This window comes from Solea senegalensis, linkage group LG2, assembly GCF_019176455.1.
Source record: "Solea senegalensis isolate Sse05_10M linkage group LG2, IFAPA_SoseM_1, whole genome shotgun sequence".
Classification (NCBI taxonomy): domain Eukaryota; kingdom Metazoa; phylum Chordata; class Actinopteri; order Pleuronectiformes; family Soleidae; genus Solea; species Solea senegalensis.
Window position 1 is genome coordinate 14146049 of NC_058022.1, and position 121569 is coordinate 14267617.

The window sequence follows — 121569 nt, forward strand, 5'->3', positions numbered from 1 at the left end:
TTATTATTAGTATTATTATAACATTATTATTCCCTGGTTCCTTTCTTGGATGATTATTGCACTCAAGGACACATTGAACCCAATTCGCCAACAATAGACTACAACAGGATTCATCTGGTTATTGAAACGTGTGAATACTTCCCTCAGCGGAAGCTCATTATGCTCCGAGAGATGGCGCTGCTGGCTTATATCACACCTCTATATATATATATACACAGTATATAGCAGGCCTATACAGAGCTTTGAGTCTTCCACTTTGTAAAGCTGAGTGTTTTTGCTCAAAGGCTGCAGCAGCCTGGTGATGGATTAAGGGCTGTGCAGATGATCTCATGTGGGACACGTGTTGGAAAATGTCCCGTGCAACACTCTTCATTATATTCTCAGATCAAGTATATCTTATTTTTTCGCATTCCTCTTTTTTTTATTTTGGTTTGCCATTCAGGGGGATGTTGTCTCATCTCATTTTTCTAGTTTAAACGCGTTGTGTTTAACCTTCAAACGTGATTTGAATACAGTTACTATTATTATTATTGTATTATTAGTTGGGCTAAAGTGAAATAAGGGAACCTACGTCATATTATTATGGCACAAATTAATAATAATACACTGCCACCTCTTGTGCTCACACATTCAATAACCATATACTTGTGCAGATGTTTAATATGTATAATCATAGTTGTATTATGCCTACACACAAATTAAACACTTTGAATTAACACTTTATGCTGTGGGCCACATCAATAAATCGAATATGAATTAGATAAAAAAAAAAAAAACGTTTTGTTTTCTTCCAAAGGGGCAGGTGCTTGAACACAAGCTGCTGCCTCTCTGTGCACACTAATGTCATGAATGAACAAACACAGCTGAGTTACGATCATACAAGAGCAGCTCTTTATTGTCTCAGGTGGTTGAGTCTGACTGGGAGCTCTCCGAGGTCCTGAACTAACACCGGGATGACAGGCAGCAGAACAAAAGGCTCACAAAAGGCCAGTTTCTCCTCTTCCTCACCATTACTCTCCACGTAATTATATCTCTGTTGCATAATCTAGCATGAGAGCGAGCTGAGGGAGAAATCCTGCTGGCATGTGACAAGAAAAATGGTTTAGTGTTGTTGGGTTTTACCAGAGATTAGAGTGATTAGCGATTTCTCACACTGAGACTCAGGAAATATCAAATAAGAGTGTTTAAGTGTCACCTGTTTATTACAAGTCTTCTCAATTTCAATAGATCCTGATTACACTGTGTAGCCAGTTTTTTGGTGTGTTTTTTTTTTTGTAAATTACAAAAAAAACAAATCCTCCACTTGCTCACTGCATCTCCCTCCTCACTTTCCCCTTCGCCTCCTCATCCTTCTCCCCTCTCGCCCCCTTTCTCTCCTCTTTTCATCCTCCAGTTTCTTTATCCGCGACAATAACAACATTTGGCCACGAGTCACCAAGCCCATTCGTTCCCGTGTAATCACATGGACAGTTCCGATCTCCACACTTCCCCCCTCCCGTGCTGCGGGAATGGTTTAACCCATTCAGTGAGGGGAGACACAAAGGAAGCGCGTTCACTGCTCTCTGAACGGAGGGGGATACAATTGGGTGCATGGTGTAAACATGGAATAAAAAACAAAAACCCCACAAGGCTGCATTTCCATTTTGCGTCGCGCTGTGTCCATTATCGGCCGTTAATATTACATGAGGTGCTGACTAACAACAGCGCGTCTGTCTGGACGACAAAGGGGCGAGAGGCATAAAGTGTGGAATTGAAGCCAAGAGCGGAGGAGGAGAGGAGAAGAGAGGAAAGGAGGAGAGGAGTTGAGCATTGTTTCATCCTCGCTTCAAAGGTTTCTGGAGTTGTTCTCTGATTTCGGACCGAATCCGCTTCATCCAGACGCGATGTTGGGTTCTTCAAGCTGACCAACAACGACTGATTGGGGATTTTCCTGTGTTCATTTCATCTGGGTTTTTTTTTGTTTGTTTGTTTTCTTTGATTCTGTATGTGGACTCGAGTATGAAGAAGGAACAACACGCTAATATGTTGCATCTCTGAGGTGAGTGAGTTTTCTTTTGTTCAGCACCGTGGGTTTTGTATGTGATCATACCCCCCACCCCCCAATAAAGACTAACATTTGCATCCTGTACAGTGTCCATCCAGAAGAGCAGTTTAAATGTCCTCATGTTAAAATGGTTCCTAAAAGCCAATGATGCTGCCCCACAGCCTTATGCTCACCACCACTCTGTGAATGATTGTCTCAGGACATCAGGCACATGGAGGACAGTGCCTCGGCATCCTCTGCTATTGTTTTCCCCTCTTTTGTTTTCAACGGAACATTTGGTGCTTAAAGAAAACAACAACAAACACAAAAGAGCGCTTGGAGACATTTGAGCGGCAGCAGCAGATCAGTGACAGTCAGTGGAATCCTTCATGATGTGTGGCAATTAATAATTTAAGGGACTAAACTGTGAATTTGATACTCGTGTACACGACTGATTTGGACAGCGTGTAAACACTGGGAGTGAAATTGATTTGCACTTGCACAGCGTCACGTGCTATCTATCTATCTATCTATCTAAAATATCAGCAGTTTGTTAATAAGTCAGTGAAGAAATAAATAAATAAGAGAAAGAAAGAATTTCTCACATACAGTATTTTCTCTCTCTCCCTCTCTCTTCCTCTATAGATTGTACAGTAATGGCACATGAAACATCTTCATAATTAGTAGTTTGCCAGAGCCAGGAGGAAGTAATTATAGACAGCAAGTCTGCTGAGCTGTAGTGTGCAGGCATTTCTTCTTTTATGTCCTTTGTTCCACATGCAAATGTTGGTCTTGCTACCACATACCCTTCCGGTTCTTAACTAGAAAATGGCAACTTGTAAGTGTGTGTGTGACCTCTTTTCCACTTCTGCAGTTTGAGATAAAAAAAAAAAAAGATTCATAAAATTGAAGAAAACAAAGACCGTCAACAAGAAAAACGTGGTTATTGGTTTGTTTTGTACTAACACTCGTGTGCACGCGTGTTTGTGCACACTGTCTATGCAATGAGGAAGTCTCTTGAAAGAAAACACTGGCAGACATTTACATACCATGCAAGTGTTCTGCTGCAGAGAAGATAAAGCAATATAAAACCTGTAATACACTGGGAGAGGCAAGACACGCAACATGCACAGTGTTTATCTGGCTGTTGCGAACTCTGCAATCTTCTCTAGAACAGCAGATCAGCCTCCTCTAAGCATGAAAATCACCACATGCATAAAATGTCTAATTAGATACATGACCTGCAGAACCCCTGAGATATAATAATAGGTTTGAGGGGATGCAGAGGAAAAAAGATGCCATGAGTGGATGATGGAATGATGTAAAAGCACTGCTCTGATGAATTTGAGAGTGTTTTGGTGTCAATCCACAAGCCTTCCCGAGTCACTTAACAAGACTCACCTTGTGGCTAATCATGCATGTTGTTGTTGTTCAGGAGCATCTCTTTGTTTTACACTTTGCAGTGTTTACAGTCAAGTGAAGCTCAGCGTGCACCAAGCAATTCTACGGCTGCCAACTGTGATGCTTCCACGCAAACATAAAACATAAGTTGCAAAACATAAGTTGAACATTTACTTTCATTCCCAGTGTTGTTCAATAGGGTATGGAGACGATGAAGTGACGGGAAGAGAGAAATGTGTCACAAAAGTCTGCCCCAAATTTGAATTAGACCCCATGTGCTGCTTTTCTTGGCTTTGCCTTTGTCTGGCCAGACGTCAAAGAATCCTGTCTCCTTTTTTTTGTAGCCAACAGATGTAAGAAAGACCTGATAAAGATTGTGTCGTCTATAGATTTGTCCAGCCAAGAGCAATAATATTATTGTGAGACTAAGCCTCTTCAAACAATACTATTCATACTGCCTAAAAAACAACACCTTCATCCTCATGAGTTTGTTTTTTTGGTACAGAGAAAGTTTGCACTGTTGACCTCATCCTGCAGGTTTTTGGTGAAAATGTAGCACCAGAGAGACAATCGTTCAGGCGGTGCAGTTCATGGAGTATCTGTGTTGCAATGCTCTCACTGTGCAGTGCTTTGACGACGGGTTATGTAAGTGCAGTGAACATAAGCCAAAAAGACTCAGACTCCACACAAAGCACAAAACATCTACAAGGGCTTCTTTGTCTGATGGAACTCGTCTGCAGCAGGCCTCGGTGCTTCTGTTATGTATTTAAGAGAAAGACGGACGACGCCAGACGAGGGAAGACTGCAAGTTTTACGAGAGGAATAAACAGAAAGAGTGAAATGAAGCGTAAAAAGGGAATACAAAGGGAGACTGCGATGAACACAGCAAAAATACAAATAAACAACAACATGAAATTAGGGGGATGGACTGTAAGATATAGAGAATAAGCAAGGTGAACACAAAGGTAGGAGAGTTAGAAAAAGGGTTAACTGTGGGGTGGGGTGTAAGAGAAGAGGGGAGAGAAAGGGTAAAGTCGATTCTAATCCCATTAATATACACCCGTGTTGTCCTTCCCACTGGCTTTTTTCTCATGCACACACACACAAGCATTTCAAAGTAGTGTTCAACTACAGTGCTGTTTGTTATTCCATTCAGCTCACTGATATATATTCTGTCTGGATGCCTCCTTTAATGATGTGGGTGACTCTATACACTAAATGCATATTAGTCCGTGCGCCACCAGGGTGATGAGAACAGTGTCGGGTTGAGAGCCACGAGATTCACCTCCATCTGACTCGCAGCATGTGTGTGTGTGTGTGTGTGTGTGTGTGTGCTTGGCTGTCATTGTGGGTTCGTATCTGAAAGAGTCTCTCCATATACTGTGGCACATCTGCTGCGTGTGTGTGTGTGTGTGTATATGTATAGTGTGCACTGTGCATGTGCGTCGTGTGTAGACTAGCATGAATGTATGCTTTTTTTTTTACGTGCTTTCCCAAGAATTTCGGCCGATGTCTAACGTAAATCTGATCAGGGTTGTCTGTGGGGTCATATTTGCGTTCTCATGCATAATGCATAGTAATACTGTTTGTATGCGGATGTGTGCTAACAGGGTAAATACAAACAAATGGCGAAGGGGATGAGGAGAGCAAGTGGAGAACAGAGCTACAATTGAATTCAGCAATTCAGGACGGGTCTACAGAGACAGAGCTGTGTGCAGCGTGGCTAATGGAAAGAAAGCGTGAGAAGACAGAAGGCGAAGCTTTACACTGAGCAAATCTGTGTGTGTGTGTGTGTGTGTGTGTTGCAGTATTTACCACAGTCTCAAGTTGTATGCTCACACCATCACATCTGTGTGTTTTCCCCTGTGGAAATGAAACAAATTCATCTGCGCCCAATTTCTAGAGACAAGTGCATTTTGCAGGTACCTGAATGTCATTACTTCATCAATTCACAGCTTTAGTTATTGCCCTACTCGTTACTTTGTATATTGTGACATTAAAACCCATGTAGGAGCATATTTAGTATAAGGAACTTGTTATTTAGAGTTAGCTCCATCACTACCAAATGGAATATCATTCAATAATAATGTGTAATTCTAATTTTTATAATACTTTTACACCTATTTGGGACAAATATTTAGACATTACATATATTAATTAGTGATATAAGGCACTTAGAACCTGAATTATTATTAGTTTATAATTATATTGCCAAATAGATTGTAAACATATGATTCATTTGGATTGGTGCATAAACTATGTAACAAGAACATAAGACTTACCAGGATTAATAAGATTATAAACCAGTCATGAAATCTAATGAACAATTTCTTTTTCATTTCACTGCTTGCTGGAAGTGACAAAATTAACCAAATGAGCAAAAGAGTAATTACAGGAAATTGAAGCTTAATGGCTTTTTAAACAAAGTCTTATCTCTCAGAAACAACAGATGGAAGCAACAGTTATCCGAAGTAGTGGAAGAGAAAAGAACATACGGCCGTGTCTATGAAAAGACACCGCACTGAAAGATTTTTTAATTTCATGCATTCTGAATGTTCACTTGGACGTGCAGTCATGCAACTCTGAACAGCCTTTCTCGGCTCATAGGGGGCATTTGAAAAGGGAAGTGGCGCCACGGGGGGATTGGAGATAAACTTTTACACTGTGGCTCGACGGCGGCCAAGTGTTCAGCAGCAGAGGAAGAGTGGGGAAGAGCGAGGTGTTTGAAAGCAGCAGTGAGATAAATGATGCTGGAAGAGAAAGACGGTGAAAGACCGAGAATGAGCTGTAATCTGATGAAAGCCTCTTTGCGGTTACCTCACCTTCAGGCCACAAGCAATGACCCAGGCTTAGAGGTGGATCAATGCTGAGGTGGCCAACATTAGCACACACAGGCTCACACACACAAACACACACACATATACATTACACACTCTTGAGATCACTGTTCAGTGTGCTTTGGCTGCCTGTAGAACACATGCAACACCTGAAGGTACAATGGAGATCACTACATGAGGCAAAGCAGTGTTTTCTTCATTTATATTTGTATTTCCATTGCGGTAAAGTAAGGAAAAATTATGGATTAGAAGAGTAGAAATAGCTAGCTATCAGAATGTTGTGTGTGTGTGTGTGTGTGTGTCCCAGATTGTACTCATGTTTTGGGGACCTAAATGTGTTTACAGTCACATTATGGGGACTTGTTTTCCTCATGGGGCAAATAAGCAAGTCCTCATAATGTAAATGATTACATTTGAAGGTGAAGACATGTCGTAGGATTAGGTCATGGTGCAGGTTATGCTGGTGATAGTTATGGTTAAGGGTAGAGTAAGTATCCAGGAAATGATTGTTAGTCAATCAAATGTTCTGTGTCATGGAAACTAGACTCTGTGTATGTGTGTGTGTGTGTGCATGTCTTTAGTCTGCTGTCAAGACCAGTTGTCTAGCAAATCTTTGTGAGGACATTTTGGCTGGTCCACACAACTTTAACAGGCTTTTTTGAGAATTAAGACCTGGTTTTAGGGTGAGGGTTAGGCCAGGGGTGTCAAGCCCATTTTAGTTCAGGAGTCACAACGCAATTAGAACTCAAGTGGGCCGGACGAGTAAACTAATAGCATAACAACCCATGAACTGTAAGATCTCCAAACATTTCCATTTCCATTTGATGAAGTATCTTTTTACAAAACCTATTATGAATAACCTGAAATTTATAGAGAAAAATAAGTGCAATTTCAACAATATTATGCAAAAGTTTACCTTTCACACATGTGCATTACAACTTACACATCACAGTGGAGGCATCTGAAACTAACAAATATAGTTTTATTTCAATTACGAGCAGACTTAAATCATATTGTGAAATGTTTTACAAATTCATCCTGAAGGCCCAGATTGGACCCTTGGGTGGGCTGGTTCTGGCCCGCGGGCCGTATGTTCGACACCCCTGGGTTAGGCATTAAGTTGTGATGGTTAAGGTTAGGATAGGGGCTCAGGAATGCATTAAGTCTACAAGTGTCCACACAAAGGATGCAGAACCACTGTGTGTGTGTGTGTGTGTGGGTCACTCTGACATCTCAATAGAAATGTAGCTCAATGGAGAAGAGAGTGAGAGTTAGAGTGAGAGTGAGGAGAAAGTTCTTCAGCTCCCATACAAATCACCCTCCTCCTGTTTCTAAACTCAGTGCCCCAGACAACCAAGTGACCCGACCAGACTGTTTTATTGTGTGTGTCCTCTAGTGGGGTTTTATTTATTAGCTATAAAGTAATGCATGTATGCATGATGGAGGGTGTTGTGCTTGTCCAAGCGCAGATAAGGACATGACGAATAGTGAAAGCAATTGTAGTGTTTGTGTCAAAGGCTTCCTTTTCTAACTTTAAAACACAGATTGAGCAGTGTTGGTCTTAAGACTTATTGATGCCAAATATGAATTGTGTTATTTCGACAAGGCACTGTAACACAGATTTAAGGAATGTAAATATTGCTGTCTTATCTGATTCATATTGCTTATGAAATAACTAGGTTAGGGTTTGTGCGCCACAAATGACACGATTTAAATGTTATAAGGACACGTACATGAAGCAAATAAGCAAACAAGACTTGAGACTTGTGGCTGTGTTGTGGTGTAAAGGCAGATTTAATATAGTTGGCACAGTCAAATCACTTCCAATTAATTGAAGATTATTGGAGGCGTTTCCAATAAAACAGGACTTATCTGTACTTTTCCAGTTACTGTGTGACCAGGAAGCTAGTTCAGTGTTTAACCGTAAATGCAATTAAATGCAAATGTGCCTGCACACTGTCAACAGGTTTGTCATTAGTCAGATGATTTAATCAGAAAATAGTGTTTCATCACAAGCCCTTGCCGCTGAAATTGCTTTCTGTGTGGCGAAACAATCCAAAAGTACAAATACAGTACATTCACGTAAGAAATACCTTTTTATTTCTTGAGCGATTATCTTCACATTTGTTTCTTGTTGTGTATTGTTGGACATAGTGGTACAATGCACAAATGACTAATTTCATATTTCACATTAAGGAGCTCTCTCCTGTGTGTAACAAAGGCAACTCAGCCGGAGCTGCTCCTCATGAAGCGCTGCACTTTCTGTAGGATTTAGTGGTTGATTTCGTGAGGTTGCCGACTGCAACAACAGAACAACCATTCCCCTTGACCCTCTCTTTTCAAGAAGGTGGGAGAACCCGTAATGGACTTCAGGCAAAGTAAGAACGGTGCACTCGAGTGCCAGCCTTTTGTTTGTCCCCTTTAGACTGGAGAAATGTGTCGGCGTAAGACAGAAGTGGACCCAAGCCCGACAGTAATTCCAAGTCATAAAATACAGTTTCTTAGTTTCATGTGATTACTCTATACACTATTATATACCATTTGTGCCAATAGATCCCCATTAAATATTCACACAGGTCCATAAAACCTCAGTCACAGTGCCACTGGAACTCAAGAATATTAATCAGCGGGATTCTTTAAGATCAATCACATTAGAGCAGCCACACTGCCAGCATGACACAGGGGATCATTCACAGCTAAATACACGGTATTTATGATCTCATTTAGTGTGACATACTTTATTTGCAGGACCAGTGGATACATGGCTTCATACAGAAGAGTCCTGGCATGAAGTTGAGCACATAGTATAGTAAGAATACATTTAAAATTTTAAAATCTCCAGGGCTTCAACAATGAATTGATATCCAATTGATTACTAAATTAATCGTCAACTGAATTTAGTATGCTTTTTTATATAACAAGGAAATAATTCTAATTGAATAACTTTGGTTTGTGTACAATACAAGACATTTGAGAACGTCATTATTTTAAGGTCTGGGAAACACAGATCAACATTTATGGACCAAACCAGTGATCAGTTAATCGAGGACAGATTAATCAATTATGAAAACGATTGTTATTTGCAGCCACTCACACATCCAACGTGGCCCTGGCCTTACCTTGTATTGCCCCTCCCCCCCAGCACACACACACACACGCACACACAGTAGTAGGCTCCCCAGCGACAGATGGGCTCAATGGAAACACAGTCATCTTGTTAGTAACCATGACATCAGCAACCCTGATACTCAATGTCACATGCACATAAATGCTCTACTTTTGTGGAAAGAGAAGAGAACAAAAGGTGCTGACAGATTGTAACCATGACACGGCCGGCACACTGTCTCTGTTTGGAATCAAGATCCTAAATCTTACAGGGGATATGAGTCTGGCGTTGAGGTGGGAGCCAACAAATGATCCGACAGAAATACAAAAAGAAAAAGAAAAAAACAGACTGGAAGAAAGGAAGTCTGATATGCATCTGTACCTGTAAACAAATGCCAAGCAGAACAATACAATGGCGGTCACGTGGAAAAGTCAGGTTGCAGTTCACACATGAGCCAACCACCACTTCTCTGTATCGTTTGTAATATTCTTGTTCGTGCACAGTGAACCTCATTAGCTCAGTGAGCAGTGACTAAAAAAGTAGTTGGACGTTCCTGTTGCATGTGGAGGTTGGTGAGTGGCTATTTCAGGGTTTGCCCTTAACGCTGACAGCCCAGTGTTCACCAAGGCTGTTGTTTCATAATCATATAATCCTGGAGATGCATTCAATATATCTCTCCAAAAATCAGCCACCAGCGATACCAGCTGCTCTGTCGCCATATACAGCATTCAGGCTCAGCATTTTGAGGGAAATGCTAGTGTCACGCAATATTTAGTTACCACAGAGTATCTCTGAGGATTATTTTGGTCTTCAGTTTCTTGTCATTTAAAGAAATACTTCACCAGTGACACTTGGTCCAAGGCTTGAAACTGTAAAGCTAATGCCGCACTTTTTAGACCCACTTGTAGGGGGACGGGACCTCATTCCCACAATGTAAACAGTGTCCGCCATCTTTGCTAACAGTTATGCTAACAGGACCAAGTGTCACTGGTGGGCACGTAACAAAGAAAAGAATGAAGATATTTCTCAACTCAGGGGAAACTGAGGTTGGTAAGCACAATCTTTCAAAAACACTACACCTATTCTAGTAATACAAAGCTAAATGCAAATCAGCGACGTATTCCTTTAACATCTGACATAGCCTATAGCGATACCAGTATATCTGTCGTGAGCTAATATTAGCTGATATATGGGTTTGTCAGGCTCAATTCTCACTGCTGCCTCGTAACCCTCTCTGTTGTATCTTGTTAACCTCACCAGGGGAACAAGCTTGATTCACTATAGTGGCATTAACAAGGTTTACCTCTAAATCATTTCAGCACAGACCAAATCTTCATCCTTTTTTTAGCCGACCAAACTGTGAGTCCGTTACGTGTGTTGTGTTGTATCATCGCACAGAATCTACTCCGATAGAAAAAGCACTGACATTAATTAAAGCTTTAATTTAATAGCCTGTCTAATCTAATGACCCAAGTAAGCCCAGGTACATTTAGAAATCAATACCACCACTCCATCAGATATACATCCAGATCTAATGTTTATGTAGTCGCCGACATTTGCACCACATACCACAGATGTATGTGTTCAAGATTTCTCTTGGCACACTGATGCAGTAAGAAGTATTGTCTCTCTTCAGGAGCAATCATTTCCCATTACGTTGGACAAGCCACAGAATACACTGTCCACTGAGTATCTCTTGAGCTCCAAGTGTCTCGACACGGTTCACAGCGAGATCTGTTTATGATCAAACCCAATTTTACAGCCTTTGCTTTGGGGCTGAAATCACAGAGACAAATATCTCAGGCTCTGGGTAATGATACAAAACCATGTAGACAAGTAAACCACCAGAACGTACATACATATATATATATATATATATATACATATATATATGAAAAAAAATGTTGCCACATTACTTTAAGTGCACCAGTTTAAACGAAGGATGATATTGTTCATTGAATTCTAAAAACAAAACAGGAGGGGAGAGCTGAAGTAACTAGGAAGAAAACACCAGCGGTTGTTTAGAAAAAGTTTCTCATATTTTTTTCCTAAAAAATTAATTATGAGCAAATCTTTTAGGCGTCCTTAGGTTTATTTTAACCATAAAAAGGACCCGAACATGTCTTGCGAGTAAGTGCTTTTGCCCCTTTTTCTAGAATAACTTTGAATACCTGGCAGTTATTTATAATTTACTGCATGTTAAAATTGTGTTTTAACAATTTAAATGAAGAAAAACACTGCGGTTGTACGCGATCAACAGTTTTTGCATGTTCAATTTCAATTTTGAACAGTATAAAACATTAAATATAACAATTGGAGTCTTTGGCTCAATATACAAAAACAATCTTTTTTTTTTAACTCTCTCCACTCTGGCAACAAAGACACTGATCCTCCGGCTTCCTGAAACACACGTGCAACTTCTTAGCTTTCAGACACCGCTCAGAATTTTTCAGATAGCACAAACCGTCGCGTAATTGCGGTAATGCATATTGCACTTATGCAAACATGTCGTTGGCGATACGCTCCGTGTTAAAGGTTAACACATTTCTCTCTCACTTCCTCACTTTTCTAAAATGCTTTTCTGTCCTTCTGACTCCCTGTCTCTTTGTGTCCAAAAGCTCAAAATCCCCTTACTGAAGAGTAGGATGTCCTTGTTGGGCTGATGCTCTGTTGCCTCCACTCGGTGAGGGGCCTCTGAAATATTCATGCAGAGATGCACACATATACACACACACACACACACACACACACCCCAAAAAAACAAAACACTTTCACTCTCTTCATCTTTTTCTCCCTGTCACTTTGCACTTTTGCCCATATCAAGAGAAGATTAGAAAATGTAATTTTTCTTGCTGCAGATTTTTGGGAGAAAAGCCGCACTGGGCATCACCATAAATAACATTATAGACTTTGCTTCACAATATAGTTTGATAAATACCTGTATTCTTTTATTGTTTGTATTCCAAATGATGTTAGCACACTCATAGGAGGTGAAGGAGAAATCACACCGCACTTTAAATGATAAATACACTTTCTAGGGCAGAGACACAAGCTGGCAATACAGCGGAACAAATCACAAAAACCTTATTACAGTGCCAGCAGTGTTCCCATTTGATCTGTGACCTCAGACTCTCTGCACTTTTGGTGGAGAGGGGAACAACTGCAGCGACACTCCAACAGAGAGCACACCAACACGCGTAATTGTTATTACACTGCCGGCAGTGTGGATATGTAACTGAACACTGTTGGAGACATGCAAACAATGATATCATCGTGTGATCCATGTCAGAGGGTAGCGCTGTGGGATTCGGTGCGCCCGCATTTGTCAACAAGGAGGAAAAACGAGCCCCCGTTTACTGTAGATGCGAGTTTCACTGCAGAGTTTCCACATTCATTGCTCAAGTGGAGCTGATTGACAATTAAATCTCTCAGTCCAGGGGGAACGACGAGTATTTTGGATGTTCCTGCATTATGGAACCGAATCTTTGACAAGGAAATTGAAGACACAGATGTGTCGTACAGTATGTCTGTCATAAGTGCAAGTACTGTGTTTCTATAATAAATAGATCTACTGCTCAGTTTCTATGGTAACATTGTGCCACAGTGAAGCAAACAATGAACAGTGACCTTTAGGTGCATTGCTGTAAAATAGAGAAAATAACCATTTTATAGCACTGTTTATCTGCATAAATGTTCAAGATTTCTTAATTTCTTTGCTCCATTTAACAAAAACATCAATAAAAGTGAATCATTTGGTTTGTGTACAAAACAAGACAACATTTTTTTAAACGTTTTCTGACATTTTATGGACCAAACGATTACTCGATGAATCGTAGAAATAATCGACAGATTAATCGATTATGAAAATAACCTTGAGTTGCAGCTCTAGTTTTGACTACTTTGAAACCAGACTTTTATTATTATTATGGTTATTTTATTTCCAGACTGCTTGTTACATCACACCACTGATCATATAAAGACAACAGTCTGCAGCAGCACCAGCATTTGTTCCTCACAGGGTTAAATGGCCAACATGACATAGTTTTATTAGCGAGTATTATTAATGTATTGCATATATAAGTACTGGACAAATTAATTTGATTGATGGTAGTTGGAGCTTTGTTGGAGTTTTTTTTTTCTTGTCTGTAGAAAGCTACAAAGTCTAATCCAGTCAATATGTAAATGTAGAGGAATTCAGCTTGAACCAAAGTCCTGAACAGTCATTGGCAGTCATACCACTGTCAGGGCTGAGCATTTCCAAGGATGGGACCGTTCACTGCCTTGATATACTGCTTGTTTAAGCTCTAACATTTGGTTTAGTGAATACCCCCAATATGTTGGTGAATAATAAAGAGGCACCAACTGAATAGGGTCAAAGGTTAGGACCGTCTGTTGCCAGAAGCCTCAAAGAAACTAACATGGATTGCTCTTATTATGCACATTCCCGTGGAGACGAGCCCCCCCTCGTCCAATTTGCAGGGTCCTTGTGCTGCTGTTGGTTGTTATAGAAACACTCCTGTCACTTGTTTTGACCTTGTGGGCTGTTTTCCAATCATGTCATCTCTCTGTGGTCGTAGTTGCAGTGATCTCATCAGGACAGGATACAGCATGAATTGTGAGAATTGCGGCAAAGTAAAAATTAATTAGCCTTTACATTGAAATCAACATTTAGCCTGAGGTCAATCACATTAGATTTAATTTAGATTTTTAGAATAAGCAGTGTAATTTATATTTAATCTGATCTTATGTGTCAACTAGTAACTCTTTTTTCCTTTGATTTGTACGTTAAAGATCATCCAACTTTGGAATATTTAATAGCGAATCTTTGTTTTTTAAACTCTAAGAATAAAATAGTGAAGAGTGTTTTTTGTTTTATATTCTTTTGACTTGACAAGAAAAAATATCCAAGATGAAGTTGTAAACATTTCATCTTGTTCCGTCCCCGTAATCTTTGTCAAAACCATATGTATGTATATATACGTATGTGTACATATACACACACATATATTTACACATATATATACACATATACATACACACACACATATATATATATATATATACATATATACACATATACATATATTTATATACATTTATACATATATGTGTATATGTGTAAATATATGTGTGTGTATATGTACACATACGTATACATACATATGTATATATATATACATGTACATATATACACACATATACATATATACATATACATACATATATATACATACATATGTATATATATACATGTACATATATATATATATATACACATATACATATATACATATATATACATAGACATACATATACACATACACATACATATATATATATATATATATATGAAAAAAAAATGTTGCCACATTACTTTAAGTGCACCAGTTTAAACGAAAATCATTTGAGTTCCAAGTGTGCAGCAGAGTGAGATGGTGAGGTGTGTAGTGGGATCACTCAGTGAACCAGACAGCTGAGACTCTCCTGTCAATAAATATCGTGTCAAGTGAAGTTTTGTGTTCCAGGAGTGATGCTCTGTGCCACACTCTGAGGATTTAACTCCACAAATCAATGAAGAATTTCAGTATGTTCTGTCCTGCATAGCACAGGTTATATTTGCTACTATTAAGTACGCACTGCTGTATTTGAATGCTGTGTGAATGTTAATCAGCTTCCATTAGCTGTGAGTCATGTACCCCTGCCTTTCTCACATGAACATTTACTCTGTCATTAAAATGTTTAATGCACGCTTCTATCTTAATCTATGGTAATGCTTATAATGGCGGTTGGCTGTTGCTGATACAGGAACCTATCTGATAGACGGCGCTGTAACCAGTTTTGTAATGTAACCAAGTACAAATACTATGTTACCGTACTTAAGTACAAAATTCACACATCTGTAATCTTTTACTCCACTACATTTCCTCTGTTACTCGTTACTACCAAATAAAACCAGAAGAACAAGAGTTGGTAATGGTCTGTATTTATGTAGCGTATTTATATTGCTCAAGGACACAAAGACAAGCAGAGCCAGGGATTGAACCCGCAACCTTAGCCTACCACTGAGCTACCATGACTGAATCCTAACTCCTCACTTTTACTTCTAAAACTTAATTACATTTTATATGAGAAAAATTACTTTTGATACTCAAGTACAGTAAATGTCATATACTTAAAGATTTTCACTTAAGTACTGTAATGTTATAAAAAATGAGTTCATCTTCAACTAAAGCCATTTTCTGGTAAGATGCTTGTACTTTTACTCAAGAATCCCTTTACAAGACTGGGTGCAACTAGAGTGGATTCTTGAAAACGACAGCTGACATTCAGGTGTTTAAATATTTGCCGCCCACATAGCAACTGCTCCAAGCATCACCCTCAAGAATGTGAGAGCATGGATGTATTATAAGATAAGATACATGTATAAGTTCTTATAATACATCTATGGTTCAGAGGCATCACCTGTTGGCCAAGACCAGCTGTCAATCACATGGATGTCCACTCATGTTTTCTACTTCCTGATGTTTCCTCCTCTAAACGGGAACATAATTTCAGGAAAATGTTTACTGGCATTATAAATCAAGAGTTGATTTTCCCACAGACTAACAATCAAATATTTTATTTTTGCAACCAGCAGAGTCACCCCCTGGTGGCCATTCAGCATATTGGTACTTCCTGATTGACTTCACTGAAGAAACATTTTTTTTAATCAATGTCTCAGACACTGGACAGTTACATACTTGCTTACCCCATGTAATACCATTTACACTGACATTCAATTGTTTTTTTTTACATGAACATTATTACTTTTACAGGTATCACCATTTTCCTACTTCACTATTTGACATTCTAAAGCTCACACTACTCATCTGTCCTCTCCATCGCTCCCCTCTTATTTCTTTCAATTGCAAGTGCTGGCTCATTGTGCGAATTGTAAGACGTCTCAACATTTGAAGGTATTGAACTTAAAGTGCCTTAACGTGACCTAGGGTGTGATTTGGTGCCACACAAAGAAAACGGAGTCGAGTTCAATTTCACTAAAGACGGTTTAATATCAGTGGACTCATCCCACTCCACACCTCCATTGTGGCTATACTATTATTTATTGCAAAAAGAGTGTGTCTCGTTTGCCTGTAACCAGGCAAATGTGCTGTACAGTGATACCGTTTCAATCTCCAATATCAATACTTTGAATTTAGAGATGCAGCAGTGGAGCGGTTATAGAGCTAGTGTTGCATCTCTTTTTGTCTGAAGTTAAATTAAATGTTTGGATCACTCTGGAATGTGGAGCTTTATGAAAAATGACTGTAAATAAATAACAAGTTTTTATCTTTCTTTTAGAGTGTGTGTGTGTGTATATATATACACATATATACATATATACACACACACACACACATATACATGTATACACATATACACACATACATATACATACATACATATATATACATATATACATACATATATATGTATGTATATATGTATATATGCTGTTTTCCAAAATGTAATTTCTTGTGTAACCTTGTGTTTAAATGACAATTAGGGAAAGAGGTGAAAATAACTTAAACACCTGAATTGCAATAAGATATTTTCTCCAAATTGTTCAGCCCAACTGAAAAGATTAGTGTTGGGTTTGGCAGTCGTCAGATTCTATATGCATTAATGAAAATGCCTTTGTGTGAAATGATAGCGACAGAACAAATCTGAAGACAACATGAAATATGTAACGGAGCGTTTGTTGCATAAAATAATAATGTGCAGTAAAATACTGACATCTGTGCTTCCATTTATATTCATCATCAAGTCAAGCTTCTCTGTTAAACTGCTGGGACTTGGTGTCTGAATGAATCTAGTGCCGAGTGTGGGTAGCAGCACAAATTCTTACCAAAGAATGCAAAGAGACAAGAGTTATGCACTGGGCTCGGGTTCATTATGTAATGGTAAAACTCAAGTTGTTTTTCTGTTAAATTAAAACACTTCAGTCCAAATAATCTGCAGAGAGGATGTTGTTTTCCTGAAAACCTTCAGCTATTTATCTCTGTCAAGTGCTGCTCCATTCTGCTGACAGCCATGAGCTGGAGGAATTATGTTTTCAGGTTATAGATTTGATCCATTTTCTCCTGAACCCGCTATCTTAGAGACACCTTCAAAAGAATGTCTTTAAATTTGGCATTTATTTCAACTCAGGAATGACTGCATTACATTAAAAGTGAAAGTCACCTTGAACCCAAACAACACTTTTGGCCATACCCCAAGTGTCACACTATGACAACAATTTCCAATTAGGATAAAATTATAAAGTGATGGCATTTTGTGTCCAAAAGGTTAACGTTACTGCGACATTGTTATGTTCTGCCATAAAACAACACTTAATGTTGTAAGTCAGGAGCAGAGGGAAAGATTATGGTCATATTTCATGCTACATGTTTAGTTTGCAGAGGCAGACAAGTGTGAGGTAGTGATTCTACATGTTCCTGATTTCTGTTTTTACTACAAGCCAAACTAAACTGTCCATTGTGTGTACTTTTACTTTGTTTTTCAGTGCATGTTTCAATAATATCTATTTTAATTTTATTTGATAAACTCAAATAAAAAAATAAACTTTTTTTACTGAGCTAAACTGATTTTTGCATGAGCAAAGAACATTCCTTATTACACTCTATATTTCTCATCCTCGTGATAATGAGCTCATTCATGCCATTTTCAGACAGTAGTGAAAGGTATAAACTGTAGTGTACAGCAGTAAAGTGTATATACATGTAAAAGTATAGTAGTCCTTCAGCTTGACTGATGGGTTACTTTCCTGTTATCAGGATTAAGTAGAGATGCAGATGTGACTTTAAGGATTTAAAGAGCGACTTCTATAAGCCTTGATTTTGGCTCAAGGCTCATAAAACAGTCTACGGCACACAGTCATGCAAATGCATTGTGAATGTGTGTGCTGCAGATCTTATGCTGCTAACTCTTTAGCGTATGCCCATGTGAATATTGACAGAACTGCAATTTTTCTATAATGCAGTATTTTCCTCTGCTGTGGTTGTGAGTCGTGAGAGTGCCTGTGCTCTGCTCTGCTGAGTTGTTTCTTTCCATTTACTTTTTTTCAAAATTATAGAGCGGACTTGTAGTGCGCTGTCAGCGATCACTGTTGACTACATAAAATGAGCAATCAATAATCGCTCTCTCCTCTTTCTTTTGTCTGTCTCGCACTCCCCCCTCTCTCTCTCTCTCTCTATCGCTTTCTTCCCATGCTTCCTGTTTGCAGGTAAACAAGTCCCAATGGGGGAGGCCTGCTGAACCACACATCCCCACACTCCCTTCCTTTGATCCCTCACCCCACACTGCCTCGAACACCTTATCTTGAGCCACCATGACTTCCACCAGCCAAATGTTTGGTTTGGCGGAGCTGGGGCTGAGGTGTGACCAGGAGATTGAGAGGAAATATGAGATCGTGCCATCGGTGGTCTGCTCCATGTGCTGCCTCTTTGGAATCATCTACTGCTTCTTTGGTAAGTGAGGATGTGGTCAGACCTGTGCTTGTAGGATCTGAGCGGGTACGAATACGTATCTACTAGTGATGGTGAGATGAAGCCTCATGAGGCATTGAACCACTTGAGCCAATTGGTTCGAGAAAGGGTTCAATTCTCGAAGCTTCATGTGCACACGAAACCACCTACTGGCCAAGTGTATAATCACAGGCAGCTGTAATGTGAAATGACTATGAATTACAAAAAAAAATGTATGACCAAATAACCTCTGTACATATGTGTTTAATACATTTTTTGAATGTATTCTGTGTGTGTAAAGCTTCCCAAAATGGTCATATCATAATATGGCAGGTTGTGCAATGTTTTTCTGGAAATGGCATGGGCGTAATCAGGCAGAGGACAGTGAAAGTGCTTGTGGAACTAGGAAAAAGGCACAGATTATGCTTGTGTAACTTGGACAATGATGAGCCTCGCTGGCTCCATCCTATATCACCTGTCCTACTCTCCTCACTCTCCTAAATCCCCCTCTCTCCCTAAACTCTCCAAACTATATAAACGCTATTCAAACTCTCAACTGACCACAACTCTCGTTCAAAAACCCACATGGAGCCTGAGGGGTCTATATAGCTGTAAAACCTCGCTGCAAAATCTGAACCACTTCACAAAGCAATCACGTGGTACAGCCGGGCAGCGAGGCTTCGGACGTCATCATTTTTGGCTCCTCCCCTAAATGAAGCAAGCCTCGATACGCGCATCGCGGAAACGCCCCCTCCCCTGCTCGGCACACGCTTCGAAGCCTCGATACGGAACGTCACATCACTAGTATCTACCAAATCTCATGCGTTACATGTCTGCATTGTGTGTTTCCAAAAAGACAACAGCACTGTTGGCTGCATTTTTGAAATCGAGCTGTTTTTTTAAAGGTTCAAATCATCACCCATGACCCGTGCTGTAGAGCTGCCATGCATGTAGTGGGGCACACGACGGGGGGTTAGTGGTTCGTGCTGTTGCCTTGCAGCAAAAACACACCCGTGTGTAAACCCAAATGCAGAAACAAAGACATCTTTAGTTTCAAAAAGCGAATTGAAGGAGTCAGTCCACAAACAACAAAACAAACAATAGCAAGGCTGGACAAGCAACAACATCAAAGGAGGGATCAAAATAAAAAAAATAAGTTACCTGGGCTGGGATCGAAAGCTGAGCAGGCAAGCATGTAGTCTGATGAGTGTTACCGACACTGTTAAGACAAAACAGTCTGGCAAATACTGGCAAGCTGAAGTGAGTGGTAGCAATCAGAGTAATCTGCAGCAGGTGGTTTGGAGGCAAACCAGGTAAAGGGGGTTTCTCAGGCCAGACTGCAGGGAGAAAGACAAGTAGACACACCCACAAAACACACCCACTCATGCAGACAGGGGAAAACAGACAGACAGAAGAAGAGGAAACAGAAGGAGAGACATCTTGTGCAGATTGGAACAATCATGCCTTTCTGCATGGAGTTTGCATATTCTCCCTGTGTGTGTGTGTGTGGGTTTCCTGCAGGTACTCTGGTTTTCCTCCCACAGTCCAAAAACAAACCATCCATCCATCTACTACCACTTTATCCTCCACATGAGTGTCGCAGCGTGTACAATCTGGCAAATACTGACATAGGGCGAAAGACGGGGTACACCCTGGACATGTCGCCGGTCCATCAGTCCAAAAACATGCAGAGGTTAATTGAACACTCATTGAATTTGAGAGTGAATGGTCTCTGTGTGTTGACCTGTCCAGGGTGCACCCTGCCTATCAACCTGTGTCTGTTGAGATTGGCTCCAGTGACCCGCGGCCCTCATGTGGAGAATACTAAGTCATTTGAATGATGCACCAGTTTAGATTACCGATTTCAGCATTTCAGGAAATCAGTACCTTCAGATTCAGAGTCAGTATAGTGATACCTAGTCCTAAATTAGAGGATCACAGGCGTTTGCGTGTGTCTGTTTTTTTTATCATAACATTTTACACTCGTTCGACAGAAAGATATTATTTATTTTCACTAAATGACGCTTAATGTGTTTTTGCAAAAACATGAACACCTCCTCTCCGTAAACGGGAAAACTGGTGATCCTTGGCATTAACAACAAATACGCGGGACTCACAGTGTAGCGTGACACTTTGTCGGGATTTATCTTTTAATACGAGCAAGTGCCGTGAATTTATTGGAAAATTGATCAACACAGAGCCCGAGACCCACAAACTCCGGGCCGTTGATCGTGTTTCTGTCATGAGCAGTGGCACGGAGTGCTTCTCATGTTACTGGGCGTGTGAATCGATATACTGCTCTGCGGTGTTACTACAAGATACAGAACCCCTCATTGAGCTAGCTGGACTAAACTATGGTTTTAGAATCGTATGATCGGCCAAAAGCCTGAATCTTTATTCAGTGAATTGCTGTTATTATAGAAAAAAAGACCCTGTCGTCTTCTAAAGAAAATATGTAATGCTTTGCTGCTGGTTTCATTTTTGTCTTTCCACACATTTTTACTGAAAGAGGACGACCTAATACCTTTTGGCCCTTCAACTCATGAACTCCTGCTCCACACACACACACACACACACACACACATGTAGTTTGACTGCATCATAAGCATCAAACATTCATCCTATCGAGTTTCAATGTAATGCCATTACAGCAAAAAACAATCAATAAGTAATTATGAAGAGAAGTGCTTTAAGTGTAACAGGCTGTCTAAATTAGGCTTGTTTTGCGTGTTGCTGACAAAAGGTTGAAAATTGCACGTCCCTGTGAATAGTGAGCAGTAAAAGTGCATGCAAGCCCTCAAATGATGACATTGCTCTGTGAATGTCTTTTGCATTCTAAAAGTACAGGTTATGTCTGCGTGTTGCCTTGGATCGGCTTATTCACAAGTTATTTATTTGTTAAAGTAGCAGAGGCGGTGGTTTTCAATGCCGCTGTCTTTGTGAGAATTATTGAAGGTTTAGTCAGTACCTGTCAGGATGCAGACACACAAGATTAGATGGATGCTAATTTCATTTATATCATATTCTTTTGCTTGTGCCACACAGACAGTATAGAAACACTAATAGCTCTTTGAGTGTCACAGTAACATGATGCCATTAGCAACTTGTATATGTGTGTATGTATAATTCTAGAGAGGCAGGAAGAAAGGAAAGCATCTGATTATGGACATGATTCATTGTGATGTGTATTAAGTATTATATAACACAAAACATCCTTTGGTTCTTTACAACTTTATCTTAATTTTTTTTGTCAGTAACAACCAAAACCCGCCATAGTACGAACCTCAGAGGTCAATTTAATTTAAAAAACTGTCACTTTATAGATTTTTGTTTTTTAATGTAGATATTCTGAGAAAACATAATCTTTTTGGGAAACTGCAACAGGCATGCTGTTTTTTTTGGGATGAATATTGATGTGTGTTGACTCTGTGAGTAAGCTTGATGCATACAAATAGGCAGAGAGGGATTCAATGAAGCGTGTAGACAGCATTAACATTGACTGTATATGTCTGAGTAAAGCACTGATGTCACTGCCTGCACTGCAGTTGCCTCACAAGACTGACGTTGTGCTGGGCACAGTATTACAATATCGTAATATAACTTTCTTCAATCGTAATTTTAACCCTTTGACACCGAGCGCATCGAAGACGACGGGTTTGCGCAAGCGCACTTTGTGGTTATTGCGGTAATTTCACTCACGCCGTTGCAGGAAGCCTGCGAATCAGCGTCTTTGTCACCAGAGAGTTGTAAAAACGCCTGTACACATTGGACATTGAGACTCAAACAAATGTTATTTTGTGTTATACTGGTCAAATTTGAAATGTGACCAGTTGACCCAAGACGTTGAGATTTCCCTGTGTTTTACAGGAGGTGTCAGTCCATACAAAAAGTAAACTAAAACCACATTTTACTGCAAAAGTAGGTCTTGAATCATCTGACATTTTTCATAATATTTATCAATATCACCTGATTTGAAAATGTGTATCGTGATAACCTTTTGTCAGTATTGTCCAGCCCTACAGTACACTGCCAACAGGCAGCGAGACTGTGTGCGCTTGTGGCTTCAAAATAAAAAGGACAAAGAACAATCCTTAGCGCTGGTATGGTAAATATCAAGTGTCTGACAGATGGTTACAGATTTCTGACAGAAGAGAAATGAACAGGTACAGTTCACTGCACCTTTCCTAACGAAATGCAGGAAACACACACACAATTGAGAAGAAGAGAAAAGATGGAAGTGCATCAAATGAATGAGGTGGTCTGGCAGAAAAAGGCATGTACAGTGGGTCAGAGCAGAGGAGGAGTATTGTTTCGGCTTCACTGTGCAATGCTTGATTACACAGAAATAACAATCTGATGTCGGTTTCCCCCTGAGACAAGGTTCAGTCAGAGAAAAGATGCAGACAATGAGAAACACAGACATACTCTAAGGACCAATGAGATTTTAACTTAATGATAATTCAAGATTGAATGGCTGAAGTGTAATTTCTCAGTGCAATAAAGCAAATTAAGATGGTTGAGTGAGTTAAAGAGTGAGACGACAATGTAGGACAACAGCTTGGGATCGCACGATGAATGGGGTGTGAAGGAACACAGCTGTTCTTTTAAGTAGAGCTGTTGACTAATGAATGTCAATGACCTTTTGTAATAGGGAGATAATCCTTTTTAAAGCAAATTTCATCAGGAATCATCCTCACAAAAATGATTCTAATGTGTTCACAAACTGCTCCATTACCTTGTTATTATTGCACTTGCATTTTGAATGGAATTTGAACTTTTACAGCCTTTTGCAACACAAACAAGTGTAATGGTTGAGCCAAAATAGGACCCAGATGCAGGTCTGCAGTTCTTTTAAACAAGAAGAGTGTTTAATGAAACAAATCAAGGCGGGAGGAGAGGGAACTGAGTTAAAAAAAAAACTAAAAAAAACTACAGAAAACTACTGTAGGAGCACTAGGAGCAGAAACACCAAGAGACAGGGGAAGCAGAGTCACTAAATAGGAGGAAACTGTTGTCATAAGCGGTGTTAAAAAAAACATGCAATGAATTTCCTACTTTGTGAGACTCTATACTCTCTTACACGAAAAAAATAAAAATTGATAAATGAAAGGAAACACAAGCCAAGTGGAACACAAACCCTAAAATCCACCCAGACACACACACACACACACACACGTTTGTGTACTTGCCTGTGATCGTATCACAGTGGTCTGTTTCCCGTCTCTCCCTCAGGCTACAGATGCTTCAAGGCCGTGTTGTTCCTCACAGGCCTAATGTTTGGCTCTGTGGTCATCTTCATGCTGTGCTACAAGGAGAGGGTGATGGACACTCAGCTGAGCGTGGAGGCCTCAGTCGGGATCGGCCTGGGGATCGGGACCCTGTGTGGCCTGGTGACCATGCTGGTACGCAGCGTGGGACTGTTCATGGTGGGCCTCCTGCTCGGCCTGCTGGTCGGCGTGGCTTCGCTGGTGGTGAGAGACGCATGTTTATTGTGTTAGATTGATAGTCATTTGCATACAATGTGCTCATTAAGTTGCATGATAAATAAACTCATGTGATTTACACTGCCAGGCCCAAAAAAGTCACATTCACTTATATTTTATTTAGTACCTACACACATAAGCCAGATGATCTGGGATTGCTTCTGACATTCAGGTCTAGGTTCAGCAACATTAATGTCAGCTGACTACCTGAATATAATGAATGACTAGGTTTTTTCCAGGCATATTCCAAGACGACAATGTCAGGACCGATCAGGCTCAAATTGTGATAGAGCAGCTCAGGGAACGTGAGACGTAATTTTCACACATGGATTGGCCAACACAGAGTCCACACCTTAATGCTGGAGAAGACTTAACACGACTGTCAAACTCCATCATAAATACAAGGTCCTGGCAGACAATTAATCAGCTGTAGACTGGATTAAATTCACATTTGCTTATTGCAGCAAAAATCTAAGCTAAAGGCAGTCGTGTGGTTGTGATTTAGTCTGGATTGAAACAAGCCGCCATTTCTGCCCACGAGCCTCACCAACCTCCTGTCTCCCTCTCTCAGGTCATGGAGGAGTTCTACCACCCCAAAACCGTATGGGTCCCCCTGGGCATCCTCCTCGGCTGCGGGACATTATTTGCAGTCCTCACTCTTCAGTGGCAGTGCTTCTTCGTCACCTTCTCCACCGCCACGTTTGGCTCGGCCATCATCACTGTCACCGTGGATTACTTCATAGAGCTGTTTGCCTTGGTGCACTATGTCTACGAGAGACTCCGGGTATGCTCGCGCGTCTGTTGAGCGCCGTTGACAGTAATGCGGTTCATATATCTGAGGTCATGTTAATGAGACTCATGTGTGTGTGTGTGTGTGTGTGTGTGAGGACAGTGTGTGTGTGTATTTCAATCAGGAATGACAAGTGAATTATCAAAAGTGATTTATTACAAACTGAGCAAACGTACGCGCTGATGGAACAGAATTATGTGTGACCAGTCTTCAATGAGTATTTGGTGCGATATCAAGGCTGAGGGCATCTGCTTCTGAGCAGAAACACTGGTGGTGACCCGATGAGACCGATGTAGGAGGAAGAATGATGAATCCTATGAGACTGTGAAGACATGGCGGGGATGCGGAGGTGGAGGGTGCGCATGACAGCCGAGCACGAAGAGAGCGAAGGCAGAAAGGGACACCACTAAAAGACAGCAGCGAGGAGACTGGCTAATGATTTAGGTGCGATGACACTATTGGGGCAGATGAGTGATGCCAAGGGTAATAACAGCAAGGAAGTGACATTGCACATGCTTGAAAGCAGAGGAGAACTGAGCATGAGATTATGAATGGAGGTTGGAACAGTTTCGGAAACTTAGTGGAGCGCTTCATATCAAACCTAATTTCTGTATCCCTGTTTTTTTGTTGAACGGTTGCTCTGGTTCTGGCTGCTCTGCTTTCTTGCTCTGCAGACAGGCTGTCAGAGAAGCTGACGGGTGAACTGGCCTGATATTGATCACTGAATAGAAAAGTCAACACACTTCACCGTGATGCACTTGATGCACTTGAAATCGGTGCCAGGAGCTTGTTGTGTGAATAGTTTATTTGAGAACGGGGAGCTCTCTGCTTTTGAATTATGAGTGGATTCAGGAAAGACGGGCTGCATTGATGGTTCAGGTTGTCATAGCGATAGTTGAACACAGTCAGTTTTTCTCCCTTGTCTGTGCTGCAATCAAACGTCTATCAAATTGTCAACACACATTACAGATTAGACAAGTTTTATTTGCCTACTGGAGGAGAGATGACGAGTCCACACACTGCTGGAGATACTTGGTGTGACAGAGCATTGGTACACATATCCAACAGCACATTGAGTATGATTTACATTAGAGATGAAACAGATTATCACTTGTCAAAGTGGAACAAACAATGCTACAGGAAGTGTGTTTCTGTAAAATCTTTACCAAATAACTAATAATTCAACTGCATTTGTTTGTAGGTGGCACCAAAGAAGCCAGTCTGCTGGTTTACCTGGGTCATCATGGGAGTGTGGCCTGTCCTGGCGGTCCTCGGAGTGCTGATCCAGTGGAAAGTCACTGCAGAGGGATTTTCTCACACAGAGGGTAAGTGATGCTGCTGCTGTTCACACACAACCAAACTCATTTATTAGTTTCAAATCTAATCAAAGCTAATCTAGGAAAGAACTATTGTTTGAGCACAATACTGAGCATAAGTTTGTAATCCGTATCAGCAGCATTTGTTCAGCGACACCATGATAATTAAATGATGTCAGTCTTTTTGATAGAAAAGATGTGTGAAGAACCAGAAAAGGCTTTAGCTTCCCTTGCAGAACACTGCACAATAAAACAGCAGTAATACCTATTATCTACAAACATCTTGATGTCACGGTTCATGTACTGGCAAAAAAAAAAAAAGGCTGAGGGCTCAAATCAAAACACTTGCAGGAGCAGCAGGCTTTACTAGAATTACTTGTCAAAAACAACAGGCTTGTTCAGCAGTTTGAAGTCAGTCCCAACAGGCAAACACCAATCTAACAGGGTGCAAACGCTGCAGATCACAGGCAGATTTACAGGAACGGCAGGTGAATTCAGATCCATGTAGACGCGCAGACGGGATGGGTTGGAAAGTACTTGCATATAACAACGGTGACTGTCTGGGGATAACTGCTCTTCATGAGGGAACAAGAGAAGCAGGTGTGCAAATGGGTGTGGAGGTCATGTGAAGTGAAAAGACGGGAAACACATGGAGGACAATTGCTGGACAACGGAAGGGGTATGAAATACACATCATTAGATCTATTAGACGTTAGAACACAGAGCTTTTTGGTTGCTTTTTTCTATTACTATGTTTACACATACAGTATATACTGTACATATGGCACAAGCATGTGCAATATAGAGTGTCTTATATCCTTTAGTTTAGCACAAAGTAGGCAATCTGAGGAAAAAATGTCTTTCATTTTCATCAACTATATAAACACACCTGAGCAAAAAGTACTCACAATGTTTAAAGTCGGGTTGAATTTGTGAAATCTGGAAATATGTCACAGTTCAAAGTTCACTTGGCTCATTTTTATGAACAAAAATAAAAGAAATATATTTTGTGACTTCTGCACAATTATCGACTACTTTATATCACTACTAAAAATGTGATATAAAATGAATCATCACTTTGACTCAGCAACACATAAGAAGAACCCCAGGAAGTCCATATAAGGAGTATTATTCCCACGGCAAATTACTATGGGTGTACCTGCGGCATAGATCTGTGCCGCATGAGCACTAAGGGTTAAGTGGTATTGTTAAATTAAGGCCAGGTCTGAGGCCAAAGGAAGGAACATTACATGTCATTTAGCAGATGCTTTTATCCAAAGCGACTTACAAAAGTGAAAAAAGGAACAGAGGAACAGACATATCAGGACATCAGCCAAGACCTAGGTGGGTTATTTTAATAAAAAAACATCATTGAAGTGAAATTAATTCATGAAAATGTGCAGGTACATATCCTATGAATAAAGGCAGACGCCATTTCACTGAGTGTAAATTTACAGTTATGACACAAGCTCTTCACCACTCTGGATATTGTTAATCCGTTAATGATATGCACAGACAAGGTTAACTCAAGGAAAGTGGGCCTTTTCTCTCTCTTGCTTTACAGTAAGGTCGCACTCTATGTTCACGACATTAGGAACACTGCTCCATATCTATTGACATTTGAGCATAATGTCTACAAGGTCTCAAGATTAAGTTAACCTCTGCATGTGTTTGTAAATGCAGCTTTAAATTTATGTTGCAGTATTTACCACCAATAAGGACAGTGACATCCATGCAGTAGAAAGTATACGTATGTGTGATGCTGATATATGTGCATGGGAGGGTTAATAAAGGATTCATCCCATTCAGTGTCATGTTATTTTGTATTTCCTGTAAGCCACAAAAACAAAAAATAAAAAATAGAGCGATTTAATTCAATGAAATAACTTTTTATCGCTTTAGAGATTATTACCAATATGAGGGCAGCGAACAGTTTAACTGTAAGTGTGAGAGAAGAGACTATGTTGTTCTGCATTCAGCCATAACACAGATGGCAGGGCTGCACACGCACACAACACAGGCCGAGACACTCATTACTACAGGGGAACTTAAACTCGCTCAACACATTTATTTGTACACACACCATTTCTAGATTTGGTGTTTGCTGGCACATGATGTGCAAATTAACTCGGCATACATGGCCTCAGATAATAGGTCTGAACAGGAGGTTGACGGGATTTATAGTCAGAGAGAGCGCGTGGGCAAAGATATAGAGGGGAAAAAAAGACACATGGAAGAAGCGTGGGAATAATAAAGAAAAAACTGCCCACAAAAAAGGGAACAATTCACTCAAATTCAAGGCACACGGTGCAGCCACACTCACCCTCCAGCCCTCTAAACTTCTATTACAGTCTCCCTGATTATTCCTCTTACCTCATGAGGAATAAACGCCATATTAAAAACATATTGCATTGACAATGTTTTTAGCGATGTTACAGCTAAAGAGACCCGTGAGAGCTGAATACATTAAACAGTGCTTTTGCCGTAAAAGAGCAAAAGCTTAAAAATAATGGTGACAAAACCAAATGTGTTTGCACTATGTACATGTGTGTGTGCATGGGATACTTGTTGCTATAAGCATTGTGTACCTTGTGATTAGGAAGTGGATGGATTAATGCAAGAAAGCTTAAAGGAAGATTCACTGATTTGCATTTAGTGTTGTATTACTAGAATAGGGTTTGTATTTTTGAAAAATTGTGCTTTCCAACCTCAGTTTCCCCTGAGTCGAGAAATATCTTCATTCTTTTTCTTGTTACGTGCCCACCAGTGACACTTATTATCGTCATTATTTGAATTGCTGACAAGTTAGCGTTGCCGTTTGTTTGCAGCCTTTTCATTGATGACAGTCAGTGTAAGTGGTGACAAACACTGTGTTGTCTAATAAAAGAGGACGGCTAATGATGTGGAGCTGTTAAGATGGAGCAGGTGTACTGGGGGAAGGGGCAGGGTGAGGGTGATAACCTGGGGGCATCATGGTGAAGCAGAGCAAGAAGACCAGTGAGGAAAAATGATGTCAGCTGATTGAACAGCATGCAGAACAGGTAGTATAGGGATTAACTTGTCTTTCTGTTTTTTTATCCTGCATGTCTGTTTTACATACATATGTACTTTTATACTTGTAAGGACCTCAGTGACATTATGTATTCCTTAGGCTCAAACCCTAATCCCAGCTCTGACCACCCCATCCCTTGAATTTAAACTAGCAGACATCATTTTGCCTCACTCCCGAGGCCTGTAACACACACAGTCATGTCTCCATAACTTCAGAAAACACTATATTCATTACCTTGAGACTTAACCATAACTACCTTTCCCAACTCTTACTGCAACCAAAATCTAGACCTAACCTTTATTTCAACTAAAGCTCCAAAAACACACACACTGTGGCCAGAGGGGCCTGATGTGGGGTGAGCTAAAAAAAAAAAAAGAATAGAAGAGGGGGTATCATTAAGTAGTTTCTCAGGCAGATGGTGCCTCATTAGCTGTCCGCCTGCGCAGGGAAACAACAATAGATTTCATAATACCCCCCTAACACACACACACACACTGGTTTCCATGACATCAGAGGACACTGCATTGACTTACATTAATTTGCTGGAGACTTATTATCTTAACCATAATTACTACAGGCCTAATCCTAACCTCAGCCTAACTTTAAAACATGACTTCACATTAAAATGTACTCATTTACGTGAAGGGGACTTGATCCCATAATGTGATTTTGGAAACAGATTTAGGTCACCACAATGTAAGGAATAACAGTCACACACACGCACACACACGCAGCATTTTGACCTCACACAGCGGAACAGGAAACACTACGCGATTGCACCACATTAAACCAAGGAATCAAAATGCCTCCAAACCCGTGGACCCAAAAATAATCATGTGCGTAATCAATGGGCAGCAAGACAGATAGGATGTTGGCCATGCTTTGCAGGGAAGAGTGTGGAAATAACATGAACACGCTCACCCACTCACAATATGCCAGGACACTGCACAGCTCACTACACAAAGGGAGACAATTTATTTCATCAGCAAACTGACTGAATGAAGGAAATGAGGAGATGGACATGTGTTTATTTTCTTTTGGAGACTTCTCTTCGACAAATGGACATAGAGCTTGTTCACCACGAGTAGAACAAAAGCTGATTAAAATATTCCATTTAACTGAATAATAATTATTTCTTGTTAAATAAAACATTTGCTCTGTCATGCTCTCATTGTGATGATCAGTTATTCTCCTTCTCTCCTCCGGTCTACATACTAAAACAGTCTGCAGTGGTTTTGAGCCGCCAGCAAAGGAGGATCCAGCTCATGCGCATCCGACAGCGTGAAGAGAAACTAAAGAAGGAGAGGGAGAACAAGAAGAAGAAAAAGCGACCGAGCCAAAAGACCAACCTAAAGCAGAAGGGCCACATCACCCATCACCACCACCACCAGCAATATCACCATCCAGCAGTGTCCCACGTGCATCATCAAACCCAGAGCTCTCAGCCTCCTAAACTCCCTCCTCCTCAGACTGAACCCGGCTACCAGCGCAAGGTCAACCCTAAAAGACGCTTCGATGGAGATGTGCTGTCGCCGGTAGGAAGCAGTAGTCTCCCTATTCTTGAGAATGTTGTTATATTTCTCAAATTCTAATTAGGGCTTTTAGTAGAACAAAAACCATTTCAAGTAATTGCATCTTTTCATTTTAATAACGAATCTTGTAAAATTGGTCTGTGCGGCGGCGCATGGTTTGGTGGCATCTTATTCTTCTGAAACAGGCTCATTAGATAATAATATTAGCGTTGCTTTTGTTGGTTTTCCTTCCTAATGTATGGCAGACATTTTGAAAGGTCACAGCAGGTAAATGTCAGGTGTAGTTCCATGTCGCTTATTCAGTGTCAGGGTACATGCTGGATAACTGTCTCGCTGTCATGCTTTAAATCAGGGGTGTCAAACATACGGCCCGGGGGCCAGAACCGGCCCGCCAGAGGGTCCAATCGGCCCACAGGATGAATTTGTTAAAATTTCACACTGATCCAAACGTAATGTCAAATGCTCCAGATACCCGTGACTAAATGTTTGTGCCTTTATAGATCCAGTGTGCTGTGTAAATAGTAAATTTAGGCATGATATTGTTGAAATTGCACTTCAAGTTCATGTTTTGTAAAATTATCCTTCAGTAAATATAAAACAAAGGAGAAAAAACAATGGGGTTCTTGTTGTTCATAGGTTATTATGCTATTATTTTACTATTTTTACTGGTCCGGCCCCCTTGAAATCAAATTGTGCTGTATGTGGCCCCTGCTTTAAATGAACTGAACACAGCCATTATTAATGTCATTAGTAACACCTGCTTTTTCAGCTTGACACGTTCCGTTTAAAGTGGAACTAACGCTGCCCAGTGCCGGATTTTGAAAAATGCAAAAGAAGAGGGCTGAGTGAGGGAGGCCGGGGGGGGGGGACGGAGAGTGCACAGCAGTGAGGGAGCATGGTCTGGTAGTGAAACCTAACATTTAGTTGCAGCTGTCTGACAAGGTGCTGCTCACACTGTCACATGGTGGCGTGAGAAAGGTGACACCTGGCCGCGTTTAAAACCAGTGCTGAAAGCCAGCAAGGTTTAAGGACGTATCACACACTCATGCGCCAAAGTTCAGAAGCTTTCTAAGTAAATGTTATGAACCTATGCGCTGGTCTCTGATCCGTTTATGAAGTGCACAGCACAACACGTGGTGTCAGAAGTGTCAAGTCTCTAATGTGAATGCCGCTGACAGAAGCAAGTAAACAGAGTCCTGGAGCTAGCTGAGACACAGCGGAGCCAACGTTAACAACTGTATTTCGTGTGTTAGTATACTGATGCTCACTAAAGGTATTTTGTGTCTGTTTACAGAGCTACATCAGGAGTTTCAGGGACAGGCAGACTGACAGGCGGGCGTACTCCCACAGTCGAATGATGAGCCGATCCCGGATGGCCGAACTTGACTATGACTGTGGCTCTCAGGTGCCCCTCACGGCCCCTAATGGACCCCCAGTTCGCATATGATGCAGCAAATGAGGCTCATTTCCGTGCACACGACTGCAGAATCTGCTCGAAAAACGAAATGTTGTCACAGTTAGAATATCGAACTTTACTGTGCCGACCTAAGCGACTGCCTATCCCAAAAGTGGGAAGGCTGAGTCTCACATTGGTTTCCTCCTCTCAGATAAGAGTTTGCTTATTTATAAGGACAGCTCGGTCCCATTTTGTGTTTTTTTAAATATCAAGAAATAAGGAACAACAACTGACTACTGTTGAAGCAATGTGAGTCTTCTGGTACTGGACCTATTGAGAGGACACTGGAAAAATAACTGGACCTGTCTTGTGGGGAACAGACTGAACTGTTTGTGTCGATCATTTGATTTAAGGAGATTTCCAATCAAATTATAGAGAGAATTAAAGTGTAAAACACCAATTTCTCCCTAAGTGGTTAGGCCATGCAAGATATAACTGTATAACTATGGTATTCAAGGAGTCAATGTAAAAATATATATTGGCTTTAAGAAAGAACATTTAAAAAAAACACACTGGAACAGAGAGGCAGCTCTTCATTATGTTATTCTTTGAAAAGTTACTGAATGAAATCCAGACTTGGGGGCACACGTGTTGTTTTGGCTCTGAGTGCATTGCATTAAGCATTTCCCATTAAAGACAGGTTTTTTTTTAATGTACTTCAACTCACGAGCACTCAGTGTGTCATCGACTATGTTGCTGCCATTTTCCAAGGAGAAAAATGCCCCCCCCCCAATCGCCAACTGGACCAGAGCAGGAGACGCATCCGTACCTCCCTCCCTGTGTCCTCTTTCCACTGACTTTAAAGCGACTGTATGTAAATCTGATTCTTAGTCATGGCTCGAAGTGCTCTCACATTCCCTGTCCACCACTCGTCCCAATCTATCTGGTTCAGAAATGCTGTTAGAACATAATCAAGACGTGTCTGATACTGGTGGTGGTCCATGTATTTGACTGTTGACTTGAAATGCATTACAGAGACAATGTCAATAAAGTGTTTTGTGTGTGTGAGCAAATGAGCCCAGTGACAAATGATGGCTCATACCAAATAGAGAGAGTGGGGGGGATCACTGATAATGTATGTAGTCATGTTATGTTCACTCTTTTCACTCAATATCCTCATGAGTCAAATGTGAATCTCGTCATTCTGACACGTGAACTGATGCTAAAAAGGAGGTGAAGGTGGAAAAAATGAAATCTCCCTACAAACAGCGCCCTCTAATGTTTACTACTGGACCTTAACTGTTTGTGTGTGAATATGTTTGTATTGTGTGATTTCATTTTTTTAAAATGAAATCCCACAGACACGCCGTTGTTGTGCTGAGCGTCCGGGGAAGTGAGGACTTTTGTAAAGGAAGTGTTTTCAGTGCAGTTTCAGTTCCATCTGGAATTGAATGTTTCTGTAAACATGAAATCAAATCTAATATTGCAAAACACAAACGTGCATTCCACAGCATCGGAAACAAACTATTTGAGTTTTGTATGGTTCGTTTTATACCTTATTTTCTAAGAGTTAAAATAGATTCAAGAGACAAGACTTTGCTTAACGACGAAAGCACTGTACGTCTTCATGCTGAGGTGGTTCTGGGCTTCAGCGGGCTGGGATTTTCACTGTTACCCATTAATGCATGAGAATCCTTGTGTAACTGTTTCCAACGTGTCTGTGTTTCTGTGTGTGACTGTTAATGTGGAAAAACAAACAAACAAGCGTCTGGTTTCCCAGGGTGCACAAATCATTTTCAGCACTGACTGACTGAAATTGTGGGAAACACGGCGAGCTGAAAGTGAGCGTTATATTCTGATTGTTTACAGTGACCACACTGCAACCTCTTCGGTAATCGAAAAAAAATATGTGAAGTAGAACAATAATGAATATTTAACATGACAATATTCAGTCCCAGTGAATAGGTTCGTCTTCTTTTCTTTTCTTTTTTTTTTACACTGTCCAGGTAAAGGTCTTTGAAAAGGCACCTTAAATCTTCTTTCTCCTATTTTCATGTATTATGTTAAATCACCTTTTGTTCTGCTGTATCACTGGAAACAAAATCTAACCCTGTTCTAAATCTTGGACCTTTGGTGAACAATTCTTTTACACGTCTTCTCTATTTGCTGATCACTGCTGAAAATATGATGGGGTAATAATGTCTTTATTGTAGATATTGGACTGTAAATAGTTTTTAAATGTACAAATATGTGGGTTTTTTCCCCCTGTTCACACCTTGATTGCTAATGTTATTTACTGTATATCCGGTTGGCTTTGTTTTGCCTGGGTGGTGGATGCACTTGTTTTTTTTTTGTTCTCATCTTGCCATTGTGAGATTCTGAGACGGCAAATCATTTTCATACCACCCTGTTTACATTTGTTTATTGTTATTATTATTATTATTATTATTATTATTGTTGTTGTTGTTGGTATTGCGCATGAATTTATATGGACCTAAAATAAACATTGTGGTTCTTCAGCCTGCAGGTCTTGTTGTCTCTGCTGTTCCGACAGTCTTTTGCTAATTGAGGTGAGCATTTATGATTATGTTGAAATAACTTTTAAACACATTCAACACGACAGTGAAATCTGTCGTGTTAACTGGTTTTATTCTTGTGTTCAATGGCAGATATTATACAGTAGACCTCTATCATTTGTCAGCCAGGAGATAACAAATTGCAACCCATAAATACTTGAATTGAAGTTCACAAACTACCATCGCATGTTTCTATCCAGTGCTGTTGAGTGTTCACCTGTAAAATAGGTTTACATCATTAACACTGTAGAATGTGGTTTGGTCGTTTGGTCTGACTCGTAACATCCCAGCCAACATTTGCGGTGCGGTAATTATGTAAACACAAAAGGTTAAAACCTTTTTGAATAAAAACAAACAACAACGTGTACTTTCAACTCCTGATAGAGTAGAAATCAGAGAAGTAAAATGGCTTAATTCAGAGGAAATGAATTACTTGCTGCCTCCTTATCATTGACCAGCGACTCTGACATTGTTGCTATTGTCAGAACCGTGAACAAACAGCGATGGAGACTTGAAGGTTTGACCAACATGGCTCCACTAATTAGAGCCCCAGCAATGGAATGACCTTCTCTAGCTGTCGCTCTGTTATTATTTCTCATGAATCCTCCTCTCATTTCTTTGCCTGTGTGTCTCTGAATAACTTTCCCGTTACATTTGTCCCCTCTGTTTCCCTCATTTTCTCTCTGTGCCACACTCTCGGTCTCGCTCTCTTTCTTGCTTGCACCTTTATTGTCAGTGTCTTTATTTTCTCCTTCCCACACTCCCCACTTTGGTTCTTTGTTATCGGCACTGACATTTTCAGTCCAGCGACTTAGACCTAAACAAACTGCACCAGCTGTAATTCTTGGAGCTGCTAATCTGCTTTCTGCGGGAAACAAAGCTCGGCGAGGACCACCTCATTAAAAGCTATTGTTCGTTCTTCTCTTCTGTCTACGCCAAGAGCAGCACTGATAGTTTGAAAAGAACTGCATCCCCTATTCTCTTTATAAAAGTAAATTAAAAGTCAGAGGAGTGTTACGCTTGGCTTGAAAAACTACAATCATTTTGGTCCACATCAGATGATTAATGCATTGGGTGGAAACATTGCATAAGGGAGCCACTGAAAAAAGCATGAATCCTCACAAAACACACACACAAACACACAAAAGTCAAAGATTTGTCTAAAACTAGAGAAAGTGAGCGCTCACAATAAATGTCTTTATTTATTGAGATTTTGTCCCAGTGCATCAACATTGACATGATTACCCTTACACACACAATACTGTGAAAACAACAGCACAGCTCAAAAGTTCCTTTTCCATCAGACATTTGTGCTTCTGACATTTAATCAAACCTCAGACCGACGTCGCACTTCCCTCAGATCAGCCCTTCGTACTCAGGTCATATACGTGTGCACTTAGCTCAGAAAGATTAGCTTAACGTTCTGTAATTAATTCACATCGTAGTGTTTCACTGATCTGTCTCGCACCTTGGAAACAATTCAGTGTTCGCTGTGACTTTAAACTTTGCTCTCGCCTTTGATTTATATTTATAGACAAATGTTTCTTTTTTGAGAGGTGGAAAGAATTGACTGGAATGCAGTGCATTGCACCTCTGTTGCGCATCTATTTCGTTTATCATTAATGCAGTGCATTATGGCGTTGTATCAAGATACATGTATCCACGTATATAATTCAACGTTTTCCTTTCAAATTGGTCAGTGTTCCTCATCTAAAAATGGGCTCGGCTTAATAATCATCGTAGTAAAGAAAGGAAAATGTAAATAGCTGTCTATTTTTGATTTTTTTTTTTTTTCATTTATTCTTATTTATAGGTTCTAATGTTGCCTCTGTTTGTTCACATGATGTCCTGCTGGTGCTGTGTGGACTCACTGACCACCTGAGGAGGACAGAAAGAGATTATGTGCAAACTGTAACAAAAGAAGTAAACAACAAACATTGGAAACAACACAACAAAGTGAGTAGGTTGATACTCGTGCCTGCATGTATTGTTTTTGAGTGTCGCGTGAAATACTGTGCACGGGCGACAGAAGCGGCTGACAGTGAAGCTGCGTATTCGTGGAAGCCAGTGTAACGTGTTACTGTAGCTAAGATTAAAACTCCAGGAATGGGATTTTTTTGTGATGCTGCCAAATGCACTTGTGAACGTTAGCTTATTGCACCATCTATGAAGGTAAATGAAAGCTATGGTGAACAGGTGTCAAAAGATACTGGAACCAGACTTACACTTTGGGCACTAGCACCCTGGCTCATAGAATACTTAATCTGGGTGAGAATCAACAATCAACAAAGAATCAAAACAGCTCAGCTGCACAATTATTAACATCATAGCTGAACTACTTTACATGTAAAGTAACTGCTGGAAAAACATAAAACGTTGTGTGATTGTGTGTGTGTGTGTTTGTGTGTGTGCTCAAACCTCTCCATCTCGGGTCTCGATGGTTTTAATGAGAACAGTTTTCTTGGAGTGAACCTCTGGTGAGCGCTGACGCTGGGACTCAGGACTGGTCTCTGTAAGCACACATTCACACACAGCTCTTAAACTGTGGTCCTCCATTGCTGTTATCACAGACTCTACTGTACTTGCTCTACAGACACTCGCATTGCTCACGGGAGGTAAATCATCACGAAGACACGCTCTGAACTTTGAGATGACAGGCGTCAGTCTGTGGACTCGGAATAAGTGCCACTTAAAAGTCAAACCCACACAGAAAATCACTGGTGCCACTAAATCTTTGCCATACCTAATAAATCATCTCTAATTATTGCTCACTGTTTTTATTTGAGCAGCTGCAAAGTGTAGCGAGCGCAGTCGCTGGCAGAGAGTAATTGCACATTGCATCTGTAAACGAGGAGGCTAACTTGTTGGATTATTGATGTGGGGTTTCGTGACGATTGCCTCTGTAAATCAAAGAGCCAAGTGAGTGAGGTTTCTTTTTTTTTGAGAGTTCATATATCACCACACAGTGGACAGAATGTGATGCTGCACACGTGTGTCATCCCCTCAAAATAGCACCTGCCATATACAGTCACAAGCTATACTTAGTCTCATCTGGAATGTGACACGGATTTCTATGGATATTGATGTGTGATGGGAAGAGTGTGTGGTGTTTCCTCCCACCTCTGAATCCAATGGAGGAATAAGCAGTCTGGACAGGTCCAGTGGTAGTGATCCTGTGAATAATCACAAACACGTCAGTAATAACAGGAGGATGTATTCACACCTAAATACAAAATGACACAATGTTCCAGGGAGCACACAAACACACACCTGCTCTCCTCTCCCTCCAGCAGCTTGCGGTATGTGGCAATTTCAATATCAAGGGCCATCTTCACATTGAGGAGGTCCTGGTACTCTCTCAGGTGGCGGGCCATGTCATCCTTTAAATCAGTGGATGAAAAGATTTCTGTCAACTTGTTTTCAAAATCAGAGGCGCAGAGCAAGACTCTGAATTCAGTATAAGTTTGTCACTGCACCTCCCGAGGAGTCAGTGTAAAATGTGATATGCTGAATACCTTCATCTTAGCGATCTCCTCCTCCAGGCGTGAGATAGTATCCTGGAAACCAGAGGCCTCTTGGCCCATGCGGCCTTCCATGTCTCTCATCTGGCGCAGCAGAGACTCATTCTGCAGGGGAAGAGAGAAAACATAGCTTAGACTGAAAGAGACTGAAAGAAAAGGGTGAAGGTGTAAATTATGAGTGAAGGAAAGTAAGAAAAGCCAAAATGGTGGCAGAATCAGACTGAGGAAATGTAATGAAACGATTCACGAGTGTGAGAAACTGAAGCTGATACTCACGGTGCCTTTCAGGGAGTCAATCTCACAGGTGTAGGACTGGATCTGGTGTCTGTACTCCATGCTCTCCTGCTTGGCCTGACGCAGTGCATCGCTGTTCTTAGTCACAGCCTGGTTCAGATCAGTCACCTGGGGAGAGAGGGGACCAGTGTGCTATCAGCAGTCCTCTATGTGTGTGTGTGTGCGCATGTGTGTGTGTGTGCCACCACCATACCTTAGACTTGTACCAGTCTTCAGCCTCGGCAATGTTCTTGGCGGCGATGCCCTCGTACTGCACGCGGATGTCCCTCAGAGCAGCGGTCAGGTCGGGCTTGGACATGTCCATCTGGACCTGGATCTGAGTGTCCTGCATCTGGCTCTGCAGCTCACGGATTTCCTGAGAGGTGACAAGAGAAGGAAGATCACGTTTATATGCGAATAAAGAAAATATATATCTATGTTTTTATTTTTTTTTATTTTTAAAGAACCAATTTGTAAGATTTAGTGCCATCTAGTGGTGGCACGCATGTTGCCTCGCAAAGGTTTTCTTCCACAGTACAAAAACATGCAAAGGTTAATTGGACGCTCTAAATTGACCTTAGGTGTGAGTGTGTGAGTGTGTGAGTGACTGGTCGTTCATCTCTATATGTCTGCCCTGTGATGGACTGATGATCGGTCCAGGGTGAACCGCACCACTTTCATGTGGAGGATAAAGTGGTAGACAAGGAATGAATTGATTGGATGAATGAAAAGAGCCTGAGATTACAGAATGTTACTCCCTTGATCTCCTTCCTCCTATGTGGGAAAACGTACAGTGGCCCTCAGGTTAAGGCTGGGCAATAATTGAATAACAATATACATTGTGATATAATTGTGAAATGTAATTATAAATGTTCGAATTCTGTAAATGGATCAGTGAGAGCCATGTTGTCCCTCTCTCTGTCACGACACTTGACAATGGATGACCTGAAAGGTCATAAAAACATAATTCATTGATATCAGTGTGCACTTCACATACAGATGAACACAATAAAATAACCTAAAGTCAACGTCTGGTATGGGACGTTCCCAACATATTGATAGCTATAGCCAGATAACCCAGCGTCAGTCCAGGCAGCAAAAATACAGCTTTGCTACCAGCCAGCTGTCTTCCAAAAGACATAAATAACTTTGCATCTGTTCATGTGCGTGCACACACACACACACACAGACACACACAAGCCTACAGAGACACAACAGCTGACATACTTCCTTCAACGTATCAGCAGTTTCTGAGAGGTCATAGTTGAGGCGGGGAAGACAGAATAACAAAAAGGAAACTCCAGTACGCCAGCGGGCGTCTGACTGTCTCCTTTGATGTGTGCAAGTGACTGTGCACAAATGCAGCGCTGCAGAAAAAGTAACTGAACCGCATATGTGTGAAGCGATAAAGAAAAAGAGTCCGACAATGTGAAGGTTGTGTAAATGCGGTTAAAGGATGTGTTTTAACACTGATGCATGTGTTTAAGTGTGACACATTCAATCCCCCCCCGACGAGCTGCATGCTGACAGAGACTCACGTCTGATGTTACAGGATATTTGTTACGTGATACACTACACACCGCCCTGCACATGGAGCGCATAGCTGTATTACTGTAGGTGTGTCCTACTAAAAGGCAGCCACACCTCATTCACAGTCAGATCAACAAACCTCTTCATGGATCTTCTTCAGGAAGGCAATCTCCTCTTGCAGACTCTCAATGCGTCTCTCCAGGTCCAGCCTGGCCAGAGTGGCATTGTCAACATCCTGAACGAAACGCAAAACAGACACACAATAATTATAGTGGCCAACCAAAAGATAAAAAGAAAGGTGCAGCAAGTATGGGCACTTGAGGGGTAACTGAGGCAGAGGAAGTGGTTGATGATGATGGGGAAAGTTGTACTTGGCTAAGAATGTGTCTGTGCAACCGAATAAAACTTCACCCCAGGTGTGAAGATGACTAAAGACTAAAATATGCACGAGCGAATTTATGTATTTATGGAAATAGAATACATACGGCTCTGAAAGCAGACAGGTTGTTCTCAGCCTCTTCCTTCTGATGAATCTCGTCCTGCAGTCTGCAAAAAAATGGAAATGAAACAGGAGACGTTGGAACATGAATGAACACAAACTCACACAACTGTGTTTGAGAATATGGCTTCTTCCTCAGGGACCAGCTGATACGAGACTGACAGCGAATTTCTCCGTCCTTCTGCTCGCTACTCTTTTCTAGCTGGTGGAAGATTAAAGAAGAAGAACAGGCGAGACAAACACCGAGACAAACAACCTAAAGTTTATTCTCGTATATGTACCTGCACATACACGCGTCTTTATGAAGTAAGGCAGAGTTCGCAGCATTTTGACCTTACACAGCAAACAGGAAGCGTATCCATGACACTACACGATGTACTATATTAAACCAAGGATTACACACACACACACACTTGCTCTTTGATTCCTAAAGCTATCTATGGTGCAGCTGCTCTCACAATGTCAGAGTCAAAGGGGACAAACTGTGACAAAGATGTAGTCTACCCTGGTCCCAGAATTAACACTTCACTGTGCATCATGATGACTGTAGATCATTGTGGAAAATGCATGCAAACTGTCAATGTGTCTCTGGTATTTGGTCTGTTGTACAGTGTGTGTGCTATGTAGTGTTTATATTTTAAATGAAATGGGGTTTAAATGAGATATGTACAGCACGTTGCATCTTATACATATTTAAACTGCTCCACCGTGCCTCTGCGGAAAATATTTTAACAAACTTTACTGCTGTGCTATTCATATTAATGTCCCCGAAAATGTGCGCGTGTGTGTGCATGTGTGGCAATTACATTCTACTTTTCGCTTTTTGCTGGAACAGCAAAAGTACCAGCAAAAACTACCTTGCAGGGGAAAGGGAGAAATGGAACCAATAACAGGTTTTACAATATGTAATCTGCAGCTCTCCCTCTAGCTGAGTGTGCATGTGTGTGCGTGTACTTGTTACCTCCTGAGGACTGTGTCTATAGCATAACCACTGACCTTGTCACTCCTCATGGGGTCCAAAACCTGGTTTCACTGAGGCAGAATCTAATTTCTGAGAACCTGGTTAGATTTAAATCTAAGATTTGACTTGTGATAAGGTTAAGATTGAGCATTAACTGCTTGGGGTTAAGGTCAAAGATAATGCTTTGTTTAGGCCGTGCTATAAATGTAAGTCAATGCAGAGGCACAGCTACACAGCACTCTGTGTGTGTTTTCTTGAATGTGTAGTGTAAGAGACATACAGGCTGAAGATGAGCAGCACGGTGTGTTAGAGTGTGTGTGTGTTGCAGAGGGCGTGGTTCACCTGGGAGTGGGCGTGTGCACGGTGCGGAAGTGTGTGTGCGTAAAGGTGGGCACTCACCGGTGACGCAGAGAGAGAGAGAGAGAGAGAGTCAGGGTTGGGAGTAGCCGTAATTTTTGTTGACCGCTACCGCTACTCATTCATTCATTTATCACCCTTTTTTCCTGTTTAATCCGCCAGTCTCATTTTTATGTTTATCCATCCTTGTTGCGCTGTTTTGTTACAATAAATGCACCTAAGCATATTTGGATCTCAGCGTATCTTTATCATAATCTACTATAGCGCGTTACAAATCTACGTACCTGAGGACCCAAACCTCATAGACTCTCAGCGGCTAAAAGGTTTGTGTTTGGAAGCCGCAACATGTAGCTTTGTCAGGACCAAATCATGTAGAAATCATAGGGAGTGAGGACATTTTAGGAATGTGAGGACATTCTGTCTGGTCCTCATATTCCTAAAACTGTCCTATGGAGGGGTTTAAGACCTGGTTTTAGGTTAGAAATTGGTTTTAGTTGGGGTTAGGCAATGGGCTAGGGAATGCATCATGTCTATGAGGGTCCTGTGTGTGTGTGCGTGCGTGTGTCAGCATGCATGCACTGACCCTGTTGGTGGAGGAGTATTTTGATCTCGCTCAGAGCAGCAGGTGCTTCGCCAATCTTCACTCAACACCACAGGCAGCATTTAAAAAAAGGGCTGATAAAGAAAAGTGGGTGTTTGAACATGTGCTAAATGTGTGTGTGTGTGTGTGTCTGTAAACTCTGTATTTGCTACCTCTTTAGGGCCTTGTATGGCATAAACACTGACCTTGTCAGGACCAGTAATCCTCATAGAGACTAAAACCTGGTCCTAATGAAGCAAAACCTTTGTTTGGGCAGTTGAAATGAATGTACGTTGGTGCAGTGTCCTAAGAAAAAGGCTATGAACACCTGTGAGTGCACACACACACACACACACACACACACACACACACATACTATATATATATATATATATATATATATATATATATATATATATATATATATATATACACATATATATATATATATGTTAATTCTCTACTATTGTATCCTCTGGGGAACTGGAGCCAATCCCAGCTGACATAGGGTTAGAGGGTGAGAGGTGAGAGGCCGGGTACACCCTGGACAGGTCACCAATCCATCAATTAACCTAATCCCCAACCTGCACTGTGGGAGGACGCTGGAATATCCAGAGAGAACCTACACACACACACACACACACAGGGAAAACATGCCAACTCCACACAGAAAGTCCCTTTGTTTATTTGCTTGTTGCTTGTTGTTGCGGTGACAGAGATTCTAAATTCATAGCGCTGACCCAGTGGCTACAAATAGGCAGATGTACCCACATTATATGCTCTCTCTCTCTTACACACACACAGAGCAAGATGTGGTGTGTCTCCATCTACTTGTCTTTCTGTCTGACAGAAACCTTACCTGTCCATCTCCATCTGTCCATGAGTCTCACTCATGCACTCCCTTCATTTTTGATGTGTCTCTTGTGACTAAATTATAAGACCCTTTTGAGACAAAGTTAGTGGAACGTAACACTCATTAAAGTGAGCGTATCCTCCTGTGTTGCTCTGTTTTTCCGTTCCTCCAAAAGAGAAGGATGCCTCGGGAAATCTGTGAGTCGAAGCCACATTTCGGGAAACGGGATTCTTAATGCTCAGACTTCTGAAAACTATTCGAAGACGAACATCACTGGTTAAACTGCTCACTAGATGTGGTAATAGTAGGGAGAAGAAATTGCTTCTATTCAAAAGCTCACAGGCTGAAAAGGTTGGAACCCTCTGGTGAAGGCAATTTAGCTAATTATAGAGGTGCAGTGTGTCAGAGACTAATCTCCAACTTTTACAACATCTTAATATCAACCTAGGACTCAAGAGAACCTCTATTCTGGGAACTTGGTATCACAACCATACATACAAAATCAAGTGTATTACCTCAGCTTAAGTTTCTGCAGGTCATCAGCCAGGTTATCTCTCTCCACCTCCACCCGGGCACGTTGGTTGGACATGGCCTCAATCTGCCTCCTCAGTTCCCTCATTTCCTCTTCATACATCTCAGCCACACGGCCGGGCCCCTCACGGCCCCTCAGCTTCTCAATCTCCACCGTCAGTGCTGCATTCTGCTGCTCCAGGAAGCGCACCTTCTCGATGTAGGTGGCGAAGCGGTCGTTGAGGTGCTGAAGCTCGGCCTTCTCATTGGTCCTTGTGTTGAGAAAGTCCTGGTTCATGGCATCGGCCAAGTTGAAGTCAAGTTTCTCGCCGGAGTAGGTGCGCATGGCCGTAGAGGAGCCGTACCCGGCTCCCCCGGCACCAGACGACACTCTGTAGCTGGAGAAAGAGGGAAGGCCAGCGCTCTTGACCTCATACACCCTGGAGGACATATGGCTTGAGGAGCGGCCTCCTCCTACATTGGAGAAGAGGGAAGACATTGGAGAAGAACCCACGCCTGAGCCGAAGGTGCGGCGGTATGAGGAGGCAGACTGGGCTGAGGAGGAGTAGGACTTGCTCATGGCTGGTTGATTATTTGGATGGCTTGTGGTTTTGATGGAGCCGCTGGAGGTGCTGAGACCCAACTGTCCCACTGGGCAACTGGGAGGGAAACTTAAGTGAAGAAATGTAGGGCACGAAGTGGAGCTATTTGTAGATGTGCCACACCCACTCAGACCCAAACCACTCCTCTCTGTCCCTCTCTCTTTCTCCAGTCACCGAAGTCTGTACCCTGACGACCTCCTACTCCGTCCCCTCGACTCCACCCTATGTTGTCGCCATTCTGAATCAAAGCACAAACCGAGAGGAATTTACCAATTTTGAAAATGTATTCCTAAGTTTCGATTACTCATTTCTACTCTTGGTTGTTATCAAATCATTCATCAAAATGAAAAAAAAAAACAAAAAAAAAACCTGGGGGCTAATTATTAAATATATTCTTGACAGTTTTTTGGTCAAAGTACAACTCTTTTTTGGCCTCAATTTGCCTTTCAAAATCTGAGCATAAAAGGACAATTGACATTATTTTTGCTGATTTAAAACATGTCATTTGAAACCATTTGTATTAATAATATTTAGCATGAATGATTGCCTCTTGAGGGGGAAGCCATGATCTGGCTTCCCTTGATTAATATGAGCTGGAGGGCATTTCTGTAATCAGGTTATTGTAGTCTCTTGATAAGTCTTCATTATTCTCCAAGCCTTCACTATATCCATTTCTCCCACCCCCTCTTCAGCTGCTCCTTTTTTCTCCAGCCCCACTTATCCCCACATTCCTCTTCCCCCTTGTCACTCCTGTTGCCCGGCCTCAGTTCAGCAGTCGGAGGGGTTTGGTTTCAAATGCTGGAAAGGACAGTGTCCGTGTGTGTCTGCGTTGTCTTGGATGAGGACATGATTGAGTGACTCAGATTGTCAGTCTTGGCATTTTGGTTTAGGAACCTCTAATGTGAGAAGACATTAGTGATTTACCTCACCATAAATAGGCTAACTAGTGAAATGATGTCATGTTACCGTGGCATCATTGTGACTGACGTGAAACGACGGCACAGTCTGGTTTTAAAACCTCAAAACTATCTTTTGAAAATTTCCAACCATGTGCGAAGAATGTTTCACACGTCCATGCTGCACATTAATATATGTTATAGTTTTTGATTTACTGCTGCACCGGTGGCTATTGAGTTACAGGGTTATGTCTTTACCCTTGGTTACATAAGCAGCAGTATACGGTTTAACTGACAGAGCTGCTGCCGGGAAGGTCGTGCAATCCATTCTGCTACAAGGGCTTGCCACTGTATTGCAGCATACCTTTAAATAACTTGATTCAGTAGTTACTCGCCAACGTTATCTGCGGTGGTGGCATACAATGGATTAGTAGAGCTTTCTGGAGGAAAATGGCTGCCTGCTGATGAAAAAGTGACCAAACAGCTCAGACATGATATGACCAGGTGTAATAATCCAAAGCTCAGACATGATATGTACCAGGTGTAATAATCCAATGATTTCTGATGTATTGTGCTCACAACAATGGAAAGGATGTGTGGCCACTGTGACTTTGAGCTTTGACCACTGTATTAATTCACCAAATTGGAGAACAATGTGGTCATGGCAGTGTTCCCGACCATGGCTGTCACTGGCGCAGAGGCATAAAAATAGTGACTTAGACTTCTGGTAACTATCGGCAAAGGGTTGGGTTAAGATAAGCCGCCAGCTTATCAGTTTCATACCAGTTGCATATCAAAACCCTGGGTCTGTTTTTCAGAGTGAGTCACTGTGTGAATGAATGAATGAATACACGTTGGTGGTCTATCACATGTCAAGCTGTCAATGTGGGTTGCCTGCAGCTGAAACCAGTACAAACCTGTGTGGCATCTCTACTCCGCCCTCTGTCATAGGATCTATATCCAGTTCTGTAAGGTGCTAAATACTGCTCGGAGTAACTAAACAAAGCCCTAACCTTTTCCTGACTTCCAAAGCATTTTATACATTTGAAGGACCTGCACATCCACACGGTGTTTTCAGTGTTCTGTTGGTTAATTACACCTCTACTCTTACATGCTTATTATGACAAATAAGAATGAAACAAGTGCATGTATCGTCAATGAGTAGAACCTGCTGTTAATCCTGCATCACATTGGAAATATAGTTTCTGTCGAACTGCATGAATGTAGAAGGGATCGTTGTGTGGGACCATGCATGTATTTGGGTTTGACACAGCTGTTTGTGTGTGAGTGTGTGTGTGTGTCAGCTGCCAGCAGTGTCAGCTCTATTTTTAGCTTTCTCGTTTGAACTCCGTTGTCCAGTCACTTTCCCAAAGGATCATGGGACTGAAGACAGAGTGTGACACCCGCAGTAAAAACAAGAATAACGATGGTGCTTTAACTGGCATGCTACAGGATAAATATACTTGTGGATATCAGATATCAACTGCACCAGTTTATCTCAAAAAACATTTGGCCACTTAACACATGTGATTTTTTTAGAGCATACTTTGGAATTAAACATTTAAATTATATTACAGTATTTCATAAGCTGTCATCAGACGTAGGAGCTGTAAAGTACAAAGTCGATATTTAATTTTCTTTAAAAAAGGATTATTTGCTCACACAATTCAACAGAATTTTTTTCTCACATACACTCTATTTAAATTAGGTTTTCAAAATGAATGCTTTGTCCCCAAGCCATATTGATGTAAAACTAATTTGTGCCATTTTATCGTCAGACATATATCACCAGGCCTTTTCATCATCAGGACCGTGACTCAGGGTAACTTCCACAAATAGACTAGACAAGGCAGAATGACTTTTTATAAGATCATATTCTAATGTTGACCCGAGCGACATGGTTTGTTATTTTACCACTGCTCATCCACGGGCACTACCACCCCCGAGTCATATCCTCAAAACTGTGCGATCTCCCATGTCAGTGCACTCACGTAGCAGGAGTAATGAGGGGGATTTATTAAACTATTAAATGACACGATGCGGGACATGGTGTTACTTGACCATATTATCGGCTTGTCATCCAGAAGTTTCCCAGTTCACGAGCAAATCATCAGCACAAGACAGTAAGTGAGCAACCAACCTAGTTGCCTGACAACCCAAACAAACAATGCCTAACCCAAAAATATCCTTAAACCAGCAGGCAGATCTCAGCACGGCTGGTTTATTACATTAAATTAAACAAATTAGAATGAATACTATAGATCTACATTATATGTGTGCCTGGGAATTGTTTACATTTATTAAGGCACATGTAATAAATGTGAAAAATGTAGGTTTCCTATTTAAATGGACCACCGAGGTGTGGCAGTAGCTGTGAATGGCGCATGACTAACGTAAAGGCTTAATTTGTATTCTTAACTGTCTGTTAAATAAAAAAGTATTTTGAGCATTCAGTAATTCTCCCACGATTAAATCGATGATTAAAAAGTAAAAATACATATGTAAATAAGAGTAGGAAACAGCTTATTGCTACAAATATCTGGTTCCTTAAAAATGACACATGCAGAGTGTGACAATAAAGGCAGAATAAGAGCGACAGTGAGAGTGTAAATCTTAATTATGTCTTACGTAGTGTTCATATAGCTGGTTTTATCCGTGATGAATACTGAATGTGTGTTACCTGGCAACCAAACAAACATACATACAAACATGCCAGTGATTTGAGCTGCTGCCCAAGTATGATATGGGATGAATGGATGAGAGGTGGAATGGGAGATGGACTATATGCGTGTGTGTGTGTGTGTGTGTGTATGCACGTACATGCCTTTCTGTAATTGTGAGGTTATATTTAATTTAAGTTCACTAACCCCTGATCCTTAGAGTTTCAAATACTTGTTTGGGGTTAGAACCTAGTTTAAGTGTGAAGGTTAGAATTTGTTTGAGGTTTAGAGAGTGTGTGTGTGTGTGTTCCTGTATAGGTATCTCTGTGAGGACCAAAAAACGTAGAAACCATAGACGGCAGTGAGGGCATTTGGGCTGGTCCTCACGTTCAGTCACCCCTTCAAAGGTCTTTTTGAGGGTTAACACTTGTTTTTAGGGTCATGGTTAGAATTGGGTTTAGGTTAGAGTTAGCATAAGGATTAGGCACTTAGTTGTGATGATTAAGGTTAGGGTTACATTATGTCTGAGTGTCCTCACTATGAATGCTGCGCAAACCTCTGTGTGTGTGTGTGTGTGTGAGTGTGTGCATATTTCTTGATTGCATACAAGCGTGCAATGACAACTACAGACTATATCTTTCACAAGGATCTACTGGAGGTCTATCTTAGGAGCGATGTGATCTCAAAAGCCAACAGCAACATACAGTAATGTGCCGGAAATAGAGAACAGTGGGCATTTACTAGAACCACGTGATTCACAAAGTCACGCAAGACACCAAAGGTCACTTCCTGTTTCATGACAGACGTCTGTCAGTAAAATCAACGGTGATTCATTCCAAGTGGATGATGTGTAACTCAATATTCAGCAATAAACAATGTTAATGCACACAACATTATCAGACACTGTGACGGGCTGAGAATAATAAAGTTGAGCTATTGTGGTCTGCAACTGTCATCCTGCTCATATGTTAATGTTAGTCTGGTCCAAACGCGTTGGGTTTGTTTTGTTTGAAAAGACATCCATGACTTCATGAAAGATTAATCCACACCAAAGTGCCTTTGTTTGTGACGAGTAATGTTCCCACTTTTAACGCCGCGTTGAGGAATTCTATGAATAAATCTATGTAGTTATAATTGCTTTAATTGAGGCAACAAATCACTTCAACAGATGTCTGTATGTGCTGTAATCACCGTGAACTATAGTGTTGCAGTCGTCTATTTGATTTATTTCAGAAACCCATGTGTGTGACACAGATTAAGGGGACAGCCATTATTGTGGAGTTATCCTTGATAGGCAGTGTGACCATAACTACTACCCTTTGTTTTTGTTTAGTTTTCTCTTTTTATTCAAATATACTGATTTTTAGTGAAGAAGCAACAAAACAAAAAAGTCATAAATGCCTTAAACAGTATACATAAATAATTCAGTGAAGAGGACAAATTAGAAAGCAATGCAATCCAAATAACTTTCCACCTGCCGGAGTATGTGATGTCTGTATAAGAGGCGTTCATTTATTTAGTCGAGTGTTTACTTTGCACTTTGCACAATAAACGTTGTTTGAATCACTTGTGAGGAGCTGGACTATAATGTGTTTTTGATGGAGAATGATACTTTCATTATCAATTCGAATGAGTTCAGAGAAACATGCACTCTGGTCGAAGGTAGTCGATTGGTTCAAACAAACACAAGAGGGCGCAATGGTGCAACTAAACTAACCCGAAGCTCTTTGAAGAAGCTCATTGAAAGGAACTGTCCGTGCTTTTAATCATTATTGTATTGTATTATATTATATTATATCACATTAATGTCAGTAGAAACAACAATATAAACTTGAACATTTACTCATCTTGACATTAGATAAAGGAGGAGAATAAGCCTTGGACTGTGCACACCTGCAGCTGCTATTTCACACGCTCTGTTGTGCACGCGCGCGTTGATGAATATTAAGCTCATCACGTTTATGAATGGGTGGAATCCTTGAACCAGCGCGTGCACTCACTGACTCTGACGTAGCTGCTGCAGGTGCTTTTTTTCTTTTTTCTTTTTTCCTTCATGTCTTCACATTGGACGTTATTTCCGCAGCTGTGCCGCCGCGAGTTCATACTACGTACGTCGCATACATGTCCACGGTCTGTCCCTCACTCCTCCTCCTCCTCCTCCTCCTCCCTTCGCTCCACCTTTTCACTGTGAGGAATTTCTTGCAACCATTTATTTATATTTATGCCCTCACAGTCTCTCGGGCTTCTCGGCTGGAGTGTATACGTGGGCTGCTGACGACGCGCTCGAACGGCAACAACATGGGGATTTAAAAAGCAAGAGAAGGAGACCAAAGCAACGGGACTCCGCATCCTCCTGTGTCTCTCCTCCTGTGTCTCTCCTGCTGCTGCTGCGAGGCTGCACAAGATCATGCAACACCTTAGACCATGGCGCGCTCTGCTCCTCTTAGCCGCGCTGTGCCAACCAGGAACATCAGACAAATATGGTAAGCTGGTGTGATGAGGAGGATGATAGAGTTATAATATACTATAATATTACTGCTCAGACGAGGGACATGTCAGGAGAATAATGTGTATGTGTGTGTGTGTTGTGTGGAGAAAGTGGCAGAACAGGTGAATAGTCTGACATGAGATTAAACAGAGGTGGAGGAGAGAGAGAGAGTTGGAGGAAGCAGCAACTGTGAAGTCCAGTGAGGAATCTTATTTCTGATCACAACCATGTCTCCCATTGTGCTTCAGTGGCAGAGGAGAATAAAACTCAAAATAATAACATTACGTATGTTATTATTTTGAGTTGTATTCCCCTCTGCCACTAAACCCAGATGTTGAAAATGAATACATGACTGAACCAGACAGTCCATAGAAAAATAGTTATTAAATAATAATAAAAATAACAATAAGTAAGGCTTGATTCAATTAAATATAATACCAAAAAACATTTGTGAGTGATTTAAATGAACACATATAGGGCTGATCTGAACACACATATTGTATACTGGAGGTTGCAGGAAGAGTGAAAAAAAAAATATCTTTGGTGATGCATTGAGTGTGTTCTATTTTACTCCGCAGAAGAAAGGGCTGTGACATTAGCAGCAGTGGCTGTGATGCTAATACTATTGACCATGGCAGCGATGGCAGTTTATAATTATTTTTATAACTGGAGTCACATTAGGAAAGGTCTTGCAGGAGACCGATGTAAATGATCCACTGATGCAACAAGTGAATTGTTACACACCCCATCATTATTTTTTTTTCGAAACATAGAAAGGCCTGTGTCAGTCTGACAGAGACTTGAATGGATTCAGTGAGACTGTGACTGAGAAATAGCAGCTGTTATTCTCTCCTGACGTAAACACCAAAGAATTATCTTTTAAGACTCACAGACGGACTGCCACCTCCACAATGTTACCTCCATCTGTGTATATATATATATATATATGTGTGTATACATATATATATTTATATATTATGTTATTTATTTCTTTTTTTGAATCGTTTTTCTTTGGCTTCATAACGTACGTGGAAACACAGATGTGATTCATGTCACGGCTCAGAAGCCACTGCTCACCGTAGGAGGCGTTAACTGCATTTTCCAAGGGAGAATAATATGATAGAGATATATATGATCCATATATATATGTATTAGCTCAAACCTCTCCAATCTATCAATATGAGACAATTCACTGAAATTGCTGGGGTTTCTTCACTAATTTTCACTAAAAAGAAAGCAGGTTTTTCTTTAGGAGTGGCATTAATGACAAATGACAAACTGATCTATAATGCGCTTGGGCTTTCAGCACCATGGACAGTAACCACTGTAGCTTCCTTCCTTTCTTCCATCCATCCATTAAAGCCTTTCACACAGACATCCATCCATCTGTTCTTCTGATTAGCTGTCCCCACACAGCGTGATGTTCATGTCTGCTGACATCTCTGCAGCTCGTGATTTTGTGAGGCATGAGTGTCCTGTTGCTGTGAGAACATTTGTATTTTTGAAAATTGTTTCCACAAATAAAGTATACTGTATGTATTTTATGTTTGAGTTTCCCCATGTAATCTCTTAAAATCTGAACCCTAATCCTTTCCCTTTATCTAAAAAAACAAGTGGTGTTTTAGTCAGACATTCACGTCACTCAGTTCTCATGGTTGTAAAGCATCCTCCTCAGTGTTGCATTTAACAGACAGAATCCAAAGAAATAAGATGAATTCTATATATTAAATATAAAAACAAATAAAAGTGTAATACATTTGCTGAAGTGGTTCTTTGTGATGTGGTTCTTTGTTTTGGAGCAGCAGAACCAGATGTCCTCTCCTGGACAATCAGCCAGGGCTTAATGACGAGGACTGACATTTACTCGCAATGCTTTGTGAAGTGAATGTCATCTCTCTACAAGCTCCCGTGTGCTGCAGTTGTTCAAGTAGCTATTGGCTGTGGCCCAGTACAATACTGTCAGTGTGACAACAGGTGTCATGGATGGTGCATATACTGTATATCCTTAAAGACAGAAAGATTAAAAAGGCAAAACAGGCAGTGTGTAAGATTTTTGTCTAAATAACTTCACCTAAACAGGAAATCGTCATGGTGAGTCACACGAAATGCTGTTGATGCGTCACTTCATTGAAAAGGTAGAGAGAAAGTACTGTGGTTGTCCCTCTTTGTTCTCTCTCCGTCTTTGTTCCAAGGTAAACATTAACGCGCAGATACACACAAACCAGCTTTTCACCTGCTGTCGCTGGGATGTTTCCATGAAGCACATTTTTGCTCCTATAGAACCTAAACACAGACAATAACTTTGCTCATTTTATTTTGATGTTAACATTTGCCTGCATTCTAAAGATTTGACATGAGAGAGAAGGACAGCCTGACAGACACATCTATCCATGTTTATTCAGCTGGTTTTTTTTAACCTCCCATCTATCGCCAGCCATCTGCTCCATTCCCACATTGCTTTACAAGGTCTTATTTACCTGCCCCCAAAATATGTTCCGTGACATATATGCAGTATAAACTTACAATTCTATGTTACAATGCACTTTTTTGTGTGTGTGGGTTATTATGAGTAAGCCAGGGTTATGCCAACTTTGTTGTGTTTTTGTTGAGTAACTATGGGGATTGCTGAAGGATGTTACTCTGTGTACCTGCCAGAAATCTCTTTTTTTTTCTGTTTCTCACACAGGTTGCCTATTTGAGAGGAAACTGTGCACAAGGGATCAGTTTTGTACAGATGGTGAGAACACACACACACACACACACACACACACACACACGGCCCTGTGCATGTATCTCTCTCCCACACCTGCCCCTCTCGCTTTCCACCTCTTTATCTAAGCCCTGCCCCCCCTTCTCCACTGTCTCCGTGGCAACACTGACATCACAGTGAGGTCGGCACCCCCACAGTTGTTGTGCAAATTCAATGATGAGTCACTGAAACACACTTACGCACTTCGACGTGGAAATTGCTCTTACGCACACACAGGCATCCGACAGAATACAAAAAGAAGACAGGCTTACACGGGGCTTCAGTTTGTGCACGTCTGTGCGCCTGAGTGCAGAATGCAGGAGAAAAATATTTGATTATGGCGTCTGATTGGTTGTAATGACCCCCCCCCCGTTTCTCTGGCTGTGTCTCTTCCAGAAGGCACAAGGCCAAATTAATATGAAACATGAAGGTATTCCCTATCTACCTATCCACATAAAAATACAGCTAATGTTTTCCTAGTTTGTGAACCTCACATAGATGATATGAACACAAGTCTCAGCTTCCTAATGCAAATTAAATGGAAAACAATGTAATGTTTTTTTTTTTTATTCAATTAGTAGAGTGAGGCATCTGGATTAATTTTTGTATGATTACATTATCAGGAGTGTTCTTCTGTTGTCATTTCTCCACCTTTTTTGAGAAAGAGATTGCTTACAGGAGTCAAATGCGAGGATCAATATCAATTTCATCTCCCTGTGCTCTGAGTGATGTCGAGACAGATTCATTAAAGGAGGCATGGGGGCATCTGTTAAATGAGTGATCATGAATCATTAGAGTGAAATGAACACAATCATTTGAATGGGCAAAGTAATGTGAGTCTTTTTTTTTTTCACACAGGAAATGTGTGTATCGATGTGCTATATGACGACTGTATATACGTGTCTGTGGGTGGGTGTGAGACTGACCTTTATCACGCTGACTGTGTACTTGGCGCTCATTGTCTGCAGTCTCCACACACTCAATAAACTCCATATTTATACATGAGGTTGTACGGCACATGTGCAGATATGTCCACATTCATGAGATGCGTGGAACAACACAGTCTGTTACTCCGTGTTAACCAGAATAAGGTCAGACACTGTCCCCTGAGCTCTGTGCACAAGCATGTGTAGCACCCTGACCTTGATACCCTATTGCCCCTTAATATGCTGATTTCAGTCAGTGTCACCAGGCAAGGAAGTGTGGAGAAGTCTTGTAACCTTTGCTTCATAGCCATTTTTAGCATATAGTTGATGTTTATTTATTATTTATTTTATGAAGCATTGAATCGAATAGTTAAGTGAGTAGGAAAGGTCATATTTCACATAGAGTTCCAGTGCTTGGGTTGCTTCAATGAGGCATCCATGAAATAAGGTAGATTTAAAAATAAAGATCCCCAATAAAACATCAACATTTATTTAAGTCCCTAGAGTGGCTGCCTGACTTAGTAATGATACTAGACTGTATTTCCTACAAGGATTGCACCTCAAAGTGCTTCACCATAAAAGGAAAGTAACATTTAAAAGTAAATAAAACAATAAAACACAACACAGGGTGGAGTAAAAAGGAGCTTGTTGAAGGCTAGAGTAAAGTTTTAATATGCTGATAATGAAAAGTCCCCTGTGCCCTGTCTGTGTGAGACTAAGGGTTTACTAAGGGCAGACATGACTACTTATAAGTATATGCTCGCATATATGTACAATCGCTTAATGAGTGAAAAAGATATATATTTGAATAAACCATTTTTATTTACCTTAAGCGAGGGCCTTGCTTTACAGAGGCTTCCATCTTGTGCCACCATGATTCTGCCGCTGCCTGAAAGTACAAAATGCCAAAGCGTGCAGTTAGCATTTTAAAGCAGAAGCTTAGTAAACAAAGAAGAACCACATCCTTTCTGGTGTGTGAGGGCTTCCGTAGTTCCCTAACACGCTTAAAAAGAGAGGGAGTAAACAGAAGAGAGTCCTTTGTTTGTTATAATCCCACTGTTAAATCACTACCCATATGAATGTAACATTGATTTTTGCCATAACATTGATTTATTTTTAAATAATGTTGCATTTCTTTTTAACGTACAATATGTGCCTCAACAGTGAATATTTTGTTCCCTGCGCAAAAATCATATCTACAGAAATAGCTCAAGCTCCAGGAATAATCATAATCCAATCACCAATCAAATGTACTCCTTTTTTTCTTCTTTTCTTCTCAGTGCATGGTGTTGTGTGAAGCATAGCCAGGATAAAATATCCAGTGTCATCAGTAGTAGCTTCAGTATTTCACATTTGCCATTTTGCACTGCCGCCCTCCAGGGGGAATTACTTTTGGGATAAAAGGGATAAAAGCGGGATAAAAACCTGTCTCCTTACCTTAGAGTAACACATAAGGTTGAGGTTTCATATCAAATAAACCTCAGCTTGGGTGACATGTGTCTCAATAAAACACATGTCAACACATCGCACTCTGGCGTATCGCGCTTGTATGAGATTTAGCAGGCGTAGTGAAAGACTGCGGTGACTCATCACTGCACCAGATAATAGTCTGCTCCACTTATTCTTTTATTTCATTCTCAGGGTGTGAGGATCTGAATGTCGTCTTTGTCAAAATGTTCATCTTAACTCAGTCATCAGATTTATGAGAATTGTGCCTTTTGCACTGTAAAGTGTCAGTGTGCACTTTGAGTAACCTCCAGCACATCTTTTGTCTCAGTTTATGATTTAGAGAAGGCAAACACGGCACACCCACTACTCACCATGTTCAGCTTATATTGATGGATGAGTTTGTATCTGGCAGAAAACTAGATGCATGTAATTACATGCATTACAGAGGAGGAACGATGTAATGAAATAATAAATATGAGCAGAAGCTTTTTTACCATTATCTGTTGCCATGGCGTTGACTGCACGTTGGAAACTATTTCAGATGTGAACTGGTTATAAGTTTCAAGAGCACACGCGCACTCTGGTCGTCAAAAGGACTGTGACAAGCAGTCCGTGCGTGGACTGCTTCAAAGCATATGACTCACAGCCGTGGGCTTACGCCGTGTGGGCCACCATAAGAAGCAGAGGTTATTATAGAAATGCTGCATCTCTAGGTCTACGTCACTGAGCCGTCTGTGTCTGAGTGTATACAGTTTCATTGACGATGCCAGTTTTGTCTGTGTGTTCACACTTTAGTCACCAGGGCTCTAATAACTCTAAATAGAATTCAGAGATACTTCATTATGTGCAAGAAAATTAATATGGGAATTAAATCATGATGCGAGTATGTAGATTCCCTGTAGGGGCTTATATGAAAACCACACCCAGAATTCAAATTAAATAAATAAAAACCTCTGTGAAGAACATTATCTATTGTCCCAGTATCAACAGAATGAGAGACCATTGGAAAACTAGCTGAACTGACAGTGCCGTGTCTACTCACACGTTCTTCATTACTTTTTTATTATTTTATTTAGTTTTATTGGAAGAACTGAAATTTCATGGTGTCATGGAAGTGTGTTTTATCGCTGTGTAAAACGTTGGCTGTGAAAAAGGTCTATTGTGTCCCTTGTGTCTGAACAGTGGAATGTGACCATGAATGTTGTGTCTGTTTTATTCAAGATGGACTGTTTGGTCAGTGCCACAGCTCAAAGCAGAACCAGGTCCGGTACCAGGTGTCAGTTGCCGTTCTGAAAAGGATGCAGGAAGTCCTCAAACAGCTCATGCTACAAGGTAAGACTGAACTTAAATATCACAGATATCATCATGAATTAGAGTTTAAGTAAACCATGAAATGAATTTGCCCCAGTACAAATGTAAACGGATGTGTGAAATTAATTTTAGGTGTCATCTGACTGATTTGTGTTTTATTTTATATTAGAATGCACCGTGTTTGGCGTCCTTCTTTCTACCTAGAATTATTTTTATATAGTCAAATTAATTCATTTGTTCATTGTTCTGACATGAATTCTAACATCCACAATTCATGGATGCATTACGGAGATAACCTAATTCATTAATAATGTAGGTACTTGAACACAACTCCTATTAGGGACAGTATAGATTTTTGTGCTTTCACTCTGCTTCTGTGGCTTTTTGTAATTGCTGTGTGTGTGTGTGTGTGTGTAGGGCTGTCATGGCAGGATGACATCACCCAGTATATTTTATCAAAGGAACTGAAGAGAGTTCCCCATACGAGCACCACCGCAAAGCCAAACCCCTCCTCCTCCTTCTCTTCCTCTTCTCATTCACCTCAGTAAGTTCCCTCCCGTCACCACATTTAAATCTACCCATTCCAATGCATCAGTGTTTATTCCTAACCTTGCCTCTGATGATTTCCTGGTTGCTAGGTCTAAACAGCACATCCCCAATTACCACAACTCAAAGTCAGGGTCTCCATCTCCTGGCGGCAACTATGTGGACTACATGATTGTTGAGCCTCCTCAGACCCAGTTGCGCATGCAGACAGCATCCTTGGACCCGTACACATACCACCAGGTTTGCCACATTGACACCACAATCAGTGCTCACAACAGAACTGCCTGACAAGTAACTGTGACATGCCTCTCCCTCCCACATACAGCATAGGTACCAAGATGAAGTAGAGAGATCTCTCATGGGGGCAGCAGGCAACTACGCCCGACCCTCTTCAAGGTCCCAGGCCAATCAGAGAGAGCGAGAGCATGACAGGCAACTGCTGCAGGAAGCTTTGTCTCTCTACCTTGCATCTGCACAGCCTTCACATCGCCACAGAGGGGCCACTTCCATGGCTCCTGCAGGTAAGACCCAAAAAGGACGTTTCACGTTTCACAGGAATAACAACACATGGTGCTATGTATATATATATATATATATATGTATATACACTTCTATAATCGTAATCTTTCATGCTGTGACAGGTCTGCCTTACTATGAGGATGTGGAACTGGAGATTCCAGTGGACTATGTGGAAGACTACACACTAGAGGAGAGACTTGGCACTGCAGGCAGACAGCACGTGCCACAAAACAAGAAGGTTCTGCAAGACTTAAGCTCTCTGTCTGGAAACAGTGGTGAGGAAAGGAACTGAACCCACTCCCACTTACAAAAGAGGATTATTATGCTGGATAGAATGTAAAAAAAAAAAAGAAAAAAAAAAGAAGACCTAATAGTGTTCTCCTGTGTTCAGATGGTTTGCTCCAGCGGATGTCAGGAGTCTTGCAGAAGTACGGAGTTAATCCCAGAGAGCTCAGTCAAGAGCAGCTCTACAAGCTAGCGCTGATTCTGCAGCTGCTGCAGGCCCAAGACAAGACAGGTACAGCCCTCCGAGATATTAAATCAAACGGTCGGGGGAGTTGATGAAGTAAATTCATACTACAGTAGAACTGTGATTTATTGTAGCAGTTGTCTAAAAACTGTAGTTTGTCTCACACAGATTCGATTGAGAAAGACCTCTTAACCCTCAAGGAGGTGCGTCCGCATCTATCACTAGCAGTGATTACAAGTCATAATCAGGTGGGTTTTTTTTTGTTTTTTTTTAACAAGTCTTGTGTCATTTCCACCCTTAGATGCAGACGGTAAAAACAGACAGTGTGCCAAATAAGCTGCAGAGGCCTGCTCCTGTTCATATCCCCCCTGGTGCCTCACCCGCACCCTCCTCTGCCTCGGTCCCAGCTAGTCCTTCAGCGAGGAGCACGACCCCCTCTGCCTCTCAGCGTCCTCAGGCTGCTCCAGGTGAAGATGGACAAGGCTTGAAGGAGCATGAGCCACCGCTGGTTGGGGGCATGGGAGCCAAGGAGGAGTACGGGTACATTGTCACCAACCTGAGGTCAGCACTCAAGATATTATCGTCTTCCAACTTGAAGGTTGTGGGTTAGATTCCTGCGATGCATGTCGATGTGCCGAAAGCATGTGAAATTTACAAATTTGACATGTGCTATTAAAAAAGACCTGAAACTAGGCATTAGCTCAGAAAAATGTTCACTGATGTGATAAATCAAGTGAAATGTAGGCTCATTTTCGCATAATACTTTCATTCAAGCTGACTTCTTCCCCCTGGTGGGTGACTGCCCCTTCCGTTCTACTTCCTGGGCTTCACTTTTCAACCTGGAAAACTACGTCCATTTTTATGTATGTCCAGTCTTTGGTAAAAACATGGTGATAACACGGAGGACGATGTTTTGTCTTCCTCAGTCCTCTGAGTTTGTATGATGGAGTGAAGCTGCTGGAACTGCTGGCTGATAAGATACACCTGACGACCAGCAGCTTCATCAACATCAGGTAACACCGCTGCCAACACCAACAGCTGTTTTCAATCATGCATGTGTGTGACTGTGTTTATGTGTATGTTTCCAGTGTGGTGGGTCCTGCACTGACATTCCGTGTCCGGCAGAATGAGCACAACATGACGGCAGCAGAGGTGGCTGCTAAAGCTGGTGAGGCTCCAAGTCGCACACACACACACACTGAAACAATCCTACACATACTGAACATGCAAACCAGGAAGTTTTGCATGTTCTTTCATTTGCCCCCTAAAATTCTATTTGACCAAATTCTATTTTCTTCAACTCAACAGTGTCAGAGAAGACCTTCCTGGAGTCACAGACAGGCCTGAAGATTGTACAGACAGGAGTGGGAGAGGTACTCGCTATGCACATACACAATTTCCTTTATATCCTCTCCTATCAGGAGCATATGGAGCAGTTGTCAAGGCAACAGAGATATAATCACCCCTCTGTATTCTTTACCGTTTACACTTTAGTGGACAGATAACCAGATTTAGTAGTGCCAAATGAGACTCCGCGCACTCATCACACATGGGTTTGTATTCTCGTGTGTGGGTGTTTGTCTGTTTTTGTAAACCCAATGCGACTGTACGCCACCCGGGGGGATGTGATCAGGGGGAAAAAAATTGGCAAGATGACATCATGTGACATCTAGCATTTCACCTGTTGCTATGGTGTTTTATCTCCTACACCTCCCCCAACTACTGTGGCTTCCTGATCCCAGGTGCCATGGCAACAGCCACAGGTGTCATTCGCCTCATTATTTCCTCTGATTCACACTGCTGTGCTACGGATTAATAACAAAATGCAAATGAATAAATCCTGAATATGAAAAGTAACTCTCATATCTATCGATGTCAATTATCCAGCCATTACATTGACGGTGTGTGCGTGTGTGTTCTTGTATTTGTAACCTCTTTCTGTTAATGAGGTTAAATTTAGGGCTTAAATTGTGGTGAGGTTAGTCATTAACTAGTTATGGTTAGAAGGTTGTTTGTTTAATGTGAAGTGAAGAGCAGTTGACTGGTGACTGTAATGTCTTATATAAAGATGTACAGTGATACTGGATTAAACTTAAAGTTGACTCATGTCAAATGTGCAGTGGCTCATTAATCTCAATGGTGGAGGGGAGCCTTTCAAGCACTGCAAGCCAAACTCCAGCCACTCGCTGCTCTGACCTTACTGTCATGTACATTTGCAATGAAATGAGTGGCCTTTAGCTCCCAGTGGTGGTGGCAGATTCCCAGAGGGTGGCCTAGCCTCTAACAATCTGTTTTCTTTGTGTGTGTTCATCTTTTTCCCAGAGGACAGATGCACGGGGTCTCCCTCAGGTAACCAGGGTTTCCCAGGGTTCCAGTGGGACAGTGATCACCCTTGTTTCCATGGCAGTAGTTGGCGGTCTGCTGGTAATAGCCATGGTCGTAGCTTGTCTGAGACACTATGCGCAGCAAGTGGCCAATGGCAAGCTTGGCCTGGGGCCCGAGGGAGGAGCAGAAACTCACTTTGACTACCAGGTGTGGCTACACAAAAACACAAAAACATTTTGAATACATATACTGTGTGTATGACGTAAGCTATTTTATTAGCCAATACACTGCATGCCATTTAGAGCTGCAATTAACGATTATTTTCATAATCGATTTATCTGACGATTATTTTCTCATTTAATCGATTAATCGTTTGGTCCATAAAATATTAGAAAACCTTAAGAAATGTTGATCGGTGTTCGTCAAACCTGGAAATGATGATGTTCTCAAATGTCTTGTTTTGTCCACAAACCAAAATTATTGACTTTTAATGATTTCTTTGTTATCCAGAGCAAGAAATGAAGAAAATATTCACATTTAAGAAGCTTAAAAAATCAGTGTCTTAATCATGAAAAAAGCTTCAAACCGATTATCATTAATCGCTTATCAAAATAGTTGTCGATTAATAGATTGATCAATTAATCAATTTATTTTTACAGCTCTGTATTTCTTTTAACCTGGTTTTCTAAACAAAACACCTAAAGATGAGAAACAGATGTTTACATACTGTTGTTGTTTTTTTCCTGTACTATGCAATTTATTTATAGTAAATGTAGAACTTTTCAACTCTTTAATTATTATTATTGTTAGTAGTAATCATAACTTTAGTATTAGAATTTGCAATAGTATTATTAAAATGAATGCTTAAATACAATCAAATGTCGATTACATTCAAACCACAAGCTCATACAGCGATTCTGATTAAGTCCATCAGTGTGAGTAATGTTATGTCAACAGCAACATTGTGTTTGTAATGTGACACTGTTGCATACAGATTGGAGAGTGACTGAAGACAGCAGAGGTGGGGGACTCCAGTCATGCCACTTGACTCAAATCTGGCTTAAGTCGCAAAATTTTAGGACTTGAGACTTGCGTGACTAACGTAAAAGACCCGACTTGACTTAGACTTGAGTGAAATGATTTTCTCAAAAATATTGAGGGTTAACGTTACAATTTGTTTTTGAAACACGGAAAACATTGGTAACCACAGTTAACCACAAAACATTGGTAAACCACAGTTAACCATAAAACATTGGTAACCACAGTTAACCATAAAACATTGGTAACCACAGTTAACCACAAAACATTGGTAAACACAGTTAACCATAGAACATTGGTAACCACAGTTATCCACACAGTTAACCACAAAACATTGGTAACCACAGTTAACCATAAAACATTGGTAACCACAGTTAACCATAAAACATTAGTAACCACAGTTAACCACAAAACATTGGTAACCACAGTTAACCACAAAACATTTGTAAACACAGTTAACCATAGAACATTGGTAACACAGGGGAACACAAAACATTGGTAAACCACAGTTAACCACAAAACATTGGTAACCACAGTTAACCTACCACAGTTAACCACAACACATTGGTAACCACAGTTAACCACAAAACATTGGTAAACAGTTGTAAACCACAGTTAACCACAAAACATTGGTAACCACAGTTAACCACAAAACATTGGTTAACCACAGTCAGTTAACCACAGTTAACCACAAAACATTGGTTAACCACAGTCAGTTAACCATAAAACATTGGTTAACCACAGTTAACCACACAGTTAACCACAAAACATTGGTTAACCACAGTTTTGCGGCCTTGCGCACAAACCTGGCAACCAAGCTAAATTTCCTTCAACACTTCAAATCCCACAATCCCAAAGGTAAGACAGGAAGTCAGTTGCTTGCTATTTTAAATGTAGGTATACTTCACATTTTAGGGTCTGTGGTGTTGTCTATTTTAATTTTCTGGATGTGAATTATATATTTTTTGATAAACAAATCAGTTGTATTGGACCACGAAGCAGTCCTTGCATCATATGAGTAATACAGTGTTTCTGTTACAGATAAAACTCAAGCAGTTCAAACTAACTGTCTTTTTAGCATATTGAATTATTCATTATTCTTACAACTTGCTTGTTTAAAGCAGGGACTCGGAATGACTTAGGACTTGCTTGAGATTTGAAGGTGAAGACTTGAGACTTGCTTGTGACTGGCAAATGTGTAACTTACTCCCATCTCTGGAAAAACGAAGTATGCTCAAAAATTTGCTCAAAAAAACCTAGTTGTTCAGCAGTTTGAACGCTTGTTGCCTCCATCTGCCCCTGTGCGGCCACTGTATACACACAAACGCTCCTCCCTCAGTCAGGTCTGATAGTATTGCTTGACAAAGCACGTTTTAAGATAAAGAACGCAGGGGCTTTTGTTTTTCTTTTTGTGGAGGTGTCTGGGAACATGATTAAGGAGTGGGGACAGACATGAGTTTTCTCCGCTCTCCTGTTCAAAACTAAGAAAATTAAAAAAGTCAGTCAGTCAGTCATCATCTACCGCTTTATCCTCCACCAGAGGGTCGCGGGGGGTGCTGTGCCAATCTCAGCTACCGGGCTATCGGGCGATAGGCGGGGTACACCCTGGACAGTTCGCCAGTCCATCGCAGGGAAATTAAAAAAGTTAAACTGTGAATTAACAGCTGTTGATGGTGATTTTTATTTCAAATGAACAAATCTTCCCTCGTGTCCATCAGGAGCTATGTCGGCAGCACATGGCATCCAAATCCTCCCTGTCCCGCCAGGACTGTGTTGGTGGGGCGAGCAGCAGCATGGCGGGGGCCGCCATTGTCTCAGGTGCCGGCGGTCGACGGGGCACGGACACGTCGCGCGTGAGCAGCGTCTCCTCCCAGTTCAGTGATGGTCCTCAGCACAGCCCGTCCTCGACTCATAGCTCTACCCCGTCCTGGAGCGAAGAACCTGCCCAGTCTAACATGGACATTTCCACCGGTCACATGATACTGGTGAGTCTGGGTGGATAAAAGATGCACTCTCAAAAATCAATTGCTCTTGATGTGCAGTTTTTTTTTCTTTTAATATCTTGCAGGCTTATATGGAGGATCACCTGCGTAACAAGGACCGTCTTCAGAAGGAGTGGGAAGCGCTGTGCTCCTACCAGGCTGAGCCCAGTTCAGTTGCTGTGGCTCAAGTCCCAGACAACATGGAGAAAAACAGACATGCTGAATATCCCCCCTGTCAGTTCATTCAACTACCCTTCACTTATCAGATATCAAGCTATCCTTATGTTTTGTTTTACGAGAATTTAGGCAGCATCGCTCATTCATTACATTGGCCGATCCTCACACAACATGTGTTTCCTCTTCCAGACGATCACTCTCGGGTGAAGCTGAAGGCTGAAGTAAACCCAAATAAACAAGATTACATCAATGCGAGCAGCATTGTAAGAATTGATCATAGTCATTTTGTTAAAATATGAAGGCTTTTCATTGATACGTTAACACACTACCCTTTTCTAACCAACAGTTTGACCATGACCCTCGCCAACCAGCTTATATTGCTACACAAGGACCTCTGGCCCACACTGTCACTGATTTCTGGCAGGTTAGTGCAGCTTCTCCTCCACGCAGATCATCTTTGCTGGCAGCAATAAATAAAACATTTTTTATCCCATTTATGTAAAAAAACTAATGTCATTTTTAGCTACATGTATTTCAAAGCAATATTTGTCATTGATTTGTATGTACTGTATTTAATATTATTTCATAATTCTTAAGTGAACTAAAAATGTAAATAAATGTATTAGGCGATCCAAATCCATCTGTGGGTCACACATTTACTACAGTGCTCGCTCTACCCACTGTGCAGATGGTGTGGGAGAACGGCTGCACGGTGATCGTGATGATGACAGCGCTGGTGGAAGACGGAGAGAAGCAGTGCGAGCGATACTGGCCTGATGAGGGCTCATCACTGTACCACATCTATGAGGTTAATTTCATGCTGTGACTCATTAGCTTTTTGTGTAGCATGTGTTACAACCAGGCCCAGGGGGAAAACCTGTTTACACAAAGAATGACGAGACTCCCTCTTCCCAGCTCCCAAGAAAACCATGAGCAAAAACATTCAACAAACAATTTTAAAAGGTATATTAAAACAAGCAGCAAGAAGACCGGAACAAGGGTCTTTCTGCATTAGGACTGGTGTTGAGGGAGACTGATTTCAGTGGGATCACCACACCATCAAGTACCTACTAACATATCATCACAGTATTTTTGTTCACTTCACCACTTGTTTTCTAATAAATAGAGAACGGTACTAAAGTCTAAGGGCACCTCCAACTTTGTTTGAAAGCAAACTAAACAATGTTTACGTAATGCTTAAGCATTTCTTGAACAAACAATTGACGTTTTCACAACATGTTTTTTTGGAGATGAAATAGTAGGACAAACATTAATTAGGGTTCCACTCCAGGTTTAAGAGACCGAGAGTAGTGCTATGGATCAAGTGTGAGGGTATGCCACACTAAATACTTGACACTTTAACCTGTAGAAGCTATTTTTGTATTTTCTGTTACACTGTATGGTCCTAATAGTATTGCTAAAATAACAAATCTAATGAACTTCTTCACAGTAGTGTATGTTTGGTGAAATGTAATAAATGCAACAACAAAAATTAAGTCTACACAATATTTTGGATAATTTGGATAAGGTATTGATCACCTTAATGTAATTAAAGCTGTTGTCTTACATAAATGTGTCTTTTGGGTTAGGGTTAGGTTTAATTGCTATTAATTTGCATTGAAGGATTGTTGTTGTTGTTTTTGTTTTGTTAACAATCTGCCACCCCTTCCTTTCTTAATCAGGTGAACCTGGTGTCGGAACACATCTGGTGTAAGGATTTCCTGGTGCGTAGCTTTTACCTGAAGAACGTCCAGACTCAGGAGACCAGGACTGTGACGCAGTTTCACCTGTTGAGCTGGCCGGCTGATGACATCCCCACCTCCACACGACCCCTGCTTGACTTCCGCAGGTAAGAGACAGCACAGCTACACACACACACACATACAGTACCATCTTAACTTCAGCTGGTAACACAAAACTGAAATGAACAAGTAGTCAGGATGCTGCGGGTAAAGTGGTAACTCATCAGTGGCTTTGAATCCTCCTGATCATCTTAATCTCTTCCATCATTTTTTGTATTTTTTTTTTGTTTTTTTGATTTCCAGCTTCTCTCTCATGTTGCACTGTGTGTGATAAAATGTGGCATCCATGCTATTAAAGATCCTTATCCATTAACTCAGCACTCTCTCTCTGTCTCTCCCCTCGAGTGCAGGTTCTTAGGTTTGTATTTTAACATCTCCCAGTGTCATTTTTGTGGTTTGCAGCTAGTACTCTGGCTCCAGTTGCATAGTCACAAAAATGAGCATTGGCAGGTGTGACTGGCTACTGCATGAGGGACAGTGAATCTGTGGCTTTCTCCTCAATTATCCTCCCGTTTTTCCCACCTTGCTGTTCTTCAGTCTCTTGCAGTTGCTATTCTCACGTCGTCCTTTTTCCTAATCTCTTCCTAATTTGTCTTTCCATATCTTATTCTTCCTACTTTATCACATGCCACATTTATCACATATTTGTGTCTTTGCCTTTAACTAATCCCCACCATTACGTGATACAGCGACAGCCTGAATGGCAATTGAGTCTGTGCTGGATGCATTTAGTAGTACATGGTTTCTCTACTTTTCCTTGTTCCCTTTGCTTTTCAGGAAGGTGAATAAATGCTACAGGGGACGTTCTTGCCCAATCATCGTACACTGCAGGTAAACGAAAAGACTCCGATGGGCTACAGAATTTGCAGAAACATACAATATGTGGACTATTTGGAGAGTCATTCAACTGATGTGACACCGGTCTTGTGCGTCTTTCAATCTCACAGTGACGGCACCAGCAGAACCGGCACATACATCCTCATTGATATGGTGTTGAACCGCATGGCCAAAGGTGAGACACTCATTTAAACAAACACATGTTGTTTTTGAACATATATTCAGAACATGCCATTTATTAGAACCTGAAGATGATCCAAGGTGAACAAAGACATCATGAAACATTTAGAGTCAGTGAAAAGCAGTGATATTTATTTACCTTCCACTGGGTGTTAATGTTAAATAAACAGATGTTTTTTGGAGCAATAATTGAACAAGTCACAATTTTGTCAAGTCGTTTTCTTGACTTTCTTTGTTGTGAAACTCATCAGTGAAACTCATCAGTTGTATGTTCCTCTTCCACACACACATTTAACTTGGATCAATATTGACATGCTGCATACCCACAGAAAGCTCAGAAACTCGGCTAAAAGCTCATAAAAAACATTCCTATGTTCACCAAACACAGACTAAACGCCAAGTCATCTAACCAACACGAGCCGAAAACACCATAACGGCGTAAACATTTAAACAGCACCGGAGAATCAGTGTCGTCATGTTGGGGAAAAACTACATCTCCACAGATTCCAACGGTACCATTTATATCACTCTAAATAAGAGCAAAACAACAACCATAAATGTTGTCTTACCTTTGCTGTTGAGCAAAACAAGCTGTTTTCACCGGATCAAAGACGCTTCTCATGCTGAGAACTAGACTTCCCAGCATGCTTTGGGGCCTCTTCCTGGTCTGATTGGTCACGCGAATGGAGGGAGCTACGTGCAGCCTGATCCTATTGGCTTTGATGATTAAAACGAGCTGTCAATCACCCACATTGGCCAATCACAGTCAGAGCTATGGCCCTGAACAGGCTGAGGCTCAGAGTTGTCTCTGACGCCCCAGAGAAAAATGCCCCAAATATATTGATTTTTAATCATTTCTTTTATTTTTTTTTCATTCAAAACAAGTTTTTATTAGACCAATAGTGACATGTAAGTAAAATTAAATGGGTTTAATACATTTGTACCCATAGTACCCACATTTGTACCCAAGTTTGGCATAGATAGTGCCAAACTAGAGTCGCCTAGGCATCTCTTCACTAAAACATCTGTAATTTCACTCTGCTTCACTTCAGCATTATCAGAATCAGAATGTTGTTACATGACTTCCATGAGTTTTTAAAGCTCCTAATATTTATTTTAAAATGCAATATTTCATTTATTGTGGGTCCCATCTGCATTTACTCTGGCACAGTGGTATCTACAGTGAAACGTACACTTCTGGTGGAATCTCACAAGTGTTATCTTTATTTTGAGACCAAGAGAATTCACATAGAGCTTGTAATTGCAGAGATACTGTATTTAATTTCATTTTCAAGCAGGGACCCCAAAAAGAGGGTCAGGCACTCTGCTCAGGAAAGTCATTTCTTGATAAAAAATCTCCAAAAAACTATGGCAGTGACTCTTATTCCTGTTGTCATTAGGAGTGAAGGAGATTGACATTGCAGCCACACTGGAGCATATTAGAGACCAGAGACCTGGCTTGGTCCACACCAAGGTAACAACTATCTGTATCAGTATGTTGAGCATTTGAGCATGTTTCCTTTTCTCTTGTGAAAAGTCTTATCTGTGTTTTTTGCTCCCGTCTTCTCAGGACCAGTTTGAATTTGCGCTGACAGCCGTAGCAGAGGAAGTGAATGCCATCCTAAAAGCCCTGCCCCAGTGAGGTGCAGCAACTGAGGACATGAACACTAAAGACAACACACTCCATAGGACACACTGGTCCAACCCAGTCATATACGTGTGGCCATTACTGTAAATAAGAATTTGCTCTAACACACTTGTTTTCAGCATGCAGTATTTTACCATTTACTCACTGTCTGGGGTTTTAAAACTTTTGGAGCATGCATTTAATAACAAGGATGTACAGATGAGAAGATACAAGAGGGTTTTTTTGTGTTGGTTATTTTTTTTACCATTATAGAAACAAATTTGAGTCTTCACCCTCTAAATCGTCTACATTATTAGACAACCAGGCCGTCACATATGAATTCCAAGGGAAAGGAATGTACACGTCACACATTCAGAGACTGTACGTCACCAGCTTGACTCTAACAACAGTGTAACATTCATCTGTCTTACTGCCATTTAGTCCCTCATGATAACCTCAAACGGTTCTGCTCCAATTAACTCAATACCAATTAACGGAGTGTGGTGTTTACATGTCCACCAGAATACTGTACACTGCTGTCTAGTGTGCGCCAGCAAGTTGTTTTTTATTAGTGAGGCTTGTCTTTGCCTTGACATATTTGATTGTTTACACACACACACACACTCTCTAAGTGATTTGTTTGGACTCCTTTCTTGTTCACTTTTGTCTTATTCAGTGTACGTCCTTGTGATAAATGAAAAAGAATTCATCCAGATGAGTGTGTTTATTTCATGTAGCAGACAAATATCTATAAAAATGTATTTTTGACTTGACCTAAATAAATTTGTGATGTGATGCAGCAGAGAGAGGCTCGCGTGCTGCTTTTTTTTTTTTTTGCCTGCGTGTCTTGAATACAAGTAAATGTCAAGTGGTTCAGCCATTGTGATGTGCTGACATGCCATTTTCAGTTGCTTCCAGGTCATGCTGAATTGTATTATTACCCTAAAACAAAGTGTTTGAATTTGAATAGAGTCCAGTAGTTCTTAAATGTTATATCATTGGGGTTTTTGAATAATGTTAGTATTCATACAAAGGCACTAAAATATTAATACAAAAGCGAGATGTGTCCAGTTCATCTAAGCTGATGCTAAGTTTGGAATATTTTTCTTTTTGAATATTGAATATTTATATTTAAGGATTGTCATCCAACAAAATGTTTCTTAGCGTGGTAATATGTTGTTATTCTTGTCAAGTAAATAGGTCACAAATTCTCAACAAGAAGCAACAACATCCAAGAGAACAATTTTCAACTTGCATGGTATGATTCTACTGGCTTCTCATCTTGACAATGTTACAAAGAAGTCAAATAAACCTAACTTGACAAAGGACGAAATGAGACATGGAAACAGGAATAGAACAATAGAAAGAATAAAGTAAAACTAAAGTTGGTAAATAAATTAAAAAAAAACAATCATTTCGAAAACATAGCTCACATAGCAACAGCCCACTCATGAACCAGGTGACAACATTTGAGTGCCATCCATGGATCGAAGTGGGGACAACGAAGTAGGTGCAAGCAGGTCACTTAATGCACAATTCTTTCATTGGTTGATTATATTTTTTTTGAATTAATAACACAAAGCTGTCAACAAAAGCATCAATTATAAAGTAAAAATGTAGGCAAATGTAATTCAAATGATCTGAGAGAGAACAAAAGCCTTTGCTAAATCTGTTCTGTTGTGGCAATAGGCTGCCTGATCATAAATGTGTATCTTCATAAAAGTGTGCTTCCAAAAGGTCTTTCCTTCTTTGCCAAAAAACAAACAAAACCTTAATTGATTAACCAAAAAAAGTGAAGTAAAATAAATTAGGTGCGTCCCTTTATCTATCTTTTTGTCTAAGTAAGACTTGTTTCAGAGGTGGTGGTATTGCGTCGCTTTAGAAATGAGTAAATTAGTCTGTGCTCCTCATCACAATAGGAGCTCAGGACAGAGATCATGATCCAATAAGGTTAATATTTTAATAACCTGTGGTTAAAACTAGTCAACAACTTTTCTACTGAGCCTTGTAAACCCCAAGTACACAGTACAGTATATTACTATGTGGACCTGTAAAGCCCAAAGAATAACCGAAACTGCAGTAGGCATATATGAAAATAAATGTATTATTTAAACTACTGCAACTTGTTAAGACTACTTTAATAAATAATTAACTTTGTTTTTCTGAAACTGGATTCTTTTAAACCTGTTCAAGTAAAGTACTGGTGCTTTAAGGAATAGAAGCCACCGATTTAATACACTGGGGGCGTGTAGATGGGCGTGCTCATTGTGCAATGGACTACCTCTCACTGTCCTTTCTCAGAACTATTTGCCTGCCAGTGGTACGACATGTGTAACACAGCCTGTTCAAGTAGGAAGTACATGACTTTAGTTAAGTGATTCCATTAATACCACCCCAATTTTATAAATAGTTATGGATATAATAATAGACAGAATAAATACATACAAAAAAGCTCTCTTTCTGAAACATTCCAAAGCCAGGACTATTTTTCAAAACATCAACAGCTTTTTTTTTTTGTAACTTTCTGTTCATCTAACAGAAAAACAATTAAGTGAATGTGTTATTGCCATTTCGAAAACTGTAATGAAAAGCAGCTGAAAGTGTTCTTCATTTACTGCACATATAAATCTGTAAAAAAAAAAGGTGCACATTCACTTCATTTACAAACATTCATCTTCCCATCTCATGAGGATACTTGAGTCCAGTCAAGGTTCTGATGAGTCATTGAATTGGACCCACATTTCTGAGGAAGTTGTCATCGGACAGAACCTGTTCTAGGATTTCATCAATTACGTTGCACTCAAAATTCACTTGAGCGGGATCCAGAGCAGGCACAAAGGTGACGAGAAGGCGCCCAACGTTCTGCCGAAGCTCAATCAAGCTGAGAGAAAATGGAATGAAATAAGTCTGGGTTGGACTGAACATGTGAGCGGGTCAACTTTTCAAGAATCTAACCTTTTGAATGTATCGGAGCTGGAATTTGAGCTGGACACAGCTGCTCTTTGTGCTTCATCCCTCTGCTGCTGCAGGCTCAGCCTGAGCTCTTCACACTGAGTGGACAGATTTGCTCTTTCCTCCTTCACACTGTCCAACTGTTGGTGTAGCACACAGAGAACCACGAGAAGAAGAAGAAGAAAAAACAATACAAGATTATATGAATATATTGTCTATAGTTACACAGGTTACATTTCACTAAGATAGAATAGATTTTCCTGGTGAAATCCGAACAAGTGCGTTCACAGATAAATGCAAAAAATGTGCTGTTAAATTAAAAAGTGTCACACCAGCATGCTGGAAGCAGGGAGCTTACCCGTTCACTTGGACATTAACAAGTGATATCTGTGGATATTTGCCTTCAGACATACATGTCCATCTTAAACAATTCCCTCATGCTCATATGTAGATAGAAAGTTGTACATTATTATTATTTATGGTGTAAAAAAAACAACAACAACTGACCTGCGAGCTCAGTTCATCTCTTTCACTGGTTCTTTGATCCAGTTCCCGCATCACATTGTCAACTTGCAGTGCAATCTCATCTGCCTCACTTTTCTCAGCTTGAATTTTACTCCTCATTGTCTCAGCTTCGGCCAATAAAGCCTCTTTATCCTTAATCAATAGATCCACTTTATCTTTGGCCTTCAGAAACAGACTTTTGTAGTCGTTTCCTTCCTCTGCGTCCTCTCTCTCCACCGTCTGGCAGGCCTGGTGAGAGCACTCCTTCTTTACATTGGTTTGAGACAGCTCCTGCACTCTGCTTTGCATTTCTTGTAGCTGGCAGGTGAGCTCCTCCACCTTTTCTTTCAAACGGTCTCGCTCTTGAGCGGTCTGCTGCATGAGCTCTACAAGTTCACTCTGTTGTTTGTGTGCCTCAGTAGAATTAGGCAGGTGAGGTGGGGGGTGTTTTCTTTCCCGCGCATCTGCGCAGGAAGGACCTGCAGCTTCATCGCTCTCCATCTGATGTGTCAGGTTCTGCGAGATCTGCTCTTTTTGACTCACACTTTCTTGCTTAATTACTCTTTGATCAGAGGTGCAGACACCAGTATCCACTTGACTCACCTCTACTCTCACATTGACTGTGGTTTGACTTTGATCCTCCTCTTCCTTCTTCATTTTGGGCGCCTCCGTCTGGGTGGTGATGCTGGTTTGTAGTACATGAGGATGAACGGCGTCACACCTCGTAGAGCTCGTTCCGGCTGCATTTTTCTCAGAGGAAATTTCCACAGCAGCATCATCACTGCCCTCCATTACCATGCACACATCCGCATCATTTGGCTCCTCTTCCCTTTTCACTTTAATCGGAGTAAAGCACAGCTGTTTTGGCTTGGACATACGGCCGTTTTCCAAGATGAAGATATCGTCATCCTCCTCCTCAACAACAGGCACCGATGGTGAGCACAGTGGGCTCAAATTCACTGATGAGCTTACTTCAGAGTTGACCCGACTGAAGCCGTTTACCCGTGGTCTTTTAGGTGTTTCTTGTGGAGTTACCGGGTGTGTTCTTTTAACACTGCAGGGTACATACCATTCAGTCACTAAACTTCCAACAAAGTAAAAAATGATGTACTTAAGTTCACAAACATCACAATGTCATACCTCGGGGAGCATAATGATGACAGAGAGCGTACGTCAGAAATAACTGGAAGACCACTGCTACTGGAGGGGCTGCAAGCTAACAACAGAAAACAATGTACTTTAATCTTGAAAGCGTAGATTATATTCACTGCAGTACATCCAGAAATGAAATCATCTCTGCCAGCTTGTTGGATGTGAGGGCTCAAAAATTTGTTGCGGCACTAAGTTGGGCACCTGGGAATTTTTGAAACTACTCGCATACTGTGTCTGCAATGGATGCATCAGATGCTAAACTGGTAGATGAAGGACCAGACGATATGGGAATAAATAAAGGGAGCTCCATCAAACTCTGTGAGAGACACTAAATTCCTGTGGTGTACTTCCGCACACATGCGACGCGTGGCGTGTGTGGAGTCGGGGTGTCAGCTGGTTAGAGGGTCACCAGGTCGATGCTCGGATGACTATCCTTGGCGACTACTTCTTCTGTTGTCAAAATGTTTTTTCTGCATGGTTCTTTTGCTGAGTTGGGCATCGGTGTACATTATCTCCTTACTTTTCTGTTGATCCTGATGCCACCTAACATGTTCAGTGCACATTGCTGTGGGTTAAGTGCCGACCACAAGGCTGTGTGGGCTGCGGGGTATTAACAAGGCTTCAGAATAAACTCACTTTCACTCAAACACATACAGTAATTTTCCTTACCAGCTTGTGAAATGGTGGAAGAACTCAGTGGAGAGGGTGAAGCCCTGACAGCACCCCCTTGTGGTGATTTAACATTAATCATATGCCTTGGGGTAGTGGGAGGGGCAGACTAACAACAAAACGAAACTTATTAGATAATGATTTTCTTGAATTCATGTTAAATCATATATAAATTAAAACATTGCCATTAGTGTCATATTGAAAACCCACAGTTTGACGCAGTTGCTGCTTCCGTGGTTGCTGAAGAGATTTGGATTGCTTGGCAACCAAACGCCGTATCTCCTGCTGCTTTTTAGCATCCTCTTCCTAAACAATTACAAAAAGCACAATTAATGATATGTGATAGCAAATTATTACAGATAATGCAGAGGTGTACTAAAAATGGCAGATAAATGAAGACAGTAAAATGTAATTTCTTACTTGTTGTCTTTTCATCTCTTCTTGCTTTTTCTTCTGCCTTTCTCTGAGACAGAAATCACAGGGGTTAGTAATCCTTTTGGACATCTTAACAATGCAAGTAACAATCCTTACCGAGTCTAAATATTGATTTATATATTTTGATATTGTAATTTATTGAAAAAGCGTGACTCACTCTTGTTTGTAGGTTTTACAGTATGAGGGCTGATCATCATCAGAGTCCTCTAGCTCCGCTTCTACCGCACAATTCCTGGAAGAGAGAGTGGTAATAAACGTACAGCAAAATTAAAAGAAAAAACACTTTGGACTACATATGTTCCCCAAAGACATGTCATATGTCAAATGTGTTTGCATTTTCCTTTTAAATTCTGAATGTTATATAATTTCGATTAATTTAAGACTTGTTATAAGGTTAAGTGGGCTGCTGAGCATGTGCTGTTTTTAATTTAGTCACAAGGGGGTAGGGCTGAACAATTCTGAATAAATATCTAATTTATTATATATATTATAAAAATCAATAATTTTTACATCATTATTCTTATTTTGATAAAAAAAATAAAATAATTTAAAGGATTAATATGTGATATTTTCTCCTGCGATTTAAAAATTGCAGTAAGCTGCATTGTGATTGGACAGTGTGCTGGACAGGAGACACGGAGGACAGTGGGGAGGGAAAATTGTGCAACAGGTAACCATGTACATAACATTTCAACAAGTCTCAGTGTGTAACATACAGAGTTGCTATGTCGAGTGGGTTTTGTTTAGTTAGTCACGTATTTCTTTTTTTGTGTTTCTGTATGTAGCCAGTTACCAGTGTTTATTTGTACACATCAGTGATTAAACTGCTGCAAGAACCCCAGTTATTGTGTCCTGTGTGGTTATTAGTTTCCAGAGCTACACAAACATTGGATAAAATTGAAAAATTTGCAAATATTTACTACCCTGGCTACATTTGGTATGGCTGCTTTGACCAAATGCCTCAATATCAATAATGGACCTGTGCTGGTGGGGCAACAATCATTTTCATAACATATGCCCAAGGCTGGCAAAGCATTACTACAAATATCCCATATATTCTTGTTAAATAATATTTTGACTTAGATTCTTGAGTATGTACTTTATGTATGATTTTAAAAAGGCAACAATATTTTCTACCTCTAACCCAAAGTAAATTTAAGTGCTTAAACTTTTCTTCCTCACACAAACAGCGGACATTTAGTCCAGCTTATATCTCTCCATCAAATAAGCTAATATTACATGCCATGGTCTGCTTTTCCTGTGCACCATCATTAATAATATACTGTCAATAACCCTAGCCTTCCCAATAACAGCTAGTTGGCAAGCTGTTGTGAGAATGCTTCAAGAATCATACCATTTTTACATGATTAATTATACTGTCCTTGTTACCTGAATTGGGGATCAGGGTTCATATGACAGAACCATTTATCTGGTAGCTTGGTGCAGTCGATCCCATCAGGGAGTTTGCGCCATTTTAAACAGGTGTCACACTGCACCCAGTTTTGATCTGGTCGCTTTCTGAAGACAAAGACAATAAATCCTCATCAGAGACAACAATAAATATGTATGCTGAACATTAACTGAACAGTGTCAACTATTCTGCAATGGCACTAACTCAGTTTCCTCCACTGGAGTATTGCTGTTTGGGTTATCTTTCTTGCGAATGTGTTGGATTTCTTTCCAGTACTCCTCCAGTTTGACCCCCAAACTGTTCATAGTATTCCTGAAACAAGAAATAAAGCACTTCAAATCTCTACACTACAAAAAATATGATCAAAAAAAAAAATCAAATATGCAATATGATCAAATGTGAACACATTACTGATTGTTACCTGTACTTATCGGTCTCATTGAAGCTCTGTTTATTGTGGGTAGGATCAAGAAAGTTACACTCTATTACACCAATGACCCCGACACCTTGCTTGTTTGCCTGTAGAAGCAAATGGTCCATAAGAGACAAACACCAGATGACAACATTTAGAAACCACTGAAAATATGTGACAATAACTGCAAACTCGCCTTAATCTGACAGCCTACACGTTCGTAAGCTTTGATGAGACGATTCTTGTGATACATCATAATGCCATACTGGTCTTTGCTCATGGTATTATACCCAAAATGAATGGGTATGCGTTTGTTCTGAATTGACCTTTAAAGAAAACCCAAGTGTAGGGATACATACACAAATGCACAGCTCTAGAGAAGTTGTGGTAAAAGGATACCAAAAAAACTGGCTTGTAGTGGTCCTTTCTGCATGAGGCAAGACTCTTGGTGATGAGCTTAGTTTGCACCTTATGACCACGTATGATGATCTGCATTCGAGGCTTCAGGTACAATATTCTGCAATATGCCTGCACCAATTACAAAGAAACAAGATTAATGAAATGTGAAACTTAATAATATTTTACCTGACATGCCTACAGAAATGATAAATAAATACAAGAAGTAGAGAGAGCAAGAGAGTGAGAGAAGAGGACAAACACAGATACAAGATTAATAGCAAAACAATCGCAACACAACAATCTAAAAAGTGAAGAAAAATCTTTTTAAAAAGCAGTCTTTGCTAAATCTATGACTTAAGAATTGACTGAGTGTATGCCTTTCTGTGTGTGTTAACACTGTGTGTGTGTGTGTGTGTGTGGGGGTTGATGAAGGCCCAGAATGCAATACTACCCCACAAAGCAAGAAAGACAGGAGTTATCATGAATGTGCCGAGGACCCAACAGCAGCCACTGCCAAAGGTAAGTGTAACCTTGTGTGTAACAGAGTGATGAAGACATGATGACTTTTTAAATGTATTTTACAGTCCCTTACCCGCAGCGAGTAAACACTCTCAGGAATGTACGATGAGACCATGCCTGGAGAAGCGTCACTCACTCCTTCATAGATGTCCGATGGAATTCGAATATCGTAACGGTCCTTGACAAAATCATACTCTAATTTTCCAGTTGATGTCCTGAAACAACATAGGTCTCTATCATTGTTTATCACTATTCAAATCTAAAGACTTGACTTGAACCAAGATGATCTTCTCCAAAAAGAAACATGGACATCTAAAAATAGAATTGCAGAATATTCGAAATACTGTACTTGCGAAGATTCCAGATGATGATCCGTGTGCCAGTTTTTCCCGTGGACCAGGCGGGACCGATGTGGTCGAGTTCAGTGAGAAGTTCTTCCTCCGTTGTGAAAGGGGAATAGCGCAGGATATCTTCCAGACTGACTTTGTGCTCCTCTCGTACAGACAGTAAAGCTTAAGTTATGGACAAATAAATATTTTACACAAAACTAAACTTAGATACCCCAATGGAACAAGTAAATATTCAGATTTCATTTGTTAATATGTCATGTGACTGAATTAGATAAAGGATATACTTTCTTGATTCTGTATATTCAAAGCAGACAATTGGTACAATTATTTGATTTGCACCAATCTCTGCAAGGTAGGTCTGAGAGAGCATCCCAACACATGAAGTGCTCTCGGACTTAGAAAAAATGATGGCATCTTTGCCAAGACGCATGGATCCAGACTTGAAGCCATTGCCATAGATACCAATTGGTGCTACACCATTTATAGGTGTCTTGTCACTGTACCCAAAGCTTAGGAGAGAAAAAAGCACATGTTATTTAAAATACTATAAATTCCATTACATTTAAGAACAACAGGTATCAAAATTAAAATAACAGACATAATGTTTCAATTAAAGTAATGTTATATATGTTTTCTTTAAGAAATATAAGCAGCAATGTCTGTACCTGAGCATCTTATGCATAGTGTCATGGACAAGTCCATTTCCATTATCCATAAAAATGAGGCATTCTTGTTCTTTAACCACAGTTTTATCAATCCAGAACTGTTTGGCATTGACATCTGGATCATAGGCATTGTCTGTGACGAGAGACATTTTTATAGGCATTTAAAAAAAAGAAAAGAGGTTTATGATTAATGTGACTATATTTGCTAAGTTCACACAATGATAAGCAATGACCAGGGGCCTGTTGAATGAAAGTAGAATAAAGAAATCCAGGACAGGCTACTAAGTTCATCCTGGCTTAGTCTGTTGCATGAACGTCAAACCAGGATGAGAAGGCATGGCTTGCAGAAATGGAGAAGACGAATGTCCATTTTATCACCAACGATCACCAGCTTATCATGGAAACGTATGAAGAGGTGAAACGCTTGTGTAAAAAGAGGTTTCGGAATTTTATGTAACAATACAGAGGTATCGCTATGGCAATATATGTGCCCCTCCTTTCATGCAACCAACTTGAGGCTAAGTTCAGGCAGGATAAAAAGTTTGGGCACCCCTCATAGATTTCATGATAATTTGTGCTAACTTTATAAGAGAGGATCACAGCAACAAGATTTGATTTCCTACGGAGATGTAGACATTTAATTGTTTTCCAGACCAAAATTCTTAGAGTAGCATTACATAGTTTTATTATGATAAAATTAAATGTAAGAAATGGTATATGGAAAAGTTTGGGCACCCTTTTAATCACATTCATTTCAAGACCTGAAGGGACTTATAGCTGACAGGTTGCAGCACAAAATTGCTTTGATTAGCTCGTGAGACCTTCAATTACAAACAGGTGACAGGTGGAACCAATCATGAAAAAGGCTGTTTAACAGAGGTAATTGCTGGCTGTGCTTGTCTTAGGATCTTTTTTAGAATGTGGCAATGTGGGGGCATCTAAACAACTCTCCACTGATCTAAAAACTAATTTAATTCATTATCATGAATTAGGAGAAGGGTACAAGAAATTATCAAGAAATTATCCACAGTCAGTCCTTGTGAAGGAAAGATGTGGTAGGCCAAAAAAAATACAGGAAAAGCACAGGCGAAGGATGGTTAGAATGGTCACAGACAAGCCGCAGACCACCTCCAGAGAACTACAAGAACATAGTGTGGTTGTTCATCGTTCCACAATCCAGCATACTTTGCACCAGGAAAAGCTCATTGGAAGGGTGATGCGCAAAAAGCCTTTCCTGAGTGTTCTTCACAAGAAGAGTCGCATGAGGTATGCAAAAGCACATCTGGACAAGCCAGAAGCATTTTGGAAAAAAATACTGTGGTCAGATGAGACTAAGATAGAGTTATTTGGTCAGAACAAGAGGAGGTATGCATGGCGAAAACAACACACTGCATTCCTTGAGAAGAACTTATTGCCTACTGTGAAATTTGGTGGAGGGTCTATCATGTTATGGGGCTGTGTGGCTAGCACAGGGACTGGAAACTTTGTTAAAGTTGAGGGCCACATGAATTCCTCTCAGTATCAGCAGATTGACAAGAATGTTCAAGAATCGGTCACAAAGTTGAAGCTACGCTGTGGTTGGATTTTTCAGCAGGACAATGATCCCAAGCACTGTTCAAAATCCACCAAGGAATTCATGCAGAAGCACAAGTACAATCTTCTGGAATGGCCATCCCAGTCCCCAGACCTTAACATCACTGAAAATGTATGGATTGATTTGAAGCAGGCTGTCTATGCATGGAAGCCAAGAAACCTGATTGAACTGGAGGCGTTTTGTATGGAGGAATGGGCCAAAATGCCACCTGCCAGACTTCAGGGACTTGTCTGTGGCTATAGGAGGCGTCTAAAGGCTGTTCTTGCAGCAAAAGGAGGCTCTACTAAATACAACATAACATTACATTACGTATGTCATTTAGCAGATGCTTTTATCCGAAGCGACTCACAAAGGAATTGAGTACAACCTGCCAGGGGTGGAGTTGAACTTGCGACCATGAAGTCTTTTGCACACAGGCTACCGGTCTTAACCACTGAGCCACTCCCAAATATTAATGGAATTATTTCTTTGGTGTGCCCAAATTTATGCACATGCCTATTTTTGTTTAAATGCACATAAAAATGTTTCTGTTGGACCAATAAAAATGATTTCACGACAGAGATGTTTCTGTTTCCATAAGATATAAAATATGTTAAAATGAAGCTGCTGCCTCAAAAGCTCAGCAAGTGACAAAGTGATGCAGTGATTTTCCTAAGGTGTGCCCAAACTTTTGCATACCACTGTATATGTTGTGTCCTGTCTACCACACATCGCCACTGACTCCGACAATGGAGTATATTTCATTCCTTAATTTTTGAGTACATCCTAACATTAAATACTTTTTGTATAGTTGTTGTTATTAGAGTATTTTATTCCTTTATACATACAATTTTTTTTTATTATGTGCCTTAAATATTCTGCTGTAACTGAAGGATTTCCCAGTTTTTGTGACAACTGTGAAATTGATGAGACAACAAGATTATAACAAACAGTTAAAGACCAGGTGTTGACACTAATTTTGAGACTCCTGGAAAAAAACTTTCCCAGAGACACTCCCTTTACATTGGCACAGGAACAAACAGCACAATTGCTTTATATGAATATGAAAATAATTATATGGTGGAGCACAAGGCAACCTTGTTTATCAAGGTTGTTGGTTAGTATCAGCTTCAGTTTCATTTGCTTCGAAACTATGGTGCATTGCTATCAAGTCTATGACAAAACAGAATCTTTATCATTATCAAGAGAACATAGCCGTTCCTTGCTACACATGGACTGTGTGAATGCACAGGGACCCCAAGCCATCAAGGGGGCCCTAAATAGTGTTTTTTACTCTAACTAATAGCCTCATTTATTTTCTGTTGATCTTGGCCCACTTTATTTTATTATTGTTTAAAGTTGTGAGAACTTGAGATTTGCTCTTGCTTTCAACATTTAAAGTACATTAAAAAAATCAAATAAAAAAAACCCCCTCAATATCTATTTTATTTATTGACGTATAGAGGATTGTTGTTCTCCTTGAATGATCTTTTTTTATCAGTGTATCTTGCTTGAGTGGCTTAACTAAGAAGTTTAATTTTAATATAAGAGGTTATCGTGACTGTAGCCTGTTTTGCTCGTGAAGTGTTATAGATTGTGGCATCTTTGTGGATCATCTGAAGGGTTAGGAATCTCTATGTCGTAGCTTGGCAAACTAGGGGCCCCAAAAGAGCATTTTGCATAGGGCCCCCACAAAGCTAGAAACAGCCCCATAAGAGACAACCGGTAGAGCTATGAACACTGACTCCAAATGTTAATGGTCGTTATTCATCAATAAACACCACCATTGTTAGTAATGGCAACTATCAAATTGAGTGAGGAAGGATGAGTTTTTTAAGGAGTTTGAATGTTTGCAGCAGCATAATGTTGTTGGTTGTTTTGTGCAGAGAGCACTCTTGGAGTGGAAATCAGGATTTTTAGACATTCTTTTAACTCTATTAAAGCAATGTGTCCCCAAGGTGGAGAAAATTGCCTCATTCATTTGACAACTGATCAAAACAGAGCTTTAGACAAAATAAATAACAGATGAAACATGTGTTTTTGACGGCATCCAAGAATCTCAAGCATGTGGGCCAACTTAATCACAAATGTCCAAGACATCCAAGTTCACATGTAATCACACGCACAACATTGCGATAATGACTCACCTATGAGCTCTGCTATGGCACTGAATGGCGAGGTGTGGCTGGTGGAGTTGGTATGAAGAAACTTGGGATTAAGCTGCAAGTGGAGCAAATTATTTTCAGAAATAATTTAAATCAATCAGTGTAAAGCATGTTCTGCTATATGTCCAGTATAAATGTCTATGTGATGTTGACATTAAAAGATAAACCAGCACTGGAAGAAGACATGGGAAATGCATGCTTTCAAAACATAATTCCCCACTTCCGTTTCTTAGATTATAATCAACAGAAGGAAAAGTTCTGAATCAAGTAATCATGACAACGAATGGCATAAAGACATGGAGACCTAAGAATGACAAATGAATGTCAGTCATTGTTTGTGGATAGATAGGGGAACTGGAGTGCTTAGTGTGGAAGATATTGAGAGGTCTAAAGGCAATAACGTGAACAATACAATATTTCTGCTTTAGGAAAGTCAGATTAGAACAAACAGTTTAAGACCAGGTGTTGGCTCTGCAATATTACACATAATGGAACCAATGAAAACAATCACAAAAGGGTTATAGGATTTAAAAAATTAACACATAATTGAGTCAATGGATATTACAGAGAGACTACGTTTGCGTTGTCGCAACAATGGCTCAGTTTGTATGATTGTTTGTATTTGTTTTATTCAAATGTGAAGGGTTGGGCAGAAGGTGAGCTGATTTGTTTCACTTTCATTTACTTCAAAACGATGATGCATTGTCGTCAATGACAAACAGTAATCTTTATCATTAACCGGAAGACAACCGGAGACAACAGCGACACACGCTGACTCCAAATTCAATTTAATAGTCGTTATCCATCAGTGAACACGTCACATGTTAGTAAACAACACACAGTAAATGCGTCTGCATAGCCTGCCTATGGCAGCAGTCTTTTCAAAACACATACGATAAATACATTTAAGAACACATTAGTATAGTGTATGTTATTATTCACTTCAAGTGATACCAAACTATAAGCGTAAAAACGGCGTAAGGAAGAGTAAATGGCACTTACCGTACTATACAAGACACCGCGGTCCGCCGCCATGTTTTCATACTGTCTGAAGGCGACCGGAAGTGATACATGATGTCAAAACATCTTCCTCCTCCTACAATCACGGGGTAACTTTTTTTTTACTTTTTTCCCCCACAACACTGTAAAGTATTAGGGCCAAATGTAAAGAAAAAATATTTATAGAAAGAAAAAACAGCATGAAAAAAAATCTGAATTGTGAGAGACTTTAATCTCAGAATACTCCATTTAAAAATATTTGTTCTGTTTTTGAGGTTATTTTTTGAGCTTATTTTTACAAATGCATAGAGGACTTTGTCATATTTTGATTTCATTAATTTTAGGGATTTTATGTACAATTGGATCTCATTATAAAAGCATGTAAATATGGGTGGGGTTCATATATATCATTTATACATTTTGCCTGGTGGATGAAAGATTTGGCTAGAATAAGCAAAGAATTGTTCATAAGTTCCAACTTAGTGCTCCTTATTTTACCAAAAATAATATCATTATTATTTATATTGGTACAACTCTGTAGCTTCTTTTTCACCATTCCATGAAGTCCTTCCAGAGCGATTGAGTATGCGAGCATTAAACATAGAGATGCTGTTACCAAAAATGCATTCATTTACTAAACATGGTTTTCAGCGTATTTGGAGCCATTCCTACTTACACATTTGCATGTGACCCCCAATTCCAAAGCCATCACCCACCGCCTTCACACCATCTGATTCACACCCAAACCTCCTCCAGACAGGCACTACTGATTACTGATTCAAATCTCCCTCACACAATCTCATATATCCCTATAGAAATAAAGTCCCCTCAATGGGTTCAAAGAAATGTCACGTTGTATCGTAAATTTACTCCAGAATACAGGAACCTTCTTCTATTTTTGTTGTGAAGTTGTGAAGACCCGCCCCCCCCCGAGTCTTTTGCCTGAGTCTGGATCTAATCTAACCTAATACACAAAGTACATTCCCCTGACAATATGCTTATTTATTTTAATATTGTTCTTTATTTTATTTTAGAATTCATCCTAAATTGATGCTGACTGTGTGATCAGCAGTGCTGTCGCTGAATACACCAGACTCCTCTGTTAAATATTTAGATTTTGGACATTTCCCTGGTAATTATGGAGATTAAGCCACGTTTTTAGGATTTTCAAGTCTTTTTAACTGATCTACAGTTTTTGCATTTTTCGGCTTGATTCTTGTGTTGCACGTCTCTTCCTATGATGGCACTCTGACCAATCAGTGGCCGACAGTCTGTACCTGTAGATACCTGTACATGGAGCAGTCAGTTAGACAAAAACAAAAGTGAGAGAGAATGTAACGTCAACAAAATAACAGCAGCAAAATATCGTATACAAGACAAAAACTCATTAAAAAAAGGTTTTTGTTCCACAGTGGGCTCTTACATCTGGAAGACTGGTATCTTCTCTGGAGGAAAAGTCAGGTAGGTGTCCATAAACTTGCATGCTGACCGATACATGTCCAGCTCAGCCTGAGAGAAATTCACTGGTCCATTTCTTTTGAGGGCTCCACGCACCACTTTGGCCAGTCTAAGTAATACAATGCACAATACACAATACAAAAGACAACAGTATTTTTAGAGACAGCAACAAAAGGTTGTCAGTGAATCAGGAATCTGCGAATAAACCGATTAACTCACTTTGAGACGTCTTTATCGGTCTGCAGAGCTTTTTCTTCTTTTTTACACACTGACTCAGCAAGTGCATCATACAACCATTCTTCAAAAAAAACGAAAAATCGCACTAAAACATTTAGTGGGAGCAAACAGGGTTGATTTTGATCACCTATGACAGTTTTACAACATGTTTACGACAGAAGCCTGTAGGCCAGTCCTGGACATTGCTTGTCAAAGATACACAGATGCTTCCTGTTTTGACTAAATGGCACCAATGTCAAACCTGTTGTGCATCCAATATTTACGATCAAGACAACATATAGAACAGGTCTGACACAACTTGTTTTTCAGTAAACGTGGCCCCTAGAAAAACAGGAGAAAGGGGGGTACCCTCAAATGTGAGGCTTAGGATGTCGGATAAGTGTGGTCCTGCTCACCGAGGGCAGCGTTGTTGTACCAAGATTCGGCTGAAACACTCTCTCAAGCAAACTACAGTGCTTGATCCAGATGCTTGGCTTGTAACAAATAAAGTTCTCTTTCCGTTTGTTGCTATTTAAAGAAGGAAGGAATTTGCCTCGCCTTTCCCCAGTTACGTCTGTGCGGACGGTGCCATAACCCTGTAAACAACAACACAAGCTTCAAAGAGAGACCACAATTTTTAAGCTAAATATTTAATTTAATGAGCCTTCTGCCTGTTAATTCAGAACTTCGCATGGTCCGTTCAACAAATAAATTACTTCAACATTCAGTATTGTGGAATAAAAGACATCAGGCAGTTGTAAAAACTATCCATTAAAAACGACAATGAAAGAACTGAATTCCCTTGAACACCAACAATGGCAAGCAAGTACCATACACTACCAAGGTACACCCAATATTATTTGTAAGGGTTTCGAGGATGTACATTAAATCACATTGAGTAATTCACTAATAATACTCTTAACATAAGTATGTGAGGTCCCTATAACAATCAGAGAGAAAGTATCACTACAGCAGGATCCTACAGACAGACTTGACATTCTCAGAGTCAGACAGATCATACTTGAGAGTACTGATAACCAGATCTATGCAAAGTCAAAGGATAAAACAATACTTAAGGTTCTTCACAGTGAATCTGCTATTTGGCTTCAAAGATAAATGTTACTGCATCTTTTGTGAACGTAAGGTGCATGTGTAATAGTGAATGAAGTTAATGGAACAATTAGATGGTTGTACCATCATTATAGTGGTTTTTTTGTGTGTAAACACTTTGCAACTGACATAAGTGACGCACGTATTATGTATCATTGTAATTAATAGCATATTATTTCAGATATCCCAAACAAAGCCCACTTAATTAACAAAAGTGAAGTCTTGCTAATTCCAGAACAGATTCAGTGTGAGAGCACCTCAAAGGAATTATGTGGAAATCAAACATAATACAACAATAAATAACATTTCTTTTTTTCTTTCTTTTTTTTGGTTGACAATTCATTATCTGGTTGTGCTTTTCTTTTTAGGTATAAGACTCGTATGGCTGCAAAACCTAAGAAGACGATTAAGTTAATGAAAGCTTCATGCATGATTTTTTTTTTCAATTTTCCATGTAGTCCAGGAACTCTTGCTCAATGATGTGCTCCAGCTTCTTCAGCACTGTGGTAGAACTGGTTGTCGGGTAGTCTGCCACTTGGTAGGAGGACATGCCATGGGAATTAAGGGCAGGACCCTGGAAGGAACAGCAAAGGGTGCGAAGAAAAGGCAAGAGCTGGGTGATAGAGCGCAGAGAGCGCTGGGTGAGGAGGGGGAAGTCCAAATGCTCTGTGGAAGACTCCTCACTCAGCCCATTCATGGTCTGTAATGACAAGTCAGGACATCATGATTAGAGTGAGACATAAAGAAAAATGTCAATAAATAACTTAGATTAGCTTCACTGGACTGTGTCAGCAAGGCAAAGCAAAACTAGCCTCCAGAGGGTGGTGTAAAAAATAGAAAAAGAAAACGTTGGCCAACTTGTGCAATATTTCTGATAATGAACTCCTTCTACAAAGTACCAATACAAAATACTACTCTGTATCATTTAGGATAAAATGGATTCCTATTGAGGTAGATGAGCAGTTTCCCCTGTTGTTCAAAATGTTTTTCGATCATTCATTTTCAAGCAAATTTCTATAAAATAAAATCTCATATCCACTCACACTGTGCCAACACAGCTGTCTGCTGGGGTTAAGTGTCTTGCTATAGGCAAGCATAGCCTGGGATCTTACCCTCGACCTTTTTATTGAAGGACAGCCTGCTCATCACTGAGCTACATGTGATATGTGACACAACTGAGTGCAATATCACACTACTACCAATTATTACAGGGGAAAACGATGCATTTTTGCAGTGCAGTTAGCCAAAATCTTTTATAAACAGCCAATTAAACAGCCTTTTTTTTTTCAAAAGGAACTTTCTGCAATAGTGTAAAACTTACATCATATCGTTGCTGTATCCCTTCCAGTACTCTGACAACATGGGGTATGCATTCTTGCTCATCCTCTAACAGAGCAGTCTCAGGGCCATTGTAGCGCTTCACATCCACCTCAGGGACAAATGCCCAGCGATACCTGTACATGGAGCAGTCAGTTAGACAAAAGTGAGAGAGAATGTAACGTCAACAAAATAACAGTAAGTAAAATATCGTCTGCAAGACAAAAACTCATTAAAAAAAGTTTTTGTTCCACAGCGGGCTCTTACATCTGGAAGACTGGTATCTTCTCTGGAGGAAAAGTCAGGGAGGTGTCCAGAAACTTGCATGCTGACAGATACATGTCCAGCTCAGCCTGAGAGAAATTCACTGGTCCATTTCTCTCGAGGGCTCCACGCACCACTTTGGCCAGTCTAATTAATACAATGCACAATACACAATACAAAAGACAACAGTATTTTTAGAGAGAGCAACAAAAGGTTGTCAGTGAATCTGCAAATAAACCGATGAACTCACTTTGAGACGTCTTTATCGGTCTGCAGAGCTTTTTCTAGACGTGCAAATATCCGAATCTGAAGTAACAGGAAATACCACAATTAAATCTAAAGTGTGCAGCTTTGGCACTTTGTAATAAATCATGTTTTCAGGGGATGGAACCTTACTAGTTCCGTAACCATGATTGGCCAAAGAGATGTCAGGTGCTGGGACGAAATCCTCAGCAGGAGAACACGAAACATCAAGAACATCTGGGCTAAAACAGCAGGGCTGGGGTTCATACGCAGAGTCTCACTGAGACGCTCTGAAAGGATGAGCAGTGTAGATTGATTAATATGTCACATAACAGAGACACATTTCATGTTTGTTTTAACCTCTAATGTACACACAGGGTAAATATGAGCGCCTCACCTTGGATGAGGGGAAGGTAGAGATGATACTGGTCGAGCTCTCCGCTGAACATGGCAAATGCCTGGCGCTTTAGCAGCATGGGTTTCTGATCTATGTTAGCAAACAGTTTCAAGGAGCCACTCTGCATGCCTACATCACAGATAATAATTGTAACATCAAATAAACAATAACATCTTCTCTATTAGTATTAGATGATGGTTTAAAACAAAGTCTTTATTGCCTCTCTTATTTTAACATCATCAGATTTCCCTATATCACCACATATAACGTTATACTCACTCATTAGGTCTTTAAACATGGTCTTCTCATGAGTCAGCAGATGATCAATGATGGATTTCCAACTACAGAAAACATTAGAGGACATTACAGATGGGTGATTATACATTTAAATACCTCTTACAAAAGATAAAATAAAGCATAGCAGGTTTGCACGTGGGATTTGCTCTTAGCTCTGTAGAAAGGTGTTCTTTTATCCTACAATCATACTATGTTCTTTCATTGCTAAAGCTCTACACTGTGCAACACTTGTCAAAGAGTTGTCTTTTTCAGAATTAAGAGACACAGGTTGTGTATATTTACACAAACTTACTCTAACACCACAGGAACAGCACATACATGGAAATCAATACATTATATATTATGTCTTCTTCAAATGAAAAACAAACTCACTTGAGAGCACAGGTGGCATCCATGGTGAAGAAGAGGGGGTCCATGAAGAGCTCAAAAACCTCTTTCTTCCAAGCCCTTTTGGTGTAGGCATACCCACTCAGACTGCTCAGCAGCTGAGCGCCTGCTTCAAAGCTGGGCATGTTGTAGGCACTAAAGGAGAGAAAGCCATATTCATTATAAGGAATGGCTTTGTATATTTCTGCCAAGAGATCGTGCAAAATCCTACACAATGGTTCACTTAGACGGGCCCCCAAGCTCAGATACCAGCAAGAGCAGTTACCTGTGGTTCTTCAGGTATGGAAAAACATAGTACATGAGCCGAGAAATGAGAGGAACGGCTTTCTCCTTCTCATCGCTACGGTACACCATGTCCAGAAGTGGTGCCAGCATCTACAAAAATAGAAAAAATAAGTTAAACACCACAAACAAACCAATGTTCAGTCAAATATTCATTCAAATATCAAATTGTAGAGCGCTACCTCAGCCAGGAGAACGAGAGCTTGTACGCTGTAAACTGAGGGAGCTGAGGAGGAGACCATGGTGCTCGTTTGAGCCAAATCTGACGGGGAGATGAGGAGAGAAACAATAGTGAGTTCACTTGTGAGTGTGACCACACAGTTAATATATCTAGATCTATGTATTTAGAGAAAATCAGGGAATCCAGGACAGTTTTCTCAACCAGTGGTCCGGTATTACCAGCTACAAACGCAGGTAATTGTAAGTTGTATCCAAATTTACCGCAATTTTCGCCATCTGCATCTGTGTCATCGGGCTCATCTGCTTCAGGGTACACCTGTGGCTGAACTTTGACCTCAAGGCTGCGGCTGAGCCAACTGGTCTGCTCCAGAGATGATCCTGCAATCCCACCGACTGCCTCTAGGATGCGCTGAGTCACCTCCTGCACAATAATCAATGTCGCCATCAATGATTGTTTGTGCTCATGTTCTTACTAGCTAAAAACACAATAGTTAACTCTCATATAAATGAGAAAGCTAGTTTCTGTAATTTTCTGTAAGAAAATCGGAGAAACATGACGGTCTGTTTTTGATTTCTCTAGACCAGGTTACCCATATACTTTATTACAAGTGTGCAAAAGCATGACAAAATACTATGGACAGAAACAGTAATGAAGCAGACAGGTTGGATAAAAGGAAATGTCATTGAACTAAGCAATGTGTCCCTGTATTTGAAACAAGGCTACAACCTTTGAGCCATGTATCCAGCATTAATGAAGGGAAATCTGATTATCTAGGTAACCTGTTCTATCTGAGTCACCTTGTTACACAAGTGCAAGTACATACACTGATAGCAACACAATGGCTGACCCATGTGTTTTGCTTCCCAAATTAATGATAGCTATAAATCAGCGTGTATCGCACCTGCAGGTCTCGGGAATACTTCTTATTGTCCAGGTTGGGGAGCCTATTGACAAAGTCATTGAGGATTCTGCAAGATACAAGCCATGAATGAATACCACATTTCCAAAAGATACAGACAAGTTCATACAAAGAAATTTGTTTTAATATTTTACGAGTAATACAACATTTATTTTTGACAACTAAGATTATTTGTCTGGTTCTCTGTCAATACTGCTTATTAAGAATAAGTGTAAAAACTGACCCCAGCAGTAAGAAGTGCCCAGGCGGGGCAAGGTTGAGCTGAACAGACTCCCGCAACAAACTGAGAAGAGGAGCAACATTTTCTTGCATAGCCTGGGCTGAAATACTGCAAACAGAGACAGAGATTATTATTGTTCAAGTGGGCATTTGAAGCTGAGGTTGGGACTTTTGGCATTTCATTTTCTTACTCACCTCTGGATGTAGGCATAACTGAACTGTAACATTGGGATATCGACCAAGGTTGACTTCTAAAAGAGAGAACATAAATAAATGTCAAATAGTAAGGGAAGTGCAACTTTTTTTTGGCGACATGCATTATCGTTTGATCGTGTACCTGTTCCCCTTTGATCTGGTGTGGTTTTTTCACCACCTCTTTGACTAAGTGTAGGATTGTATCGGTATGCAAGGTGGTGAGTGATTTCACCATATCCACAATGGTTAGACGAGCCTCACTGGCCACAGGTAAAACCTAAAAAGAATAAGAGTTATAAAGAATCAATGACTCAATCGGTCGCGTAGGTTAGTTAGATGTGACTGTGTCTTTTTTCTCATTTCTTACTTGGTTTTTGTGTCTCCTTTTACTCTTCCTGCAGCTCCATACTACTCCCAATGAAGCAATCATCTGAACCCCATACTGCCCAGTCAGAGGAACCAGGAACTCTAGTATCCGCTGTCGTAAGATCTAAACATGCACACATCATGAATGGATAAAATGCTCCACAATAATACACAAAGATGGCTAGAGAAAAAGTCAAGAATATTACAGGATTACATGACATTTCACGATCAACATACATGTAAACAACAACACACATTCCACGATCAACATACATGTAAACAACAACACACACACAGCAGAAACAACTTTACACACATATGTGCTAGTATAACAGAAAGAAAGTAAATTTGTCTATAAAATACACACCTTGGTACTTTTAAAATAGACAGAGGTAGAGCCGTGTCTGCTGCTCTGGCCAGAGTCAGATGCTCGCTTCTGAATGTCCTCCCTCATGACCACACCCCACAACATCACCATGCTAGTAAGCATGTGCGGCAAAGCCTCAATTACAGCATTGCGAGCATTACGTATATCCACAGGATCCCAGGCCACCAGGGACTGATGACAGAGAGAAATATTAGATAAAGGTAAGATCATCATGGGTATTTTGTGAGTGTGTTTGTGTGTGTGTGAATGTGATCACTCCTCACCCTCTTGTTATCCAGTAGACAAAAGTGTGTAATGGTGGTCAGGCCTTCAAGCAGAGTCAGAGGGTAGTCAGGGGCGATGTTCTCTCTCCTAGCGCTCAGGCTGAACAGAAGATACAAACACAAATCCAATTTTTAATTTAACCTGTTGCCAAACAACCTCATTTTTGTGCTACAAGACTAAACATGATGTGTCTAAATTAACCTTAACTGCTTACCTCTGAATTGTTTTTCCTCCATCGTGGTCATATAATTTAACCAGCTCATCCAAGTTCCTGCAGATCTGATTGATGAATGGAGCCACAATGATACCTAATGACCTTCCCAGGTAGGGCAGAGAGGAGCACAGCAGAGACACCCAGTGGGGGTGCATGGCATAGCCGTACTGTGGCTGCAGAGCTATGGCTGCAGCAGATACAAACATTCCTTGAGATGTAATGGGATGACTTTGGACGTACTGGGCTGACTTGATGGACTGCTGGAAAAGGACAGCAGTTTGCCACTCGCGAGCCAGGGGGGTACTGTTAGTTGGGGATTCACGAGGCTCCACAGGCTGGCTGAATGCTCCACCTGACCCAGCTGGTGAGCCAGGCCCACCCATCCCCACATGGTGCTCCAGAACTATGAGAGCCTGAAGAAGCTTGAGTAACTCCATTTGTAAGGTGTACTGTTCTTGCCCCACTCCTGATCCAAGATTTACCAGGCTCTCCTCTGACAGTCCCCCCTGCTCATCGAGCAGCTCCATATTTCGGGGCAGTCCCTTGTCTGTCCCTTTCTGGCTCACGTACATGGATGCAGAAAGCGAAAGCAGAGCATATTGCTGCACTTTACATCTGGAGAGAAGGCTTCTGATGGGCTCCAGACCGACCCCATTAGCTTCCTGACCTCGTGCCATGGAGCCAAGCTGGGTCACTATCCGAGTTAGTACCTCCACACTCTTCACCTGAACCTCCCTGTTACCCTGGAGGTCCAGAGGACCAAGACTCAGGTAGGAAGGGTAATGAGAGCGCAGGAATCGAAGACACAAGGACACCAACAGTTCAATGAGAAGGGCTGGGGGGACAGAGGGGGTGGAGGACGGAGAGAGCAGGCTGCCGTAGAAGCCTTTGCCATCCTGAGCCTGTTGGTGCCGTTGTAAAAGGTTAGAGACCAGGTTTAAATGCGCAGCGGAGCTTGTATCCAGAGAAGTGGAGGACAGAGCATCCACCAGAGGGCACTCAGCACTACTCCGCAGCAAACTGTCCAGTAGCGCTAGGCCTTGGAGGAGGTAGCGCCAGCCGCCTGCCACAGGATGCAGGAGTACATGACGGAACAAGGAGTCAATGGCCTCTCTCTTCTCACGCTCCTGTTTTAACAGACGAGACCTTGCCATGGTCTCTAGCTCTAAATCCTCGTCATCCTCACTTGACAGAGAATCGGATGCCTGAGTACGTTCAGACTCTACTCTCTGCAGGCCATTGACTGTGCCTTCTTCCTCGTTGCTGTGGTACAGAGCAGAGCCAGAGCTGGAGTTCTCCGTGGATACTTGGGCACCACTGGTGTCATGTGACTCAGTGTGCTCACTCTCAACCTCCTCCTCTTCCTCCACTCTGTCCTCCCCTTCTTCCGTCTCTTCACTTTCACTCCTCGATATCCATAAAGGGTCCTGCGGTTTTGCCAGCTCGGGATCACCCTCTAACTCTGCCCACAGGGATTCCCGGTCAACAATATTGGTGAGATTCAAGGTGGTGACCTCTGTTGCCATGGTATCTGCAGATGTCCCAGATGTTTTTGTGGAACTTCGACTTCTGTTGCTCAGAATCTTCAGGTTACCTTTCAAAGCATGGGGGATATCGACTTAACAAAACACACAAACAAAGCACACAGCTAATCCCCCCCCTCCAAAGAAAATGGATACAACATATGTAATGCAGACACATTTAGGATACACTCACCTGCCGTGAGATTTTGTTTGATGCTGTTAATAGAGGAGCGCTGAGTGGATGGGTGAAGCAGCAACAAAAGTATAGGTTCCAAAACTCGAATCACATCATTGAGGGACAAAGCCCTGTCCAGCCAGCACTGAGTTGCTGCACGTATGGAGCCATCAGTGCAGCTCAGACTGTCCACCACTACACATAAAGACCTGATAGAGACACATATTTCAAAAGTCAGTTTGTGGAGGCTGCAACGACTTCTTCAAACAAAGGCTATCTCCCTCCGAAATTCTTGGGATGTTACAAAAAATCCAAACTATCAGCTTTTCTGACTGAGATTAAAAGCCCTATAAACGGTAAGCGACTTCAAATGTACTTCACAAGCCTCAGCTCTGCTGCTTTGCACAAATGCTGATGTAGCATCCAGTTAACTTCAGCCAGTTAACTTCATTTCGCGTCACATCACATTAGCTAAATGAGAAATATGGCTGTTCTCTAAGCACTGGCACTAGTAAAGTTGGCTATAGAGCTACTTTACTGCACATCATTAAAATACATTTCTAATATTGGTTTCTAACACTATTAACTAAGATTAATCCACTGTCAGAGTTTCACTATAAACTGTGTATAACAGACACACACACAGCCTTTTAGTTTGAAAAGTGTAGCATAGGTAGGAGGGTAGAAGCAGTTAGCCAACAGGAGGCTGAACACAATTTGAATGGCATCTCTGGTAAAATCAGCATCGTTCTCACGTCAGTTAACATTTTCGTTAATGGTCTCAATTGCTTGTTTCAGTCTTCCTCAGTAGTGGACACAATGTACATTTAGAAAATAAATATTTTTTTCCATTTAGAAGGAAAATAAAGTATGGACCATATGAGTGGCCACCAGTGTGACTTCGCACAGTATGTTCCTGGTAGCAGGTGACTTTGACATGGCACCAGTCAAATCACAAATCCTGAGGCTTCACACGTTTTTATATACAGTCTATCAGTAGCATGAGCCTATAGACAATCTACATAAGACAAGTGTTGAGAATAATTAAGTACTTAGTATTATCAATGACATTCAGGATTTAACTATTTAACTGTGTACTAACCGGTCAAAGGAGCGATTCAGAGACATGGTCCTGTTGGTTTGGATCTCTCGGGTCAGGTGCCATAGTACTGTGAAGCGGTGCAGTGCTTCGAGCCTAACAGCCTGAGACAGACAAACACAAATGAGGCCACTGGCTTGTTTGCTCAACACATTAAACATCCTAGTATGTTGTTTGTCTCCCACTTAAAGTGACTCACAAGATGCTAGGTGAAAATGAAAATTGTGAGAGAAAATTGTTCCGTGTCTGTACAAGAATACACACCTTGTCTTTGTGCAACAAAGCCTGGCAGATGATGTTTTCACAGATTGATGCTGTTGGAGCCAAACAGTGAAGCCTGTAAAATAGTTCCACACAGGAAATGTGCTGCTCCCTCCTCTCCATGTCCAGCTGGTTCCACAGAACTTGGGACAACCTCTGCATCAAAGTTCCAAAATGTCAAAATACAACAATTCAACACCACATTAGAGTTATTCCAAGAGATATTTTCCTGATCTTACCTGATAGAAATCTGTGCCCTCCTCTATCACCTGTAGCAGAGCAGGGTAAATGGGTGGTACAGTGACCATCTGCAGCCGCCCACTCAGAGGGTTTGAGTCAGAGGCCTTGTAGCGTCTGTGTTTGTCCTCAATGACCAATGCCAAGGACTGGGAATGGTTTATAAGTTCCAAAAGTGTGGCCACTGCTGTGTGCTGGATTTTGTAGTCTCTTGACAGGCAGCACAGTGTCATCAAGGACCTCAGCCATATTGGCAGGCTGTCTACTTCAATACCTAAGGAAAACAAAAACATTTTAATTAATGACCTTCTTTGTGGGTTAAATGACGTAAAGGATTAAGTCTGTCTGAGAGCTGACCTGTGTGGCCAAACATGTCTGTGTGAAGAGCCAGAGTCTCCTCTTCACTTAGGTAGACAGGGAAGGTGGCACACTCCAGCAGCAGGTGGCAGGTGGCTGTGAAGGCCTGTTGGCAGTCCTCGGATATCTCTGCCCTGCTCCGGGGCATGAATCCTCCTGCCCAGTCTAGACATCCTAAACGCCCATGTTCCTTTTTCTTCTCGACAGGGGATGCTGAGACCTCGGTGTCAGGTGTAGCGCGGAATTTCATTTTGTTTGGATTGAACAGTTCGGACAGTTTGTCTTTAATTTCACGTCCCCCTAGACCTGGCAACAACAAATTCTTTTGATCTACAGAAGCAGTGGTTACATCAGGCTGGGGTTCTTCCTCAGGTCTGCTGACATCTTCCACCTGCACCAGCAAGTACCTGAAAACATACAGTTCACAGTTAAGAACTGTGACCTACAGATGGCTCAAATTATACTGCAACTCATTTGACCATGACTTGTCTAAGTACCTAGTATGTACAAGGTAAGTAGTTAGTCCTTACCTTGTGGTTATGAAGGACAGTATATCCTGCAGACACTGGGTCATTGTGTCAACACTGCCTCCCCGCTTCCACACTCCATCATTATCTTTACATATTTCATTTCCCTTAGCTCCCATTCCTGGTGGGAACTGCTGTTCTGAGGGTGAAGCACTGATTCCTAAGCCGCTGTCTTCAGATGTGATTGTTGGGTAAATGCCATTTGTGATTTCTGCATCATCCCCTCCATCTGTGTTCTGCTCTTCATCACCATGGTCACCATTCACCTGGGCAACACATCCATTTTCACCTCCCTCCTGGATAAAGTGTGATTTTTATGGTGTGAGACACAGTCAAATCTAATGAAAAATGATTTGAAAAACAAAAGTACATGAACACATACTGTAAAATGTCTAACCTGCATGTCTTCCTCCTCTGGTGACCGTATCTCAATATCCTCTGAGTGTGACCCTGCTTCAATGTCCATATATGCCACAGGCATTTGGATCTTACTGAGAACCTTGAAGCAGGCACGCAGACTGTGAGTGACATCCTCCAGGTTCACAGAGTCCAGGTGGCTGTGCAACGTCTGCAGCATGATGCCCAGCATCTCAGGTAGGAACTGAGACTGGATGTCAGAGTGGAGCTCCTGTTAATTCAAAATTAGAGAAAAGTAAAAATATTTCTTCGAGTGAAGGTGTATTACTCCTTGGTCATTCAGTACAAAATCACTGTACATCTTTGTTTGAACCTAAACAAAAAAGGTTTCCATCCTCAATCTTTAGCGAAATCAGCTCAGATACAGATACAACATGTCAAATACAACCCTAATTGGCAGGTAAAATATATTTGCATATTTGGTTGCACTGGGCCTTCACAAGTATTTTAACTTGTAAAAGGTAAATGGTAGGGTCAAATCTGTCAAATAGAACCCTCATGATTATTTTCAGGTAGGAACAACCTTTTGGTCACAAAAAGTGTGTGTGTGTTTGTGTATTATTTACCAGAGGGAGAACATCAAGCAGGAAAATGATTAGAATGGACATCTCTGTGACAGAGGGAGCAGGGTGGCTGCGGTCCTGCTGAGGAGGAATGGGTGGGTCGTCTTTTTCACTACAGAGAAAAAACAGAGAATAAATTACTCTTTCTTTTAATTTCTGTCTTGAAATTTGTGAAAGTAAATTTATGTGAATGTAGGTAGATTTTTTTTATACATCAAAACTAAACACACTCTACAGTACCTGATAGAAGTGCAGAAGCGCCGTGTCATGTACTCCCACAGGTATTCACTGTTCATGGAACTCACAAGCATGTTCACCGTCTTTATGATCTCGGATGCATTTTTATTCTCTTTTATTTTACTGCCAAAGAAAACACACACACAAAAAAAAATCGCCATGTGTTCACTTTGTCAGATGTTCAGTGAAATGTAAACGTCCTTGCGTCTGTGCCATCATCCAATACTCTTACCTGACAAGCTGGTTGCCTGACAGCCCTGAGCTGGTGATGACTTCCTCCCCCAGCATCTCTCGACAATAGCTGTAGAAGGCTCGGACGACCTCCAACAACACGCTGCTCAAGGCAGCTGGACCTGAGCACAAACATCAGCACTACAGTCAAACAATCTCACATTAAGTGAGACAAAATCAAGTGCACTGTGAAGTATTTGGGTACTGTTATCTTACCAATCTCTGGTTTATCCAGCAGGCTGATGATGATCCGAAAGGGCCTGAGGTATCCAATCACATTCTCAGGGTTGTTCTCCACGTCCTTCTGTTTGAGTATGTTAATCAGAGCCTGGGGTTGCAGAAATTAACAGACAGAAAAAAAAGTTGACAAACATACATTAGTATTTTGTTTAAACAAGACACACGTGAGATGAAATGTGCTGTTTGTATTTGGAGTTTTTAAACATGGATAAGCTTAGTTTCATTGTAAAAAAAAAAATGGGGAATACACTTATTAGCATTTTAGTCTTTTGTGGTATACAGTTTCTCTGAAATCCTACAGTTGCAACAAAACAAATCAAAAATGAATCCCACAAATAAACCCTGTATGCAAGGTATACTGTGTATACAGTCAAAATGTCTTCCCCTCATTTCACTCTGCTCTTCTAAGCTAAGATAAGCAGCTACTGGCTGTTACCAGTAAATTTTTCAGAAATATCAGATTAATTAAGGCTTGTCAAGTGTTTGAGTGCTTTTATATGATTGTGTTACCTGTACAAGGTAATCTCTGGTGTAGGTGTTAAAGTAGTATATCATATGCTCCTCTGTGGAGGTGGAGAAGGTGGGATGTGGTGCCACCATTCCTCCTTTTATGTTTGTGCCTGAAAACAAACAATAAGAGATATTAAAATAAACTTTAATTATGGGTCATGTGGCTGAAACACATCATCCATTAATGAAGTGGGCACCTAGGAGCCAGGCGTAGAGGCGTCTATTAAGGGACATGTCTCTGCGGAGCAGTGTGAGAGAAGCAGCAGACACCACGGCGATCATGTCCTCGCCGCTCAAAGCAATACAAGACTCTGCAGGGTCCTGAAACAACAACGTTGACAGTGATAGTAAGCAACAGGATGGCAGACTAAAAAACTTTATTTTGGACAGAAAACAAGGAAAAAGATGCTACAGCTCTTAGCTGATTAACAAGTGACAACAGTAACAGAAAAGGACAAACACTTGACTAAAATGACTCAACACTCAGACAAACAAAAAAGGTGAGTTTCTGTGTGTTTACCTACCAGGCATGTGGCAAAGGGGAAAAAGTAGAGCAGGATTTCAAGCATGTTCCTCTGGACAAGAACATTTGAGTCTTGCAGAGAAAGAAACACTGCTTTCAACTGGAGAAAGACGGGGGCCGAGACAATAGTTAGTTTTGGTGGCTGTAGAACTCAAGTTTTGTAATGTCACATCGGCGCAGTAGGAATAACACTCACCACTTGGCGGCTGTCGTAGCCCAGCATGTGTATTTGCTGGTGCAGGGAGGCAAAGTGGTCGAAATGTGTGACTATAAAGATGGAGGCAGGCAGCCGCACGGTGGTGCTGACCACCATGCTGCCCCACAGGGCACCATAGAAGACCTGCTGACCCACCAGCAACGACAACTTGACCAGCAATGCCTCAGTCCTGAACAGGGAGAGGGACAGAGGGGGGGAGAGAGAGAGAGTGAGCACAGTGACATGTGTTCAACAACACAAGCCCAACAAATCTATACTTCTCACTAACAGACTGGCCTCAATGTCAAACCAATCAATTCTGTAGAAAGAAAAAGTATAAATATTTTAATGAATTGTCTCAACCACAAATAATCTAAGTTAATTAAATGACATGTATCAGAAATGCAAAATAAACTTATCAGATCGTACCACAGTGGGCTAAACATTAGGCAGTCCCTGGAAACAACGCCCACGTCTGTAAACTACACATAATTGCAGCAAATCGATTGAAATATAGCATAAATATATAGAAATGTATAAAAATATAAATATATAGAAAATATAAATATATATAGAAAAATATAAATATATAGAAAAATATAAATATATAGAAATGTCAATACAGCATTTGCTGCAGGGGTAGACATTTCTATTACATAGTTGAATATTTGAGCAACAGCCTTTGTATATACTGTATGTTCCAAACAAATAAAGAAAATGAGGCAATGTTAGCTATAACTTTCAATTTCTGTCATTTTGGTGAAGAGCTGCAAATTCCACAAGAAGACTAAACGTGTTGATCTATTAATCATTGGTGAAGAATAAGTGACATTTACTGATAATATAGAATGTAAAATATTGAAAACAAAAACATGTACAATGACAAACAAAAAATAATTTCTCTCTTTTGACAAAATAGCATGTGCCGTGTACCTGTCATAGACCTCCAGTCCTTCCTCCAGGCCTGGGAGAAGTCCTGTTATGAAGGCCTGAAGACTGGGCAGCAAAGCCCTCTGCAGTGGGAGATAGTAACGCTCATATAGCGTCAGCAGCGCAGGCTTCACGGCCATGGCTGCATGGCCCAACAGCGGGAACAATCCCGAGCTATAAACCAGAGAGACACAGAATCATGAAAGATCTACACTTGTGTGATAGAGACCGCAGTCAAACTGAAGCAATAAAAGACCTAGTTCTGTTTCTTCACCTGTAAATGAACAGATCTTTGGCCAGCCATTTTGTTCCAATTATTTTGAAGATGACCTCATAAGTCTCAAGGGCCTTGAGGTGCACTCCACTGGGCAGAGCAGGATGCAGACACTGGGCCAGACGCTTCCCTATGATCAGCCTCTTAGGTAGGAGTGAGTAGCGGAGGTTACTCTGCAGGGCCTGATGGAGAGAGGGGAAAGTAAGAAGAGGCTGAATTGGCCATGGGCCACATTTTTGTGGTGAGTAACAATCTCACACAACCAGCTACAAATAATGAGAACATCTATATAAAACTGAATTTCTGCTTCCACTAACATCCTCTGTGCACTTCAACTAATTCTTGTGCATTAGCACACAGGGAAGTGTATCTGTTCTGTGAGCCAAAAACAAAAGAGGCACATTTATTACCACAGATCAATAGTCAGAAGACTTGAATCAGGCTTGTATAACGGAGTGTCGCTATGAGAACAACTTCCTCATAACTAAAGAGAACTGAAACACTGAATATCTGTGAATTTGGGTTCAACGTCAAAACATAAGTCATAAATGAGCAGCACAGGACATATCCAGAAATAAATAGCACTATCAATAGCAGATACATGTGTGGTGTTTCTGTTGAAATAGATCATGATCACGTGTGTGCATCACACTATACCTTGTTGAGCTTGCCCAGAGAGGAGATAAGATCTGCCCACTCACTCGAAGACTCAAAGTTTCGCAGCGCTTTCTCAATGACAGCTGAGTAGCTGCGGTAGCGGTAGTCATTCTGTAGCTCGATCTCCTCAGCATCCATGATATATCAGTAGAATGCCAGCATGTTCAGCACAAAGTGTCTGAAAATGGGAAAATGATGAAAAAGAAAAGAAGATGTAAGATTTTTTTGAGAGAAGACATATTAAGAGTCAGTATCTTATGTTTGGTAACTGTTGGCTATGCCACTGCCTCTGGGGCCTGTGTATGAGAAATACAATTAGCCAATTTGGCAGTGTTCATTAACATATCCAAGCTTGGAGGCAAAAGATGATAATTGGCTTCATTCATGAATAGACAACATTTGTCGGATGGTCGAAGGAGTCCTAAAAACACAAACTCTGTAGCTCTGCTTTCACTTCCAGATAAAACAAACATATGGTGGGATACAGTTTTCCTCCCTTGTCTATGCAGTAAAATGTGAAGCTGTGTTAATTGTTTCAGCCTCTGCAGAGACAACATTAGGTAAATAATCACCTTTAAAGCTCTTATGGCAAAGTTGCCAACACACATCCAGCCGTGTAGATAGTATCCTAGCTTCTAGGAACATCCTGAAGGAAAAGTGTGGCTCTTTAAAATGCTACATTAATCAACGCCAGCTTGTTCTGTCTGCATTTGGATAAGTGCAGGTAAGGTTCAACAATTTCATCAGAGCATTTTTTTGTTGGCAATAGAGCTGCAACTAACATCAAACCTGGAAATGATGATGTCCTCAAATGTCTTGTTTTGTCCACAAACCAAAATTATTCACTTTTAATGATTTATTTGTTAACCAGAGCAAAGAAATTAAGAAAATATTCACATTTAAGAAGCTTAAGCAATCGGAAATCTGGTTTTAATCATGAAAAAAGCATCAAACCGATTATTCTATCATCAAAATAGTTGCAGATTAATTTAGTAATTGATTAACAATCGATTCATCGATTAATCGTTTCAGCTCTACTTGGCAATAACAAGGAGGGTGGTAGGCCTAAACCAAAAACAATATAGTCTATCAATCTTTACTTACATTAAACAATATTGATTAATGTAGTTTTAAATGAGTAAAATGCTTTCTGGCTTCAATGCACGTGCTAAGAGGCGGTGGTGTGTGTTTGCACATGTAGTCATTTGAATGCAGCTACACAGAGAGATGGACGGGGGACTATGAAGACAGGACTAGAGAGACACATGGGCATCTGGACTTCCTGCAGCTGAGGTAGGAGGAGCTTTACCATCATGAACAAGTCCACCAACACAAAGTCAGAGTGTCAAAGCCTATCATAGCTTTACAAACTCTCTGATAATAGTTGAACTGGTCTAAACAGTTCATTAGTATATGTAAAATAACTAATAAATTATAATTAACAAAACATGTTATCCATTTTCTGGACCTTTTGGAATAAGAGGGAAGAGAAAACGTCAATGAGACAGAGACTTTCTTTGGGGGGGTGTCTTCAAATCTCTAAACTAAACAAGAAATGTTACATATGGAAAAACATTTGCAAATGCTAACAGCAACATATTAACTGAATGAGCTTTTGAATTTGTACATCATACAAATACATCACCTTGTTATATTTTAATGTTTGATTAATAAAACAACAAATGCATATTATGTGATAGGTTTCTATTTTATCTAAAGATGACCACTTAGTTTGCAGGTTTAACAGAACTAAACATCATATCATTAAAACATAAACCCTTCATCCCAATGAAAGACACTCTGCAGTGCGACCTACAACACTGCCAGTGATATAAATATAAACCTGCTTAAAGACAACGCGTAAGAGATACATCAGTCTAAATGGCAACTACTCCTTAATGAAGTGTTTGTTTCTAAGCACATAGACCTTAATTCTTCCAGCAAAAACAGCTTATCAACTGGTAACAGCTTGATAACAGAATGGTGCAGGCTGAGCAGAACTGTTTAACTCTCACTTCCTCAATAGTATGTATCACCAAAAAGGCAAGTGCAATAAAACTATGCATTTGAGCCAGCTGTGGCTGAGCAGGAGTGTGTGCTTTGAGGGTGGACACTGTGGAACGCAACAAGCCCCACTATGCACTGTGTCACCTGACTGACACCACCACTACAACAGGCTTTTCGTGACTGTGTTTCAGAGCTGTGAGGTGACACACAGCCAAAATCAACTGTGGCCACAAAACAAGCTGCAGCTTAAATGGCGGGTAATTACTTAGTCAGTGTATTATTTTGAAGAACACAATTAACAAAAAAAAACAAAAAAACTTTAGCTCACTGGGGACCAGAGGTTTACATTTCTTATGTCTGACCTGCAAAGGTTAGTCATAGGAGCTGTAAAAGCACCTGCAAAAGTACTGAAACACATGAATTGTGCTAATAAAATCCAAGTAATTATGTGTGTTACATCCCAAAGCTATAATATAACCATTGCAGTGATATACAGTATATTGAACCTTTAGATACTGTTATTGAATTATTGCCCAGTCACTGTATAGATTATCACAAGTACTGTAGCATTGATAGCTATATGTTCAGAGTATTGATATCGAAGGAAAACACCTCAAACAGCAAGAATGATAACACCACCACAATTAAATATTACAGACTATATACACAGTCACACCAGTATCACAACTGAACTATTTCTACACGTACCACATGTTTTTACACATGTAGATATATATACATATATATATATACCAGAAAAAATATCAGTCGTCTCTTCAAATGAAGACAGAATGTACCGTCATCACAAACAACACACAGCCTGCCAGCTTTGGCAGGAGCATCAGCGACTCACCAAATGTGAAATAAGCCGAGAGTTAGCATCCGTGGCTCGCTCATGTCAAAACAACAGCACGCCTGGTTCTCCTGCTGCGTTTTTCCACACTGAAGTGACACCGAAACAAGAGGTATCAAACGTGTAATATGTCCTGAGGATGTGTGTTTGTGTGGGTGTATTTGTATGTCAGACACCATCATCCCCGGGCTGAACCAACGGGGTGGGTTCCTCAAACTCAGCTGATTCAGAGCCACAGAGCCGCGAAAGCACGGCTCACTTCCGCGGAGAGGACGGGGGTGGGGGCGGGGTTATTGTGAACGATAATAATAAAAAAAAGACGACATGTTTGTCTTCAAACTGTCATGAAAAAAGTCAGTACACAGAGAGCGTTTACTAAATTTATGCTCGGAGACAAAAAGAAACCGGTTTTTCCTTGTAGCAGTTGTATAATGTAGATGCCAGTTTTACTGGGAACGCACTCCCCTGCGGCTTTGGTATAGTCCAGGATGTGCAGTGTTTACAAACCTTTCACCTCCCTGGAAGATATAATGTATATATTTGCAGAAAATAGTACACTGCACAACTCCTATACAGTCTGATTACTTACTTAAAAAGTGATATACAGCTAAATAATTTTGATGCTATAAAAGTGAAAAATGAATAGGTAATTTAATACAGTCATTTATTTATTCATACAGATACAATTAAATAAAATTTAAATTTGATCAATTTAAATTTAAAATATCCCTCGCTCTCTAACATGTTGAAGGGGTGTATAACAATGTTTCACTAATGCCCCATAGTCGATATAATTTTCCATTGAACCCCTCTTCCTCCACCCTGTGGTAAAACTGGGTCATTACATTAATCAGGGAGCCAGTATTGTTTTTCAATAATACAATTTTTGTAACTTGCACAAACGTTTTTCATTGATTTACATTTATTTAAAGTCTCCATTAATGTCCACAACAACCTCTTTAATAGTTACTTGTTTACAGTTAATACAGAAAATGTTAAAGCTGCGGCACAGCTACACAAGCTTTGCCCCATTACACATGCACATTGGTTGAAGGTGAATTATAGTAGATTTACGTGACTACTGAACCTCCAATACGGTTAAGGATGTGCATGTGTTATTTATTTGTCTTTTGTTATTTAATAGCCTTCTTCTATAATGTTATAAATAAAGTTGTTTGTTGCATATTCCTGTTTCATAGTTCTACATAGCAGTGTCAACATTTTATTTTCTTGTTTGACAAATGTAATGATTACATTTGGTCACACTAGTTAATAATAATTACTTTTGGTTTATCTACAGTCATGGCTTGCATGTGCTACTTTGTGTCTGTAGATGGTGCTCCTGTATTTTCAACCTTTCCTTACCAGCCTGCACAACAATAATGAGCCTGCAATTCTTTAAACACACGTTCTGTCCTGAGTGATTCCTAAAAGTACATGAAAGTTTGGCTCTCTTGAGCCTCATGAGAAATATAACATTCAACTGTCTCTTATTACAAGTTTGCATTCAATTGAATGCCAGGTTGTGCAAAAGCATTGCAACTGTGTTGTGATTTATCCATTTTCATCAATTTAATAGATTTTCAGGCCTTTTCTTACCAATTAGTGGGCTTTACTGCATTCATTGTGGTGGTGTTTTTATGTTTAACAGGGGCTGTCATCCATGTGGCATCAGAGAACTAGTGCCCACTTTTAGAAGGGACACTATTTTTATAGACTTGGTGAGATAATAATGGATTTAACAGGTGAACCACAGTCTAATAATAGAGATGCTCTTTATAGACTGAGTGAGAAAGCTACTATTATTGAAAGAATATGCACTTTGTTTCCTAAACATAAGGTTATGATAGGCCAATTATCTCTGTATTAACACCATTAAAAATGTAAATCCAGTAAAACTACCAGGCAAAGCAATCTGACAACTGAAAGAGACATTATTTTCCATGTTAATGTTTATTTGTTTGTTCAATACTGCTTATATGTCTTCAAAGATGTCTTTAAAATCTACAATGTTACATTCTGGGGTCTACTAATCAATTCAAATCTGAACTTTACCTTCAGTTCATGCATTAAAACCTTCATTTAATTTGAGTAAAACATATCAATATAATATTTTAGATTGTTTTTTTTTGAATATCAACCAACTGACAGAATCTGTTTATTTAACACATTGTGCAAACGACAGAAAAAACATTAAGAGAAATGCACAAATCAAATCATTGTGATCAGGCAAATAGAGTATAATTGTATTTTGGCAGAAGGTCGAGCTATTGCAACATAAAAACTTAGAATGGCCAAAAATCAATGGTTGTGTGTCTGACTCAGCTGAAAGTGTTCCTATTTGTTCAAAGCTCTAACGATCACAGGCATTTTGCTAAAAGCATTATACATTTTTTAAACATAATATTGCGTGTACTTTGGAGCCTTTGCAGCATCTTTTGGCCTTGATTTAATCACAGTTAACAGGACAACTTTTTGAAACCACCATTTAAGACGATCACCTCTATATCACCACAATGTCTGGTTTGGCAAAGTCAGGTTTACATGTAACACAAATAGTGGATCAGTTATCCAGGTTCTTCAAGGTCAAAGGTTTGTTAAGTTGGCTGAGACAACAATCGTCAGGCTCTGCACACACTGGGAACTGTAGACATGTGTATATTGTACACATGAAGAATGCAGTGTAATGGATGGACACTGGTGTTTCTAATCAGCCACAACTTTGGACATGAGGGAGGTGGAAACAATGGGTTTATTGTTGCCTACGTTGAGGGGGTTGTTTTTTTTTCCCTATGTTTGTCAGAGATGTTTCAAAAGACAGAGGAAAGAAAACCATGGTCTCCTATAGAGGCTCCACCCCATTCCACAACTGGTATTGATCAGATGGGTGAGAGCAGAGAGTTCATTAACTGTGATGCAAAAAAAAAAGAAAAATGATTAAATGATAATAATTATAAAATAATTATACTGAATACAGTTGATGTACTCTTTACTTGTCTGATCACTACCAGGTGTTGTTTTGGAGTTGAGCCTATATTGGAGACCATGTTGTGCATATAGAACATGTCATGTGGAAGAAGGCCTCTGAAAATAGACAAATTATTTATTTTACATTTACATTCTGTACTTTGACTTCACGGGCCACACGGTGGTGTAGTGGTTAGCACTCTCGCCTTGCAGCGAGAAGACCCGGGTTCGAGCCCCGGTTGGAACAAGGGCCTTTCTGCATGGAGTTTGCATGTTCTCCCCGTGTGTGCGTGGGTTCTCTCCGGGTTCTCCGGCTTCCTCCCACAGTCCAAAAACATGCAATGTGGGGATTAGGTGAATTGGACACTCTAAATTGACCATAGGTATGAGTGTGAGAGTGAGTGGTTGTTTGTCTCTAGCTGTGTGTGGCCCTGCGATGGACTGGCGAACTGTCCAGGGTGTACCCCGCCTATCGCCCGATGTAGCTGAGATTGGCACAGCACCCCCCGCGACCCTCTGGTGGAGGATAAAGCGGTAGATGATGACTGACTGACTGACTTTGACTTCACAAGAGCATGTAGACACAGACTGTTTGGAAAATCTAAACATTTCGCCATCAGTTGTATTGCGTGTCAAATTTCTCAAACTGTGTAAGAAACAGAAAATTCCAGTGTCGACATCAGTGAGTCAAATTCTAACAGTGCATGAGCTTATTGTTATTACTGAACGCATAATAATATTCATTCGATAGATGTTCCGATCCAGGTGCTGCAGTCACAACAGTCACACGCACTCATGCATACACACAACACACACTAGCCTTCTCTCTCATGCTAAACGATTAGAAAGTCGCCTGTAACAAAACATGTGATGAGTATTTTAACTCTTGTGAATTATTTACATTTAATTAAACAAAATCTTTCATACATAGGGTTTAATTCTGGTGAGAATTAATTCTTGCCAGATATCAGTAATGCAGACAACTGTAGGGTAAAACGAAGGCACTGTGTCTACAGGTAAAGTTATATTATTAATGTATTTCTTGAATAAAAAGATATGATTTGCCTTTAATGAATACAGTTATTATTCTTCACCTGAAGATTTTATTTTTGTGTATTTTTACCCATCTCCTCTATATGGAGCATCAGTCGGATCAGATGGAGCGTTGCAGCAACTCCTCTCCTCTTGTAAAATGTTTTCACCAGCCACTATATTAGGCACCCAGGGCAACTAATAAAGTAGTGTGGTCCTCTGCTGCTGTATCCCATCTGCCTCTGTTCTGTTAAATGTTGTTCTTCTTCTGTCATCTTGAACCCATGCACCATTCTCCTCTGACCTCTTAAAACAACAAGACATTTTTGATCAGACAATTTGTAACAATGGATATTTTCTTTTTTTTTTCAGACCATTTGCAATGAACAAAAAGGGGAATTAGATAATGGTCGTGAGTGAAAATCCCAGTAGGGCAGCAGTTTCTGAAATATTCAAACATGCACACGTAACACCAACACCATTTAAAGTCACATAAAGTGACTTATCTTCCCCATTCTGATACTCAGTTTAAACTGGAGCAATGTCTACATGGCTAAAGGCCATGGATTACTGCCATGTGATCTTTAGATAGTTGCATGAACAAGCTGTTGAAAGGGCGTACCAAATAAAGTGTATCTAATGCTGTCTATTCATGATGTACAAAGCTACAGGCTGTACAGTATAATAGAGTTTAACACACCCTGCAAAACAAAACATGATTTATGTATTGACAGGTAGGGATTTAAGAAGAAGTGGGGATGGAGCATTATTTTGTACATTTTATATTTAACCGTGACATAGAGCAGTAGTTCTCGCCAACGTTAAAATACAGTGGTGTAAATAGACCAAGCTATGGGTGAGCCAGCTACAGATTTTTCACAGGAGGCAGATTTATTCCCAATTAGAGATTTTCTCTCTCATCATCATACGTCAAACACTGGTATAGTGAAATTAGATTATAATGGACCGAGGGATACTAATTAGTGACTGTAATTATCATTATATAATTTTTTTTTTTTAATTGTTTAATTTTCTACACGTCAAAACTCATCAACTCCAATCCGATCACATACCCTGGTATATACAGTAGAACAGTGTTTATGAGTTTCCTCCAAATACCTCCAGAGGAAGCTCACGTACCACTGGTGGGGCACGTGCCACAGTTTGAGAACCATGGACATAGAGGGTGTCATTCTATATTCTGTGTGGACTGGCTTAACAAGGGTCAGCCATGTATAAAATAAACAAAAACAACAAAAACGAAATTTAAGACACTGTGTTTTCAGGTGGTTACATCATTAATTTATTTTTCAAGCACTTATATTGTTTGCCTCTATGCCCCAGAGATATATTCATAATATAATTTCACTTGAAGACACAGTGGCAGAGTTTGTTTTTGAGTATTTGTACTTGCCTCGATAGAAAACCCATTGGATCAGTTGGAGCCTTGCAGCACTTTCCTCTTCCCTTGTAAACTTTAATTCCACTCACCACCTTCACATAATAAAGCAGCAGGTGTGGTCTTTGGCTGCTGCAACTCATTTCAGGTTCAATACAAAGTGTGCACATCAACATAGCACTTTCTCACAGAAAACTGCAGGTCCCTTGATAGTTCACATCTTTTTTTCCAGACCATTCTAACACACATTTCACTAAACAATATCAGTAGTTTCTGAAATACTCAGATCAGCCCGTCTTGCATCAACAATAAAGGCATATTTATAGTTACATAAAATCACATTTATTCCTCATTCTGATGAACTTCAGCTTCAGTTAGGTACTCTCATTAAGGAGATATTGAAAAGATGTAATAAATAATAAAGTGGCCAGTGACTGTGTGTATAATACTGTCTCCTCATGATGTACAATGTTATAGGAAAATATGGGGTCTAACAAAGCCTGCAATACAAAACATGCTATGACTGTTTTGAGAAAACAAGGCCTTTACACAGAAATCCTATTTATTAATTAGCTAACAAATCAAACCTCACAGATATGAAGTCAATCATTTGCACACGTGGACGAAATAACTAATTATTTCCAAATACAAAACTACATAACTATATTATTTCTTAGTCATAGTCATGTGCTGTGAACGCTACAGGGCGTATAAATGTTTGAGCAATCTTTGTTTACGTTTACACCACATGTACATACATATGTGCAGTAGCGTGAGGAGGAGGAAAAGGACGTTTGCATTAGACCGCGAACAAACACACGCACACGCGCGGATGTTCCTATAACAGCGGCAGTTACCATGGGTTCATGTTGAGCTTCTGCGGCGGTGCGTTCACACACACTGACCTTTTTTTTGCCTTTGCTATCACGTTAATGTTAACCCGTCTTTAACGTAACACGGTGGTACCACCGGAGACAGGTTGTTTTCGAGCTGTGGCTAAGAACTCAGCAAAAGGTGGCCGTGGCCACCCCCCAGCCACCGCCGCGCAGGGTGCGCTGGGAAACGTAGTTCTAACCTTAATGGAAATTTCCAACATATCTGTTCAGAGAGGAGTGAGTGGAAATTTACTCTGTTTCCCTCCCCCCTGTAATATGCAGAGCCGTGACGGCCTTGCAGGATGTTTTGTTCAAAGTCAAACCATTTTATTCCCATCTGACTGCTGAGTCTTCTGACAGTTACTCATTCAACTGTTATGACATGTCCTGCTGCATTATAGTGAGTGATTTATGGTTGGTGTGGTTTAGTACTGCCTTTAACATTATGCATCATCGCTTAATTATTTTATTATTATTATTGGTGGCAGTGGTATAACTCAACAGTAGAAGAGCATCCTTGCACACACACACACACACACACACAACCAATTCATGCAGCCAGACACAGGTAGCTTGTGCCATATACTGCGTAGTAAACTTTAAGGAGTAGAATTACTGCACCTTAAGTAAACACGATATGACACATGCACATGTTACAAGGTTGAGAAATTTAGGGTCTGAATGTGAAGCATGCATACTCAGCTTAAATACGAGCAGAACTCAGTTACTCATTCACCATGTGAAGAATTGTGACTTGATCTTAATTGGAAATGTGCACACTCCCTAATTTTGCATACAACACGATAAATGTTATAGTATAGTGTGGCCCTGATATGGCACAGTAGCTATTAATTGATGGTGTTGGTGGACTATGTGTGGTCAGTTTCCTCCTACTGCTCTGAAATGACAATCATTTCCTCCCGATCACTGGCCTGGTGCCAGATGGAGCCAGGGAAAAGCTCCATCTGTGCGAGATCACTTGTAAAATGAAAACACGTGTTGCTGCAAAAGTTAAGTATGCAGAGCTCAGCATCTCTTTAAAACTTTAAAAGTCCAAGGTATTCGGAGAGGCAGCAGTTGGCGGTGAGTGGAATTTTCCAGTATGCAAACTTTATCCCAAAATAGGATTAGACGTGGACTCTTTTAATCTGTGTCTTACTCTGGTTGTCCACCTTGATAGTTTGTGTCTGCATGTGAGAGATAAGCTCCTGTCAATGACATACATCCCAAACATCTGCTTGGGATTACAGTTGATGTAATATATGATTAGTAAATATGCAATTGCCTCCTAACAGTTTGAATATGATTTACAGGTGCAATTTAAGTTAAAGTCAATAAAAAAAACAAAACGCTCCTCCACAGTGACAGTGACAATAACAGGCTGTGGAAGTGGGTGTGTTTGAAGGTCACTGCCTCTCCCCCTGTAAAGGCAGTCGTTTAAAACTATGCTTTTGTTTATTTGAACCTGCAGCCAGGTCAGATTCAGAGCAAGGGATACATAGTTGGACTAGATTCTCGAAGGTGTTTTTCGCACACTAAAAGGGCGTCACGGGTGTGCTCCACGTGTGGGCGTGGAGCTGAACTGGTCCCTATATTATAAGGAGGAGAGGCAGCGTTGTGTAGCGGGCACCAGTGGATCCAGCGAGAAGACAACCAGCTGTCATCACCGGGTCGACATTTTGACAAGGGGCTCCTGTCACTGCGTGTGTGTGCGGGGTGAGACGGAGCTGCCACTTCTTCATCTTCACCCACATCTACATCTCCTGTCTGAGGACGTCGGGTGTGTGTAGCATCTTTCACGCGCCTGCTAACGTTAGCCAACACGGTACGTGTTCACGTAGTGGTGCCGGCGAGTTAGCGTGTGGAGAACTTTTTTTGTTTATTATTATTAGCAAAACGCGGTGATTTGTGAGCGTCAAAACCCCGTGAAGTCGAGTTTTTAATTCAAGTGAATGCCTCGTGGATTGTCAGATGCTCACAACAGAAAGACTGGCTCGTGTGTCTTAACCCACCCTGACGCCAGTGTGGCAGAAAAACAGTCAAAACAGCTGCTTTACCTTACGTATGATACCCGCCCGTTGTGTTATATATACATTTGTAAACGACTCCCGTAAAGCACACATAGACACAGGTTTCCTTGAAGATGCGCAGTTTGTGTCGCTGAATGAATGAGCGACTGTTCTGGAAAATTCCTTCCGCCTTCGAGGTGCGTTTGCGCACGACGTGCATGCCGTGAAATGGTGTCGCTTTCCCCATTGTGTCCACAGAAGTCGTCTTTAAAGCCGTCAACCGCAGCTGGCCTTTAATTAAAGCGACACTGTTCTTGACGTCATTTGACCTCTGCTCAGTGGTCAGCTGATATTACCTGCAGTCTAGTTCAACTTGGATTTATTCTTGAAAACATGTTAGTGTGGCGTGGCGTGGCGTGGTGGGCGTGTACGTGTGGACCCGTTCCATTCATCAGTTTCCTCTGAGCCACGGAATGTTGGTTAACAAAAGTTTATTACTATTATTACTGTTGATGCTACTACACGTTATATGAGGAGCCAGTTTTTAAAAATGAAAATCCATCGCGACCTAATTATAATCTAAATCTAAATCAGGATGACAGATAATTTGTGCATACTATATAATACATGTTTATTACTATTTTTGCTGCACTTGTAAAATAATGTAATGCCTGATATTATTTGAATGTGCAAACTATATATTTCCCATACATATGATTATTAAAGGGATCACACTTCAATTTATACTTTCAACTAATATAATAATGATAATAATTATAAGATATGTGCAATTTTGTTGTCAGAAATTTGATCATTGCTGTAAAAAGTACGCTGCAGTGCAGACACAAAATGCTGGACTGTAGAGAGAGACCACAAGTGCTGGTCATCACATATTTATTTAAATGTTTACTGTGTAAGAATTAGTGAGAATTGGTGACATCTAATTGTGAGACTGTGAAGTGCAACAAACAGAGAGTCCTCTGCTCAGCCCTCCCATTCCTAAACTCAAAAGGGAACTACGGTGGCCTTCACATGCCAGAGAGGATGCAAACACTCTCTCCTTCTCATTCTCTCTCTGCTGTTCCTCCTTCCTCTTTGGTTTATGCATTGGGCTTATTTGGGTAAATCTGCTCACAATTGGTTGCAGTAAGCTTCCACTTCAAAATGAGAAACATTATAAATTGTGTATAAATTGTTCTCGTTAAACGGTGGTGGTGCTTTAAATCACTACACGTTTGTGTGGTGGGTGTGTGGACCTGTGCAAGAGTTCTTTTTTTTTAATTTCATTCATTTGAATTTCCTCTGAGCCACATGAAGTTGGTAAACATAAGTTTGTGGCTGTAATTGTTCTCGCGGTTGATTCTTTATGATGCTTTGTTTTACCACAGTCTTTATTTAATCAACTTCTCATGTGAGTCCCCACGGCTTTTGCCTCAGCATCTCTTTTGGCTTTTGAATATCTGTTGTATTAAAACCTTCTCAAGGCATGGCTCCAGCTTCATCAGGAGCCCTGCCTTGGGAGATATTATCAGCGTCTGGCTGCAGGAAGAGGAGAACAAACAGAATTATTCATTTTATTTAGGGCAATTTTAGTAATCCACTTTGTTAAAGTTAGTGCCCCATAGGCAACACCATATTATTCCGGCATTGGTCTGGTTGAGTGGTTTTTAAGTACACTGGGATTGTACTGATTATGTTTGACTCTGCATAATATAACTATAAGTACAATTTTTTCATTGAATGACATTGCTGTGTTTTAGAGCCAGAGAGTCTTGGCCAGTCTATGAACATGTGGAGAAGTGGACACTGGTGAAGAGATGGTAAAATGAAAACAAAGACTTCTTTCACAGAGAGAGAGATGGTTATGCATAGAGCCTGGTTGTGAAGATGAAGGCGTGGGGTTATTTTCTACCATGCATGGCAGGCTGAAACCTCCAGAGGGGCCAGACCATTTGTGTGTGTGTGGGTTTGCTTGTCATTAACACAAAACAGATGTGCTTACACATCTCATCATATATATTATTAGTTGCTGGCAAAGGGAGTTCATTTGATCCATCTCATTTTATCTCTAAGCATCTGCTCAATTTGAATGACGTAGAATGTGTTTATAGCACACTACCTAACTCCATTCTAGGCTGTTTTTAACTTGTATTATCATTTCTGGACAAGGGTTTAGCCTTATATTTTTAGTGGCTGTCAGTGTCCACAAATCACATGTAGTTTTGTACTGAAAATAATAATAATAATAAAAAAAAATAATAAAAAAGACATTTTAAATGGGTCATGTTTGTTTTGTGGGATTGGGATTGGGTCCTGCTGGCTTGTGTGTCCCTCTGTTCTTTATTTATTTGTGGTCTAAACCATTAGATGTCACAATATAATGCCAGGGGAGCTTGGCTGTCTTAACCATCTTCCAAAAAATGCTTGAAACTATGCAGGCATGTTTTGTAATTTTGCAAGACTTTGAAAATGCAATAAGACAGACCACCAATTTGGTAAAGTAGGAACCTCGTAGTTCTTTCTCTGTCCTGCCTTTTCTTGATTTCTTGCATAGTCTTTAACGTTACAGTGGCACAGCTTGAGTCCCTTGTGCCTGAAAATATTTAGGAGGAGGCGAAGAGTCATTGGCAGGCTAATGCCATGGACTTTAAGTGGAAAAATCTTGCAAAACATTTGTTGGGCAATGCTTTTTGTTTGTTTTTATATGCAGAATAAGCCATTCTGCAAGGGCTTAAAATGTTGAGATGCACTTGAATATTGTTCTAATGAATTGTGTAGCCAAACAATTGTTAGGATTATATCTGTCACATGTTGGTGCTTTACAAGTAAAATGAAAAAGCCATTGAAGAATCAGAACTGTTGCTTGTTATTAGGTCAGAGGCATGAAGTGTTGAATCATTAATCTGTGCTCACTACGTCAGCCTTCTGGGAGCTTAAACTACAAATCATATGAAGGAAAAACAACAACATATGATTGGTCATGGGTATTGATATTGGCGGTAAGAAGCAAGTGATTATCAGTATTAGTTAAAAAAAAACAACCCATTGTGCATCCCTAGTTTTCAAACAGACTGTAATGCTTCCAACTCTGAAGCATATTTTTTCGTTGTTTTCCTTTTAAATCAAGGCTCTAATGAGGTGTTTTCTTTGTCTTTGCTGTCTTGCAGGAATGTTAAGTCTAGAATTTTCTAGACCAGAGGCCTACAACATCCTCCTCTAAATCTAGAACAACCTCAGTGCCGGTGGATAACCCCCATCCGAGGCACATCTAGTGAATTTGATCTGACGGTGGATACTACAGCTTCCATCCAGACAGCAAACCAAAGCAGAGCATTTCCATTGCTCCATTTTTATTAATAAAACCCTTAACTTTTACTATTAATTTTCCTTTTTTGGAAGGATTCCTTAAGCTGTGAGCTTTACTTTCAAGGCCTTTTTTTTTTTTTTGTAAAGTATAAAAATGCGTCCTTCAATGGAAGCAGCGGACATAGCTGTGGTAGCACTGTATTTTGTCCTGGTGCTCGCCATCGGGTTTTTTGCCATGTGGAAAGCGAACCGCAACACTGTGAGTGGCTACTTCCTGGCTGGACGCTCCATGACGTGGATTGTGATAGGTGCCTCACTCTTTGTGAGTAACATTGGCAGTGAACATTTCATCGGCCTGGCTGGATCAGGAGCAGCGAGTGGCTATGCTGTTGGAGCATGGGAATTCAATGCGGTTCTTCTTCTGCAGCTGCTTGGCTGGGTGTTTATCCCTGTGTATATCCATTCAGGAGTCTACACCATGCCAGAGTACCTGTCCAAACGCTATGGTGGCAACAGGCTAAAGGTTTACTTTGCTTTCTTGTCTATTTTACTTTACATTTTTACCAAGCTGTCTGTGGACCTGTATGCTGGAGCCCTGTTTATTCAAGAGTCCTTGGGGTGGAACCTTTATCTATCCATTGTCCTGCTTATCAGTATGACTGCCTTGCTCACTGTCACTGGTGGACTAGTGGCAGTTCTATATACGGATGCCCTTCAGGCAGTGTTGATGATTGGTGGTGCCCTAACCTTAACCATTATGAGCCTTATCAAAGTTGGTGGCCTAGAGGGTGTCAGGACAAAGTACATGCAGGCAGTTCCCAATGTTTCTGCTATAATTGCCACTGGAAATTTCACATACTCTCCTTCCTGTCGCATTGACCCCAAACCAAACTCACTGCACATCCTTCGGGGCCCTCTGGACGAAGACATCCCATGGCCAGGTTTCATTCTTGGTCAGACTCCTGCATCTATTTGGTACTGGTGTGCAGACCAGGTCATTGTCCAGAGAGTATTAGCAGCGAAGAACATTGCTCATGCAAAGTGCTCAACACTTATGGCTGGATTTCTCAAAGTCCTTCCCATGTTCCTCATAGTCATTCCAGGAATGATATCCCGTATCTTGTTCGCAGATGAGATCGCCTGCATTGGGCCAGAACACTGCATGGCTGTGTGTGGTTCTCAGGCCGGCTGCTCAAACATTGCTTACCCTCGCCTGGTCCTGGCCGTAATGCCTGTGGGACTCCGAGGTCTGATGATGGCGGTCATGATTGCCGCCCTGATGAGTGACCTTGACTCGATCTTCAACAGTGCCAGCACCATCTTCACCCTGGACATCTACCAAACCATTCGAAGGAAGGCATCACAGCGTGAGCTGGTGGTTGTAGGCCGCATGTTTGTTGTGGTCATGGTGGCCATCAGTATTGCTTGGGTCCCTGTCATTATTGAAATGCAAGGCGGACAGACGTATCTGTACATCCAGGAAGTTGCTGGCTACCTCACTCCACCAATAGCTGCCCTCTTCCTGCTTGGGGTCTTCTGGAGACGGTGTAACGAGACAGGTGCATTCTGGGGAGGCATGACAGGTTTCGTACTAGGTACCATACGACTGATCTTGGCTTTTATCTATCGCCAGCCTCGCTGTGACCAGCCAGATGACAGGCCTGCTTTCATCATCCATATTCACTACATGTATTTTGCTGCTGGTCTGTTCTGGATGTCAGGGCTGGTGGCTGTCGTGGTCAGCCTCTGCACCGCTTCACCAGATAAGGAGCGGGTCCGCACCACCACATTCTGGGGTCTCAACAGCATTCAAAGGGTTCCCACAAAGGACCGAGAGGAGATGTACAGGCTAAATGATGAGAGCCACTGTAATGGTGACGGAAAGCTTCTTAAAGAAATGCCTCCAGATGTCAGAAAGGAGAGGTGTTTGGATGGAGCGGATGTCAAACTCCTGGTCCCATCCACTGACCATGACCCGGCAACCCCGAGCACAGAAGCCTCACCTGCTACCACTCCTGCAGAACAATTCAGCAATGGAAGGATGGAGATGAGAGCAGAGGAAGGCTGCCAAGGGACTGTGGAGAGTAGCAGGTGCACGCGTTTACTGGACTGGTTATGTTCATACAAGGAGGGAGCACAGAATGCTGAGCAAAAAACGTTGCAGGACAATGTGGAGATCATTGCAGAGATGCTGCATGAGCCTCCGAGGGTTAAACTTTTCCTCAACGTGGGTCTGTTATGCGTCTGCTCCGTGGGCATCTTCATGTTTGTTTATTTTTCACTGTAGCTGAACCCTTCACTGAACTAATCGAGGGGGGCAGTGCAGGGGCTTTGATAAAGTTGGAGGAGGGGGGGCTGTTAAGAAACAAACGCAATAGATTTTGAGAGATTTGAGAAGCTCTGTCTGTAATATTTACAGTGGTCTTTTGTAGCTCTTTAACAGGGATCTGAGTGCTTATTCTAATCATTCTTTTTTTAAAAAGAAAAGATTTAAGCTTCTCCACATGAAAACTTTATTCCTGTATGACTACAAATCTTATTTGGCACCGGTGTGTCCATTTTGTACAGTGCTTGGTGTTAGTCCTTCTGAATATCTACTTGGACTTTTTAGAATTGTAGTTCACAAAGTGAATTTAATATTTGCCTTATTTCATATATATGCACTTGTCTTTTTGTATGGTGAAAAACATTTACTGTGTTGTTGTTGTTTTTCTGTTTTTTTTAACTTTTGTTGACAGTGTGTTTTGGTTTAGTTGGTGATTTAGCACACCTAGTAATAAATAAATTACATTATAGGCCATGTGAGTTTTGGAAACTATGATGGTAGTATTCCACCAATGTTAAGTCGTGGCAGGGTCAGCAAATACCTGAAAAATGAGGCCATCTTAATGGCATTATAAAACAATATTTAATCGTTATTTCAGCCGTTATTTTCACTGGTTTGATTTAGTCTTTAGTACTAAGATACTTTGAATCTTTTGTTTATAGTATGTACAAATATCATGGCACATATAATGGAGAGAGGAAACACAAGAGCAGAAATAGCTGGCTGTTTTTATGTTTAACTTTTTTAACGTTTTCCATAAGAACCAAAATTAATATTGTAAGGTACTTTTATAATAATTGCTGCTGTTTGTGTGTCTGTTTTTTTTGTTTCCCCCATTAATAACCAGTCACGTGGGGTGATATGATTTGGACATTTGGTGATTTGTATTGGTTTATGTTTGAATTTTCTACTACTGTATTATGAGCTGCGTTCTGTTACATTTTGACACCATACAGCTTTTTTATTTACTGCTATTCCATCGTAACAAGAAAAAGCTACAAGTACCAATGTTTATGGTTCTTTATCAATTTACATTTCATGTATAATCCAATGTTATTCACACTGTTCACTGTGTTGAGGCTGCTCGCCTCCACTGTGTTAGCGTTGTGTACAATGTAATACAGGGCTCATTGAACCTCAGACAGTAGACATTTATACTTAAGTAAGCTATCTGTGTATATTGTGTTTCAATTTCTATTTGGTGCACTGCAGTGCTGAAATGTCATTTGATTTTGTTTAAATTGCATATTTTATAAACACCCTACCAAATGTGTCTTAGCGTGCAAATGCTAAAGTGAAAAAAAAAAAAAAGTGTTAAGTTTTACATCCTGAAATTCTTTGTCTTTAAAGCCATGCTATGAAGCAGCGTTGTCATAGAGTAGTAGTACAGTTTCAGTTGGCTGTATATCAGTATATCAGTATATCAGTGAAGATGCAAAGCAGAAATGGCATTTCAGACGTTCAGTTTACTCCCGACACTTTTAAGGGTAATTAAACTAGGTAAATAAAACGACTGGCCTTTTGATTGTGCTAATTATTTCCACCAGCCTCACCCACAATTACAATAAATAAATAAAAAAGGAGGGATCAAAAGAAAAGCAAAACATGTTTGCATGTTTTCCTTTTTGGAACTCACAAGCAGTGTTGAATGACCTCAGTCCAAAATGTCGGTGTCATAATTCGACAGGCATAAATGATGCATAACGTCGGATAAACGAGGATTGCTGTATGTGTACGAGCTTTAAAATAAAACCTTCTTTCTGAGAGAATATACATTGTTATTTTTATGGGATTTATTTTTTTGAGATTGAAAATAAAACATTTCTGTGGAGACAAAAAAAAATAAAGATGTGTCGTGTACTTTTTTTTCCTTCATACTGTGACTGAGCGAAAACATCATCTTAACTGGCTCACATAAAGTCAGTTTTGACAGTTTTTTTATTTGCCACAAATTAAGGCTGACATTTGCAGTGCAGCAGCCAAAACATTCTGTATTGATCATATGAGCGTTGACTGGATTACATGCTGGAAGAAGCCAAAGCATCTGTTTCGAGGGAAGAGTTGAGTGAATTTTAATGTAGCTGCAGATTTAACTTGTGATTATGTTGTTAGTGGAATGCGCGTTACAAGTGCTGAATAACGTCATTGTTTGTTAAATGACAGTTTACAACATGTTTTGGGATGTAGTGAATGAAATGTTATTTGCAAAACTCGAGAGGAATCAATACATTGATTGGATATGAACACAATTACTCTCCCATTCAAAGGTGTCTATATATTTTAGAAAGTCCTTTTTAACCCTTAGCGTTCTAATATTAGTCACACTACACTAATCACATATATTATATATTCTACTCTAGTTGATTTTAATTCACCTACATCTGACTTAATTATTGATATCAAATACAAATCATTTTTAAAGATTTTAACCCTTTAAATGCCAGGCTTTTGTCAGTATGCACCATGTTTTTAGATGAAAACAACAAACAATTTTCAGTAATATAACATGCAAAGTGCATTTTTTGTGTTGAATTATTACAGTCTGGGATATGTCAATGATCAGCATTGACATATTGACTTATTATTTTTTTTGTGCAGTGTCAAATACTCATCCAAGTATTATACATTATTCTACTTTCATTGGGCTGATTTTTTTCCCCAGAAAGACAGGAAAAGGCCTCACTGGTATAAGCCTTAATAATCCCACGTTCACCGTGTTGTGGCCCTGGACAATATTCTTCCTGTTGTTATGTAAAACAAGTTCATCGTATTATTCTATTAAGGTGTCTATAAAACAATATAAGTGACCTTATTTGATCCAAAGAGTATGTGGGATTGGATGATATTGAAATGTTGACCTGTGGAGGACGATGTGCTTGTTTTTCTCGTGAAATCTGTGAATCATTCACTCAACAATGAGTATAATTTACTGAAATGTTCAGCGTGTGTGTGTGTGTGTGTGTTGCCTAAGTCACTCCTGCTTCACGCCCACATTGACTAAATGCCCCCATTACACCCCATCGGCACATAGATGATGTTGAAATTTACTACATTGTTATCACCGATCAAACAAAGGCTTCTTTCTCCCCACTGTGCTGTCAGTGCATTGATTGATTAATTAAAAAAATATGCTGTATTTGTAAAAGAACAAAAAACCAACATGAATTGATTACCGTTGGCTCCACCTTGACCGTCAACAAAAGAGTAGTAATTACTTTGACGTGCATAAATAATGAGTATTTTTTATCTTTCTAATTTTAATTTTTTATTTATTATTGTCTATTTAAATTGCAGTGAATGAATAGTTGCCATGTAATAGCATTCATATCATGGATACACTACCTGTGCTTGTGTTTCCCTCCCAGTGTTGTTGGACCACAACTTGATCTCTTTTGTGTTTTAAAGTTGTTTTTGACAGTTTGACAGCACTCAAACTAGGTGGAATTATTTTCTTTTGTCATATATCATTCCAACAGTTGCACAGTTTGCTCACTCCTCCACCAGCCACATGCCCTCCCTCCTTCCCAAGAGGAAACGCATGATGTCGTCCTTGTGGAAAAACACTGGCAAGTCGACCGCGCTTTGTTCATTGTCTATTTTGGACAGTGAGCACTGAAACAATAGTCTGAAACAAACGCTGCAAATGACTTCACAGAGTTGGAATGGTGATATTATTAGACCAGAAGTACAAAGTGCCAAAGTGCATTTAAATATGTAATTAAATGAACACTAAAAACTATAAAATTAACATGTGATCGACATGTTAACTTGTTTTAGTCAAGGCATGAGCAGGGCTTTTCAAATGAAACATGATAGTGTGAGCACTTCACTGTTTGCAGAGACATAGCCATGGGCAGACTCTATGTTCTCTTTTTGTTATCAATATTTGGGAGTTTTAAGGGTGTAAAACAAATACGTTTATTAATGTCCTGAACTGGTCCTGTGAGTCAAAAAAATGAAGCATGAGACTGCAGCCATTGGAAATATTTCTGAGAGCCCTATAGTGGCTCCCTCGCAGTGAGTTCATAATAAACACAGATGATGGTGAAACATGCTATACAACATTTTAAATGACCCACCATAGAAAGATTCTCAACCCCTGACTCACAAGATACTGGAAGAAGTCTGTCTGTCCATTTTACAAACACTATTAAGAAGTATTATAATGCTTGTATTACCAATAATGATAATATAGTGACAATGATGATATTACATTTATAAGAATATATAT

The 121569-nt window shown here is 40.5% G+C and overlaps 6 protein-coding genes across 8 annotated transcripts; 3 read left to right on the forward strand and 3 right to left on the reverse strand.

Moving 5' to 3' along the window:
* The first annotated feature begins 1540 nt into the window (after positions 1–1540).
* On the forward strand, positions 1541–34961 carry tmem198a (transmembrane protein 198a). The gene is made up of 7 exons (XM_044013310.1): positions 1541–2038; positions 18633–18876; positions 24106–24344; positions 24928–25140; positions 26348–26471; positions 30745–31049; positions 32341–34961. The coding sequence occupies exons 2-7, from the start codon at positions 18738–18740 to the stop codon at positions 32491–32493; spliced, it is 1173 nt and encodes a 390-aa protein (XP_043869245.1). The 5' UTR covers positions 1541–2038; positions 18633–18737; the 3' UTR covers positions 32494–34961.
* Positions 34962–36194: 1233 nt separating this feature from the next.
* Positions 36195–44790, reverse strand: LOC122758903 (desmin-like). Its single transcript, XM_044013299.1, has 10 exons — positions 44108–44790; positions 40828–40888; positions 40482–40577; positions 39027–39188; positions 38816–38941; positions 38534–38644; positions 38289–38398; positions 38139–38191; positions 37437–37528; positions 36195–36896 (listed from the first exon to the last, which is right to left on the reverse strand). The coding sequence occupies exons 1-10, from the start codon at positions 44680–44682 to the stop codon at positions 36855–36857; spliced, it is 1428 nt and encodes a 475-aa protein (XP_043869234.1). The 5' UTR covers positions 44683–44790; the 3' UTR covers positions 36195–36854.
* Positions 44791–50422: 5632 nt separating this feature from the next.
* On the forward strand, positions 50423–69489 carry ptprna (protein tyrosine phosphatase receptor type Na). The gene is made up of 24 exons (XM_044013289.1): positions 50423–50743; positions 53435–53485; positions 57094–57204; positions 57601–57727; positions 57822–57969; positions 58055–58250; positions 58371–58523; positions 58640–58765; positions 58886–58920; positions 59019–59278; positions 59644–59730; positions 59806–59885; positions 60026–60090; positions 61040–61249; positions 63799–64065; positions 64149–64296; positions 64429–64502; positions 64586–64663; positions 64928–65047; positions 65922–66088; positions 66819–66872; positions 66989–67053; positions 68459–68532; positions 68629–69489. Exons 1-24 carry the CDS (start codon positions 50668–50670, stop codon positions 68698–68700), a joined length of 2844 nt encoding a protein of 947 aa, XP_043869224.1. The 5' UTR covers positions 50423–50667; the 3' UTR covers positions 68701–69489.
* A 1089-nt stretch (positions 69490–70578) lies between these two features.
* Positions 70579–82968, reverse strand: morc3a (MORC family CW-type zinc finger 3a). The gene is made up of 19 exons (XM_044013277.1): positions 82894–82968; positions 81874–81946; positions 78154–78286; positions 77771–77997; positions 77488–77644; positions 77212–77353; positions 76620–76748; positions 76417–76536; positions 76230–76327; positions 76013–76120; positions 75787–75915; positions 74555–74629; positions 74383–74425; positions 74173–74268; positions 73963–74071; positions 73282–73357; positions 72145–73195; positions 71641–71777; positions 70579–71566 (listed from the first exon to the last, which is right to left on the reverse strand). The coding sequence occupies exons 1-19, from the start codon at positions 82924–82926 to the stop codon at positions 71407–71409; spliced, it is 3096 nt and encodes a 1031-aa protein (XP_043869212.1). The 5' UTR covers positions 82927–82968; the 3' UTR covers positions 70579–71406.
* A 2230-nt stretch (positions 82969–85198) lies between these two features.
* dop1b (DOP1 leucine zipper like protein B) lies at positions 85199–103639 on the reverse strand. 2 transcript variants are annotated; one of them, XM_044017955.1, is made up of 38 exons: positions 103425–103639; positions 100565–100742; positions 99908–100089; positions 99637–99807; positions 98704–98893; positions 98509–98607; positions 98182–98305; positions 97985–98094; positions 97451–97562; positions 97236–97356; positions 97007–97126; positions 96770–96878; positions 96184–96414; positions 95790–96082; positions 95260–95666; positions 94905–95176; positions 94669–94821; positions 94408–94508; positions 93324–93514; positions 91608–93201; positions 91393–91492; positions 91109–91300; positions 90743–90865; positions 90518–90652; positions 90376–90431; positions 90185–90289; positions 89944–90010; positions 89303–89462; positions 89044–89123; positions 88845–88954; positions 88565–88714; positions 88175–88236; positions 87896–87985; positions 87652–87788; positions 87506–87561; positions 87259–87402; positions 86996–87128; positions 85199–86374 (listed from the first exon to the last, which is right to left on the reverse strand). In XM_044017955.1, exons 2-38 carry the CDS (start codon positions 100700–100702, stop codon positions 86117–86119), a joined length of 6876 nt encoding a protein of 2291 aa, XP_043873890.1. In that variant the 5' UTR covers positions 100703–100742; positions 103425–103639; the 3' UTR covers positions 85199–86116. The 2 variants fall into 2 exon arrangements, with proteins under 2 accessions (XP_043873890.1, XP_043873883.1); XM_044017948.1 differs by having other exon boundaries at positions 87896–88024.
* Positions 103640–111147: 7508 nt separating this feature from the next.
* On the forward strand, positions 111148–119109 carry slc5a3b (solute carrier family 5 member 3b). 2 transcript variants are annotated; one of them, XM_044018213.1, is made up of 2 exons: positions 111148–111522; positions 113467–119109. In XM_044018213.1, exon 2 carries the CDS (start codon positions 115167–115169, stop codon positions 117297–117299), a length of 2133 nt encoding a protein of 710 aa, XP_043874148.1. In that variant the 5' UTR covers positions 111148–111522; positions 113467–115166; the 3' UTR covers positions 117300–119109. The 2 variants fall into 2 exon arrangements, with proteins under 2 accessions (XP_043874148.1, XP_043874147.1); XM_044018212.1 differs by having other exon boundaries at positions 114874–119109.
* The last annotated feature ends 2460 nt before the right edge of the window (positions 119110–121569 follow it).

What these genes read in the sequence shown, in the direction of transcription:
- ptprna (XM_044013289.1), top strand. Translation starts at nt 50,668, where the DNA reads ATGCAACACCTTAGACCATGGCGCGCTCTGCTCCTCTTAGCCGCGCTG. An exon ending in TACAGACAGGAGTGGGAGAG is followed by an intron (nt 60,091 to 61,039) that starts GTACTCGCTATG and finishes TCTTTTTCCCAG; the next exon opens with AGGACAGATGCACGGGGTCT. An exon ending in AAACTCACTTTGACTACCAG is followed by an intron (nt 61,250 to 63,798) that starts GTGTGGCTACAC and finishes CGTGTCCATCAG; the next exon opens with GAGCTATGTCGGCAGCACAT.
- slc5a3b (XM_044018213.1), top strand. Translation starts at nt 115,167, where the DNA reads ATGCGTCCTTCAATGGAAGCAGCGGACATAGCTGTGGTAGCACTGTAT.
- tmem198a (XM_044013310.1), top strand. Translation starts at nt 18,738, where the DNA reads ATGACTTCCACCAGCCAAATGTTTGGTTTGGCGGAGCTGGGGCTGAGG. An exon ending in ATGTCTACGAGAGACTCCGG is followed by an intron (nt 25,141 to 26,347) that starts GTATGCTCGCGC and finishes ATTTGTTTGTAG; the next exon opens with GTGGCACCAAAGAAGCCAGT. An exon ending in ATGGAGATGTGCTGTCGCCG is followed by an intron (nt 31,050 to 32,340) that starts GTAGGAAGCAGT and finishes GTCTGTTTACAG; the next exon opens with AGCTACATCAGGAGTTTCAG.
- LOC122758903 (XM_044013299.1), bottom strand. Translation starts at nt 44,682, where the DNA reads ATGAGCAAGTCCTACTCCTCCTCAGCCCAGTCTGCCTCCTCATACCGC. An exon ending in TGAAGAAGATCCATGAAGAG is followed by an intron (nt 39,189 to 40,481) that starts GTTTGTTGATCT and finishes GTCACCTCTCAG; the next exon opens with GAAATCCGTGAGCTGCAGAG. An exon ending in TTCCTCCATTGGATTCAGAG is followed by an intron (nt 37,529 to 38,138) that starts GTGGGAGGAAAC and finishes GTGTGCTTACAG; the next exon opens with AGACCAGTCCTGAGTCCCAG.
- dop1b (XM_044017948.1), bottom strand. Translation starts at nt 100,702, where the DNA reads ATGGATGCTGAGGAGATCGAGCTACAGAATGACTACCGCTACCGCAGC. An exon ending in TCTATTTTAAAAGTACCAAG is followed by an intron (nt 90,866 to 91,108) that starts GTGTGTATTTTA and finishes GTGCATGTTTAG; the next exon opens with ATCTTACGACAGCGGATACT. An exon ending in CTACCTTCCCCTCATCCAAG is followed by an intron (nt 87,789 to 87,895) that starts GTGAGGCGCTCA and finishes TCATCCTTTCAG; the next exon opens with AGCGTCTCAGTGAGACTCTG.
- morc3a (XM_044013277.1), bottom strand. Translation starts at nt 82,926, where the DNA reads ATGGCGGCGGACCGCGGTGTCTTGTATAGTACG. An exon ending in GCGGTGTCTTGTATAGTACG is followed by an intron (nt 81,947 to 82,893) that starts GTAAGTGCCATT and finishes CTCCACTTGCAG; the next exon opens with CTTAATCCCAAGTTTCTTCA. An exon ending in AGCAGCAACTGCGTCAAACT is followed by an intron (nt 74,072 to 74,172) that starts GTGGGTTTTCAA and finishes TTTTGTTGTTAG; the next exon opens with TCTGCCCCTCCCACTACCCC.